At 55.4% G+C, this 139,341-nt stretch overlaps 3 protein-coding genes across 3 annotated transcripts in view; all 3 read left to right on the plus strand.

Moving 5' to 3' along the window:
* Window positions 1-16,693: 16,693 nt before the first annotated feature.
* On the plus strand, window positions 16,694-55,776 carry PADI1 (peptidyl arginine deiminase 1). Its single transcript, XM_043573883.1, has 16 exons — window positions 16,694-16,892; window positions 33,677-33,857; window positions 34,956-35,028; window positions 35,652-35,713; window positions 37,039-37,156; window positions 37,302-37,427; window positions 39,113-39,285; window positions 39,435-39,538; window positions 40,538-40,661; window positions 41,048-41,155; window positions 42,701-42,852; window positions 47,828-47,972; window positions 48,768-48,861; window positions 49,878-49,957; window positions 50,713-50,838; window positions 53,711-55,776. The coding sequence occupies exons 1-16, from the start codon at window positions 16,801-16,803 to the stop codon at window positions 53,942-53,944; spliced, it is 1,992 nt and encodes a 663-aa protein (XP_043429818.1). The 5' UTR covers window positions 16,694-16,800; the 3' UTR covers window positions 53,945-55,776.
* A 2,150-nt stretch (window positions 55,777-57,926) lies between these two features.
* Window positions 57,927-89,351, plus strand: PADI3 (peptidyl arginine deiminase 3). Its single transcript, XM_043573882.1, has 16 exons — window positions 57,927-58,060; window positions 65,542-65,722; window positions 68,171-68,243; window positions 71,958-72,019; window positions 72,986-73,103; window positions 73,733-73,858; window positions 75,926-76,104; window positions 76,323-76,426; window positions 76,546-76,657; window positions 78,430-78,537; window positions 79,455-79,606; window positions 81,179-81,323; window positions 81,423-81,525; window positions 83,942-84,021; window positions 86,056-86,181; window positions 87,939-89,351. Exons 1-16 carry the CDS (start codon window positions 57,969-57,971, stop codon window positions 88,170-88,172), a joined length of 1,995 nt encoding a protein of 664 aa, XP_043429817.1. The 5' UTR covers window positions 57,927-57,968; the 3' UTR covers window positions 88,173-89,351.
* Window positions 89,352-108,972: 19,621 nt separating this feature from the next.
* Window positions 108,973-139,341, plus strand: part of PADI4 (peptidyl arginine deiminase 4) — a 34,348-nt gene continuing 3,979 nt past the window's right edge. Inside the window, exons 1-12 of the mRNA XM_043573884.1 lie at window positions 108,973-109,097; window positions 120,697-120,877; window positions 123,261-123,327; window positions 124,895-124,962; window positions 126,435-126,552; window positions 128,566-128,691; window positions 130,145-130,323; window positions 130,491-130,594; window positions 131,541-131,652; window positions 133,012-133,119; window positions 138,195-138,349; window positions 139,090-139,228. Of these exons, the coding sequence (XP_043429819.1) occupies window positions 109,006-109,097; window positions 120,697-120,877; window positions 123,261-123,327; window positions 124,895-124,962; window positions 126,435-126,552; window positions 128,566-128,691; window positions 130,145-130,323; window positions 130,491-130,594; window positions 131,541-131,652; window positions 133,012-133,119; window positions 138,195-138,349; window positions 139,090-139,228 (1,449 nt within the window). The 5' untranslated portion in view covers window positions 108,973-109,005. The remainder of the gene's footprint in view (window positions 109,098-120,696; window positions 120,878-123,260; window positions 123,328-124,894; window positions 124,963-126,434; window positions 126,553-128,565; window positions 128,692-130,144; window positions 130,324-130,490; window positions 130,595-131,540; window positions 131,653-133,011; window positions 133,120-138,194; window positions 138,350-139,089; window positions 139,229-139,341) is intronic.

The raw sequence follows: 139,341 nt of genomic DNA on the forward strand, positions 1-139,341 counted from the left end.
GCTCAGGTCATGATCTCATGGTCCGTGAGTTCGAGCCCCGCGTCGGGCTCTGTGCTGACAGCTCGGAGCCTGGAGCCCGCTTCAGATTCCGTGTCTCCCTCTCTCTGACCCTCCCCCGTTCATGCTCTGTCTCTCTCTGTCTCAAAAATAAATAAACGTTAAAAAAAAATTAAAAAAAATAGAGATCCTGCAAATATTAAAGGGATAATAAGGGAAATATACAAATAGCTCTACACACAAGTTTGAGAACTTAGGTGAAATGGACCACTTTCTCAGAAAACACAAACAGCTAAAATCCGCCTGGTGTGAAATACGTAAGTTAGTTCTATACCTATTAAAGACATTGAATTCATAATTTAGAGACACCCCAAAAAGAAATCTGTCCCAGATGGTTTCGCTGGAGAATCCTACCGGGCGTTGAAAGAATTAACGCCAAGTCTACACAATCTCTTCCAGAAAATGGAAGAGGAGTGGTCATTTCTCAGTCCATTTCAGGAAGCCCTAATCACACATAAAAATCTAAAACAGTTAAAATATCACACATAGAGAAAAAAAAATTTTTAATGTCTATTTATTTTTGAGAGACAGAGCATGAGCGGGGAGGGGCAGAGAGAGAGGGAGCCACAGAATCCGAAGTAGGCTCCAGGCTCTGAGCTGTCAGCACAGAGCCGGATGCGGGGCTCAAACTCATGAACCACGAGATCGTGACTTGAGCCGAAGTCAGATGCTTAACCGACTGAGCTACCCAAGTGCCCCAAAATATCACACATATAAAAACACAAAAGTCACAAAAATATATGAAGGCAAAATGGAGGGAACTCTGAGAACTGGACAGATCTATGAATGGGGGGGGGATTTTAACATATCTCACTAATTGATGAGGTGGATGAGGAATCAGTAGCCAATAGAAAGTTTGACAAGCGCAGGGGGCCCCTGGGTGGCTCAGTCGGTTGAGCGTCTGACTTCGGCTCAGGTCATGATCTCTTGGTTCATGAGTTTGAGCCCCGTGTTGGGCTCTGTGCTGACAGCTCAGAGCCTGGAAACTGCTTCGGATTTGTGTCTCCCTCTCTCTCTGCCTCTCTCTTTCTCTCAAAAATAAATTAAAAAAAAGAAAGTTTGATAAACACAAATAAGTCTCCATCCGCTCAACAGATCTGAGGCTCTGAACCTTAATCACGGACAAACGCATATTCTTCTCAAGCCCAGGAATGTAAGTGAAAACTGGCCATGTGAACACTGCCCATAAGGCAAGTCTCAACAGAATCGGGATAAATCGTATCATCCAGACCGCATCTGACTCTACTGCAATTAACTTAGAGCTCAGGAAGGAGAGTGAGAAAAACCCGTTCGTTCGGAAATTTTCAAACACGGCCCTTTCAATAACTTGTCGGTCAAAGGAAACTAGGAACCAAACAATAGTTGGAAGACAACATCTGGAAACCAGTGGGCTCCGCTACAATGGGTCTTTGCTTCTGGGAGCTTCTCGGTCCCACTTGCAAACACGCAAGCAACTCAGGCCTCCAGGGAGGTGCCTCTGCTTCCTCTCTGATGGAAGCCCCCAGGGCGGGAGCCCGTTCCTGGGGTGATCGCAGAACCGTCAAATCACCCTATGGCTGCCCAGCTGACTTCCAAAGTGGCTACACCATTTTACATCCCCACCAGCTGTCTAAAGGCTCCGGTGTCTCCCCATCTTTGCCAACACTTGTCATTATCTGTTTTTTTTTTTAATATATATTTTTAATGTTTATTTAGTTTTGAGAGACAGAGACAGAGCACGAGCAGGGGAGGGGCAGAGAGAGAGGGAGACACAGCATCCGAAGCGGGCTCCAGGCTCCGAGCTGTCAGCACAGAGCCCGACGCGGGGCTCGAACCCACGAACCGCGAGATCGTGACCTGAGCCGAAGTCGGACGCTCAGCCCACGGGGCCACCCAGGCGCCGCATCCGTGTTTTTGATAGTAGCCATTCTGGTGGGTGTGAGGTGCTCTCTCACCCTACTGACTCGTGATGCTTGAGCGTCTTTTCATGTGTCTGTTGGCCACCTGGATGTCTCCTTTGGAAAGATGTCATTTAAATCCTTCGTCCATTGTGTAGGGGCGCCTGGGTGGCTCAGTCGGTTGAGCGTCCGACTCTCGATTTCGGCTCAGGTCATGATCTCGCGGTTTGTGGGATCGAGCCCCATGTTGGGCTCCATGCTGACAACGCGGAGCTTGCTTGGGATTCTCTCTCTCTGCCTCTCCCCTGTTCGCGCCCGCTGTCTCTCCTTCTCAAAATAAACACATACACTTAAAGACAAAAACCCTGTGTCCGTTTTGTAATCGGGTTGTCTTTTCACCGTTGAGCTGTAAGAATTCTTGATATGTTCCGAATGTTAGGCCCTTGTTAGATGGCAGTTTGGAAATATTTCCCCCCACTCTCTCGATTGCCTTTCGCTTTCTGGATATCGTCCTTTGAAGCACAAACGGTTTAAATTTTGACGAAGCCCAATTCATCTTTCTTTCGTGGCGAGAATTAAATTTACATGAAAGGAAAAACGTCTGCCGACAAACGTGAAGGCTTGGACGTAACGGACACACCTCGAGAAAAATATAGCTTCTCCATACAACTGTGGCGTGCTGGTGAATGCTTTACACGATTGGCTTTCCAGACCAACAAAACACACCCTCACCCAAGCCAAACCCCCTGCTGGTCGCACTTAACCAGTTTCCACGGTATAACTGTTCCCCCAGGGCCGGTTTCAAGCTCCCCGTGAGACATCGCGGAGGACAGAGGTCGAAGAGAGGTGCCCCGTCGACTCTGCGGAGCCGGCCTCCAGCACCCCGCTGAGCTGTGACACAAGGCATAAACACCCGCCGTGTCTTCCTGCACGTGACTTCCCACCAAGCCACCCTCCACCCTCGTAGAGTTGCTCATGCCGCAGCTCGTGAGGGATGACAGAGTCCTACCAGAGAGGGACAGTCTGGGAACTCACCCCTCCTGCTGGCCCGGTCCCTTCCTAAGCACCCTTGCTCAGCAGTGGTCCTGCCTGAACCTTTGAGCCTCATCAGGCATGTGCGGACTCATGCATCAGCAGACGGTCAGCGAACAGCATCTGGAAACTGAGGCTCAGAGGAGGCCAGCAAAATGCCCAAGGTCACACAGCAGGACCAACTGGGACCTGAGCCTCTGAACTCCTATCCCAGGCTTGGAGCTGTATGAACTTGAGTGTGGCCACGAGCCCTCTTCAGCGGGGCCCCTCGTGCTGCCTGGGGATCCCCATGGGGTCAAACATACCCCAAGGTCAGCTGTGGCTAGGCCTGCCCCATTGTTCCCTGCAGGGAGTTTAGGTTTGCTCAGGAAGCTCCAGGCCAAGGCTGCAGCATGCGGCGGGAGGCGGCAAGGTCAGCTGTGGGCCACGGCTAGAACCCTGCCTCCACGGGACCTCTATCCTGTGAGGTAGACAGCTCAGAGGAGGCGGGCAGCCCCTGGGACCCTTCCCGAGGCTGCGGGTACAACGGAGAACTAGAGCGTGGGCTTCAGAGGCAGACAGCCGGGCTGGCATTCCAGCTCCCCACACAGGTGCTGCATGACCTTGGGTGAAGTGTCTCAACATCTGTGAACCTCCAGTTCCTCTCGTAAACGGGCCCAGCCTGACAACGGTTGTGATGAGCTCATGTTCCAGGGCTCTCTCGGGGCTGGTGCACCGGAGCCGCTCCGTAAATAGTATGTTCCTCTGCTTCCTTCCCCTAGCTTTCTCTTCTCCTCCCTAGGGGATCCTGGTGGCTGATGGTGGGGGGCTGGAGGGAGGGACGACGTGATCCTACGCCCCACCCCCACCAGGCAAATCCCTACCACGGCCAGAACCTGGGTCGGCCTCCTCAGGGGATGCTCTGGGGGAGTACAGAGCCAGGGGTGGGGAAGGGGGTTCAGCCCCAAGCCAGTCCCCAAATATCCCCAATGCAGAAGATTTTTCTGCCACCTGGGCTGTTCCCACAAGGACAGGTTGAGGTGCAGACCTGTTCTACCTGGCCCCAGGCTGGGAGAGCACCCGACAAGGGTTAGGGGGCCGAGCCGTGCTGCTGAGGCACTCTGTGACCTTGGGCAAGTCCTTGCCCTTCCTCTGGTCCTCACTGTTCCCTTCTCTAAAAGGCAGGAGTGGGGCTAACTCAGCCCTGGGGACCCTCTGGCTCTGACCATTGGCGATTTCCAGCCCCTGCCCAGCCGTGGCTCACATAGAAGCCGTGCCCCAGGCTCCCTGGGCCAGACCAATAAACCAGGCTCATAAATGCCTGGCGGGACGGCAGGCCTCTCGCGAATAAAAAATGTTTCCCAAATAGGATTGAGAAAAACCAGCTCTGGGCGCCCCTGAGTCAGCCGTCACAGGGGCACTGGTTACGGGGCGTTTAGCTGCCGGGGCCTTCTGGGCCAAAGGTGTGGGAACATCAGCTCCCTTAGGCGCCCATCCCTCTTTCTTGCCTCCTTCCTCCCCTCCTTCCCTCTGGAGATAAACTTGGGCTCTAATCCTGTCTTCCTGTGTGACCTTGGCCCTGCCGCTTCTCCTTCTGGGCCACAGTTTCTTCATCTGTCAAACAGGGAGGCCAGTCCCTGGCTGGCCTTGCTTCCGCGTGGTGATAACACATCAAGCACGTCAAGGAAGCACGTCAAGGAAGACGGTATATATGTGAAAGCTTTTTGCCACAAGTTGAGTAAGTGTGGGGTTTAAGAATGACGTTCGTGGTAGAACGGGTGCCTTTCACAGCCAGGAAGACTTTCCTTAGGGCTCCTCCATCGAACTAGAGATTCCTCTGGGACAGAACTGTGCCTCCCCCTTTAGATCAGAAGGCTTGATAAAGAGAGAGGAGCTTTGCTTAACTCTTATGTCTTACAAGGTAGGAGCTGTGTTTCCCCCATCAGACTAGCTGATCCCTACGGTCAGAGGCTGTGCCTCCCCATCCGATCGGAAGCTTCCCAAGGGTAGGGGCTGTGTCTCCCCCATCGGAGAGGACACTCCTGTCGGACAGGCAGTTTGGCTCTACACTCGGTCTGGGGACCCCACAGAGTGCGGGCTGTGCCTACCCCTTCAGACCGGGGGCTCCTTCACAGCCAGCACGCAGGAGGACTGTGCTGTGGGCGGCTGCTGTGGGCGTGGCTGGCCCTTGGGGACCAGCGCTGGTCGCTGGTCGTCAGGGAGAAAGAGCCCACGCGGGGACTCGGGGGAAATAGGAAGCACAGGGAGCAGGAAGAGCACGCTAAAGCTGAGCGGTGGCTCAGAACGAACGAGGTGCCCGCCCTGCCAGGCCACGTGGTCACCAGGCACTCCCAGGCCAGGGGGCCGGGGTCAGGCTGGGTCCTTCAGGCCCGCGTTGGGGCCGGTTGGCTCTCAGACTCGGCCAAGCCCTGACCGGCCTCACTGTGGCTTCCCTGGGGGCGTTGCTGGGGCTGGGGGCCCTGGGATGCTGTTGGGGAGCTGGTGGGGGAGGGGTAGCAGGAGGCGCGTGCCTCACCAGCTCTCAGGGTCAGTGCCGGGAGCGCTCCGAGGATCAGCTACCCCTTCCTCTCCCGGTACAGCCGTAAGGACCGAGGTCACGGAGACGGTGCCCGAAGCCACCTGCCAGTCTGCACGCGGCGTGTTGGCCCCGGATCCCTGGGCTCCTGACGCCTGCCCCGGTGCCTCTTCCAGCCTGCCTGCCTGCTTCATGCAGTTGCACTCTTGGGGAGCCTCCCCGCCCATCTGGGGGCGAACAGAACCCTCCCCACACACCCCATGTTAGCACTGAGCTGGGTGACTGGTGGGGGAGGGGGGCCATCTGGGGAGACTTCCTGCTCCCCTTACCTTTGCTCCAGGGGTCTCCCATCCTCCTCCCTTTTCACCCTTTATTCTCTGGTTCTGTAACCGGGCCCCTCTTTCCATGAGACTTTGCAAAATAGACCCCTGAGTAAAGGCACCCGTGGAAGCAGGCCCCCGAGGGGCCCAGGGGTCCCAGCCGGGGAAGCCAGCTGTGAGCACGGACTCTCCCCGAAGGTTCCCGCTTGGCATCTGTGGCCTGTGAATGTTGAGTGTTCTACTCGGCTTACTACGCAGGGCTGGTGGTTTCTGTTTTTCGTGTGGATTATAGGCCATTTTTAATGTATCCCGGATGTGGGCCTTTTGTCAGACAGATAATGAGTATCTTCTCCTGCACACGAAAATTTAATTCCCTCAGCCATGGGTCGTTCCAGGAGCGTCGGTGACGACCGGCCAGGCCCCATTGGTGCCGAGGCCTGTGCTGTGCCCCCGCCCTCCTGAGAGCTCCCCTCCGGGGGAGACAGACGTTCAGAAGGAGAAAGAAAGAGCTGTTAAGACGCCAACGCCTCTCACCAAGCTGATAGGATTTTCTTTACAAACATTTTATTAAGGAGAATTTCTTCAGAACCCAGGTGGGGTGAAAAAAACAAACAAACGAGGTTCCCCTGTGTTTGTTTTCTGGGCTGGGTCTTTATATCCTTTGCAGTGAGTACTGCTTCTAGAAGTTTCCCTGACGCTGCAAGTCCCAGTGGGTGAACATGTGCTCACCTGCTGACCTCGCTCCCCTGGGTTCTGCCCTGGTTTTGCGTGTTATGGCTGGACCCATCGGGACCTGGTGGGGAGCCTGAGGACACGCTTCGCTGATGTCAGCAAAAGTTAGGAACAGCCCCCCTGTCTCTTGCCAGTTCTGTGTGGCAGTCTGAGTCAGAAGGGGGTGGGGGTGGTGGTGGTGGAGATGCCCCGATCCTGGTTCCTGGCAGAGATGACAAGTCTGGGGGCTTCCTGAGCTGCACTTCCCAGGAACGATAGCAGGAGAGACCAAGAAGGATGTGGCAGGGGTGTGTTGACAGCCTCTAGGGTGTTGGCGGCGGGCCATCTAATAAGACCTGGGTCCCGCTGGCTTCATGAAGACTTAGTGAGATTTATTGTGTCTTCTTTGCAAGCAGGCAAAGCTCCAGAGGGCCCGGCTTTTACCTTTGGCTCTGTGGCCGGCTGCTGTGTGACCCAGAGCCAATCACTTCCCTTCTCTGGGCCTCGGTCTCTCTGCCCCTTGCACTTCCTCCTGTATCCTGGCAGTGGTGGGTCCAGTTTGATTGCCTGAGTAACCTGATGGCTCCCAGCCTCAGTTTCTTCATCTGCGAAGTGGGGATAAACACGGCCACTACCTGGGAGGTCGCAGTGGTGGTGGAGGGGGGGTGGGGTGGGATCGTGTGGCCACAGGACCCAGGGCAGGTGCTAAGTAGGTGATGGGTACATGTCTGAGTGCGGGAGTAGGAGGCTTGGGGGAAGGGAGCCCCTGGGGGAAGCAGGGAGTTGAGAGGGGGACCCTCTGTGCTCTGGGTCTCACGGAGCTCCTGGGCTCTCGTCTGCCTGGCCCCAGCTCTTTCTGCTTTTCCATCCGTGTCTGCCTTTTATTCTCCCTGGTTTCTGTCCCTCCCTCTGTCTTGCAGTTTGTCTGTCTTTGTCCCTGCCGTTCTCCGTGTCTTTCTTCTGTCCGTTTGTTCTCTGTGGGGCTTCCTTTGTCTCTGTCTCTCCCGGTTTCTTCCTGTCTCTGTGCACCTCTCTGTCCCCTCTCCCTCCACCTCTCCTCTCCGGAGGACTGCCTGGCTTCACTGAGGCTCAGGGCCAGGCTGGCGCGGGGAGAAAGCTGGAGCTCAGCCCCTTAGACGCTGCTGGGCTCCCCGAGGCCACAGGGTCGAGAGATAGAGCACAAGGGCTTGTCAAGGGGTGGCCGGACCCCCTGCCTGGAGAACTTGGCGGCTGCCCAACTGGCTGCGGGTGGGTGGCCGAGATCTCCTTTACCGTCTTGGTCGACTGATTTCATTCGAGCCGGCTTCCTGATCCCCCAGAGCTGAAGGCCTGGCCACTCCCTGTCCCTGCCCTCGGAAATATGTAGTCTTGCTAGAGTGATGAGAGAAATGGGGTTAAAACAGGTGGTTTCCAGGAGCAGAGCCTGGGGCTGCTCCTTAGACAACAGAACATTCCCTGGGGGCCAGAGGCATGCGGGGATGGCTTCCTGGAGGAAGTGGACTTCGAGGGGCCAGCGGGGGAATTGATATGTAGAGTGCCTGCCAGGGGCCCAGCCCATGCTGAGTGCTCTGTAAACATGACCTCAGTTTCTTCATCTGCACAGTGGGGATAAGCACAGCCACCACCTGGGAGGTGTCAAACGGACCGTGTTGGAATCAAGGGGACCGTGTTGGAAAGCCCAGCTCTTGGACCAAATGCACACGTAACAAGCCCCATTTTGCAGATGAGGCCAAAGCAGTCCTAGAAGGGTCAAGGTTGGTCACCCAGCCAGTGAATGATGGTCCAGGGCTGGACCTGCCCTCTGGACCCACGCTCTGTCCACTGTTGTACAGCCTGTCCGACTGCTGACCTCCCTACACCCTCCTTCTTCCTTCCCTGTGTGGGAGAAACAGGACGAGCTGTGTGACCTTGGACAAATTGCTGGCCCTCTCTGGGCTTATTATTGGTGACAGTCAGGCCGTTGGCTTTCTGAGAGGATCTGTGGAGCCCTAGGCTCCTTATCAAGGGCTGGGGGGGGGGCAAGGGTGAGCAGGTGGGCTTTGGGCCCCCACCTCACTTGGTCCTGAGTGTCTCTTTGTCTCTTTTGTCTGTTTTAAATGTAACCCCCTGAAACTTCCAGCTTATCTCTAAAGCCTCTTCTTTCCCTGACTTTTTAGGAGTCTCTGTGCCCCCACACCCCCACCCCAGCCATCAGGGCCCTCTCTGAGGTGGGCGTCTGCCCCCAGGCTGTCCCCCAGCCCCAGGGCTCAAGTCAGACCAGGGCCAGCGGGGGCCAGATGGCCAGGGCCCATGTCACGGAAGGTTCCAGGGTGTGAAGGTGCCAGAGAGAGTTGGGTGGCTGGGGCTCACTTGGCCTTGATGGTGTGAGGCATCTTGGACTGGGTGTCTCTTGAGTCCTGCCGTCTGGTCTCTGTGTCAGACACAGGACAGTCTTGCCTCCCCAGGGCAGAAGTTGGGGGTGCGTGTGATGTGACAGGAGGGGTGAGGCCAGCGGCCCCTGCAGCCTGGAAGCACCGACGACAGAAGAGTGTGGCAATTAACACACACGCTCTGAGTGCCCGGGTGGGGCTGCGGCTCCGTTTCCACCCTCCTGAGCAAGGGACGTGTCCTGAAACTCCCTCGGACTAGATTGCCCCCTCTCCCAGCAGTTCGCTGCCTAGGTCGGATACAAGAATGAAAGATAGTGCTCAAAAAATGCAGGCTGCGATCATTACTATCTTTCTCTCCTTGCATGTGTCCCCAGGCCTCAGCACATTTCCCTGTCGTGGCTCTTGGAAAACTTCCTTGTGACAAAGCGTTCATACGCCTGCATGCCCCATTAACCGTGCTCTCCTATAAGGCGGGATGCGGTCGGGTTTCGGTCCTCTACTCGTGGCCTGGCCCATGGTAGGTGCCCAAGGGGGACAGAGGATCCGAAGCAGGTTCCGGGCTGATAGCACAGAGCCCGACGCGGGGCTCGAACCCAAGAACCGAGAGACCATGACCTGAGCCGAAGCCGAACGCTTAATCGACTGAGCCGCCCGGGGGGACCCAGGAAAGAAGAGATTTTTTTTTTTAATTTTTATTAAAAAAAAATTTTTTTTTCAACGTTTTTTATTTATTTTTGGGACAGAGAGAGACAGAGCATGAACGGGGGAGGGGCAGAGAGAGAGGGAGACACAGAATCGGAAACAGGCTCCAGGCTCTGAGCCATCAGCCCAGAGCCCGACGCGGGGCTCGAACTCCCAGACCGCGAGATCGTGACCTGGCTGAAGTCGGACGCTTAACCGACTGCGCCACCCAGGCGCCCCTAGAAGAGATTTTTAAGTAAGCCTATCCGGCAGCCTGAGAATCCAAGTTTCTAACTCTGGGGTTGATTCCCTGTCTTCTACTTCACGTTGCTTCTATGAGGCTGTGTATCTTGAGGCAAGTTGCTCTCCCTCTCTGGGCCTCTTTGCCTTCAGCTAGATCTACCAAGCACAGTAGGTGTCCATTCCTGTGTTTTTACTTTCTTCCCCTACTCTCTGACTTAATTTTCTCATTTAAAAATTAATCTTATTCAGGGTGTATTTTGTAAGCAGGCTCAAATTCTTTCTATTAGGACATGGGATAAAAATCCAAGAAAGACATCCGGGTGCCCTGGGTGGCCCAGTCGGTTAAGCCTCCAACTTTGGCTCAGGTCATGATCTCGCGGTTCATGAGCTTGAGCCCCGCGTCGGGCTCTGTGCTGACAGCACGGAGCCTGGAGCCTGCTTTGGATTCCGTGTCTCCCCCTCTCTCTCTGTTCCTGTCCCATTTGTGCTTTGTTTCTCTCTCTCTCTCCCCAAAATAAATAAAGGTTAAGAAAAAAATTTTTAAAGTCCAGGAAAGACTAGAAGTGTTGAGTTTGGGGGGCAGTTGTAGGGGAAGGCAGGAGGGCTGGGGATGGGCAGAGGTTTATGGAGACCCCCCAGGGCAGGGAGCAAAGCCCCAGGGCAGGCAGTTGGTGGGGGCGAGAACAGGAGTCCGGCACTGAGTGAAGAAGGGGTTGTCAGGGACCTGTTCTGGGGGGGGCCTTGAACACCAGGCTCAGTTTCTATTTCTTGATGATCAACTATATCCCAGGCACTTTACATACATCATTTAAAATTTCTACATTATTCTAGGCTTTCCACATTAGGGCACTACGCCTCCAAAGAGTTTAATCATTTGCCCAGGGCTCTGAAATCTAAGAAATGGCTGAGCCCAGATGGGAGCCCAGACTGGAACCACAGAAGGGTCCGTCTCCCATCCAGCCACCCTCCTTTACCTGGGAGCCTCGGGACGCTGGAGCAGCCTTGTCAGGGGGAAGGCCAGATCAGATGCCTGTTTCAGACAGGTCACTGCTACCTGTGGTGTGGGGTGTAGTGATCCTGGGAACTGGGAGAGAGGGGGGATGCTCAGGTCTTGGCCCAGACTTGGTGGCCGGGACCAGGATGGGGGTGGGGGTGAGAGTCAAGGTGCAGGGGGCCACAGGGGTTTGGGAGTTAGAGCTGATGAGTCAGGTGGGATGACTGGATATTGGGGACGAGGGAGGGGAAGACCAGAGAGGTTGCCTGGGCTGGAGGCCACACCATTTGCTGAGATGGGACAAAGCCAGCTGGGGGCAGAGAAGGAGGTGATGTGCCTGGGGGGCTGCTGAGTCGGCCACTTGTGGGGGTGGGGCTGACTCCACCTGACCACAAGCCCCCCGGGCCTGTACGTGCCCAGCCCAGCCCTGCACGTGATGTCATTAAAGCCTCTGACGCTGCCCCACGGAGCCTGGGATGTCCCAGAGCCGAGGAGGGAGTCAGTGATTCCTGAAGGTCCGTGGTGCCCGGCAGAGACCTGGGCCTGTGTTTCCGGCTCTGAGGGGATGTGTGGATTGAGTTGGGTGACTCATGGCCCTTGCCGCTTCCTGCTATTAGAGCCACTGGCCCCAGGCTCTCTGGCTGTGCAGTATCGGTGGGTCCCCTGCTTTCTTGCCCGAGTTGAGACAGAGCCCCCGAGGCCCACAGGGGGTCCAGGATCCTGTCCTGGGTGCCCGGGGTGGGAGAGGCGGTTGGGGTACCCTGGAAGATCCCAGAGGGGTGAGTCAATATAAGGAGTTAATGGTGACCACTCTGATGCCCAGAACAGCAATGTAGACAGAAGAGCCCAGGAGATGTTTTCTTCAATGAATGAATGAAAACCTTGGATCCAGACTTGGCCTCCTGTGACTCCACAGTTGTTGTTTCGTGTCTGTCATCACCCTTCTCTGAGCCTTGGTTTCCCCAGCTGGAAAATTAAGGGGCTCTCAGAAGCCCTTCCAGCTTGAAATGGGAGAATCCTGGAAGGCAGGCGGAACTGACCCTGTGGCACTCAGGGATGCCGGGAGCGGAGAAAGGCCGCAGGCAGGGGGTCCAGAGAACTGGGCTCTGTTAGCCCCGTCACCCCCTGCCGCCTCCCCTGATGGCTATCCTAGGTAAGCTCAGGCACAGGTGGTGTGTGGGGGCTGGGAGAGGGGTCTCCCGAGGAGAAGAGCCCACACTTGGTATCAGTAAGCATATGGGAGCAGTCCAGAACCCATTCTGACTTCTCACCAGGCTTGAGGCAGACGGATTCCTTGCCCCAATGACGCCAAGGCTTACCTGGGGCCAGGTAGCTTTACCCTCCTGGGCATCAAATGACTTCCCCAGCCTGACTTTTTCCTTCCACCACCCTCCTTATTCACCAGTTTTTATTTATTATTTTTTTAAGTTTATTTATTTACTTAGAGAGAGAGAGAGAGAGAGAGCAAGCAAGCAGGGTAGGGGCAGAGAGAAAAAGGGAGAGAGAGAATCCCAAGCAGGCTCTGAGCCATCAGCACAGAGCCTGATGCAGGGCTCGATCTCACAAACCACGAGATCATGACCTGAGCCAAAACCAAGAGTCGGACGCATAACCAACCGAGCCACCCAGGTGCCCCTTCACCAGTTTTTAAAATAAGTCCATGTTGGGGTCTCAAACAATAGCCCAAGGGGACAGGTCTGACTTACAAATGGGTTTTGCTTGACCTATAGTGTTCTGTTTTTAAGAAATACTGAATTTTAATGCACTGGGCAAAGCAGGTTTTATTCCCTTCACCAGTTGCCACTTGCCCTGTTGCGATGCTCCTGGCTCTTCCCTCACTTACGTTACCCGCCAGACCCCTGAAGGCATCTGAGTCTGGAAGCCCTGCTCTAGCTCAACAACCCCGTTTTGTGAAAGGGGGATGGGAGGTGGGGGCTCCTGGGTTAATGGAATCCTAGGTTGCCCGAGGTTGGAAGAGCCCTGAAGGTCCCTGAGGGTCTCCTCTTCAGGTCTCTGCTCCAATGTCCTTTCTCCAGTGAGCTCTTCCCTGATCAGCCTACTCAAACAGCACCCCTCCTCCTCTGCCCCTCTACCCTGCTTCACTGTGTCTCATTTCCTGACCCAATGAGGTCATTCAGCTCCCCCACCCCTGCTCCTCCCAAATTTGACCAATCAAGCCTGAATCCCAAGTTCAAATAGACCACAGCATAGGTGAACAGGATGTGCCTTTTGCGGGTTGTGGGCAGGGCAGGAGCCCGGGCAGGTCATGGTGTCTTAAAGGAAATGTTCTAAAAGCCCGGGAAAGGAGGGAAGGAGGCAATGGGCAAAGAGCCGAAGGTGGGCAGGGAAGCCAAGAGCAGGAAACTCCTCTTATATTTTCTTAAAGAGAGACTTCATTTTTTTTTTTAAGTAGGCTCCACGCCCAATGTGGGGCCAGAACTCATGATCTTAAGATCAAGTGTCAGATGACCTACTAACTGAGCCATCCAGGCCCCCAAGAGAGACTTCATTTTTTTCCAATAGTAAAAATATTTGCTTACCAAAACTTTCAAATAATACACAGAAGCATAAGGAAGAAGGTAAAAAAAAACACACCCCAAATCTGAGATATTCTATCTCTCAGGGACCCAGTCAACAGTTAAAAGCCAACCCAGGGTCAGATGGCGAGGGCTCGAATCTTGGCTCTGCCGCTTTCTAGGTTCAGACCTTGAGAAGGTCCCTTAACTTCTCTGTGCCTCGGTTTCTTCATCTGTAAAATGGGAATGCACTGATGTTCCTCTCAGTCTCTCTGCTACCTCTCTTCTATTCCCTCCCTCTTTCCTCTGGCTGTGAGAACATTTCCTTTAAGACACCCTGACCTACCCGGGCTCCTGCCCTGCCCACAACCTGCAAAAGGCACATCCGGTACACCCATGCTGTGGTCCATTTGAACTTGGGATTCTCAGCTTAGTTGGTGCCTGCCACCTAATATTATTGTGAGCATTAGGTGAGTGAATACATGGAAGGGGCTGAGAACAGTGCCTGGTACATGGTGAGTGCCAAGCAGGTGTTTGCTAGCATCTCCTTATCACTGTCACCATGATCATTGTCATTTTTGCAAATAGCTCCTTATGCAACAACCTGCCTTCTTCCCTTCCTCTCTCTTTCCCATCCATCTGTCCATCCATCCATCCACCCATCCATCCATCCATCTATCCATCCACCAACCCATCTACCCATCCATCCACTCATCCACTCATCCATCCATCCATCCATCTATCCATCCACTCATCTACTCATCTACTCATCCATCCATTCATCCATCCATCCATGCATCCATCCATCCACCCATCCATCCATCCACCCATTCATCCATCCATCCACTCACCCATCCATCCATCCATCCATCCATCCATCCATCCATCTGTCCGTCCATCCACTCATCCATCCATTCATCCATCTGTCCATCCATCCGTCCATCCACGCATCCATCCATTCATCCATCCATCCATGCATCCATTCATCCACCCATTCATCCATCCATCCATCCATCCGTCCGTCCATCCGTCCATCCACTCATCCATCCATCCATCCATCCATCCATCCATCCATCCACTCATCTACTCATCTAGTCATCCATCCATCCATGCATCCATCCATCCACCCATCCACCCATCCACCCATTCATCCATCCATCCACTCATCCATCCATCCATCCATCCATCCACCCATCCGTCCATCCGTCCATCCACTCATCCATCCATCCATCCACTCATCCATCCATCCGTCCATCCACTCATCCATCCATCCATCCATCCTTCTCTAATGGGTATATACCCATGTGCTTTTTGGGAACCTGTTTTTTACACCCCACATTACATTACATATGAACAAAGTGACTCATGTTCTGATGAGTGGGGCTGGGGGTGGGGTGGAAACCATTGTGCCCCCCTGGAGACCCCTGTGCTGTGTTGCTAGGTCCTGTGTCCACAGAGTAAACCTAGACTCTGTGTTGGTGCCATTGGGTATAAAGAACTTTGCAGATTAAGAACATTTGTAATCAGATATGTTGGCAATAAAGAAAGATGTTTCAGGGGCGCCTGGGTGGCTCAGTCGGTTAAGTGTCTGACTTTGGCTCAGGTCATGATCTTGAGGCCCATGAGTTCGAGCCTTGCACTGGGCTCTGTGCTGACAGCTCAGAGCCTGGAACCTGCTTCGGATTTGTGTCTCCCTCTCTCTCTGCCCCTCCCCTGCTTGTGCTCTGTCTCTCTTGCTCTCAAAAATAAATAAACATAAAAAATGATAAAAAAAGAAAGACATTTCAGGAAGATCTTCAAAATCAAACTGAACAAATAAATGTTTGAGGGGCACCTGGGTGGCTCAGTCGGTTGAACGTCTGACTCTTGGTTTCAGCTCAGGTCACGATCTCATGGTTTTGTGAGTTTGAGCCCCACGTTGGGCTCTGTGCTGGCAGCACTGAGTCTGCTTGGGATTCTCTCTCTTTCCCTCTCTCTCCATCCCTCCCTTGCTCGTGCGCTGTCTCTGTCTCTCTCAAAAATAAATACATAAACTTAAGAAAAATGTTTGTGCCATTTTAATGCTTCCTGTCTTCCTAGTCAGGCCGGGGGTTCCTGGAGCAGGGGTTGTGTCCCCCTCCTGCCCCATCTGACTGGCATCCCCCAGGCAAGCGTGTTCCTCCTTTCTCCCTCTCTCTTTCTGCTATCCTTTCACCCAGGCCTGTGGACGGTGGGGGTTCTGGTTGTGCGTCCTTATTCTGCCTTGTGCGATGGCTGCCGGGAACGAGGGGACGCTGTGGCCAAGGGGGTGTCCCGTGCTTCTCAAGGAAATTCTCTTCCTCTTCCTCTTCCTCCTCCTCCTCGATGCCCAGTATGGAGGGAGCACGTTACTCGTAAAGCATTGCTTCCCCCGGAGGCCTAATAGACACTTCCTGTCTAACTGGTCCAACATGGGCTGGCCGAGCCCCCTGCCTGCCCTGCCCACCCCCAGCCCTCCCCAAGTCTCTATGACAGCTCTATCCTTCCAGCGGCTGCAGCCCGAAGCACTCCTGTCATCCCAGACTCCCCTCTTTCTCTCTCGCCCGGGTCCAGTCCGCCAGCCACCCTCCCCCGCCCCTAGGACCAAGCCACCGGCGTCTCAACTCTTAATCGTGTCTTCCAGAATACAAACGCTGTCAGGGCAGGTCTGCGGTCTGTTTCACTCTTAGCTGCATCCCCATCGCCTAAAGGGGGGCCCCACACGGAGTAGGTGCTCAGTGAATGCTTGTCCACCGAGATTCCACAAACCCCCTGACAACAGGCGGGACGGGCACCTGCTGGAGCTGCAAAGAAGGGATTTTGAGAAACGAATCAGCCGTCCCCAGCCCACTGCCCTGAGCTCTCTCTGAGGGGCCCTCGCCATGGGCTGGCCAGGGGTGCTCGCCGGCGGGGGGTGGGGGGAAGGGGAGGCTTCTGCCATCTCTGGAGAATCCGCACCAGTCGAAGGGAACGGGAAACAAAGTCTTGAGAGGTGGGGTAACTGCCCGAGAGCATAGGTTGTAAGGGGCTCTAGGTTGTAAGGGGACTCGAGCCCCGGAGGTCTGACTGCACTGTGCTTTGTATATGCTACCTGATCTCTTAGCCCGTGAGATAAGATCTCCACCCGGTACTTGGTCGGCTCTCAGAGCCAGGAGTCTCAGAACAGAGGCAAAGCTGGGCTGATGGGGAGCTCCCGCTGACCGCTGAGCCCTCCTCCCTCGGGGTCCCTCCATTTCCCCCCATCTCTCCGAGGGACCTCGGTGCCTCCTCTCCCGGCCTCCTGGATTGGTAGCCTGAGTGAGGAGGGCTGGGCACGGAGCCAGGAGGTGGGGACTCGGCTTAGGCAGCTAATCAGGTCACAGGGAGAAATTAAAAGGGAGGAGGAAATCACCGACCCATCAGAATGTGCGCTCCTTCCTGGTGACTTGGTGCCCAGGAGAGGAGCTGGGGAGACCGGGCGTGCCGAGGCCGGGAGCCAGGGGCGCAGGATGGCCCCGCAGAGAGCGGTGCAGCTGTCCCTGAAGAAGCCCACCTATGCCGTGTGTGTGGTGGGAGTCGAGACGTACGTGGACGTTCACAGGTGAGAACATAGAGGCAGCCACCTGGCTGCATTGGGCCGGGCCACCCCGGAGGACCCCAAGGCAAGGGGGCGTGGGTGCCCGGTGGACAGATCGAACACGCTGGAGGGTGCTCGTAGGAGGTTGCTCTGACAGCAGAGTAGGGGGAGTGGGATGGAGAGTCTGGGAGGGAGGAGCTAGGGTATCAGGCCCATCCTGGGGCTCTGTCTCCTGGGCACCTGGGTCAGGTCTCTGGCCTCAAGCCCGTGGTTAAGAGTTCCAGCTCTGGGCGGTGCGTTGTGATATCCCAGCAGAACTCGTGTGCAATGGCGGAATGACCTGGGGCTCAAGACCGGGTCGTCCCGAATTCCGCCCTCTGTTTCTTGCCCACGACCCGTATGTCTGAAAGGAGGTGTGGGGTGTGTGGCATCTCGATCCTTGGAGGCCAGCCCGGGTGATTGGGATCAGGAGGGGAGTGTCAGAGAGATGATTCAAGGAGTTAATAGAGGACAAGAACCTGGTCACTGAGGGAGCTGGACTTGGGGACCTCGGGGGTGGGGCTTTTCCAGCTCTGACACTGTCCATGGTCTCCATCCCTGCTGGAGGAGATGGAAGGTCACTTCAGAAACTTGGGCCGCACGTAGTGCTGCTGACTAAGGCCAGAGGCATTTTACTGGGAGCCAGGAGACACGGGTTCTGGTCCTGGCTCTGATGCTCACGTGCTGTCTGGCAGGGGGCCAAGTCACTGGCCCTTGCTGGGCCTCATGTCCTCATCCGAGCCCCGACAAGGTGAGCCGAGCCCCTCTTGAGTTCAGCATGGAGGTCGAGTGCGCAGATTGCGGGGCTGGACGGACTTGGGTTCCCCCTGCCATCACGTCTCAGAGGGCGGGAAGAACAGAGGACAGATCAGGGCATGTGTGGTGGGAGCGGAGGGCAGTGCTGTCTGGGGACCCCTTCGGGATCACCAAGCATCTTGGCACCCTCAGATTTGGGCGCTGGCCCAGCCGTGGGGCAGGAGGAAGCTGCCCAGCCTGGCCCGCGCTGCTGTGCCTCTGGTTGACTCTGGGAGGGGGTGCTACTTTGGGGTCCTGAGTGAGCGTTTTGAGAGCCCCCCCCCCCCCCCACCAAAGAGCCTTTCAGGAGCCTTCACCGGGGCACAGGTGGCGACCAGGGACATAGCCACTGAGAGTCTCGAAACTAGAAAACAAAAGTTTATTCTGCAGCAAGCTGGCTGAAAATTAGACTGAAGGCAGGGCTTCCTGCCCATGGGGTCTGTGATAGACGGAGAAGGGCCATGGGACTGCCAGCCTGGGAAGGTTTGAAGAAGAAGCCTGAAGGTCCCCCAGGGCCTGGGCTGACCAGGAGGAGGGGACTCCACCCCATGATGAACTTGGGGCTCCTCTGCCCCATTGCCAGTTGTCTGGGTCCGGCTGAGGCCAAAAGCAAGGGGTTTCTACTTAGCCTTACTGGTCGAAGGGGGAAAGCCCTCCCGAAGAGGGGGTGTTTCAGTCGCCAGTGCAGCCCAGGAGCTAAGCCCTCTGGCAGAGCCGGTGGCGATGGGCATGTGGGGTGACATCACGGGAAGTGATTAATTCCCCCCGGTGCTGCGTGGACTGGTTATTTGGAGAAATATTTGTGTTCGAGGTAATTGTGCGCCCCGGCCCAAGGAAGCTTTAGAAATCCCGTGACTCAGGGGCGCCTGGGTGGTTCGGCGGACCGAATGTCCGGCTTCGTCTCAGGTCGTGATCTCGCAGCTGGTTCGTGAGCTCGAGCCCTACGTCGGGCTTGGTGCTCTCAGAGCAGTGCCCACTTTGTTCGGATTTGCTGTCTCAAAAAGAAATCAAACGTTAAAGAAAAGAACACCCTGCCTTAGCATGTGCTACAGATTCTGTCCCCTTCCCTTCCCTCCAATGGACTAGCTCACTGCCCTGACCCAACCCCCCCCCCCCCCCCCCCCAGCGGGCTAGCTCACCACCCTGACCCTCCAGGTCTGGTCAGACTGCCCTGGTGGTCCTTGTCCTTGCTCAGAGGTGGCTCCTGGAGGACTCAGACCAAACAAGAGGGGGTGGGCAGTGTGGGGAATCCATGCCTGGTGCGGTCTGGTCTCTTTGTCTGCCCAGAGGCCATAATGAATGTTTATTTTCTGGAATGGAGGAGAAGGCTGGCTGGCGGGGGGACAGAGACATTCTCCTGGATCTCTCCCAAGCCTCCCCGAGCCTCCCCGAGCCCTGCACAAAAGCATCAAAGCAAAACAGACGCTTCCTATCGGACGGGTAGGATTGGAGGTGTGCAGGGAGGGGGCACTCTGCAGGGCCTCTCTGATGAGCCAGCGTGAGGCCCCAGGCCGCTGGCTGCTTTTTCCTGCGGTTCTGTGTATTTCAAAGAAGGAAAGCGCCAGAACAGAGTTCTGAAACTTGTGGTGGAATATATATATATATACACACATATATATGTGTATATATATATATATATATTCTTAGTGTTTACATGGAGTAAATTGATGCTTTTAACTTGCACAGAAGTACAATGAAGCATAATTGTGCTGCTCATGAGATAATTACAGGATTGATGCAGACACTAATTCGTCATGACTGACAGGCTCCGAGAGCCAGGCTGGGACCTGGCTTTAAAAGCCGGGTGAGGACCTTCTCTCCTCCTGGCTGCATCCTGTGTCACACGGCATTCCTTTATTAGAAGTAATCTTACAGTTTAAGTGTGAGGTGTCTGGAGAATGTGAGGCCAGGGTCCTCCCTGTGTTCCACGGAGGGGTGACGGGCCGGCGTGTCGTGCTGTCTGGACAAGGGTGGGGGGTGATTTCTTGGAACAGAAAATGCTGGCATCTGGGTGGACCTCTGAGGTCAGCCACTCCCTAACCCTACAGGTGCCCCTGCCTCCCTGGTTCCCCTGGCCACCTGCCGTTTGAGACTTCGGGACCCTCCCTATCAGCCACTCTGCCCTCCCCTCCCCGCCCCTCCCATCATTTTTGGCCCTGGAATTCCATTCTCATTCTTTACCTTTTCTTGCCCTTCCAGCTCCCATCACCTCCGACCCCCGCTGTCCCTTCTTCCAGTCCCTGCCCTTCCTTTCTTGGTGGGCGGACCAGCCGGGGACCCCGAGAGGACACTTGAGACACAAGGAATGGGGGTGTTGCTCACGTGTGAGGTCGATTCCTCTTGACCCCCCCCCCCAAATGGTCTCCTTGCGACATGTCCTCAGCTTTGCTCCGTCCAGAGAAGCATCCACTCCCTTCTCTTGGGGCTGCTAAGCAGCTGTTCAGCTCTGTCAGGTGGCCCTGATGCTCGAAGGTGTGGTGGGTAGGATGTGGGGCTCGAAGGAACTGGCAAATCGCCACCCAGCCTAGGACGGCGGCCCCCCGGGGAGCGCCGCGCCTGTTTCGCCCATGCTCGGTGGGGGTAACGTTTTTTGTTGCTGTGACCTGCGAATTTGGGCCCCGTTTTACAGATGAGGAATTCCACAGTCCACAACACGCATAAGGACAGCCACACTTGCTTTTCCTTCCGCACACGGGGGGCCTGCGGGGGACAGGGAAGCAGTAACTCACGGCTGACTCCCCATTCAAGGCTCTCTCGCGGGGAGGTTTGCCCCTGGTTTGCCTCTGCTGGGAGGCCTGTGGGTGACAGCTGTCCACCCCTCCCCGCCTCTAGCCCCCACTCCCAGGAAGGCAGGGGCCCGCTTGAAAGAAGGCCTACCCAGCCTGGGGCCTCCTTCCAGGCCCTGGGTGCGTCCTCCCTGAACAACGACAGAGCAGAATTTACCCATAATCATTATCTCTGGGAAGGAAGGAAAGAGGGAGAGGATACGGCCGCACCCTAGATTTAGGAGAAAATGCCTGCCCGTGACGTGGGGTCTGTAAGGTGCCAGTCATTGCCCTCCCCGACCTCTGCCAGCCACTGCCAGCACCCCGGGAGGTCCAAGGAGAAAGCCACACCAGGGTGGGGAAGTTGAAGGACCCTCTGTGGCCTTTTACCCAAGGGCGCACAGCGGTCATTTAACAGATGTTACGGAACAGCTCCACGCCGACCTTGACTCTGGAGGCGATCCAGCCCGTACCCGCCGGTGAGGGGCTCCCAAACTAACCTTGACTCTGGAGGCGATCCAGGCTGTACCCGCCGGTGAGGGGCTCCCCAAACTAGTCTGAGGGCAAAAAGGACTTCAGGACGTGGATGTTAACAATCCACAGTTTCGGTCAAGTGGGCGAGTGAAGGGAGGTACCAGGATCCTCTTAGCCACCAGCCCTCTCTCCAGGATCCGCCCGTTCCCCACGCTCTTTGTGACGGTAATGGCCGTGGGCAGGACTATAGTCAGTGAAATGTCACAGCAAGCCTGTGAGACGCGGGCAACTACGAACCCCACTTTGCAGACAAAGAAACCGTGGTACAGAGAGGTCGGGAGACTTGCCCAAAGTCACCCGGCCCTCCCGTGCTGGAGCTGGGATTTGAGTCCAGGTGTGCCCGGCCCTAGATTCTCTGAGTTCGACCCCCAAAGGCTTCGTCAGCTGGGAATCTTCTGTGTTGCTGGGTCAGTTCGAGGGGCGGAGGGGCGGTCGACACGGAGGCTGAGCTTTGGAGTCAGGCCCCGAGTGGGGTCCAATCTCAGCTCATGCGCTGGGTCCCTTTGAATTTCAAGACGTCTTCTGTCAAATGAAGAGAGGAGCTCAGCAGGCGGGGGGCCGTGGGGATGGGATTAGAACGGGGTCAAAGTGTGGTGCAGACTGTGGATCACCTGTGCCGTGTGGACCCCCCCTAGGGCAGGGCCGGGGTGACCCGTCTCCGCCCTCCCCGTGCCCAGCAGGTGCTCAGGGAATGCGTGTTGAGGCCGAGCAGCCCACAGCACTCGCAGGAAGCTGCGTGTGCCCCTGGCGAGCTGCCGATCTTTAGGACTGGAGCCCGTGGGGGCCGGCCAGCTCTGTGGGACTCTTGGCTCCGAGCAGAAGCACTCACAGAGCTGGCCGCATCAGAAGGGACTTGCTGGGTCCTGCTGGCTGGCCCTGTGGCATCTCTTGTGGCTTCAGTCTAGAAAACTTCAAGTCTAGGGTGTCCGGAAGGTGGCACCTTGGGGGCATCCAGTGGGCAGGTGGCTGGCCGGGCGTGAGGCTTGCCTGGCCTGGTCTGCTCGAGAGCTGCCCGCTGCCTTGCTTTTCAGCCTTTTCCTCCAATTCTGCATTATTCTCCCCTCCTGCCCTCGCCTCTCCCCAGCACCGGGCCCTGGGCCACCCTCCAGGGCGCACTGGTCCTTTGCCACGATGCTCCCATCCCCGGAGACTGGGTCAGCACCACTCTGCCCTCCTGCCCGGGCCCTAGGCTGGGAAGAGGGGCCCCAGACCTCCGAACTCTATCCCCGGGGGCTGGCGAAGTCCAAGTGGCAGGTATGACGGAGGGCACGGGAGAGACTCGTCCAGGATTGCCGTGTTTCTCCTGTCCTTAGAGGTCAGGCAGTCAGTTTCTGAGTAGCTGAGAGAAGGTGTGGCCTGCTGAACCCCAGTGGGAGGAAGCTTCTGGGAGGCAGGGTGCAGCTAAGCAAAAGGAAAAGCTTTCTAATTACCTGAGCTGTCAAAACACAAAGGGGTGTGAGAGAGTGAGTTGTCTGTCATAAGAAGTGTTCAAGCATAGAGCCCTACCACGGGCAGGAGGCGGGCCAAGATGATCTCCCAGATCCCTTTCTGACCCGAGCCTTATGCAGATACTTCACAGGCTCATTGTTTTAGGGCAGGCAGGAGCCAGGAGTTCCCGGGTGCTGCCCTCTTGGCCTTCCCTGACCTCACCCCTGTAAAGTTCAGGTGCGTGTGTGGGAGGAGGGGACATGACTTCCCTGACTCAGTGCCCCACATGCTGCCCTAGGCCTCGCCTGTCCACTGCCGAGGAACCATACCGAGGAGCTCATGTTGCAAAGTTTCAACATTTTCCTTTTCCCTTCCTGTCTCTTCCCCACCGATCTCATCCTTCCGGTCCCCGCTGGGGACGTGCTCAGGGCACCCGCGTTCCTTTTAACGTCAGCCAGGACAGCACAAGAGAGAAGACAAACCTGCTGCTCCCTCCTCCCTTTGCCAGCTGTGTGACCCTGGGAAAGTTACTTAACCTCTCTGAGGTTTCTTCGTCTGCTAAATGAGGACAGCAGCACATACAAGGGAGGGTTGTTGCGAGGACGGATGAGATCATGAGCACCAAACACTGAGCACGTGCCTGGCCCATGGTAGGTGCTTGAAAATGCCACCCCCGATCCACCCCACCTCAGTATTACCTGTGGCACATGCCACCCTTACGCCCTACCAGGGGGGTGGGCACACGCCTTGCCAGAGCAGGTGGGCCTGGCGGGGAATTGCCCGTCGACTTGAAATTCCTCGTCCCACCCTCTGCGCCTCCTTCTGCGAGATTCTCTAGGAATCTACTCTGTTCTCCTTGCAGCCTCTTTATTAACCTGGTCCCCCGGGCCCGGGCTGGGGCGTGGGGAGCGGGGACGTGCAGGGTGAGTCAGGCAGGACGCTGCTCTGGGCGACACCGACGAACCGTGAACGGACCCCAGGGCAGGTGGGAACCAGGTTTGAGGGCGCCCACCACGCTCCGCACAGAGCCCACGATTCCCTCCACCGAAGGGGTGGCATTTGAAACGGGTCTTCGAGCACGCAGAAGGTTTCTCCCTCCCCCCCCCCCCTTCCCCGTCCTCATCCCCCGCCCCTGCAGAGACAGGAGGAGGGCGCTGGGGAAGCAGAGGGCAAGGGCAGGGCCCTGGAAATGATGATAAAGACAACAGTGGTTACAGGTATGGTAATGACTCAGACCCTCTGATCTAAGGGGTGCTTTCAAACCCATTACCTCACCTGACTGTGAGTTTGGGCTGGATCTGGGGGCTGCGGGGTGAGACTCCCCTGGAGGCAAGCAGGCGGGCAGGTGTGACCTGAGAGGCTCCTGCCGCCGCCGTGGGTGGGCCCGGAGCTCGCCACAACCTCCCACGCCCGCTGGCGACACCCCCAAGAGCCGCCCTGCATCCACGGCCCCGCCCGCAGATCCGGGAGCCTGAGCGATGAGGAAAGGGCGCTGCGGACCCTCTCATCGAGGCCCGGGGCTCGGGTTCGTGGGTGGCGGATGGCATCGAATGAGAATCTGAGGCGGCAAGTGCCTGCCTGGCGTCACCTGCCCAGTGTGGGCACCAGGGAGAAACAGCAGCCCCTCCGGGGGTTCCCTTCCTCTCCCTCTCCCTCCCAGTCTGCGAAGCTCCTGGTGGGATAGCCTTGGCTCTTTTACACCTTTTCCATCCCGAGAGGCAGCCCAGGCACGGGAGGTTGCCTGGATGTGAGTGACAGAACCTGGAAGGCGGGTGGGTGGGCACAGGGCAGGGGAGACCTGCAGAGGCGGCCGTTGAGGGACTCATCTGCCACCTGCAGGGAGGAGAGAAACCGAGCCCGATCTCCCAGCACCCCGGAGATTGCGCGCTGAGACGCAGTGACTGAGCAAGGTGGGGGGCGAGGAGCAGGCTGGGCTCGGAAGGTCCGCTCTTCGCCCCTCTTCTTTTGTCCCCGTTGTTGTCCTCACTGTTTCTATTATTCTTACTCCAAATAAGGGAGCTTTGCGCCAGGGCCGTGACTTGGAAATGTCAACTTTTGCCCAAAGCCGGGGACTGGCCCCCCGGAACCCCGCTCCCCTTGAGAGGCTCCCACGAGCCGGGAACCTTTCTGCCGCGAGCTGGGGGCCTGGGGCTCACGCCTACTCGCTCTCGGGATGAGCGGGCCCAGGCTCTGGGGCCAGGAGGTTTGGATTCAAATCCAGGGCAGTCTTGGGTTCCGGGGTTTATCCCGAACACAAGGGCTCATTGTGCTCCCGCTCCAGGCCAGGCGCTGAGCTGGGTGCTCAGGTGACAGCAGCATTAGAGAGAGTCAAGTTGGGGGTGGGGGGTGGGAAACGGTTGCATTCTAGAGGGAGAAACGGGAGGGGCAGGCAAGAAGCAAATATGTCAAAATGGGCAGATGTCGGGTGCAATGACGTTGGGTCACGGGGCTAGGGAGCATGGGGTTCGTGGTGTCCTCTCTATCGCACTGTCCTAAATTGGGCAGAGACGACGTCTCGGAGAAGGAGCTGGCCCCAGTGGATATCTGCGAGCCGAACATTGTGATTAACGAGAACTGCACGTGCAAAGGGCCTGGGGTGGGAGTGTGCCGAGCGTGCCGGAGGGGAGCAAGGAGGTGGGTTTGTGGGGGGGGGGAGAGGAGTCACATGGCCAGGAAGCCAGTTGGGGGCAGACCACAGAGGCTCTGTGGAAGGCTTACGAGCAGGAGGGACACCGTGGCTTAAAAAAAAAAAAAAAAAAAAAGAAAAGCGTGTCGAGAACAGACCGAGGGCGGCAGGAGCTCAGCCATTTTACAAAATCCGCGTGAAAGCAATTGGTGGTCCGCACCAGGGCGTTAGCTGTGGAGGAGGTGAGAGTGTCAGCTCTGGAGATGATGTGGACGTGGAGGCGTTAGGGTCTGCTGGGGTGCTGGGTGTGAGTGGGAGGGAAGGGGGGAGGCGGGGCACCCCAGGATGCACTTGAGGACGGAGAGGCAGTGCAAGGTGTTGGGCACGTTTGGACGGGGCGGGGGTGGGGAAGTAGGAGTGCGGTTTCGGACGCTTTACATTTATTTACTTATTTATTTCTATTAGTATCGTTTTCTAGAGTAGGAGGTCTTTTTTTCCCCTTCTTTTAACTATTCCAGTATAGTTAACATGCAGTGTTGGCTAGTTCCAGGTGCACGATACAGCGACCCAACAATTCTGTACGCCCGTCAGTGCTCCGGGCGATAAGTATGTTCTCCGTCCCATCCGCTATTTCCCCCATCCCCCCACGGGTAACCTCCCCTCTGGTAACCGTCAGGTTTTTTGTTCAGAGTCTGTTTTTTCGCTTTCTTTCTCTTTTTTTTCTTTGTTCCTCTGTTTTGTTTCTTAAATTCCACCCATGACTGAAATCGTTTGGTATCCGCCCTGATGTCACGTGGCGTTGTACTCTCTAGATCCAGCCACGTTCGCGTACGGCAAGACTCGTCCTTTCTTATGGCTCACTAATATTCCACTGTGCGCATGCGTATACGACACGTGTCGCTAGCACGTCTTCTTTACTGTTCGTCTCGTGATAGACACTTGGGCTCCTTCCATAATTTGGCGATTGGTAAATAATGCTGAGACAGCGCGTGTATCTTTTCAAATTCGTGTTTTCGTGTTGCTTGGGCAAACACTCAATAGGGGGATGATGGGATCCTATGGTAATTCTATTTTTAGTTTTTTTGACTCACCTCCGTACCGTTTTCCAGAGTGGCTGCCCCAGTTTGCGTTCCCACCAAAACGCAAAAAGTTCGCATTCACATCCTTGCCAGAGCTTGTTATTTCTTGTGTTTTTGATGTTAGCCATTCTGATAGGTGTGAGGTGATATCTTACTCTTTCTTTCTTTCTTTCTTTCTTTCTTTCTTTCTTTCTTTCTTTCTTTTAGAGAGAGAGCAAGAAGCGAGGGGAAGAGAGAGAGGGAGAGAGAGAATCTTAAGCAGGCTCCATGCTCAGCTCAGGGCCCAATGCAGGGCTTGATCCCACAACCCTGAGATCATGCCCTGAGCCACAATCAAGAGTTGGACATCCACTGACTGAGCCACCCAGGAGCTTCTCTCACTGTAGTTTTGATTTGCATTTCCCCGATGATGAGTGATGTGGAGCATCTTTTCACCTGTCTGTTGGCCATCTGGATGTCTTTCTTGGAGAAATGCCTGTTCATGTCTCCCGCCCATTTTTGATTGGATTATTTGTTTTTTTGGGGGGGTTGAGTTGTATAAGTTCTTTACATATTTTGGATACTAACCCTTTATCAGATATGTCATTTGCAACCATCTTCCCCCATTCAGTAGGTTGTCTCTTAGTTTTGTTGATTGCTTCCTTTGCTGCGCAGAAGTATTTTATGTTGCTGTAGTCAAAGAGCCGATTTTTGCTTTTGTTTCCCTTGCCTCGTGAGACATATCTAGAAAAATGCAGCTATGGCCGATGTCAGAGAAATGACTGCCTATGTTCTCTTCTAGGAATTTTATTGTTTCAGGTCTCACATTTAGGTCCTTAGCCCATTTTGATTTTATTTTTGTGGATGGTGTAAGAAAGTGGTCCAGTTTCATTCTTTTGCATGTTGCTGTCCAGTTTTCCCAATCCCATTTGTTGAAGAGACTCTTTTCCCCCAGTGCATATTTTTGCCTCCTTTGTTGAAGTTTAATTGACTATGTAATTGTGGGCTTTTTTTTCTGGATTCTCTATTCTTTTTTTATTTTTTTTTAACGTTTATTTTATTTCTGAGAGACAAAGAGAGACAGAGAACGAGCAGGGGAGGAACAGAGAAAGAGGGAGACACAGAATCCAAAGCAGGCTCCACGCTCTGAGCTGTCAGCACAGAGCCCGATGCGGGGCTCGAACCCACAAACCGCAAGATCATGACCTGAGCCAAAGTTGGACGCCCAACCAACTGAGCCACCCAGGCGCCCCTCTGGATTCTCTATTCTGTTGCATTGATCAACGTGTCTCTTTTTGTGCCAGTTCCACACCGTTTTGATTACTATAGCTTGGTAGTATATCTCGATATCTGGAATTTTGATACTTCTAATTCTGTTCTTCTTTTTCAGGATCGTTTTGGCTATTCAGGGTCTTCTGTGGTTCCATACAGATTTTAGGAATATTTGTTCTATTGTGTGAAAAATGCTGTTGGTATTTTGGATTGTATTAAATCCGTAGGTTGCTTTGGAAAGTATGGACATTTAAACAAGATTTGTTCTTCCAATTCAGCTGCACGGAATATCTTTTCATTTGGTTGTGTCATCTTTAATTTCTTTCATCAGTGTTTTATAGTTAACAGACTACAGGTCTTTCACCTCCCTGGTTAAGTTTATTCCTAGGTATTTTACTATTTTTGGTGCAATTGTCAATGGAATTGTTTTCTTAATTTCTCTTTCTGCTGCTTCATTATTAGCGTCTAAAAATGCAACCGATTTCTGTATATTGATTTCGTAGCCTGCAACCTTACTGAATGCATTTATCAGCTCTGGTAGTTTTTTGGTGGAGCCTTTAGGGTTTTAAATACATGGTATCATGTCGTCTGAGGATCGTGACAATTTTACTTCTTCTTTACCAATATGGATGCTTTTTTCTTTTTGTTGCTTGGTTGCTGTGGTTAGGACTTCCAGTGCTATGTTGAATAAAAGTGGGGAGAGTGATGTCTTTGTCTCGTTTCTGACCTTAGGGAAAAGGCTCTCAGTTTTTCCCCATAGGGTATGATCATAGCTGTGGGTTTCTATTTAAGGCCTTTATTATGTTGGCATATGTTAACTCTAAACCTACATGTTGAGGGGTTTTGTCACAAATGGATGTTGAACTTTGTCAGATGCCTTTTCTGCTTCTCTTGAAACGATAATATGGTCTTTTCCCTTTCTCTTGTGTAGAACAGGTATTGGCTTTTCTTTGAATGTTTGGTAGAATTCACTTGTGAAGCCATCTGATCCTGGACTTTTGTTTGTTGGGAGCTTTATTTTATTTTATTATTACTGATTCAATTTCATTGCTGGCTATTGTGCTGTTCGATTTTTCTGTCTCTTCCTGTTTCATTTTTGGTAGGTTGTATATCTCTAGGAATTCATCCGTTTCTTCTAGGTTGTCCAGTTTGTTGGCACATAATTTTTCATAACATTCTCTTATAATCCTTTGTATTTCTGTTGTGTCCCTTGTCATTTCTCCTCTTTGTTTCTGATTTTGTTTATTTGAGTTTTCTCTCTCTCTCTTTTAGGTCTGGCTAAAGGTTTATCAATTTTGTTGATCTTTTCAAAGAGCCAGCTCCTGGTTTCACTGATGTGTTCTATTGTCATTTTAGTTTCTACTTCGTTTGTTTTGGCTCTGATCTTTATCATTACCTTCCTTCTACTGGTTTTGAGTTTTGTTTGTTTTTTAGTTTCTAGGTCCTTTAGGTGTAAGGTTACATTGTTTAGTTGAGATTTTTCTTGCTTCTTGAGTGAGGCTTGTACTGCCATAAACTTCCCTCTTACAACCACTCTTGCTGCATTCTGAAGATTTTGGACAGTTGTGTTTTCATTTTCATTTGTCTCTAGGTATTTCTTTTTAATTTCCTCTTTGATTTCTTGTTTCATTCATTGAAACATTCTTTGTTTAGAAGCGTGTTATGTAACCTCCAAGTGTTTGTGTTCTTTCCAGATTTTTTCTTGTGGTTGATTTTTAGTTTCATAGTGTTGTGATCAGAAAAGATGTATGGTATGACTACAGTCTTTCTGAATTTGTTGAGGCTTGTTTTGTGGCCTAATATGTGATTTATTCTGGGGAACGTTCCATGTGTACTTGAGAAGAATGTGCATTCTGCTCTTTTAAGATGGAATGTTCCAAATATATCTGTTAGATCCATCTGGTCCAATGGGTCATCCAAAGCCACTGTTGCCTTGTTGATTTTCTATTTGGATGATGTGTCCATTGGTGTAAGAGGGGTGTGAAAGTCCCCTACTATTATTGTGTTACTATCAATTACCTTCTTTATGTTGGTTATTAGCTGCTGCATGTATTTGGGTGCTCTCATGTTGGGGGCATAAATATTTAAAATTGTATCTTCTTGCTGGATTGTTCCCTTTATGCTTATATACAGACACATTAAATTTAAAATGTCTGTTACTCACCTAAGGGAGATGTTCAAAAAACAGTTCACTATAAGGGTCTGGAGATGGAAAGTGGGGTTTCTAAGCATCTCAGTGTGGCAGGTGGAGATCATCAAGGGGATGAGTGTCACCAGAGAGGACTGAGCACCAAGCCCTGGGGCCACGCGGGCTGGAGCCCCCTGGGACACACTCATAGGAATGTCTGTAAGGTGGCCCTGCCTGTCGTTGGGTGTCTACTCCAGTTATGTGTTCCGGATCTGGGGGATAACCCCCAGCCAATAGAATGGGTTTGGGGATAACCCCCACCCCCCAATAGAATGGGTTTGGAGACCCACTAGACCCATTGGGAGCTGGACCTGAGCTAATCCCATTGATCCCCTGACTGCTAAAAGTCTCTGCTCTGACTGGCAGGTGGCCGTGACATGTGGGTCTCTTGGAATTGGCCTCAGTTCAGAGCCAGTGTCTACTAAAACCAGAAAAGTCTGATTATTTCCTTTCCCCCAGGGCACGTCACCTGGTAAGGGCTGTGAGTTCCTTTGGAGAAGGCTAGGAGAGAGGTGAACAGGGCCTATTTTTAGCAGTATGGCAGGGTCCTTCCCTAAGAGCACCTCATTGCCCATTTTTAGGAAGTTTACCAGCCTGCTGCTAAACACAGCCATGACAGTATTTAAAATGAAACTCTACATGTTTGCAATCAAGTAAACTATATTTAAAACAACGGTAACAACTCAAAACGCACCGCTTCCTTACGATGTTACTGGACTCTACTGCGATCTGTGCTCCGACATCATTCACCTCCGTCTGTCCGTCCGTCCAGTAGAACTAGTTACACATCAGGTGTGATTGTGTGTTTCTTTGCAACTCTGAATTCATTGTTGTTACATTGGCAACTTGAATGTGGCTCTCGATGGAAGCCTCTGTACCACAGAAATTGGCAAAGGCTACAAACCAGGACTCACATTTATTGCTTTATTGATGAAGGAAAGATTAATGCAGATTAACTTTAAAGGTGTGTTAGGTTGAGATTAGCACAAAAGGGGGGGAGGGAAGCTGTTAGTCCAGCATTAGCTGACTCAGCAAAGAGGTTGCCCGAGGCACCGACGGAGTGACAGTCTTCACTGCTTCCCTTCCATTTTCTTCTTCTTCTTCTTTTAATGTTTATTTGTTTTTGAGACAGAGAGAGACAGAGCATGAGCGGGGGAGGGGCAGAGAGAGAGGGAGATGCAGAATCCGAAGCAGGCTCCGGGCTCTGAGCCGTCAGCACAGAGCCCGATGCGGGGCTCGATCCCGTGAACCGTGAGATCGTGACCCGAGCCGAAGTCGGACGCTAAACCGACTGAGCCACCCAGGCGCCCCTCCTTCCATTTTCTTCTTGGACACAAATGAAAACATCAATCCACATTTATGTCCCTGATTAGTGGCAGGTCACAGGGACCACAGGGAGACAGAGTCGGACAGCAAGCACACTCAACTTCTGAGGCGTTTTCCTGTAAAGGAAGGGAGCTGAAGAGACGAAGGCCCCTCCACCTCAGGCAGATGGGTCGTAGGCAAGAAGCGGGGGGAGAAATTCGGGGCGGCCCAGTCCTGTCCCCATCTTGAGCACCAGGTCATTCTAGGGCCACACACAGGTTCCACTCGGACGTCAGAACGCAGAGCCCAGGCCCCAAAGCTTGGCCCCAGGGCTCAGAGCCGGAACTCTGGAGATGGAACCCCAAAATCGGCCTGACACCCTAGCCCCTCCCTCCCAGGCTGTCCAGCCCCCAGAAATGTTGTAAGGCTGCTGGGCAGTGACAAGGGTCCCTTGAGGACAGTGATGGCGAATCTGGGTGGGCTGCGGTCAACTGTGTGGGTGCAGGTGCATAGTGGGGAGGGAGGCAGTTTGACGGGGGCGGGGGCGGTGCTTAGGCAGTCGGATGGAGAGCAAGGCGCACAGAGAGTCAAGCGGTGCCGGGGAGTGACTGTGACACAGGCTAGGGACTCTGAGCCTGCGAACGGGAGGGAGAACAGGCAGCCCTGGGCTGCCCAGGGGGGATGGTGAGGGCTCCCCCTTCAGTGGCTGCGGAGCTGGGGGCTTCATGGGGTTGGTGTGTTAGGGGAGGGAGCTGGCAGGTGGGCAGGAGGAATCCCCGGGCTGCTGGTAGGGGAGTCTGTGGTGGGCGCAGTTCTCAGTGATGACAAAGTCTAGGGTCTGCCCTGGGAGAGGGTGGAGGACAGGGTCGCTGGGGAAGGAGGTCAGGCACTGGGATGCCTGGTGCCGGCCCATCACCCACCTGGCTTCTGAAATTGTAGGTAGTGGCAGACGTCGGCCCCCTCCAGGAATGAGGGCAGAGTGACAACGATCTGGAAGTGACAGGGAAGAAAGAGCACGCAGGACCCCCACCCACCTCTGGGCCCGGTCGGGGGGGAGTGAGGGGGAACTGGCCACCGTTGACAGGGCTGCAAGGGGACGCTGCCCACTGTGGGGAGCAGGTTTCTGAGGCTGCAGGAAGGTCAAGGAAACACTCTGAGATGAGATGAGCCCCCCCACCTCCCCCCCCCCCCCACACTTGGTGACACGTGGGATGGTCCGGGAGTGGGGGCGGATGGGAGGCGGGGTCAGATCAGAGGGGGTGAAGATCAGGGGGTACTTGGGTTCCCGTGCTGTTTAAACGAGGACGAAGGGCGTGCGAGATGGGGGTTCCCGAAGGTACCATGGCTCATGGGGACGAGTGGGGGTGGCGGGGGCGGGTCTGGCCAGCGGCCTGCAGGGCTCCAGTCTCTTCTCTGTCCCGGCTGCCTCTGAGAAATGAGGAGAGTGATAACTGCCTTGCAGGGCCGTGCTGAGCATCAGGGGGCCAGGCACTGAGTGGGACTTGGGGTTCTTATAACTACAACCCCCATCAACATTGTCGATGGAGGCAGTTTGATGGGCGCAGGTGACCGTGGTGGCGGTTTCGGAGGGGTGTCTGGTTTCTCCAGAGGGTTTAATATCTGGCTGGGTTCTCAGCAGCCCAGGAAAGGATAGAGGCAGGACCCCTCTGGCCCAGCATCTTGGCAGACAGGCAGACGTCTGCAAGTGGGCTTGACCTTGAGCCTTGAGGCTGATGGCTCTGTCCTGGGGAACGGCAGGGAAGAGCCCTGACATGTAGGGGGACGGAGAAACACTGACGCATAGTTCTGTTGTTCAACTTCCCCTCTAGGGTATGGGCTCCGCATGCCAAGAGCCTCATGGAACCCTGGGGCCTAGCTATCAGAGCGGAGTGAGAGGGATAGGGTGGAGGGGGAGAAGGTGGGGGCAAGGTGCAACATTAAATGGAGTGATGGGGGGCTCAGTGAGAAGGCGACCTTTAAGCAGAACCCTGAAGAGGGTAAGGGAATGAGCCCTGTGGATATCTGGGGGAAGAGCATCCTATGCAGAGGAAAGAGTCAGTGCAAAGGCCCTGAGGCATGACAGACTGGCAGCTGCATGGACCAGCAGGGAGGTCAATGAGGCTGGAGCAGAGAGGATGAGGGGGAGCAGAGTGGGGGAGGAGAAGGTCAGGGAGGTGGCAGGGGGCACATCACAGGGGGCCTGGTAAGCTACTGTGGGACAGGAGCCACGGCTTTTGAGCGAAGGAACAGCACAATCTGCTCAAGTGTGCTGTGTGTGGAACAGAGGGGGCACGGGTGGGGCCAGGGAGACCAGTGAGGAGGCTGCCCGGCCGTCAGGTGGTGAGAGGTGGATGGCCAAGTGGGTTCCCTGTTGGGTTGGAGAATTTGCAAGTATCAGAACGGGAAGCCTTGGGGTGGGGGGTGGGGTCTCCAGAGGTTGGCGGTCTCCGCTCTCTGGAGCCTCGGGGACCACTGTCAGCGTGCGGGGGTTAAAACCGTGGCTCAGCTCCATGCCCCGCGGCCTCTTGGATTCCACCTGGGCTCCGCTGAAGGGGCCCTGTCACTAGAGCCAATGCTCTGCTCCAACCCCTCAGGTTACAGACGGGGAGACTGAGGCCAGAGGGCAAGGTGCCCAGGGCGGGGTCCTGGGGAATCAGTGGGGAGCTGGGCAGGTCTCCTGGCCAGTGGCAGGTTAGGGGGTGCTGAGGCTTGTGTCGCTTGGCTGCCCCAGCCCCCACTACCCTGCTGCGGCCTCCGTCCTGAGTCCCCCGGAAACCGCCCTCTCTCCTTTCTATCAGTGATGTGCCCAAGGGTGCCGAGACCTTCGGGGTCTCCGGGAGCCCCGGAGTGGAGGTGTTCGTGATCTATGACCCAGCACGGGTGACAGTGCCCACAGGCAAGACCCGCTGGCCCCTGGACGCCAACGTGGATGTGACCGTATCCGTGGACGCGGCCAGTAAGGACTTACATGATCTCAAGGTAAGCGACCCGCCCCCCCTTCCCGCCCTCGTCTCCACAGTCAGAGGCTGCATCTCCCAACCCCCACGCAAGCTCAACGCCACCCACGTATCACCCTCTGACACCTCCGTCCACGTAACGCGTCCCGATCCAGCTCCACAGACACCCCGCACACGCAACGTCACACGTACACGCGCGGATGGATACGCCCATAAAAACAGCCCGCCTACGCGTCCCCTCAAGTTCACAGGCACCTCCCCACTAAGCCCCGTGCCCGGCCTACACACAGACCCGGAAACAGGCCCCCGTAGCGGGCGGGACCCCGCAGCAACACCGCGGGCCCACGCATGCGCGCGTGCACGCAGACGCAGGTGCCTTGGAAGGCTTCTCTCTTTCACGGGTCACGCCCTCGTCACTCACCCCCGGGCACCCACGGCACGCACGGCGATCCACTGGGTCACTGACTTGGCCCTTTCTCCCCCGACAGGCAAGAGGCAGAGGCTGTGCGGCTGTTCTCCCCCTCCAGAGCAGGGGCCCTGGAGCCTGCCAAGGGTTCAAATCCTACCTCCTCTGCTTCCTAGCTGCATGTCCGCAGGGGGGGGAGGGGGCCGGAGTGGCCCCACTGTGGATGGGCCTGGACTCCTGGGGCCATGTTGGAGCCCTTGGCGTGCGTTCCGGGCCGTGGGAGAAGCCGTGACCATGGGCTTTTATTGGGGGGATGTCCCATTTTCCAGATGAAGACACAGAAGGCTAGACAGGCCGAGTAACTTGCCTCCGTCAATGGCGTCGGCGGCCCCTTCCCTCCTTTGTCCCCTTTGACGTCTCCACGGATTCCCGAGGGTCTCGTTGCTCCCTCTGGGATGCGCCCCGCACGGCCGGGCCCTGCTTGCTTCTTCAGCCCGGCCCTGGACCGGGGAGCCAGGCACAGCCTCTCTAGCGGGGAAGGCAGCCCTGAGTCCAAGCCGGGAGACTGTGAATCTTGGGCCTTCTGCGGCGGGGAGCGTCTTGGGGTGCCCAGGGGTCCCCACCTCTCAGCAGGACCGTCCCTCCTACTCCCTCTGCCACTGCCACCTCTGAAGGGGTGGCCGTGCTGGCTCAGGGCTGACGGTGTCCCCACAGGTGAAGGTCTCCTACTTCGGGCGGCAGGAGGCTGGCGCCCTGGGCCACAGTGTGCTTTACCTTACCGCTGTCGGTAAGTACTGCCCCGCCCCCCGGCTCCCCTATATCCCCTCCCCCCTCCTTGTTGCCCCCCTGAGGGTCTTAGGGGAACCCCTCAGTGCAAGGCCCATGGCCATCTTCCTCCACCAGCAAGGAGCTTCTTCAGAGGCCTTCCATTCGTTCTAGAACCTCAGGGACGGAGACCCAGCAAGACTTAGGGCCACCAGAATCTAGAAACTGCACTGCCCACAGGTCACCAGCTAGACCCACCATAGGCCTCCTTTCTCTGGAGGCCTTTCTCCCACATGTCACGCTGTCGGAACCCCAAGATCCCCTGAGCCACGAGCCGCCCTCGGCCAGAGCCCGGGCAGCAGGCTCCGAGGACCGCAGGGCCAGCACCTAGAAGCCGGGCCTCGTCCCAACTGCCAGAGTCAGGGCTGCCTGGAGTGTGCACTTCAAGAGCCCGAGACTGGGTCCCTCCAATATCCAGAACCAGGGGGCGCGGCCCCCCGGCCCCCCGGCCTCCCAGGCGTTGGGTATGGTCCCCAGAACAGGGCTTCCTGGGTCTCATGAGCAAAGCTTGCCTCGGCCGGGATGTCCTGGGTCTGATGACGGGAGCGGGTGAGCCCCTGGCAGCCCCACTCCATCCCTTTTCAGACGTGTCCCTGGACGTCGACACGGGTCGCACGGGCAAGGTGAAGAGGAACCATGACGACAAGGTGACAGTCTCCTGGCTCCCCCAGATGGCGCGGTCGACAGGCAAACCCGGGGGTGGTGGGTCCTAGGGTCTGTGGTAGCCGAGAGTGTAGGGAACCCATGTGGGGACCTGCCAAACGGGCGCGGGTGGGCGTCACTTCCACCGTGCGATCGACATGCTGCGTGACTCCCGTGAGACCCTCTCTGAGCCTCTCTTGTGCCACTTTGGAGTTGGGATTGGGCCTTTTGCTTGATGCGCCTTCTATTTCCTTGGCTGTATTTGGACCCCCAAACGTGGTAGGTGCTTCATAAAAGGTCGCTGAGTGACTGACTGAAGGCTTCTGACAGAGGAGGCTGGGGCGACAGCCTCAGTTAGACCCCAGAGAGTGAGGAGGAGGGTGGCGTGAGTTCGAGACATTACCGCAGGGCAAGTATCTAGAAGCCATCCTGGAAGGGTAGAAGGTATACTTTATAGGGAAAGACCCTAGAGAGAAAGCCTGGGCCACAGGGACAGGCTTTGAGGACAAGATGGGGAAGGGTAGCCATGGATGGCTGCGCAGGTTGTTCACTGCACAAGGTTGCTTGGCTAAGCGGGTGAGTGGGGCTATGATACAAGTCATGTCTAGTGCCCAAGCACAGGGCAACATTTACCCAGAAAGGTGGACAAGAGTGCCATATGGGTTAGCAATGGCCCTCTGAAGTCGCCCATAGGAGTTTGAATCTGACCTATGGGACTTAAGGCTCATTTCCCAGAGCGTTTCTTTCCTTCTCTGTGAAATGGGGCAAGTGAGCCGTGCCTTGTGGGGTCTGGTGGGCATTAAGTGGAGGTGTGTCAGGGAGAGCTGCGACCAGAGGCGGGGCTCCAGCTATCTTTCCCACCTCAGCTTAGACCTCTTTGCAGGGCCTGCAGGACTGAGGGTAGGTGCCAGAGATGTCTATGCGACAGGCCCAGGACAGTGCTGAGATGGAGAAAGTTTCCCTGGGATTGTCCAGCCCCATCAAGGTCGGGGTGAGGTAGCCTCTGTCCCCCAGGCAGGGCCAAAGCCCAGCAGGTTGGTGGAGGTTGTTTCTGGATATGGCGACACCACCCTTCCTCCTCCAGTGTGATGGCCGGGTGAGGCCCCTGGGTATGGTTGCCCAGGTTGTTCACTATACAAGAGTGGGGTGGATCTGGGTCTAGACACCTGAAACTCCAGTCCCCACATCTACGATGCCTCTTTAAATCTTTAAGCAAACCCAGAATACAGCAGTCTCCATTTTAAAGAAGCAGCCAGCTCTAGCCAGCTCCAGAGCCCCTTCCCAGGCCATCCGGGTCCCACTGACCCCCCAGTCTCTTGTTTTGCCACAGAAAACCTGGCGCTGGGGCCCTGAGGGCTATGGGGCTGTCCTGCTGGTGAACTGTGACCGGGACAGTGTCGTGTCCGCGGGGCCCGACCTCACCAACAGCCAGCTGGCAACACTGGATGGTGTGTGACTGGGGTGTGTGTGTGCGTGGGTGGGGGGGGGGGGTGTCCAGGGTAGTGGCGTGGGGTGGTGGAGGCTTGCGGGGTGGAGGGGGGAGCCTGTGGGTGGGGTGCAGGGAGAGTGGTCTCCAGGTGCCACTCTCTCCAGACCTGCAGGACATGTCCCCGATGGTGCTGAGCTGCGACGGCCCAGACAGCCTCTTCGACACCCACAAGCTGGTCTTGGATGTGCCGCTTTCTGATTCCGGAAGAGTGGGGGTCTTCTGCGCTAGGGGTGAGTGGCCTGGTGGGGCTGCTTTCCCCCCTGCTCCACTCGTTCTCTGCTTCCCAAGCTCTTTTCTTCTCTGACCCCTCTCCCCGCTCCCTTCCGGCATCTTCCATAACCGGCATCTTCCGGCATCTTCCGGCATCTTCCAGCGGTTCGCCGCATGTTACCTAAGGAGGAGGGTCCGAAACGAGTCCCGTTTTACAGAGGGGGCCAACTGAGGCTCAGGCGCGCGCATCCACCGTGTCCAGGTCACCCAGCCGACTGGGGAGGAGCAGGCTTCAAACCCAGGTCTCCAGAGCCCCTCCTCCGGTCGGTCAGCACGGGGTGAGCTCCGTCCAGGCTGGGTGAACTTAACCCTGAGCTGCCTTTACTCCTTTTTATAAATGGCAAGAGGTCGCTCCTCTTCCCTTCCCTCTTCCTCCTTACCGTCCTCTGTTCAAACTGACCCAGAACTTGTTGTTGTGGCTGAATGAGCCTGGCGGGAGCCCGAACGTTCCTCCTCGTGTCCCCCTGGTGGAAGTTCAGGCAGATGCCCCGCTCGGAAACACCGTGATACGGGAACATGAGCAAAGTCTCAGTCAGTCAACCGATAGCCTTTCCTGCTGTGAGTGAGAGCATGCCAGGGTGACATTTCCCAGACACCTTCGGGGGGGACAGAGGGGCGCAGGACAGAAGTACTATGGGCCAGGCACTTTGAAAAATAAATGAAGGCAGGGGCTGGGTGGGGGGGCGGGAGGCGCCTGGCTGGCCCAGTCGGTTGAGCGTCCGACTTCGGCTCAGGTCACAATCTCGAGGTCTGTGAGTTTGAGCCCCGCGTCGGGCTCAGTGCTGACGGCTCAGAGCCTGGAGCCTGCTTCGGATTCTGTGTCCTCCTCTCTCTCTCTCTCTCTGTCCTTCCCCTGCTCGTGCTCTGTCTCCCTCTCTCTCTCTCACACACACAAATGAATAAACATTAAAAAAAAGTAAAAATACATAAATAAATGAAGGTGAAATTCACATCGTACAAAATTAACCATTTGAAAGTGGATAATTCAGCGGCCCTTGACACGTCCTCACGGCTGTGCGAACACCACCCCCGTCCAGTTCCAAGACAGGGTCATCACCCCCCAGGGAAAACCTCATACTTCTCAGCTGTCACTCCCCCTCCCCTGCCCCCAGTCCTAGGCAGCCATTGATCTAGCCACTTTCTGTCCCTACGGATCTACCGATGTTGGACATTTCCTGTCGACGGAGTCATCCAGTATGTGGCCTTTTGCGTCTGGCTTTTCACTCAGCATAATATTTTCAAGGTTCGCCCGCATCGTAGCAGGTGTCAGCGCCTCATTCCTTTTTATGGGTGAAAAACATACCATTGTGTGGACATACTATATTTTGTTCACCCATTCCTCCGTTGATGGGCATTTGGGTATTTTGCACCTGTTGTGGCGCCTGCTTTTATCCCCGTATCTGACTTAAAGCTTATGCTGATCCCAAGAGATGCTGCCAGCCGTTTTATAGGCGAGGAACGGAGGCTCAGAGAGGTTGAGTCACTGAGCCAAGGTCACACAGCTTGCGCGTGGCCGAGCTAGAGAGGAGCGGCCAAGTAGATCTAACACGAAGGCGTAGTCGGCGCGGCCCTGGATTCCGGGCCTCTGGTGTCCTTCCTCCCATCCTTTGTCCCAGCACTGGCCCCTGACTCTGGCTCCCCCTAGGTGGGACTTCCCTTGAGGACTACAAGCAGGTACTGGGACCTCAGCGTCTGTCCTACGAAGTGGAGCGGCAGCCGGGGGAGCGGAAGATCAGCTTCTTTGTGGAGGGACTCGCCTTCCCCGACGTTGATTTCTTGGGGCTGGTCTCCCTCAGTGTCAGCCTGGTGGACACGGGGGTAGGAACTGCGCCGGTGGCTGGGATGGGGGCTGAGGGTTCGGGGGACCAGTCTGGAGTCTCCGGGGCCGGGCTGGCTGGGGGCTGGGGGGTCTTGAGGCCTGATGGGGCTCCCCGCAGGGCCCACTTAGTCCTCGTTTCGCCCCCCAGACTCTGCCTGAGGTGCCCCTCTTCACAGACACCGTGGCCTTCCGCGTGGCCCCCTGGATCATGACCCCCAACACCCAGCTCCCCCTGGAGCTGTATGCGTGCAGGTGAGGCCTCACCCTCCTGCGCAATCCCACCATCTCTGGACCGGTAGAGACAGGAACAGAATGCCGCGTCCAGGGCTGGGCCCTCACTCACTGCATGGATTCACCGAGGGCACCCACGGGCACAGGCTGGGTACGGGATAGCAGCAGGCTGGCTTGGGCCGGTCGGTTAAGGCCCCCAGCTGAGGTCACCGGCTCCAGCTTCAGCACCCCTGCCTCTACCCTGTCCTTCCTGTAGCAGCCCTGGAACAGCTCAGACTTAGTCCGGGCGGTGAGACCAGGCCCTGTTCGGGCAGCCGGGGGTTGCGGGAGTCCTCGCCTCGCTCTGGCGTGGGGTGCTGCGGGGCTGAGGAGAACACGGGACCCAGCTGCTGGTGTCTGCCGTGAGCCCCGGCCCAGCCTGGGATCCTAGTCCTGTGTGGCCCAGAATCCTCATCAGTCCCCTCATGGACAGGTGGGCCTTGATGGGCGAGGCCACTCGAGGCCCCTGTGTCAGAGGTCAGACCAGTGGGAAGGGCCGCAGCTGACTTGGAACATAAGTCACAAGGCCGGGATGGTGTAGAGAAACAGGTTTGCTCTGTGGGTGTTTGGAGGGGAATTCTTTCTTTCCGTTTGCTCACGAACCCCACCCTGGTTCCTTTGCGTAGGCCAAAGGGGCAGGAGTAGAAGGGGCTCCCTGCCCCCTGGCTGCCACCTTAACCCAGTCCCCGGGGCCACCTCCTCCGTGGCTGTCACCTGGTTTTGGTGGCCCGCCTTTGGGCTCCACCCACCTGGGTGCCTTTGGGCTCCACCCATCTGGGCGCCTTTGCACTCCACCCACCTGGGCTTGCCCCGCCCCTTGCGCCTACCACCGGATATGATCTGGGGACATCACCTGACTTCTCTAGAGCGGGGGCTGTGTTCGAACCCCGAAACCCAGGGGCCACATGGGGCCCAGCGCCGACTGGACCCAGGCCACTGCCAGAGGTCACCATTATGTTCCCCTCTCCCTGGGTTTTGCAGTGTGGTAGACTCCCATGGCTCAAATAAGAAATTTCTGGAAGACATGTCTGACCTAGCGTTGAAAGCCAACTGCAAGCTGATCATCTGCCCTCAGATTGAAAATCGAAATGACCGCTGGATCCAGGTGGGTGGCCTGGGAGGCCTGAGCCCCTGTCCTTCACCCCGACTTTGGGAAATGGAGCCTGCACAGCTTTGGTCTCCCTAGAGAAGCCAGGACTCGGTCAGGGCAGGGGGGTGGGGGGCGGGGCGAGGCGCAGGCAGCTTCCGGAAACGCTTCCCCACTGCCTGTGTCACTCCAGTCTCTCCTGTTCCCTCGAATGCTCAGGTCCCAGACAGAGTCCTCTTCCAGTTGGGGTCCCAAGAGGCCTCACCTCCATCCCTGGCCCCCGTGCCCCCAGGTCTTGGGGGAAATCTGTGGCACCGCCCTGAGCGAGGTCTAGGGGTGGAGCTCACCGTGTCAGGAAAACCACGCCGGGGATACCACTGTGATCTCTTCCTCTCCCCTCCTAGGACGAGATGGAGTTTGGCTACACCGAGGCCCCTCACAAGGCCTTCCCAGTGGTCTTTGACTCTCCCCGAAACAGAGGCCTGAAGCATTTCCCCTACAAGCGGGTCCTGGTATGTGGCAAAGGGCAGAGGGGAGGTCCCTTGGGTGGCTCTGTAATAGGACCCTGTAATCAGTCTTCCCTGGTCCTGGTCCTTTAGCGGGGGCCAAAAGGACACAAGTGGTGGGGAAACGGGGAGTCAGTGGGGGGATTGGGACAGAACATGCAAATAGCATGCAAACAACATGCAAATCCTCCTCCCCCTTCTGGGTGGGGCAGGCCAGCAAAGTCGTCCTGGGGAACCCTTCTCCCCCACTGGGGAGTCGACAGAGGGGTCAGTCCTGGGGAGACCACCTCATGGGGGAAATGCACCAGTAGTGAGCCCTCGTGACTCTTGCTTTTACGAGGTGGGGCCTCTTTTGGGGTAACACATTTTTTCTGAACACCTACTGCGTGCCAGGCCCCATGCGGCCTCTTCTGCTCAGGCTGGGGACAAGAGCAGCCCCAGCAACCGTGCGGCCCTTACTTTACACGGTCACTCATCCAATCCACAGTCCTGTGGCTAGCTGCTGTCTTTATCCCCTCTTTCCTGAGGCTCAGAGAGGTTAGGTAACGGACCCCACGCCACCCAGCTATGGGACCAAGGTGCAAACCAGAGGGGCTGTCTCCATACCCCTACTTCCAGGCTGAACTGCCTTTCGAGGTGGGCCCGAGGCCTGCAGCCTGTTTACCAACTCCCATACCCCCACCGCCAGGACAATGCCCGTGTTAGGGTGGGGGCTGGGAGGGAGATGCCCGGGAACTTGTGGGCACACAGAGCAGGGGCATTTACCTCAGCCTAGAGGGGCCAAGAGACCAGTCCCAGCGCAGGTGACAATGAGCCCTGTGGGGTGACTCTGAATCGACCAAGGGCTTGACCCCAACCCCAGACTTCACCTGGCCAGGGCTTCCTCCACTGATTCCTGCCCTCATCGGTTTTTTTTATACAATTAAAAAAAAATGTTTATTTAGTTTTGAGAGAGAGATAGAGAAAGCCAGGGAGGGGCAGAGAGAGAGGGAGACACAGAACCTGAAACAGGCTCTGGGCTCTGAGCTGTCAGCACAGAGCACGACGCGGGGCTCGAACGCACAAACCTTGAGATCACGACCTGAGCTGAAGTCAGACGCTTAACCCACTGAGCCACCCAGGCACCCTGCCCTCGTCTTTACCCTGTCCCCCCTTCCACTTTCTCTGGGTCTCATTTGCTGTTCTTTTCCCAGCTGCAAACGGAAGAGAAGATTTTTCCGACCTCTCCTCTTCCGTACCTATGCGTACGGACCTACGGGTGGCTCCCCAGCAGGTGCACCTTCACGAGCATCCTGCAAGTTCTAGTGTGCTGTATCGTTTATCATCTTTCGCTTCAAAGTCTTGCCTCGTTTCCACCTGGCTTCCTTCTTTGGCCCGTGCGTTCTTTCGAAGCGTGGTGCCTGGTCTCTCAGCGTTTGGGGATTTTCTAGTTATCCTGTTGTGGACTTGGACGTTAATCGGCCCCCCGCCCCAACCCCTGCCAAGAGCTGTCGCTTCCTGTCCTAACTGACCCCTCCCTCTGGGGTGGGGGGCTTGTTGGTCCTCCCCTAGGGTCCCGACTTTGGATATGTAACCCGGGAGATCCTATTCGCTGGTGCCTCTAGCCTTGACTCTTTCGGCAACCTGGACGTCAGCCCGCCCGTCACGGTGGGCGGCAAGGAGTACCCGCTGGGCCGGATCCTCATCGGCAGCAGCTTCCCCAAGTGAGAGGCCCTGGCGGGGGGTGGGAGGGCGCGGGGACCGCCGTGGCGCCCACCTGTAGCTCCCTCACCACCAGTACGGGTCTCCAGGCTCAGAGCTGGTCTTAACTCCCACGCTCAGTCCTGGAGTCAAAGACCCAGAGTCCTGGAATGTTAGATTTAAAAGGTCATAGAATCTTGGGGGAAAACTCAGAAACGACTGACCCACGGTCTCTTGGCCTGCGTAGTATTTCGTGAGCGTAATTAGTCGCCGACTCCGTATGTGCGGGGAGGCCTTCCATAAAATCCCAGATTTTCAGCTTCTTTAGAAACACTGGGGTTCTGGGGAGGTGATGTGCCAGCTGGAGCAGAGGCGGGAGAGGGACGGGTTAACCTCTCCCAGCAGGAGGTCAAAATAGCTGCTGTTCTAGCAATAGCTTAAAAAGCCCCGGGGTCACCCTGTGGCTACCGGTGAATGAGTGGCTGGTCAGGAGACCCGGGTGACAGAGGTGACTTGGTGGGTGCCCGCCCCCTCCCGCCCCACCCCCCGACAGCTGTCATCAGGCAGGAAACAAGGTGCCCAGGATTTAGTGCTCAGACAGGTGACAGTATCCTGCTGAATGGGTCCCCACCTTGCTGGGGGCCACCACAGAATGGGGTGAGCTGTGCGGGGATCCTGGTGGGGTCCCCTGTTTCCCGCCTGGAGATGAAGCCCGCTACAGGCACCGGAGCCCCTTCTCGACTGTGTGGGGTTGGCATGGAAACCAGGTGAGCCCAGCTTGCCCCTCCCCCCAAGTCCCCAAGCCCTGACTGACTATTTAGAGCAGCCAGGCAGTCATAGCAAGGTCACCCAGCCCCCAGTGCTGACCCTGGTGGCCCCAGGGCTCTGGGTCAGGTGAGGCGAGGTTTCCTGGCATCAACCGCAGGCACGTAGCCGGGGGCCCGGGGCTAAGGTCGGCTAGAGCAAGAGGAGTGCTCGCCTTGGCGGTGACTCAGGCTCAGACACCACTCTGCGATCTGATCCTGCCCACAGCCCTGGAGGCGGGAGGATGCCGGGGCCTCTGGGTAGAATCCTGGACTTCGGGGATGGACCCAGGAGGAAGGAGCACAGTTGGACTTGGGTTCGAGTCCTGACCCTGCTGTATATACTAGCCATGTGGTTTTGGGTATATCCGGCACACAATAGGTGCTCAGTTAATTCATTCGAAGCAATTTATTTCATGCCTACTATGTGCCAGGCACTGTTGAAGATACTAGGGATATACATCAGTGTACAGCAGATACTTTATCAAATGAACACATTAGTTTATAGTCCATGCCTCAGTTTCCTTGTCTGTGAAATGGGTCCATTAAGAATCTCTGGGCTGGCTATAGAATCAGCACTAGTGGGGATAAAGAATCCCCCACTAGTTTAGGTATTGTTTAGCCGGGCCCCTAGCAGTGGGTCTGCTTTGAAGCAGGTTGGAACTTATCGGACAGAAGTTATCGATCACCTACTATGATTTAATTCTTAGAGCCGTCCTATGGGGCTGGGACGATTGTTATTCCCATTTGACAGATGAGGAAGCCGAGGCTCAGAAAAGCAAAGTGAGTGCACTCATTCACGCATTCGTTTGCCAATTCAGTAAATATTTACTGAGACTTCCCACAGGCCTAGATAAAAGAAACAATCTAGAAGCTCTAGATAAAAGACACAATCTAGAAGCTCCCACGGTCAGAGCAAGGACTAGGGATGGGACAGTGGGGGCCTCGAGTGCAGCTGTGAGCCAGTCCATTGACCATTGTATTGAAAACCAGGAACAAGGTCCTTGGTAAACAGAAGGGGTCCTGAGGCTCAGAGAGGGACAGCGACCGGCTAGGACCGCACAGCGAGTTAGTGGAAGAGTCAGGATCCAGGTCTCCGCCCTGGACTCCAAACAAATGTAACCCTCTGTCCTGTGTTCCTGTCTTGGCTTCTTTCTGACCTTGGCAGTGAACAGATAGCCTGCATTCATTCTAACAGGGAGAAACGGACAGTAAGCAAACTCAACAAGTAAGTAGATAGTATAGTGTGTTAGATCAAGGAAGCCCTGGTGAGAAACTGCCATTTAAATAAAGTCCTGAAGGAAATGAGGGAGTCAAAGATGGGGGTATTTGGGGGGGAAAGCGTGCCAAGGACTGGCAATGGCCAGTGCAAAGGCCCTGAGGCAGGAGTGTGGCGGAGACATTAGAGGAGCAGCAAGGAGGCCTGGGGTTTGGAACAGAGTGAGCATGAGCAAGGAGGGGCTTGATGGGAGATGAGTTCAGAGAGCTTAGCAGGGCAGAGTCCAGATCGTGACCTGGGCCTGTTATTTGTACGGACATCCGAGAGGAATCATGGAGATTAAGCAAGATACTTAGTGGGAGGAGCCTCAGGCAGGCACACACTAGGTGCTCAGTAAGTGTCACAATCATTCGCTGAGCACCTAGGTCTGTTCTCTGCCTGCTTGGGTTCTCCACAGTCCTCTCCCCATGGTTAGAATCATCTTTGAGCAATTCTGCCCCCTAGTGGTGGCTTTGATGTGACTTGAAGAGCCGGTCTGTCCCATCACCCCCGCCCCCACCAGCCTCCAAGCAGAGGGCAGCACAACGCGGGGCTCTGTCCCTTCCCCAACCGTATGTGTTTCTGATGCCTGCCACTCTGCGCCCATCATCTCACCGTGTTTAAGAACTTTTTAAATTGCCGGCCCTCTACCAACATAACAGAAATACAAGAAAAATAATTGTCACGCTCTTATCCCCCAAGTCAAATCAGTGTTGTCATTTGTCACTGTTTGTCAGGTCTCCCTTCTAATCTTTGTCTATGACATAGTTGAGTGGTAGAGACCAGGGATTATTACACAGCTGTTCAAAAAAAAAAAAACAACAACTTTTTTTAAAAAAGCATTTTGAAAAAAGCTGTTCAGAAGCACATCATTCACAATCATTCGCTGAGCCTCTATGATGTAAGAGGTGCCGGGAATACAGCAGGGAACGTAGACAACATCCCAGCCCACCCGGAGCTTACATTCTGGTGGGATGCCAGACAATAAATGAGATATCAAATATGCCAAGAAGAAAAATAAATCTGGGAGGGGGGTTGAGGGACGGTTGTAATTTTCAGAGGGCTCGTAGAGAAAGAAGGTGACATTTGAGTTAAACCTGAGGAAAGGTGGAAGTGAGCCATGACAGACGGGGAGTGGGCGACAATTCCTGGTACAGAGAACGGCATGTGCAAAGGCCCTGAGGCAGGAACGTACCTGGTATGTGCAAGGGGCAGCGGGAGGCCAGCATGGCCAGCACGAAGCAGATGAAGAGGAGGGTGGACCGAGGGAGGTGGTAGGGATGGGTAGGGGCTGTGCGGGTTGTCGTGAGGACTTGGCTTTTATGGTGAGGGAGAAGGGGAGTGGTGGGAGGGTTTTGTCCGGAGGAGGGAGACGATCTGACATATTTCAAAACGCTCCATCCGTTTAGACTGCGGGGGAGCAAAAGGGTGAAGGCAGAGAGACCAGAGAAAGGGGCAAGCCGCTAAGATTATTTAGAGGAGGGGGTGTCTGGGCCAGACGGTGGCAGAAGGGGAGGAGGGAGGGGCTGGACGGTGTTCTGTTTACGGTAGAAGGCACCAGATTCGATGCAGCCTGGGGAGCTTGTCCATGACAAGCAGGCAAGGTCAAGGAATGTGATGCCTTTCTTGGTAAAACATACTGAAAGAAGAAATCTCTATACATACGTATGCGTGTTTCCTCATGGCTACCTGTGCCAGGGGCAGGTGGCAAGCGCCCAGAGTATATAACGCATTGTTCTGACTTGGGAAAAGTCACCCCCTTGAACTTCCGGGGCCTCCGCTGCCTCATCTGCGAAATGGGGACATGGCCTTGCCTGAGGCGGGGTCGAGCTCCACACAGGCGCAGGCAGCTTTGGGTAACGACTCCTCCCACAGCTCTGGGACCCCGGCTCCCGAGACCTGCTCCCTGTCCTAGGCCACCCCAGCCCCTCCTTCTGCTAGTAAAGGGTGGTTTGCCAATGCCCAGAGCTCATTTCGGGAACTGCTGGGGACGAGACAGACCGTGTTGAACACAAAATGATGGTGACAGGGCTTCTCTTGCGCATGAGTCATTATTATTTTTTTAAGTTTATTTATGTAGGGGCGCCTGGGTGGCTCAGTCGGTCAAGCGTCCGACTTCGGCTCAGGGCGTGATCTCACAGTTGGTGCGTTCGAGCCCCACGGCGGGCCCTGTGCAGACAGCCCAGAGCCGGGATCCCGCTTCCGATCCTGTCTCCCTTTCTCTGCCCCTCGCCTGCTCACACTCTGTCAATTCTCTCCACCAAAAATATATACACATTAAAAAAATTAAAAAAGTAAAGTTTATTTATTTAGAGAGAGAGAGAGAGAGAGAGAGAGCCAGAGAGAGAATCCCAAGCAGGCTCTGCACCATCCGTGAGGAAGACGATGTGGGGCTCGAACTCATGGAATGGTGAGATTATGACCTGAGCCAAAACCGAGTTGACGCTTAACTGACTGAGCCCCTCAGACGCTACAAGACCCCTCCTTGTAAACAAGCACCGCCCCCCCCCCAGAGCCTGCCCCCCGAGTGGTCCAGGCCCCACACTTTGGGAAACTCTGGGCTAAGGGAGGGGTTCACCAGGTGCTGGTTGTGTTTTGACCCAGAGACTGGGCATCCTGGGTAAAGAGTCAATGTCTCTGAGTCCCGGGATGGGAGGTGAGGGTCTTTGACAAGCGGAGCTCTCTCGTTTGACTCATTTTAGTGGGCAGGAGTGGGCAGGGCCTTCCCAGCCTTAGTGTAAGGAGGGAATGAACTCTCTGGAATGATGGTCCGGAGGGACAGTGAGTTCCTGGGAGCACCTGGGGGCCGGGGCCCAAAGATGACCCGTTCAGAGGGTTGTCGTGAGGCTTGCACAGAGGTGGGATGCTCAGGAGGGGCCTGCAGGGAGCCAGCAGTCAGCAGGCACTGGTGACCCTGCTGTCTCCCTCCTGGGCCAGGTCCGGTGGGAGGCGAATGGCCAAGGTGGTGCGGGACTTCCTCCAGGCCCAGCAGGTGCAGGCGCCCGTGGAGCTCTATTCCGATTGGCTCTCCGTGGGCCACGTGGACGAATTCCTGAGCTTTGTGCCCACCTCTGACCAAAAGGTGCGTCCCTTCTCTCTGAGCCCCCTCTGCTCCTCCCCGACCTGATGGGATGGGATAGGGCAAAGCCACTTGAAATCAGCTCCCCGCCCGTGTCCGTGGTCAGCTCAGAGTCCAGGCACCCGGAGAGCCAGGCGGTGTTAATCAGAGGGGGCTTCCTGGAGGAGGTCAGAGCTCAGCTCTGGAGGGTACTTGTCGGCCCCCTTGCTCATACACCCATCCTCACACTTGCTGGGCGTTTGCCCTGATCCAAACCTCTCAGCCTAGACCCAGGAATGACACGGATAGTAATTGGTAACATTCGGCACCTATGATGTGCATGTGTTTTAACTCATTTGATCTCCTGACACTTCCGTGAGGCGGGTACGCTTCTCGCTGACCCCATTTTATAGATGGGAAAACTGAGGCTCGGAAGGGCAGCTACTGGTAGGGTAAGACCCAGACCCAGACAGAGGGCTTGGGACCGCTCAGCTGCCACCACTTTACAGAGAGGGGCCCAGCCCTCAGAGAGCACGCAGCCCGGGAGGGGCGGCCTCCCAGTGACCAGTGACCGAGTTCCCCGGAAGGCAAGTGAGGAAGGGCATCCAGGCAAAGAGATTATCTCAGACAAAGGCCCCAGGAGTGTGAACCAGCTTGGGGGATTAGGGGATGCTGCCCCGGGGGTGCTTTGTGGCTGGCGGGTGGGACTGAGCGGGAGAGGGGAGCCGCCTGCGTGCTCTGGCCTCCTCCCGAGTTTGGGGTCTCCTGCATCTCGGGGAGAACCCGTCCACCGAGCCATTCTCCCTTCCTCTGTGCCAGGGCTTCCGGCTGCTTCTGGCGAGCCCCATCGCTTGCCTCAAACTGTTCCAACAGAAGAAAGAGGAGGGGTACGGGGAGGCGGCCCAGTTTGACGGTGAGTGCCTATGACCCAGTCACCCCGTGCGTGGGGCCTCTGCCCTCTGATCGCCAGCCCTGAGCAACTCTCATGCCTTTCGTGGCTGCGCTCTGTTTACGGGCCCTTCGCCTCGCTTGGATCCCTCCGCTCAGGACCGGCCATCACTAATTCTCCCAACACCCTCACCTGGGAGCTAAGGTTGAGCGCTGTCCCTTTACTGGGCCAAGGCCGGGAGGCCAAGAGGCCGGTGGATGGCCCCAGGCGCCCACAGAAGGTGACATTCTCAGGAAGAGCGGGCGGCTCCTGGCCACACCCCAGGAGAGGAAGACAACTGGAAACAGTGCACACCCCGCGGGATCTCGCCCCCGCCCCCTAACCCCTTTCCCCAGAGGCTCAGAGAGGGGTGGCGTGCCCAGGGCTGTCACCAGGATGCGGCAGGGCTGGGGGCTCGAGAGTGGCAGGGGTGAGAAGCCAGGTGGGTGGTCGGGGCCCCTCTGCGGACCTGCCTCTGGGGCTTGCCAGACCTTCCCAGGACCTGGCTGGCGCCCCTGAGCACCTCCGCCTTCCCCACCACGGACCTCAGTGTTCTCATCTGAGAACTGGAGCGCTGGAAGGGACGTGGCAGAGCTTCAAGACCTGCATTCAAATCTTGATCTCGCTACTCATGGCTGGGAGATCAAGGTCGCGTTCTAAACCTCTCAGTGCCTCAGTTTCCTCTTCTCTGAATGGGGGGGGGGGTGATAATTACCCCACCTGGCGTTGTTTTAAAGATGAACGATAATTTAGGAGGGTGCCCAGAGCATGGCGGGTGCTCAGTAATGGCAGCTGTACCGTGATCATTAGGCCCCGAGTCGGGAGTCCCTTCCCGAAGAGTCTGGGCTCCATCACCAGGAATTCCTGGCCGTACCGGCAGCCAGACCCTGGGCCCAGCCGGGTCTTGGGTCTCTGGCTTTCTCTATCCTTCAGCCCCCTGGCCCTGAGGCGGCCCTGGGCGGTCCTTCCTGAGCCCTCATACTGTCTTCCTTCTCTCGCAGGGTTAAGACACCGAGTGAACAGAAGCATTAATGAGATGCTGGCCGACAGTCGCCTCAGGAGGGACAGCCTCTACACACAGGTGAGGATATATGGCCATGCTGCTTGCTCTTGGGGGGGGGGTCCCCATCCTCCCAGGGGAAGCAGCCCCAGGACTCGCTGGGGTGGAGTGGGAGTACGGGGCTCAGCTCCAGGCCTCGGCCGTGAACGCACAGTCTGACGGAGGAGGCACAAAGGAGCCCCCAGGGAGCTCCCGGTCTGATGAGGGGAGATCCAGCTCTGGTCTGGGGGAAATGATGAATTTCCGGAGAAGCTGAGTGAGATGAGAAATTGGGGCCCCGTGGGGGTGAGGGGTGGGGTGGGTGGGAGTCAAGGGGATCCGGCAAGGAGGAGACCGGGTGGGAGGAGGTCTCCGGAAGGGGCAGGGCTGACGCCCGCCACGGGCGGGGTGCAGGGCCCGGCGCAGTGGCCCCTCACGTCTCCTGCGTGGAGCCTGGCACCTTCTCCGAGACGGCTGAGATGGACAGACATGTGAGCCGCGCTGTGGCTGGGGTGTGGGGAGGGGGGGGCGGCCACAAACACTTTTGGAACCGGAAGCTGCCTGGGTCCAAATCCCGGCTGTGCAGCTTCCTAGCTCTGTGCCCTCGGGCAGGTCACCGGAGCCTCAGTTTCCCCATCTGCGGGGGGGCGGTGGCACCCAGCTGTTGGAGGACCTGAGGAGCACGAGGGCGAGAGGGCTCTGCACGGGGCCCGGCACGCGGCCGGCGTGCAGCGAGCGTTCAGAGAGCCTCCCTGGCTCACTGGGCGCGTCCGCTGCCTCTCCTCGTGCCCCCCCAGAAATGCATCGACTGGAACCGGGAGGTGCTGAAGCGGGAGCTGGGCCTGACCGAGCGGGACATCGTGGACATCCCCCAGCTCTTCTTCCTGAAGGGCTCCCATGCGGAAGCCTTCTTCCCTGACATGGTGAGAGCGCAGAAGCAGGACGGGGCACTTGCTGTCCCCGGGGCCCCCTGGCAGGGTCCGCAGGGGTGTCACTTGGGGTTCCAGAGGAGAGGCGCTTCCTGTCCGAGGGCAGAGACAAGCACAGAGACCGGGGCGGGCCTGCCGGATCTCTAGGTGTGTGTTTCCTTTTTTTTTTTTAAGTTTATTTAGTTTGAGAGGGAGATCGGGAGAGCAAGCACAAGCAGGGGACGGGCAGAGAGAGAGAGAGAGAGAGAGAGAGAATTCCAAGCAGGCTTCTTGCTGACACGGCACAGGGCACGACGCGGGGCTCAAACTCACGAACCGTGAGATCACGACCTGGGTCGAAATCGAGAGTTGGACGCTTAACTGACTGAGCCACCCAGGCGCCCCGGTGTGTGTTTGCTTTTTGTGCAGGTACAGGACATCTCCGCCGGGGGGGTTCTCCACTGGGGCGATTTTGCCTTGCAGGTTTTCTTGCTTGTTTTGTTTTTCTTGCCACAAGGAGGGAGGTGGCTACTGGCATCAGCGGCTGGAGGCCGGGGATGCCGTTGAACATGGGTCAGTGCCCAGGGCGGCCCCCACCACTGAGGGCTTTTTGTTTCCCTCCCAAGTCGAGACGGGAAGCCTGTTTCGGTTTCAGTGTTTTCAGCTCTCACTGCGGGGGGGCGGCCCAGCCTCCTGCTCTGCTCCGCACCCCCCCGGCTGCTCCCCGGTGCGGCTCCTGAGGCGGGCAGGCGGGCCCACGGTGGCTGCCTCCCTGGCTGTCATTAAGTCAGGCAGCTGACAGCCGATGCACAGCTATGATGTCACCCATGTGGCCTCTGGGAGGGGCCTGGTGATGCTATCGGCTGCACGACCATTAACGCCTTTGGGAAGGGATGTCAGGCTGTTGGCCCCTCGTGGCTTGGTTGCCCAGGATGGGAGACCCTCCCTCTTCAGCCTGGGGCCTGTAACTGGAGTCCCCCCTGCCCCCTCCCAGCACCAGCACCGGCCAAGCGAAGGGTTGGGAGCGGGTCCCGAGGTCCTGATTGGAGGCACGGTGACAGGGCAGGGTTTCCCTGCTGGGACCCCGCACTCCTGACTCCTCACTGCGGGGTCTTGGTAGAGGCCCCTAAGGCAGGACCTCGGCTCTACTGATGTCTGGGCCTGACTCCTTTGTCGTGGGGGCCCCGTCCTGTGCATCGCAGGATGGCGGTGGCCCACTACCCGCTGAGTGTCAGCCGCTCTCCTCTCACTGTGACAACCGAAATGCCCTGGGGCCCGAATCGCCCTGGTTGAGAACCGACCCTCCAAGGCGGTGCTGCCTGTGAGAACTTTCTCGGACGATGGAAACGTTCTCCGTCTGCACGATGGGACAGGGGAGCCACCAAGCCACATGTGGCGATGGGGGGCTTCACATGTGGCTAGTGTGGCCGAAGGATGAACTTTATACATCTGTTTAATTCAAATTTCGACAACCACGTGTGGCCAGTGGCTGCCCCATTGGACAGGGAGGCACTGAGGGGGCGGCCTGGCTCTTGTTCTGGCCAGAGCCCATGACCTTGGCCAGCCCTCTCTGGGCGGTGGCCTTGCCCACACCGGCTGGAAGCCCCCCTCTGTGGGAATCTCTCAGCTCCCACCCAGACCCTGCTGAAGGAGCCCGGTATGTCCTCACTGGAAGAGCCCACAGGGAACTCAGTTAACCCGTTTGTCAGATGAAGAAACGGGCCCTCAGAGGAGAGTGGTTGACTCCCCTGAGGTCATCCAGCAAGTGAGTGGCCTCCAGGCTCCTGAGTCCTCATGTGGGAAGAAACGGACCTGGCTCCCCTCCCTCTGCCCTTTGTCCCACTACTACCCAGCACGTTCTGGCCCCTTAGGGGCAACTGGGTAGCTCAGGGCAGAGGCCATGGGACTGACCCCAGAGGACCCTCCAGGGTCATGTTGATCCCAGCAGTGGATGGCCCTGCAGGGCAGTCTGGAGGGCGAGGGGCCAGAGCATGGAGAGCGTGAGGGCACAGAGCCCAGGGCAGGCCACCCCATGCTGAGATGACCCAGCCCTCCCCTCCAGACAGCAGGTTCAGCGTATCCCCTTTGAACACCAAGGACAGCTCCTCTGGCCACCCATCTGGGGCCGAGGTTTTCTCTAAGACACTTCCATACCCTGCCCCGGGGAGACGTCCCTTCCCCAGTGTTAGGGCCCCCCAGCCGGGGAACAGACGTGCCACTGGGGACACAGGTGCCCCCAAGGGCTCCCAGCCCCTTGTCCCAACTCCTCAGCTCCCCAGGCAGCCACCGTGCCACGCTCTGGCAGCATATGAAGAGCATGGGTTTGGACGTGAGTTGGCCCCACGTCAAAGTTCAGTCTCCCCATTCTCTGATTGTGTGGCCTGGATTATGTCACTTAACCTTTCCCTGCCACCGACTCGCAGGGAGGCTGTGAGGTATAGTGATGACGTATCTGGCGCGCAGGAGATGTTCGGTAAACCGTAACGACGATCAGGGCTTCCGGGGAGAGTGAAGCAGGCTGTGCACTGTACAAGTGCACCAAACCTAGAAAGACATTCACACCATCGACCTTGTAGATAGCTGCTGTACAAGGTTTCTGGCAGAGGAAGGTAAAATCTTGCCCTGAATTGTCCCGACAACTTTCTGATGGGTGGAAGACGGCGTGGGAGGAAGGGGTGACTTTCATTCGTACAGAGTCGCCATGCATGTTACTGGCAGCCCTACCTGGTGTGAATCCTCTCTTCCAACCGTCAATCCATTTCTTCTCTTCATGGACCCTAGTTTTTGACGCAGCGCCGGTCCTGGTGGCCCGGGCATGCTGGGGAGGGTGGGTCGGACCTGGGGATGGGTCCCCTCTTGTCTCCCTCTTGCCTTCTCTCGTCTACAGGTCAACATGGTGGTCTTAGGCAAGCACCTGGGCATCCCCAAGCCCTTCGGGCCCATCGTCGACGGCCGCTGCTGCCTGGAGGAGAAGGTGCGGTCCCTGCTGGAGCCACTGGGCCTCCGCTGCACCTTCATCGACGACTATTTGTCCTACCACGAGCTGCTGGGGGAGATCCACTGCGGCACCAACGTGCGCCGGCAGCCCTTCTCCTTTAAGTGGTGGAACATGGTGCCCTGAGACCCCCTCCACCCGCCGTCCTCTGCCCACCTGCCAGGGAGCCCCACCAGGGAAGGGGGCGAGGAACTTCCACCCGGCCCCCGTCCTTGTGGGGGAGCCTCGGGCGCTTCTCCTCGAGTGCCTGCGAACGTGCTGGCCACCGCAGGCCCCGGGACGCAGCGACGGACGCCCACACCCTCACCTCTGGAGTGGCCTGCACAGCCCGAGAGGGACCGTCCTCATTCCTCCCTCCCTCTTCCCGATCCGCCACTCCCAGAGGTTCTGGAAAAGAGCGACGGCCTCAGCACGTTCAAGGGCAGCCGCGTGTGGCCGCGGCTGTGCCCCACTTGGAGTCGCTCTCCCTCTGTTCTGATATTCCTCTCGCGGGTCTGCACCGGGAACGGCATCCATGGGGCCTGGGCTCAGAGGCAGGGGCCCGGTCTGTGGTTCTTGTAAGAGCAGGCGCAGGGAGGCGAGGCAGCCTCTTTTCCCGACCAGCTGTCCTCTCCTGCAGGGGACCCTCAAGATGTGACCTCCCAGCACCCCTCAGCCATATTTATAGAGGCAAATAAGGACGGGAAAACCTGGCATCTGGGGGCCTGCTTTCAAAAGAAAAGGCAACAAAAACCCTTTAATACCTGACTCCGTCCTCAGAAGGGTGCTTGTTACCTGTTTAGAAGGCCTTTAATTACGACTGCTGGCTGCTTCCGCCCCGAAACGCTGAGAGGCCAGAGAGAGGCCTCAGGAGGGCACACGCGAGGAAGGCTGGCAGGCGGGAGGCCAGGATTGTGGAGGGGGCCGAGGCATGAGGACAAACGGCGGGGCCTGGCCCCTGTGTCTTAGGTCTCCCCGCTTCCGATTCTGGACTCTGGATGTGAAGGGGGCTGGCCGTTCCAGATGTCACAGGGGATAGGAGCCCAGATGTTAGAAGAGGGTGGGGGGGGGAGCCATTAGGTTATCTCGGAGGGTGGGGTTTAATTTCCTTTAATAGTCTTTAATTATTCCCCTTCGCCCTGCAGGCCGTGGGAGGGAAGGCTCGCCCAAGTCGCTCTCAGCAACCTGGAGACCCTGCCCGTAGCCTGGGTTTCGCCTGTGAGGAAACCCCCACGGCAGGCCTGTGTCCCCTCCCATACAGGGCACAGAGCTGCCATGGGGGTGAGGGGACGTTAATAGCCTGGCCCCAGGTGGGGTCACGGGGACGTGCCCGGGCTTGGCCAGTGCCGGGTGAGAGGTGACCCCTGTCCCAGGCACGCAGGGGCGCGAGGTGGCCAGCCTGCCCTCTCCCCGCCATTGCCCCTGCGGCCATCGCGGTGGCTATCAGCCCTTGGCCTCCGCCTCCTAGATTTTCAGTGGCCCCTGGGGAGACCGAGACTGAGCCAGCCCACCACGGTCAAACTCTGTTAGCCACGGAACACTTGGCCAGGCTGCCGTGGACACCCAACGCGTGAGATGGATAAGACAGAGCTGCTCTGGTTTCAGGTGGCTGGCGGGGGGCGGGGGGTATACCCGGGTTCCTCCCCTTCCAGAAGACTCTGTGGGACCCCACATGCCAACTCCTGGTCTAACCTTTGCACTTTCTGCTCGTAACCATGACCCAAGACAGCAAGGAGGCCCTTCGGGGCCCACGGGCATGCGGCCAGGGTTGAGGTTCCCCAGGGAAAGGCTGTGGGTGGAGGGAGGTTGCAGAGAGATGGGGAGGGTGGGGAGCAAGCCTTCTGGACCTGCGCTGAGCGTGGGAAGCCCTGGAATTGCTTCTGGAGCTGTTGGAGAGCCCGATGTCCCCTCTGAGAATGTTCCGGGTGATGGATCGCCTCCTACCTGATTAATAAAAATGTCAACGTGCGTTTCTTCAAGTGGCTGCCTCCTCAGCTTCTGTTTGTCGGGCTGTGGGGAGGAGTGGGGAGGGGAGGGGAGCCCTATCCTAGCTCTACCTACCCCCCCCCCCCCCCCAGCCGCCAGCTCCTTGGCTTAGCTTCTGCTGGCTGGGACAACCCCCGGGGCCAGTGCCGGCCAGGCGGGCTGATTCAGCAGGATGGCTGGCACAGGCCCGTGGCTCTGAGGCCAACTGCCCCGCTGAGATGGGCATCAGGCGAGGGGCGGGTCCTACCTCGTCACCTCTTCTCCCTTCCTTGGGCTATCTCTTCCAGCCCTCAGAGGACAGGTGTGCTGGGCCCTACTGGCAGAGGTGGGAGATTCTCCAGCGGGACCCGTGTCCAGGGCCAAAGGCCACTCTGATTGCCTTTCATTCCTGCCTCCAAAGTTACCAAGCTACCCGGCGGTCTGATCACAGGGGCCTGAAAGTATTATCCCTCGCATCCTACACGCTGGCTCCTGCCTCGATTGAACCCTTTGCCGGTCGCTCACTCACTCACTCACTCAGTCACTTTCTTTTACCTTTTGTTGTGGACTCAGGCAAAAAGATGCTGCCTATCAGCCCCTGACACTTTAGTCTGAATAAATGCCAGATGTGTTTCTAAACGCTGGTATGAACTGGGGGGAGGTGAAGGCACGGGTCTATTTCCAAAGGGAGAGACAGGGCCCCGAGCCAGAGGCTGGTCCGGCCCCCAGCACAGTGGTCCAGTGGCCAGGGGGAAGCCTCCACTTTCTGGATCTATTTCCCAACTAGGTTCATAAGCAGGTAGGGAGACTGGGGCTTCCTCCTGAGCCCTGACTCTTACCCAGAGGTGAGTTGGCCAGCAAGCCATTTTGTAGCCGAAAAAGTAAAGCGGTGACTGAAGCCAGCAGCCCAACAGCTTTTCTTGAGAACGTCCTTCCCAGACTCTTGGGTAAAAGAGCACCAGGCTTAGAGTCCCGCTGAGATCCGTGAACTGCTAGGACTGCACCCACTGGGGACCCTGGGGAGCAGGTCCTGGTCCCCGCCCTGTCTCAGACCGGCAGCATGTCCAGAGAGAAGGGAGGAAGTTTCTATTCAGCACCTTTGGAGCCTGGCCGGGCAGGGTGTGTCCCCGCCATTATCTCTAGCAGGCTAGTGATCAGCCTCATTCTCTACAGATGAGCAAACCAAGGCTTAAGAGGGAACGTAACCCTCCCCCCACCCCCCAGGCCACAGAGCCGGTGCATGGTGGAGTCTGGATCCGAACCCAAGGCTCCTCTCCCCAGAGCCCTTGCTCCGGCTGTTTCAGGTGGCCGAATGCCCCCTTCTGGCCTCCGTTTCCCCACCTGACAAATGAGCCTTCCTACGCCCACATTCTAAGCTCTTCCTGGCCGGGGAGGGATTTAACCCTCACCACCCACCCCTTCCACAAGTGTTTGGCATGTGAAAATAATGACAACGCCGGTAAAAGAATCATGCCAAGCTCCACACCAGAGCTCTACCCACGTCGTCCATTTAAGCCTCGCAAGAGCCATTTTCAGAAGCAACAAGTGAGGCACAGAGCAATGAAGTGACCTGTCCGCAGCCGCACAGCAAGGATGTGTGGTTGACCTAGGGCTGAAATCCAGTCCTGCTAATACACTCCATGCTCGTAAGAAAAAAGCCGGTGTTTCTCAGTTTCTCAAAATGCTTTGGGGTGTTTATACAAAAAATCCAGTTGTCAGGCCGCACCCCTAACCTGCGGCGTCAGACCTGGAGGCGGGGCCTGGGAATCTGCGTTTGCACCGGCTCCTCCAGCAGGGTAGAGAAGCTCCCCTCTAAACCGTATCATCTCGGAAAAGGCAGGAAAGGGGGTGAGGAGGAAGAGCGTGGAAAGTCGAGAAAGAGGCCCAGGTCATCTCCACCTCTCTGCCTTCCCCACCCCCCCAGTGCCCCGGTGCCCCGGCCAGGTGCCTGTTGGGACACGCTCCCTTAGAGAAACTAACTGCCTCCGTGCTGGGGGCGAAGCAACAGGTTCATATGCAAACGATGGCTTCTTCCTGGCCAATCCTGTGCTCCTAGCTCTGGGAAGGGGCTGGGCTTCCAGGACTGGAGCCAATGAGCTAGCACCCCGGGCTGGAGTGGCGGGGCCAAGGTCTTTTAAACCCGCACGCCAAGGGCCCTGGGAGGCAGTGTTGGCTTTGGTGGCTCAAGTCCGGGTCCAAGGCCAGCATGTCAATGAAGAGGATTGTGCGTGTTTCCCTGGAGCATCCCACCAGCGCCGTGTGTGTGGCTGGCGTGGAGACCCTCGTGGACATTTATGGGTAAGAGCCAGAGGCCTGGGGGTCTGCAGGCCCTTGGTGCTGAGCCCCTTGGGCTCGTCTGGTGCGCTGTGCAGGGTTTCCTCAGGGCTCAGGCCTGGCTCGGCTTCCCTCCCCCAAGCCAGGGGAGTTGAGTGTGGGAGACTGCATGGGGGACAGAGAGGTTTGCAGTGTTTGAGCTCTGGTCCAAGGGCCTTTGAGGGTGCTGGGCACGTTGGAGGACCCTGCAGGCTGGATACATACAAATAGGAAGAGGTGTATTCCCCTTGTCCTGGTCCCCAGCCTAGGAGCTCTGCAAACAGCGAGTGTCATTTTTTTAAGAAATCATTTATGCTTACGTAGCATTTCCTATGTGCCGAGCACTGTTTTAAGCTTGGCAATCTTCTCGAACTTTAACGCTTGAATCTAGCCTTCACGACACCCCATGAGCTACGTTCGTTACTAGCTTCTCATTTGACAGATGGGGAAACTACGGCACAGCGAGGGCGAGCCATTTGCTCAAGTCAAACAGTTACTAAGCGTCAACGCCAGGATTTAACACCCCCTCCCCCCCACTCCCATGGTCAAGTGTCTTATGCTTTTAGCTGTCTGCCACTTGGAGAGGAAGGATCTGGTTTCCTCCAGCCATTCAGAGCCCACACGTTAGGCTCCTACTGTGTGCCATGGCCGTGTCCTTAGAGCCAGTGGCTGGAGGTGAGGCCCCACCTTCTCTCTCTCTCTCTCTCTCTCTCTCTCTCTCTCAGGCAGAAAAGGAGAGTTTGGGCAGGGTTTCAGGAGCTGGGTTCTGGGAACCCCCAGGGAGCTGGCTACTTAGCTTTTTGGGGAGTCTCCAGGGGTCCCAGCTCCAAGGCTGAGCTGGGGACACAGGTAGTCAGGGGGCTGGGAGGGGAGGAGGCAGAAGCGTGTCACTGTTCCCTTGTCTCAGGTCTCCCACCCTGCCCTGTGAGCCGTCGAGCAGTGCCCTTGGCTTCTACTCACTAGATGCCAGAAGCACACCTTGACCTTCGATGGCCAAAAATGTCTCCAGGCGTTGCCAAAAGTGCCCGGTGTGTGTGTGTGGGGGGGGAACCGATCCCAGTTGAGGACCAGTATCCCAGAACAAGACTGTACGAATTGGAGCGGACTTAGTTGAAAGCAGAGACGGGGGCGGTCCCAGGACATTAGATGTAAAGGGGTGAGGGGCTGGTCAGGGGAGGGAACCAAGTCCGGAGCAGGCCCAGCACAGCTAGGTACCAGGAGCTGAAGCCTGGTTGGGTGTGGGTGGAGGGTGAGAATTAGGAAGAGGATTTGGAGGAGGGACAGCCACAGGGGCCGTGTCAGGAGTGACATGGGAGGATGGGCATCCACGCTGCCTGGCGCCACCCCCTCCTCCAGCGCCGTGTGCCCATGGGGGTGACTCACCTGTGTTGGCAGCCTCATGCCCATCGGGCAGATGTGCCCCCGGTTTGACCTGCTCTGGGAAGGCCAGGGCTGGCTCCTCCCCTGCAGGGCCTCCTTCGAGGAGGGGGGACGAATCAGGGCCAGGAGGCAAAGGCAGCAGTGTCTTGGGGTTCTGTGAATGGACGGGCCGTGTTGGGGTTCGGAGAGGAGGCTGTGGGGGGGACGGCCCCAGGGTGCGTGCCTCAGGCACCCTCAAAGGAAGGATTCTTGGTCCTCTATGCCTGGGCCACCTTGGGGGACAGGCGGAGAGCTGTCAGTTCACTCGCTCACACATTCATCAAGTACTTCTTTGGCATCTGGTGTGGGCCGGGCACGGGGACACAATACTGAGCAAGGAGGCACGGTCCCCGCTGTCTGAGAATCTGTCCCTTCAGAGTTCTTGCAGAGGCTGGACCGCTCCCGGATGGATTCCTGTCTTGCAGGGGGAGCAGGACCAGCTTAGCTCTATGTCCCTTCTGGCTTGGAGATGTCGTGACTCAGCCCTCCTGGGTGCCCGCACCGTGGGCCAACCAGGGAAGGGGCGGTGGGTGTGCTGGCTCAGCCCTGGCTCTGGGACCTAGCAGCTGTCTGACTTGGGGAGCATCACTTAACCTCTCTGTATCCTCCTCCGGAGGACAGAGACAATGTTATCAGTGAAGATCCTTACAGACTGCTCCATAGCAGCCACTGCCCCAAGCGCTTTATATATAGTAACATCTCACGATTCTGCCAGGTGGATGCTCTATCATCATCCCCATTTCAGAGATGAGGAAACGGAGGCACAGAGAGGTTAGGTAACTTGCCCCGTGTCACACAGCCTGTGAGGAGCGGCCGAGCCAGGATGCAACCCAAACACTTAGGCCTTCACTTCAAGGGAGTGGGGAGATGGGATGAGATCGTGTGTGTAGAGCATGTTGGGGATGCCTGGCATGTGGGGGACACTCATTCATGGTAACTGCCACCGCTATCACCATCATCATTTTGAGGCTCTGTCCTGGCCCTTTGGACAGCCTCAAGTGTCCCCAGACGTGCCATAGACAAGGGAGCCACCTCTGAACCAAACTGGGAGATGAGACAAGAGGAATGCACATAAACTGAGTGGTCAGGGCAGGCTTCCCGGAGGAAGGGTCCCAACCAGAGCCTTGAAGGATGAACACAGGCAAGACTCATTGGGGCACTCTGTCTGTGGCAATGGACAAAACTCTGTCTTCTTGCCTTCCATTGAGTTGGAGGTGGCCCAGACTCCATAAGGGGGGCTTTGCTTTCCCGAGCAGGGTTTCACGGCACGGGGGCGGGGGGAGGGCGGTGGGGAAAGGGAAGGAAGACTGACACATGGGTGTGGTGAGTCGTGCCCCGGGGATAAATGTGCAGCCAGGGTGGCAAACCGCTGCCCTAGTTGGACCAGCCAACAACTCGTGTCACCTCTGGCTCAGCAGAGGCAGTTCAATGGAGTGAAAAGGCAAAGGGCACCCGGGGGCCAGGTACCCCGAGTTTTCGTCCCAGCTCTGCCGCCCTTTGCGAAGTCACCTTGAGCAACTTTCTGCTCCTTCCTGGGCCTCAGTTTCCCCACATGTGCCCTGAAGAGGCTGGCACAGATCAGTGGGTTTCGAGCTCTACTCGTGGAGGCGTCTGAGCGCCCCAGGCTCTCCTCCTTCGACTGGCTCGTGTTAGGTGAGCACGCCGACCTGCCCGGGCAGAGCCGGGCCCCGGGAGGCTGGGCTTCCGGAAGAGGGTTCATGTGGCCGCCATTCCCCAGGGGCGGCACGGACTTGGGACTAAGGAGGGGAGGTGGTCTTCTTGACCCTGGTGGTGGCGAGGCCGACGGAGGTGGGATCTGGGGACCCCGCCGAGCAGGGCGAGGCAGCTGGTGCCGCCACCAGCGTCTGAGCCGTCCGAGCCTTGGTCTCCTCTGCCCCCATGGGCCGTGGCGGTGGGGACCGTGGCGGTCATCTTGTCCACCTGTTTCCAGCCCCAAAGTCCTCTCCCATCCGTTTCTCGGCTCTGCAGTGTCTGGTTTTGTTTTCGCAGAGCCCAAGGCTCCTGGGCCCATGAAAGGAGAGGATGGGCTTGGGTTTGCAGGGGAGCGGTGGGGGCGAGGGGGTGGTGGCAGAGTCGGATGTGAGTCCTGGCTCTGTCACCTGCCAGCTGTGTGACGTTGGGCAGATCACCTGTCATCTCTGAGCCTGTTTCCTCATCTGTAAAGTGGGGATAATAGTACCGATGTTGTGTGCCTGTGGGGACTGCCTCTGTCACCATCCGTGTCCTCAGCATTGAAGGGGTGACACAGAGCCTCAAGGGAGACCTGACTTGACTCCCAGGAGGGGGTGGGCTCGCGCTGTGATTCCCACGACGCGTGGGGACACAGCCCACCCTTAGCCGTGGTTCTCAGACGTCACTGGGCATCGGCATGGCTTAAAGCGCAGGTTCCAGGGCCCTGCCTACAGCATATCTGGTTCTGGAATCTGCATTTCCAACGGGGTGGGTCTGAGGTTGGCCACCGTGACGCTGACCAGCTGTCCCGGTTTGCCCCAAACCTTCTAGATTTTAGCACTGGAAGTCCCGCGCCCCAGGAAGCACCTGGTCCCGGGTCACCCTACAACGTTTTACCCACCATTCGCCACCTCCCAGGCTGGCAGTGCGGGCGGAGTCGTTGGGCCCTAGGGCTGGCCGGGACCGCCGTGTGCGAGGAAAGGCCTTGGAATGTTCTGGGAATGGACGGCCTCGGCGGGGGCGAGCCCGAAGCCCCCAGGGCTGGGCTGGGGCACTGTCTAGAGCAGCGTGCTGGCAGCGCAGGGGGCCCGACCGGAGGAAGAACTCCGTCCGGGTGAGCCTCGGGCTTCTCCTCCTGTCCTCCGCGCGATGGGAAATCCAGACCCTCCCATGTCTGATGCAGGCTCTTCTCCCAGCAGCCACCCCTTGATCGTCCTAACAGCTTCCCTGATGGGGCCTGAGCACTGGACCAGGAGTCTGGAGCCCTACCTTCTAGTCCCTTCTCTCTTGGGCCTCAGTTTCTCTGGAGTGAAGTGAGTGAAGTGAGGCATTGGTCAGGCGCCCCCAACTTTCGCTGATCTTGGATGCACACTGACTCCTTTCATCTTCTCCGCTTTATAGATGGAGACGCTGAGGCAGGGGGAGGCCGAGCCTCTCCCTCACGGTCACACACCTGGCGAGTAGTGGGGCTGGGGTTTGAACGTTCAGCAACTGCAGGCTTAGTCCCTCCTGACCAAGAACCTTCGCTGGATCCTCGTTACAAAGGAATGAAATGAAAGGAGCTCCTCACAGCCCGCACTTACCCTTGACCTCCTAAGGCTCCACCGGGAAAATGCCTTCCCCTCAGACACGTCTCCTCCTTGTCTTTGGTTCCCCTGCCTCCCTCCAGGAAGCTGTCCCCAGAACCACCCCCCACCCCCAGCCCACCCTCTCAAACTGCCTCCATTTGCCCATTTCCTGCTTCCTAATTTACTTTAAGAACCCCTTCCCCCGTCCTGGGTGGGCGGTTTTCCAAGCCCTTCCCATCATCGTGTCTGAGCTTTGCAATTGCCCATAAGGTCGACCAAGTCGGTGTCATTATCCCACTTTATAGGGAGGCGAGGTGATTTGTTCAGAGTCACTTGGCTTACACGCGACCCAGCCCGGTCTAGGACCTGACTCTTGACTCTGGTCCTGGCACCGCTGAGCTCCCAGCTTCTTCCCCCCCCCGGGCCAGAAGGGATCTTCATCAGGGATCCCCTGGTGCCCCACCCAGGGAGGTGCAAGGGGGCTGGGCTGAGACACCCCAAGCCCAGGGCCTGGGGCCAGGGAGCTGGGTGGGGTTCCACACCAGAAGGACCATCAAAGGTGCTCAGCTCCAGCTCGTGGGCCCCTGGGGTCCAAACAGCAGCTGACGGGCAGGAGAATTTCCCTAAAGAGTTTACGGGCCTCCCGGGGAGCTGGAGGCGAGGCGCCGTGGGCTGTGGGGCTCAGGGTACATCCTGGGGTGGCCGAGTCCCTTCACACCCGGTCTGTCTCCATGTGTCTCCTGGTGGCTCTCCGTTTTTCTGGGTTTTTCCATATCTCTTTGTCTCTCTCTGTCTCTGTGTCCCTATGCCTCTCTGTCCAGCTTCTCTATGTCCCACGATGGGCTGGCCCACACACCCGGGGGCATCACGGGGCAGAGGGCATCACCAGCCCCAGAAATTACAGGCTTTGGAACTATGGTTGTCAGATACAACCCAGGATGCCTAGTTAAGTTTGAAACCCAGATAAGCAGTTAATATATATTTTTTGGCATGTCCCAAATATCGCACGGGCCATCCTCATACTAAAACAATTATTTGTTGCTCATCTGAAATTCCAGTCCACCTGGGTGTTCTCTATTTTTATTTGCTCAACGTAGCTGCCCTGCCTGGGAGGAGAGGCAGGTGTGTCGGCTGGTGAGGACGCCTGGCAGGGTCATGCACTGGACCCGCCTGATGAAGAAGAGCTTGGGCTCGCCTTGTTTCTCTCTTTCTCAAAAAGCCGCCTTGGGAAGTAGCCGGCTCCTGCCGGTAGAGGAGCAAAGAGGGTGTCTTGGGGCAGGCCTGCTCTCCTCCAAGCGGAGTGGGGCAAGGAAAGGGCCTGGAGTTGAACGGCCAGCTGTGCAACCTTGGGGAAGTCTCTGGCCCATCCTGAGCCTCTGTTCCCTCACGTGCACGTGAGAGTAATCATCCCCTCCTCCCAGGGCCACGGTGGCGATTCAAATCCTGTTTGGAAAAGCCTAGCCGAGACCTGCCTTGGCCACCGTGCAGCCTCCGGGGCTACGATTATTGACGTTACTCCTGGGGAGGTGGTAGGTGAGGATATGCGCTCGGGAGCCGGAAGGCCTGGGCTGGGACCCCAGTCCGGCCATTTACTAGCTCCATGACCTGGGACAGGTTACTTAGCCTCAGTTTCCCCATCTGTCAAATGGGAGACAGTGATGGTACTCAATAAACTCTCCTGGGTTTATTGAGAGGATTGCGTGATGTCACGCACGTAAGAACCTTCCGCAGGGCCGGCTGTATAGCAAGAGCTCAACAAGGGTCAGCTACTGCTATCCCCCAGTGCCCCCACGTGCTGCTTCCTCCAGGAAGCACTCTGTTCCCTCTGGCTCACAGTGGCCTCTCCCTACCTGGGATCCCACTGACCAATGACTTCATGAGCCTGAGCCCCCTCTGGCTGCCCTGGGCAGTGCTGTCCTTAACTCCTTGGCGGGATCGAAGGTTCCGGGACGGTGGGGAGGGTAGTGAATGTACCCGCCACAGCCTGGCAACGCTTCGGAGCACAGTGGGCGCCCCCAGACCCCCCCATAGACAGTAAGAAGGTGAACGGATGATTTCGAACAGGACCACCAGACTAGCTGGAGTGGGGGAAACACGTCCCAGGGCCAGATGACATAGGCTTTTTGACCCTCCTGCTTGACTGGATCTGGCCAAGTTTTCCCGGTGACCCTGCCGAGCCGTGGAAGCACTCGGGCTCTGTGTCGGAGCCCTGAGTGCAAAGCTGCCCATGACTTTTGCTGGTGTGCGACCTTGGGCTTGATCTCTCTGAGCCTCGCTTTCTCACCTTTCCAGTAGAGATGATACCACCCGCTCACTTGGCCGACTTGGAAGAATACAAGGAGCTAGGAAACAAGGTGCTGCATGCAGCGGGCACTGCACAAAATTGGATGCCCTTCCCTGGAGAAGAGCCCAGGGGCATCTTCCTGCCTGCTAAAGAGGGCTGCAATGGGACTGAGGGGAGGGAGCCACGGTCTCAGAATTGCAGGGGGTCCGTTTGCAGGCTGGTGTCCGCTGAGCTCCCTAACTGGTCCTAACTTGCAAAGAGCTTGCAGTTTTGTTGGGAGGCAAAGAAGCTCCCGAGAGAAGTGTTAATGAACACAGAATGTGGGAATGTGTATGCACTTGTGTGGGGTCCAGGCTTCACTCCCAGGAACTTGCTGTGGGGATGTGAGGCCTGGGGTGGTCAGGGAAGGCTTCCCGGAGGAAGCAAGAGTTTGCGCCAAAGCTCAAGCATCTGAGCGAGTATTGCCCCCTCTGGCCCTTCCCATGGCTTCTTGTCTTTCCCAGGTCGGTACCTGAGGGCACAGAGATGTTCGAGGTCTACGGGACCCCCGGTGTGGACGTCTACATCTCTCCTAGTGTGGAGAGGGGCCGGGAGCGTGCAGACGCCAGACGGTGGCACTTTGATACGGGGTTGGAGATCATCGTGGTCATGAACTCGCCCAGCAATGACCTCAATGACAGTCATGTGAGCAGGTCCCCTGGGCTGGGGTGGGGGTGGGGCGCTGAGCTAGCTCCACAAGGGCCAGCACCCTCTGCTTACCCAGATGCCGGGGTAGCATGATGGGTAAGCCCCGGCCCTGGAACCAGGCAGCTCTGCAACTTACAGCATAAGCTATGTGTCTCCTGGCAAGTCACATCAGCCCTCTGGGCCTCGGTTTCCCCATCTGTAAAATGGGAATGATCACCGCACCTTCCTCCTGGTGTTGGTTTGGGGCAGAACACGAGCCAACGTTGGTTTCCTTTCTTGTTTCCCGAGACCCCTGTGAAGGGAGATGTCCCAGCTTTTCTGGGTCGGGCCTCAGTTTCCCTACCTGCAGGCTGAGGGCTGAGTAGGTGATCTCTGTCACTCTGGATGAAGGAGAGAGAGCAGAGATGGGAGGAGGATGCTGGCGCCTGGGGAGACCCCCTTCTCCGGGGTGCCTCATCTTTCCTAATCCGTTCTTTTCCTGACTCCATTCCCTTTCTCAGAGACACGTAACCTCCCTTTGTCTCCTCTCGGCTCATTTAGCCACCAACGGCGAGTTCAACAAGCCCTGACTGTAGGCAGTGCTCTGGCTGGGGCAGGGGGCATTTACAAGATGGGAGAGGGACGCCTGGGAGGCTCAGTTGGTTAAGCGTCTGACTCTTGATTTCGGCTCAGGTCACCATCTCCCGTTCGGGCTCCCGACTAGCAGTGGGGAGCCTGCTTAGGATTCTCTCTCTCTCTGTCCCTCCTCCCCTTGCTCTCACTCTCTCTCTAAAATAAATAAACTTAAAAAAATGAATAAGAGATGGGAGAAATGGGGTGGCCCTTGAGCTTGGCACAGCTGATGCCCCCATAAAGGGGTGATGGGAGACAGGTCTTGTGGCATGGGGGTGGCAGGTTCCCACCCCATGTCAGGAGCAGTGTTTCAGGGAAGGATCCTTTTAAGACCATTGACCATACGCCACATACTGGGCACCATGACCTCATCCAGCCCTCACGACAGCTCGGAGAGGCGGGGTCTGATCCCCGTTTCACAGGTGGGGCCACCAAGGCTCAGAGTAACTCTGTCCGGGCCACATAGCCCATCAGTAAGAGAGCGAGTATTCGACACAGACCTGCCAGAAATTTCCCTTCATCACCCCCACGTCTTTTCCCATTTGTGTAAGAAACTGAGAACGAGGCGCGGCTTACCTGAAGGCGCCTGATCTAGTGGGGAGCAGAGTTGGTGAGGGTCAGGACAGAGGCCCTGGGGCAGGGCCAGAGGACCAGCCCGCCTGAGAGGGCGCCTAAGAGGGGCTGAGCTGGGGGGCTGTGTAGATGCAAAGGACAAGAGGGATCGCGGAGGGTCGGAGCGTCCTGTCCTTCCCCTTCCCGCACCTTTGGCCTGGAGCCAGATAATTGTATGGCTGAGGCCAGCATCGTTGCTCTGGCTTGACACGTGGGGTCAGCAATTGCAGGATTTAGGGGCTCCCAGCACTGAGGAGTGAATGGCTTCTATAAGATGCTGAACCTTCTGGCTGAGCTGAGGGACCCACATCAGGAGGGAACGTGCAAGTGGAGGGCTGTGGGCGGAAGGGGCTTTGATCCATGGGCCTTGAATTGTGTTATCCTCAGCCATTGTCAGCCTGGCCTTTTAGCTACTGGGCCCTTGCTGCAGGCAAGGCTGCTGCTGAGCACATCACACGCCTTCCTTCCTTGATGGTCACACCCTGCAATCAACCCTCTGGGGCGGGAACTATCATTATCCCCACTTGACAGCAGGGGACATTGAGGCCCGAGGACAAGTGACTCTTCCGGGGATACTCACAAGTGGTGCTTCAGAATCTGAGCCCAGAGCCCCGCACCATCTCACACAATGCCGCCTGGCCGCTATTAACAATAGCTGGCATTTCTTGGGCACTACCTACGGGGCGAGTCTTGTACGTGTATTGTTTCTAAGCGGCACTACGATCGTCTGTGGTAGGGACCCGTATGGCCGCTGTTCTGCAGATGAAGAAACGAGACAGCTCAGAAAGGTGAAAGGCCTTGGCCAAGGTCACAGAACCCAGAGGGGCTGGGCTCAAGTCCAAGGCTGTCTGAATCCCACAGATAAGAGAGGATCCATAAACCCTGCCCAGTCAGAACTCCTCATTTTGCACATGGCAGGACATAGATCCAAAGGGGAGGAGGGGCCTTCCGAAAATCACACGGTAGTCACCGGTAGCACCGGGACCCAGGTCTCCAGGGACTCCCTCACAGACGGTTCCCATTTTACAGATGGGCCAACCAAGGCATGGAAGAATAAATGGCACAGAGAAGGCTAAAGGAAGAGCTGGGTTGGTGAACGCAACTTCAGGGCACAGAGGTTTCCGAGACTCCCTCTCTTCTTTGCTAGGTTCCCCAAGACCTGTCCTTTGGGGTGGGGCTGTTGGCTTCAGCTGGCTTGACTCCGGGCCCATTTCTCTACAGGTTCAGATTTCCTACCACTCCAGCCACGAACCCCTTCCCCTGGCCTATGCGGTGCTCTACCTCACCTGTGTTGGTAAGTTGGGGGCCATGCTGGGGCCTTGGCCGAGAGTGAGAATGGTTGGGAATGACATTGAGCGAGAGTCTTTTTATAAAAATCAACTCATTTTCTTTTAAAAATTAAGGGGCGCCTGGGTGGCTCAGTCGGTTGAGCGGCCGACTTCAGCTCAGGTCATGATCTTGCGGTCCGTGAGTTCGAGCCCCGCGTCGGGCTCTGTGCTGACGGCTCAGAGCCTGGAGGCTGTTTCAGATTCTATGTCTCCCTCTCTCTGACCCTTCCCTGTTCATGCTCTGTCTCTCTCTGTCTCAAAAAAGAAATAAAAACGTTAAAAAATAAATAAAAAATAAATAAAAATTAAAACACGACAGTTACATTTAGAAAACTCAAATGGTACAAAAGAGTATATATTGAAAAGTAAACCTCCTTCCCTCCAACCTAAGGCTTCTAATTCCCAAGCCTAGCATCCTTCCAGAGATCTGCTGTGCTCATACAAGTGGACGCACACATATCTGTACATTCCCCCTTTTGTAAGCAAAGGGAGGCATACTGTGGATATGGAACTGGACTTTGCTTTTTCCACCTTAAATTTTTTTGTGCTGATTATCCACAGATGGATATATAAATTCCATACAAGAGAACTCATTTTGATGAATGCATTAAAGGCTCTAGAGGCAAAGATGAGTAACATGAATGAATAGATGGGGAATTTCAACAGAGAGAGAAAAAATATAAAAAGGAGTCAAATGGAAATGCTAGAACTAAAAATCATGGTAACAGAGATTAAAAAATTGTTTTTGGTGAGTTTGTTGGTAGACCTGACACAGCCGAAGAGAGAATCAGTGAACTTGAAGACAGGGCAACAAAAATTACTTAAACTGAAACAAAAAGAGAGGGGAAAGAAGAGTGTAACAAACAAAACATTAGAACAGATGTAAGAGCCCTGGAACAGTATCAAACAATCTAAACTCAATTAGGTGCCCATTAAAATTCCAACATGACTTTTTTTTTAATGTTTATTTCTGAGAGAGAGAGAGAAAGAGAGAGAGAGAATGAGCAGGGAAAGGGCAGAGAGAGGGGGAGACACAGAATCGGAAGCAGGCTCCAGGCTCTGAGCTGTCAGCACAGAGCCCGACGCGGGGCTCAAACCCACGAACCCCGAGATCATGACCTGAGCCAAAGTTGGACGCTTAACCAACTGAGCCAACCAGGTGGCCCCAAATTCCAACATGACTTTTTTATAGATCTTCATAGAGCTGATCCTAAAAGGCATAGGAACGAGCAAAGGGCAAGAGTGGCCAAGACGTTTTTGAGAAAGAACAAGGTGGAGGTATTCATGGTACCAGATATCAGGACTTTGTTCAAGCCATAGTACTTGAGGTGGTATGAAATTTATGCAGGGTTAAATGCAAACCAGTGGGACAGAGGAGCACTTGGACACAGAGCCGTGTTCAGATGGTGATCACATGTGAATAAAATGGACATGAAGCCCTACTTCACACCATACTCAAAAATAAATTTCAGATGGAATGAAAATCCTAAAATGAAAATCAAAATTGTAAAGCTTTTAGAAGAGAGTATCTTTCCCACCTCAGGGTAGGCAAGGTGTTTTTTAACAAGACAAAACAAAGGCACAGACCATAAGGGAGAAGATTGATACATTAGACTCTATTAAAATTGAAAACTTGTATATAACAGAGGACAAGTAAAAAGTCAAAATATGGTGGCGCCTGGCTGGCTCAGTCCGTAGAGAATGAGACTCTTGGTCTTGGGGTCATGAGTTCAAGCCCCACATTGGGCTTAAACTTACTTAAAAAAAAAAAAAAAGAAAAAAAGAAAAAGAAATCAAACTCTGGACCAAGAGAAGAAGTTTGCAAAGCATATGGCTGATTCGGTGCATATAGATTACGGAGAACTCCAATCCCTAAGAAAAAGAAAGACAACCTAATGGAAACAGGCAAAAAAATATGAACAAGCAATTCGCAGAAGAGAAAGCCTCAGTGATCAGAACCCAGATGGAAAGATGCTTAACTCAGTGTTGCCAAGGATATGGAACCAGGGAGCTCCTTGACGGTGGGTGGGAGTTGGCGTGGGTCCAAGTCCCTGCAGAGCACTTTGCAAGAAAGTTGAAAATGCTCTGTCTGCAGGAGGTGCTGTTAGAAGCAGAATGTGCCTTGTAAATTTGGGGGGTTTACGCTGGGACTAGGGCTTGTGAATTTTGGTAGAGGCCGCCAAGCTGCTCTCCAAACAGACCATCTCACCTCACACAGCTGCCAACAGCATGTGAGATTGCCTTCGCCAACACTGCATTGTCAGCCTTTTCCATTTTGCCCGGGCTGAGAAGTTAGTTACCCTGTTTGGCTTTAGTTTGCCTTCCTTTAGTTAGGACTGAGGTTGGGTATCTCCCTGCCTATCCCTCCCCAAACCCACACCCTTATCCCCTGGAAAATATACACACACAAAAGTGCATAAACCTCTGTGTGTGTGTGTGGGGGGGGGTGGATGCATGTGCACGCGTGTAGCTGGTGAATAATTACAGAGGAAACACTTGAACAACCATCACCCTGGTCAAGAACTAGAACATGACCGGCACCCCAAAGTCCCCAAATCTGATTGTAACTCCCTCCTTCCCCTGAAGCTAACCACTATCTTGTGATAAGTATTTCCATGTTTTTCTTTATGGTTTTCTCACTTGGATATGCATATATAAGGAATATAGTCTATTTTTGCGTCTTTGAGTTTTCCGTGGATGGAACCATATTGGACATATTCTTTGGGGTTGGGCTTCTTTCGCCTCCACTATGTTTATGAGATTCACCCACCTGTTGCATGGTGAGTGGGTATCTTTTTGCATATTTAAAAATCGTTTCGAGTTTTCCTTCTCTCTCTTTCTCTCCTTCGAATGCTCCATTTGTGCTGTAAGATCTCCCTGCTTTCTAGGGAGAAACATTGAGAATGTGGGATGGGGGCTGGGACTGGGGAGTAGAGGATAAAGCTGAGGTTCAGAGAGGCCACAGAGCCAGTAGGTGCCAGAGCCCGGATTCACATCTTCATCGTCTAACACCAACGACCAGGCTCACTGCCCCATCCCCAGCTTCATAGAGACCAAGAATGTCCAGGAGAACCTGGGCTCAGTATAGGGTGGGCCCCAGACAGTGAGGGCTGTATGGATGCAGAAGAGGGAGGAGTCGGGGAAGGCTTCCCGGAGGGGGGCACCCTTTGACCTGGCCCTTTCCTCTTACTCTCCTTCTTCCCCAAGGCCTCGTTGCCCAGCTCAAGGAAAGGGGCTTCATTCAGATGCTTCTACCTCTGGACAGTGTCTTCTTAGAAATGACTTTCTTTGGGGCGCCTGGGTGGCGCAGTCGGTTAAGCGTCCGACTTCAGCCAGGTCACGATCTCGCGGTCCGGGAGTTCACGATCTCGCGAGATCTCGAGTGATCTCGCGTGAGTTCGAGCCCCGCGTCGGGCTCTGGGCTGATGGCTCGGAGCCTGGAGCCTGTTTCCCATTCTGTGTCTCCCTCTCTCTCTGCCCCTCCCCCGTTCATGCTCTGTCTCTCTCTGTCCCAAAAAATAAATAAACGTTGAAAAAAAAATAAAAAAAAAAAAAAGAAATGACTTTCTTTGCCCAGTTCCAGATGGGTCCTGAGATTGAGGCTGAGAAACAGAGGCCACAGACCTGTGCTGGACTCCTGGGCACCCCCTAGTAACTTAATCTCCGCCCTCCCCTTGCAGACATCGCTCTGGATTGTGACCTGAACTGTGAGGGCAGACAGAACAGGAGCTTCGTGGACAAGGTAGGGCATCTCGATCTGGGCCCAGAAAGGGGCCTGGAGTTTGGAGTTGACCTAGGTTGGGTTAAGAGGGGCGAGGTCATGACAGGTATCCCCCTTGCCTCCCTGCTGCTGCCGAGGTCACGGGAGCCAAATGGGAGCCAGGCATGACTGGGGATTTTCTTTTACCAGGAGAACAAAAACGTTACCGAGAATTATCAAGTTATATAGATGCCCAGGCCTGGGCTGGGCCTCGCTTTGTGGCAAAAAGTCCTTTGGGAATTTCAATCCAGGTCAGGGGTCAGCAAACTTTTTCTGCAACATGAGATACTAAATATTTTAGGCATTGCAAAGGGTCTCTGTTGCAACTATTCGATTCTGTCATTGTAGTGTCAAAGAGCTATAGTTAACATCGAACAAACGGATGTGACTGTTCCAATAAAGCTTTATTTACAAAAACAGGCAGTGGGCCAGCTGGGACCCACGGGCCATGGCGTGCCAGCCTTCTGATCTAGGTGAGAAGGGAACTCTGACAAGAATGAAACTGTTCAAGGACTTGGGGCTGGACTGTGGTGGCACTCAATGCCTTGGGAGGTCAAAGCAGGAGGTCCAGGTGGGCCGTATCAGCAAGGAAGCCCATGTGAGCTAGGCTCTAAAGCAATGCAAGAGGGAGGGCATTCCGGGTGGAGGGAATAGAAGGAGCCAAGGCCTGGAGCCAGGAATGGATCTGTCATCAGGAGGTTGCCTGTTGAGGAAGGGGACGTTGGCTGGGGACACATCACAGTTGGCCATGAAAGACCACTGCGTGGTTTGGACTTGGGGGTGTGGGCAATAGGGAGGCATTGCCACATCAGGTGCAGGAAGCGCTTCAGTGAGAGTGGACCTACCCTCACAGGGAGGGTGAAGAGGAAGAGGTGGGGTTAGGAGTTGCGGGGCGGGGGCTCAGGTCTGGTCTGAGCCCCATCACCAGCTATGCTTTGCTATGGACAGCGGCAGTGGGTCTGGGGGCCCAGTGGCTATGGAGCCATCTTGCTGGTGAACTGTGACAAGGACGATGCGAACTGTTACGACCAGGACAACTGTGACCAGCACGTGCACTGCCTGCAAGGTGAGGGGGAGCCCAGGGTCACCGCTCCGCCTCCCCACCGGGATTCCCGCCTGTGGCAAGTCCGAAGCTTCCCGACCCCAAGGCCGGCCTCCCCACCGGGCGTCTATCCCTGGCCTGCATTTTAGGACATCCCGAGTTCCAAGTCTGTCCCACTCCGCGTGCCACAGCCCCGTGAGGAAGGCCTCGGCGATTGTCTGGGGTGCGGGCCAGGCGCCTTACACATGGGTGCACACAGCCTCTCTGAAAGTGGACGCATCTGTCCCTCCTTTCAGAGAGGGGAGCTCTGAGACTCAGGGAGGGAGGGGCCTGTCTGTGCCAGCAGGGAGTGACGGGCTGGGGCACTGAGACCAGAACCCTCCCCTGCACCCGGCCAGGTGGCCTGCCCACCCCACACCTTCTCACCTGTCACGTGCCAGGCACTGGGCTGGCCCCTCTGCATTTTCTAGAGTTCTGGGCAGGTGAGGAAATGGAGGCGTCTTCATGGTTTCCAGTGTTTTCGCAGGGTGGGCGGAGCTGGGGCTCGGACACCCGGGTCCTGGCACCCTCTGCCCTTAGGGGGCGCGGTGGGCAGGAGGAGAAGACAGAGTGTCACAGGCCCCCTGAGCTGCCGCCCCTGTCTGGCTCCACAGACCTGGAAGACATGTCAGTCATGGTCCTGCGGACCCAAGGCCCCGCCGCCCTCTTCAACGACCACAGACTTATCCTCCACACCTCCAGCTATGATGCCAAGTGGGCCCGGGTCTTCCACACCTGCGGTGAGTTCATGCCCATCCCCCACACCCCCACTGCTGGGGACGGGGGCCTCAGTTTCCCCACCTTGGGCCGGAGGGCAGCCCCTGCTCTGGCTTCCAGCCTGCCTTGGGGGTCAGAGGAAGCAGTCAGGTGTGGGAACTTCAAAGCAGGTCCGCTGGGGTCCCCGGGCAGCTGTGGCCCAAGGCCATTTGATTGGATGGATCAATTTAAAAAATGTATTTCAAGCATGTTCAGAAATTTTTATTACCCAAACTTTCAAACATACACAAAAGTAGAGAGAATAGTAATGGACCTTCACAGGCCAACCACTCAGATTCGACAATTACCGCTGTCTTGCCTCTCTCACTCCGTTGATCCTGTTTGCTCAAGTGTTTTTATTTTATTATTTTTCATGTTTATTCATTTTTTGAGAGATAGAGGGAGACAGAACGTGAATGGGGAGGGGCAGAGAGAGAGGGAGACACAGAATCAGAAGCAGGCTCCAGGCTCCGAGTTGTTAGCACAGAGGCCGGTGCAGGGCTCGAACCCACGAACTGTGAGATCATGACCTGAGCTGAAGTCGGATGCTTAACCGACTGAGCCACCCAGGTGCCCCAATGTTTGTTTTATTTTTGAGAGAGAGAGAGAGAGAGAGAGAGAGAACGAGGGAGCAGGGGAGGGGCGGAGAGAGAGGGAGACGCAGAATCCAAAGCAGGCTTCAGGCTCTGACCTGTCAGCATGGAGCCTGAGGCGGGGCTCGAACCCATGAACCGTGAGATCGTGACCTGAGCCGAAGTTAACGGACTGAGCTGCCCAAGCATCCTTATTTGTTTATTTGAGAGAGAGAGAGAGACAGAGACAGAGACAGAGACAGAGACAGAATCTGAAACGGGCTTCAGGCTCTGAGCCATCAGCCCAGAGCCTGACGCAGGGCTCGAACTCATGGACCGCGAGATCGTGACCTGGCTGAAGTCAGACGCTTAACCGACTGCGCCACCCAGGCGCCCCTAAAATATCTTTTAAAGATACACACGCATGCAAGTAATAAAATGCTCATTGTTAACAAGATCAAACACTATAGAAGTATATGTGGCTAAAAAAATGAGAGTTCCCTGGGGCGCCTGGTGACTCAGTAGGTTGAGCTCCCGTCCGACTTCGGCTCAGGTTATGATCTCACGGTTTCTGAGTTCAAGCCCCGAGGCGGGCTCTGTGTGGACAGCTCGGAGCCTGGATCCTGCTTCGGATTCTGTGTCTCCCTCTCTCTCTGCCCCTCCCCCGCCCGCTCGCACGCTCTCTCTCTCTCTCTCTCTCTCTCTCAAAAATAAATGTTAACGTTTTTTAAAATAAAAATGAGAGTTCCCTATCCTCACCCCTAAACCTGACTCTTAACACGTGTTCATCGTTAACAATTTGCTCTGTGTTCTTCGTCACTTGTCTCTGTGCGCGGCGTGCGCGTCTTCTGCTTTCCCAGCGGTTTCTCCCACGGAATCATATACCCGACACCCCTTTCTGTATTTATCCGGCTCCTCCTCGTTCTTGCCCACAGCTGCGTGGTATTCCAAAGCGTGGATGTGCCATAACACATCCAGTGCCCTGCACATCCCGTTGTTGGCAGTGTTCTGATTTTGCAACAGTACAGGCGCCTCGAGGGCACGGGCCTTGCTCCCGGTTTGCTCCTGAGTCTAGAACCGTGCCCTGTCGGTGCCGAGGAGGTGCCCTGTAAATATTTGTTCAATGACCGGATAAAGAACCAGCGGACCCCCTTGTACGTGTATTTGTACGTACAGATTTCCATCAACTCCTGGCCACGGGGTTGCTCGCTTAGGAGTAGACGGGACTGTGTGAGATGTTGCCAGATCGTCCTGCGGAAGGTCTGAACAGCCATCTCAGAGAGGAACGGCCTCTCCCCGGGCCGTGCCCACACTGGGTATCGAGCCCCTGTTGCTCCTTTGCCGGTGGGAGGACAGAGGTGGGGGCTGCGGTCTGGCTTGAGGCTCTTTGGGGAGGTTGGCGCGGCGGCTTCTTCTTGCGCCCCTGGTACTCTGCGGGCCCACCTGGGAGTCACGGCCATCCCTTCCGTCCCCGCCCAGGTCCCGAGGACTCGTGCGAGGCCTACAGGCACGTGCTGGGCCAGAACAAGGTGTCGTACGAGGTGCCCCACTTCCACGGTGACGAGGAGCGCTTCTTCGTGGAGGGGCTCTCCTTCCCTGACGCCAGCTTCACGGGGCTCGTGTCCTTCCACGTCACCCTGCTGGACGACTCCAACGAGGTAGGGGTGGCCGATGGGGGGGGGGGGACCAGGGCTCCGTCCTGGGGGGGAGGGGCTCCGCTGGCATGAAGGGTCCCAGACCTCTCCACCACCCCGCGGTGCCTCTCTAGACTAAGAGGTGCCAGCGGCTTGCCCAGGGTCCACGTGGTCCTTGACTCAGCCGGGCCTCTGGATTCCAAGGCCGGCGCTCTTCCCCTTCTGCTCCTCCCCCTCTGCAGGATTTCTCCGAGTCCCCGATCTTCACTGACACCGTGGTGTTCCGTGTGGCGCCCTGGATTATGACGCCCAGCACCCTGCCGCCCCTGGAGGTTTACGTGTGCCGGTGAGTGTGTGTGTGGGGTGGGGGGTGGGGGGGCAGCAGGTGTCCTTCTGACCCCGGAGGCCCCTCTGGTCTCCAGACGTGGCTGTGTCCTGAGCCCCTCTCCCTGGGCTTGTCTGCAGCGTGAGGAACAACACGTGTTTTGTGGACGCCGTGGCGGAGCTGGCCAGGAAGGCTGGCTGCAAGCTGACCATCTGCCCGCAGAATGAGAACCGCAATGACCGCTGGATCCAGGTACCATGGACAGCGTCTTGGAGGGCGAGGCTGGCGCATCCCAAGCGCGGGTGGGAGGAGGTCACTTACGAATTCTTAGAAGGACCTGGGGGCTCTGAGTGTCCTCCCCAGGGCGCTCCTTTTTCTCCTGCTAGACCTAGAGCTCTCTCCTTCTCTCCAGAACTTTCCGGAGACCCAGGCACACCCTGACACTAGATTGAACTCCCATTCGCCCACAGGATGTGGGCTAGGCACGGGGCTGGCGCTGAAGGGGATGGCGGGGGGTGTGGGACACACTCCCTGCCCTCAGCAGCCTGGGCCTGTGGTTCCCCACGGGAGGCAGCTCTGTCCCCCTAGGGACATTTGGCAGCATCTGGGCAACTGTGGGGCTGTCACACCCAGGGTGGAGGTGCTACTGGCTTCTAGTGGGTGGAGCTCAGAGATGCTGCTAAGCATCCTGCAGGGAATACACAAGAAAGAATGATCCGGCCTCGAGTGTCAATTGTGCCGCGGCTGAGAAGCCCTGATGTGGTGAATTATTGCAACAAAGCCCCCGCTCCTGTAGCTGAAGGTGCAGCGGAGACGGGGGTGGGGTGGGGTGGAGGGCAGGGCAGGGTCGGCAAAGTGCCCGAGGGTTTGGGGGATGGTGGCATCACCTCTGTCTGGGGGATGGGTAAAGACCTCCCGGAGGAGGGACACCTGGACAGGACCGGACGGGCAATGAGTGCTGCCGTTTATCAAGCGCTTATGGGGGGGTCATGCGTGGTATCCTTTTCACCTTCTCGACACCTCCCTGCTGTCACCCACCTGAGGAGCCCTCGGGGGGCAAATGCCCAGAGCCACAGAGCTGGTAAGGGCCGTGTCAGGGTTCCGCGATGCTGGTCCTCTGCGAGGACCAGCATGTGCAAAGGCCCAGAGAGGGGAGGCACGAGAAAGAATGTCTTGCACTCTTGTTGGCCAGGGCCAAGGTCCTATGAAGGGAGGCGCTGAAGCTGGAGACCCTGAATGCCAAGCTCAGAAGCTTTCGTGGCTGGAGGGTCCTCCAGTGAGGTGGAAGCTCAGGGCAGGAGTCTGGAGCAAGATGGGCTGGGTTTGGAGCCTGGCTGTGCCACTGACTAGCTGTGTGCCCTTGGACAAAAATTAGACCTCTCTGGTCCTCGCTTTCCTCATCTGTCACATGGGTAACAATAGTGCCTCTGTGCAGGTGTATGATGAGGATTCCTGGAATTAATATTTATAAGGAGCTTAGAGCAGGGCCAGGCACGTACCAGTGAGCTTCTCATCAGATATAGAGTTCATCGGTGCTGAGCCACCTCTGCCTCCAGGACCAGAGGGCTTAGGATTGAACTGGGTTGAATGTTGAGCGATCGAGAAGGAGGCAGATCTCTACCTCCTTGGGTCCCCTCAGCCCTGTCCAGCTGCCAGCCCTTCCTTCACGACCACTTGTGGAGGCCAGAGGTGCTGGCTGATGTCCAGTGACTTATTTGTGCAAGTCGGGCCACCCTGAGCCCCTCTCTGTGTCCACTCTGCCCCGATCTGGCACAGGGACACCCCCAGGGTCACATCCACCTTCTCATTCATTCCCTCCTGTCTTGCTGTGTGACCGGAGCAAAAGCGTGCCCTCTCTGAGCCTCCAGCCCCTCCTCCAGCCAGCAGGCATCATACACCCCTACCCTCCTCACCCCGAAGGGCAAGGCCGGCCTGAGACGAAGGACCCGCACGAACAGTCTTCTCCAAGGTTCTCAGTGCCAAACGAGCGTGGACTGTCCACACGGCGTCTCTCTTGTTCGCAGGACGAGATGGAACTGGGCTATGTTCAGGCGCCACACAAGGCCTTCCCGGTGGTCTTTGACTCCCCCAGGAACGGAGAACTACAGGACTTCCCTTACAAAAGGATCCTGGTGAGTGTCCAGGCCGCAGGCTGCTGCCCGGCTCTGAGGGCCGAGGGACATTACCCGAGAGCCACACTGGGGTGTAGGGCGTAGGGTCTAGCGGGCTGCACTGGGAACCACGTTCTTTAGGGACAGGAGTGTCCAGAAAAAAATACGAGAGATGCCCAGTTACATTTGAATTTCAGATAAGCAACGAGTAACCTTTTGGTATAGGCACGCACCAAGCATCGCACGGGACCTAGTTATACTAAAAGTGTATTTGTTTATCGGAAATTCAAATGTAACTGGGCATCCCGTATTTTTATTTCCTAAATCCGGCGGCCCTAGGTAAGGGGGCGGGGGGCGGTCAGTGCCGCTGTTAAGAACACAGGCTCTGCACTCAGAACAACCCGGCTCGGTTACTCATATGCATGTGACTTTTCATGAGTCACCTCCCCGCGCCGAGCCTCAGTTTCTTCATCAGCAAAAATGATCTTATAGCCCTGGCCTCACAGGTTTCCCAACATAGGACCCTGCGTACATGTGAAATATTGAACAGGTCAGGGGGCGCCTGGGTGGCTCCGTCGGTTGAGCGTCCGACTTCGGCCCAGGTCATGATCTCGCAGTTCGTGAGTTCGAGCCCCATGTCGGGCTCCGTGCTGACAGCTCAGAGCCTGGAGCCTGCTTCCGATTCTGTGTCTCCCTCTCCCTCTGTCCCTCCCCAGCTCATGCTCTGTCTCTCTAGCTCTCAAAAATAAATAAAAACATTAAAAAAATATATTGAATAGGTCAGACTGAGTCTTAGACTCAGTATTTCCATCTGAAGAATGGGCAGCCACTTCCTGCCCCATCCTCAAGGAGCTCAGAGCCCAGCAAGGTGGTTCAAGCTCTTTCTGGTGACCCCCCCCCCCCCCCCCCCGCTAGCCTGACTCCGTTCCCCTCGCCAGGGTCCAGATTTCGGCTATGTGACGCGGGAACCACAAGACAGCTCTGTGAGTGGCCTGGACTCCTTCGGGAACCTGGAGGTCAGCCCCCCAGTGGTGGCCAATGGGAAAGAGTACCCCCTGGGGCGGATCCTCATCGGGGGCAACCTGCCTGGGTGAGAGAGGAGCAGGGAGAGGTGTTCCTGGGGTGGGGGGTAGAGGGCGGCGACGGTGGCTGGGGTGGTGAGGGACCATTTTGTTCCTGGGAGAGAACCGGAATGGAAAGATAAAATTCTAGTTCTAGATGTGGGGATGGTGGTACAGCGGGCTGTTCACCAGACACTGTACTTCCCCCAGGGGAGTTTGAAAAGGCCAAACTGGCATAGACCGAAGAGACCATTCAGTCCAGCTTTTTCATTTCATAAGTGAGCCCAGAGAGGGTGAATGACCTGGTACAGGCCACACAGAATGCACAGTTAGGATGTAACTTAGGTCTTCTGATTCCGAAAATAAACGATACTGCTAATACAATCTATTAATTAATAGTTATGGAAGAAGAAGCCTCAAGTCTCAACAGTCCTGGGGAAATTCTGTTTCAAGAGCTTGTTCATACTATGATGTAAATGACTACTATCAGGTATTTTCCTGAGAACAGGAGAAGGAAGGAATAGGACATGGAAAATGAGATGTCCAAAAAAAAAAAAAAAGCAAGAAAAGAAAAGAAAAGGAGATGTCATACCACACACACACACACACACACACACACACACACACAGAATAACAGATTATTTGTTGTTCCACATGTGACAGAGATACGGATGCGAAAGAAGAGGAATGATGTGGTAATGGTTATTGGCTGCGGCATTGACCAAGACATCGGGCCAACCAAATTCAACAAGGCAGTTAGGACAGACTTGAGGTCAAATAACAGGCGAAGCAAGAGGCTTTGGAGGGGACTAACTGTCCTCAGCACGGGATCCCACGGAAAGAGGAAGTTTGGGCCATGCCAGTAGCTACCTCTGCAGAAGGGCAAACGAAGAACGGGGCTTACGTTTGCGAGCATAAGAGGCCGGGGCTGCGGGGCCTCTTGGGGTGACCTTGTCCACCTCTCTTCCCACTGATGTGCAGGAAGGTGAGGCCCCAGCAAGAGAGACCCAGGTTAAACTCAAAGAAGAGCCGCCTGGCCACGGGGCGCGGGGTAGGGTTGAGTATCAGGCCCTTGGAGAACGTGAGCGTGGGTCTGAGGGCGGCTCGGAGCATGTGCCTGGATGGCAAGACCTGGTGGGTCACCCGCCGGGTGACTGGGACCGAGCTGTCCCGCCCCTGCACAAGAGCTCACCCCGAGCAGAATTGAAAGAGTACGTGCTTGTTGTCTCTCCCGCTTACAAAACGGCACGTGTCTTTTTGTTTCAAACAACAATCAGACCTTGCGGGCCACCTGGGTGGCTCAGTTGGCTAAACGTCCGGCTCTTGGCTCCGGCTCAGGTCATGATCATACGGTTCATCAGTTCGAGCCCCCGCGTCGGGCTCTGTGTCGGCAGCGTGGTCTGCTTGGGACTCTCTCTCTCTCTCCGCCCCTCCCCTGCACACACACACACACTCTCTCTCTCTCTCTCTCTCTCTCTCTCTCTCTCAAAATAAATACAATTTTAAAAGCTCAGATATTGCAGAAACCTTGAACTCTTTCATTCCATTTCTGCATAGACTTTTTAAAGTGAAACAACTCTTTTTAACCCCTCGGGCCGCAGGTCCAGTGGCCGCCGGGTCACGCAGGTGGTGCGGGACTTCCTCCACGCGCAGAGGGTGCAGCCCCCAGTGGAGCTCTTTGTGGACTGGTTGGCCGTGGGCCACGTGGATGAGTTTCTGAGCTTTGTCCCTGCCCCCGACGGGAAGGTAAGGAGCGGGGTTGCCGGCCTGTCCCCGGGGGTCTGAGTCAAAGGATGAGCTCCAGGAGGCCAGGGGAGCTCAGGCGGGTCTGCCCTCTCCACGCAGGGCTTCCGGATGCTCCTGGCCAGTCCTGGCGCCTGCTTCAAGCTCTTCCAGGAAAAACAGAAGTGGGGCCACGGCAGGGCCCTCCTGTTCAAAGGGGTTGTCGGTAAGCACCAGGGCCGTGTCCCTCAGCCCAGCCTTCCTGCCCCCTCACCTAAAGCAGGACACGTCATCGGGCTTGAGATAGGGATGGAAAATTCTAGAGCAGGGCCGTCCCCTAAAACTCAAGAGCCTTACTGCCACCGCGCGCCTTGCCCCCCCAGCCCCCACTGCCTGGGGCTGGGGCGGAGATGTGGCCAGCTTCGTGGGTGCGTCACCAGTGTCACCGGACAGGGCCCTCCCCGCAGAAGGTTTAATGCTCTGCTCTCACTCTCTTGAAATTCTTAATAATCTGTGCCTTGTGTGTGAATCCTCCTGCTGCCTCCCAGGGATGAGATCCCTCTGTACCCCCCTCGCTCCCCGGAGCCCCAGCCTACCGGGCCTCCCCCTCCCTGCCCCTGCCCACTGATGGCTGCAGCAGGAGGCCGGGAGTGGGCAGGCCTGGATGCACACGCCCCTTGGCATCTGGGAGGGGGGTGCTGGCATTAACTGTCCCTGTCCTGGACTAGCAGTGCCACAGGGGAAGTGGTGGGCAGCTTGGAAGGGTGAGCCTCCTGTCCACCGGGCAGAGGCTGCCCTGGCCCTTGGAGAGCACCTGTTGGCCATGGCTCGGGATGGTGGGCCTGTGGGAAGGGAAGCTGTCTGGCCCTGTCTGTGGCTCACGGGCTGGGATGTGTGGCAGCACGTGTGAAGTTCCAGGTGGGGGTCCCAGTGCTGCCGCGAGGGTCCGTGCCCACCACGCAGGCATCCCATAGCTGAGGGAGCGCCACATCCGATAGCAAGTAAAAAACCAACACGCGGGGCGCCTGGGTGGCTCCGTCGGTGGAGCGTCCGACTTCGGCTCGGGTCACGATCTCGCGGTTCGTGAGTTCGAGCCCCGCGTCGGGCTCTGTGCTGACAGCTCGGAGCCTGGAGCCCGCTTCGGATTCTGTGTCTCCCTCTCTGCTCCTCCCCTGCTCATATTCTGTCTCTCTCTCAAAAGTAAATAAAGATAAAAAATTAAAAAAAAAAAAAACACACCACCTGCTAGGGCAGGAGGGAGACCGCGGAGGAAAGCCAAAGTTATATTTTTAGTACTTTTGGTGATGCTTTTTTTCCTCTGCTCTTTGAGCAAAGGGCCCTGCATTTTCATTTTGCTTAGAAGGAGCTCTGGGAGAGCTTGCTGGCGTGGGCCACAGTGGATGGGCAAGCTTGTTGGCTCAAATTCCTTTCCCCACCAAGACCGCGTGGCTCCTAGAGGGACCTTCCTCTCTGACAGGGTCCCTGGGGGTCTCGGGGCAAAAACCTTTGGCTGGGGGGCAGGGGTGGATCATAGATTTTCTTGGCCTCGTAGGTGGTAAATGATATCCTGGGCCAAACCTACCTCCAAGAGAAAAGCTTCTGCAGAACTCAGAAGCACTCAGGTAGAACTTTCCAGTCCCTTTGTTTGCACTTTAAGATCCTCATCCCCTTCCCGCCACCACCCTGGAGCCCCAGCTGTAAGACGAAAGGAATAGTCTTCCCCGCCCCGTTGTTCCCATAGGGACCATGGTTAATGCCTCTGAGCCCAAACCTTAAAAAGCCTCAAATCCAGGTGTTATGTACCAGGTGGAGGCAAGATCATGTTTATCTTTCCTGGAAGGACCACACTGACCGTGAACGAGACCCAGGAACAGGCCGAGCGGTTACTCCAGCCGCCCAGCTAGGAAGGAGACGGTGGCCGTTCACAGTCGTCAGGCCACCCGCAGCCACCGTGCTGCCCCATCCTGTGGAGCAGTGGCCGTGGAGGCCCAGCACAGCTCGTCAGTCACCCCCCGCCGTGTGCCACGCCCCAGGCCACGCTCCATGCCCTTTCCCGTGCTGACCTCACAGATTACTGTCCCCTCCCGCTCCATACCCAAGAACATGGGGAAGCCGGGGAAGTCACTGGCCCAGGGGGCTCAGCAAGAACGCAACGGAGCTGGGACCGGACCCCAGCGGGCTGACCCCAAGCTGGGCCTCCGGGAAGCCCCTTTGCCAGGCGGTTGCCTTGTGGAGGGCAGGGACAGGGTCCAGTGGTGTCCATCGGGGCTGGCACTGATGGGCAGGTGGGTGACCAGCCCCACTACCACCCCTCGGCGAAAGGAGTCGCCACCCAGTGCCCTGGAACAGGTGGGCATTTCCAGTAAAAGTCATCACCACTTCCCATGCACTCAAAGAAAGGTCTAAAGTGCACGGTGCTGTGGTCACCTGTCCCTCCCACCCCTCCCACGCCCAGGCTTGCACAGTGGCCAGGCTGAGCTCTGCTGGGTGGTGCCTACCCAGTGTCCAGAAAGACCAGAGAGCTGGTCTCACAAGACCAGTAGCTGTGAACTTGGCCTCTGCCCGGCTGCCTCCCAGAGCAGGTGACCCTCACCGCTGGCACTGTTCCTGCCCCTCGTCAAGTGTCGGTCTCTCCCTCACAGGTGACAAGCAGATCAGCACCGTCTCCATCAACCAGGTCCTCTCCAATGCAAACCTCATCAGCTACAACAAGTTTGTGCAGGTACAGGGCCAAGGGCTGTGAGCGGAAGGTGGGCGTGGCTGGGGACAGCAACAGGGACGGAGTCTGAGGCTCGGGGTCTGTGAAAGCCCAGGCTGGAACTGGCCCAGACAGAGGGGCTCCAATCCCTCCTCTGCCCCTGGAGAAATGAAGGGTAAGCTGTGTGCATGTGGGAAGGATGTGCATTCAGGCAGAGGGAACAGCCCACACGATGGCCTTGAGGTAGAATGCAGGGGCATGGACTGTCTGGGGACAAGCCGGGGGGTTGTGGAGTGAGGGGAGGCTGGGTCATCAAGTGATGGAGGGGACCACAAGGACTTTGGCTATGGCTCAGAGATATGAGGCCGCCAGGGGATTTGGGCAGAGGAGGGACCCGATCTGATTTATGCTTTGAAAGGATCTCTCTGCTGCTGTGTTGACAATATAGCAATATTTCATAGCAGGGGTGGGTGGGGTGACATCAGATCCCGGCAGGAAATGCTTCAAGCTGGATAACGGTGGAACAGCTTTACCAAGGGAATATTTACAAAGGCACAGGCAGGATTGGAGGAAGTCATTAGGGGACTGTACAGTGTCCCCAGGCTAAGGGGGGGGGGCTGTGGTGACAACTAGACCTGAAGGAATTAGTTGGGGGGGGGGGGTATCATGTTACTGGAACTGTGATGGGTCACCATGAAAAGAGGGCTGTGAGACAGGAGCTGTGACCGTCCTGGCCAGCCTGCAGTGACCTGGCAGTGAGGTCGGTGCAGGAGCAAATATCCCAACTGCACTCTATCACCCCCACCTCCTGTCAGTGCCCCATTGGCTGAATCCGACCAGAAGCCAGAGGGCATGGGAGCCCTTGATTGCCAAGGACCAGCCTCCCAAGGCACAGAGCAGGGGAGAAGGGTACGTAGGGGTTCCGGAAGGACAAACAGAATACCAACACACTCTCTTCTAAGAAGCAAATGCCAAGACGGGGTTCAACATGCAGAGATCCTATTAGGGACAGTGCCTGTCCCCGAGAAAGAGGAAGGGAGCTGGAGGGACCTGGGAAAGCAGACCCTGAGTAGGGGGGGGGGTGCGGAGGGGAGGAAGGCTGAGGGGGGCATCCCTGCCATGCAGTCTCAGACAAGTTTAGCAAAGCCGTGGAGGTTTCCCCAAGCCGCTGTTGGCCAGCAGAGGAGTCCCCTGTCTCCCAGAAATAGGTTTGCCTTAGTGTCCTTGTTGTACTTGCCATTGGCTGTTAGCAACTGAGGGAGGTGTGGCCTCGGGCGGGAACAAAGGAAGGGTTTCAGAGGGGCAGCAAGGCCCTTGGTCAAGTCTACTAATGCAGCTGGAGGTCATTATGATAGTTGCCACGCGGCCCCAAAGCAGATGCAGCAAGGAGACCAATTAGGAAGCCACTGTTGTCAACCAGGCAGCGGTTGGGGTGGCTGTCACCAGGTGGATGCGGTGGAGGGGATGTGAAGAGGTCACACTGGGGACAGATTCTAGAGGTGGAGCCCGCGGCACCTGTTGAAGATGGGTGTGACCGGAGGGGAAAGGAGTCACTGGCACGACAGCAAGGAAGGACCCCCCCGGGGGGGGGCGGTGCCTGGAGAGGGGAGTGGAAATGAAGAGTTTGTCTTTGGATGCGTTCTATCTGATGTGCCAATTAGACATCCAGGCAAAGATGCCAAGTGGTGGTTGTATGTGTAAATCTGAGTTCCGGAAAGAGAACTCTAGAGAGCTCTAGAGAGTGGCTGGGACACAGACATTTGGGAGTTGTCTGTGTCTAGGTGGTATTTTCAAGCATGAGGTTGAAGGAGAGCCCCTAAAGCGTGAAAAATCTAGAGAAGGGAAGAGGGCCAAAGATGGAACGCTCTGGAAAACTCTGGAGCTGACCCAGTGAGTCGGCCGGGCCTGTGAGGGGTGGGACCCAAGGACAGGTACGTTTTGTGTGGAGAGCTGGTCTACGGGCAACTGGGAAGCCTGTCTCCTTAACCAGACATGACCTCTTGGGTTCCCCCCGACGCACGCTGGCAAGGTCTCTCCAACTCTACCCACCCCCCTTAGAGCTGCATCGACTGGAACCGGGAGGTACTCAAGCGGGAGCTGGGCCTGACCGAGCAGGACATCATCGACATCCCTCAGCTCTTCAAGATTGAGAGGAGAAAGGCAGTGGCCTTCTTCCCTGACTTGGTGAGGCCCCTGTTCATGACTTAAATCTGCTTCATCAGATTAGGCTCCACGCTTCTGCTCCCCAGAGGGGCAAGACATTTGGTTGCTGCCGTGTTTGGGATTACGGTGACTGATGGGGGTGGCAGAGAGAATCAGGGGTCCCACGATGGGCCCCAGAAGGGCTCTAGTTGGCTGACTGTCCTGGCCACTATGGGATGTTCATTGGCGAAGCCCTTTGTTCAGGGGCCATCAGGGAAGGGCCCTTCACTTCCCCCAGGGACCTACATGATATTTGTGGAGTGAACCAATGATCGCATGAGGTCGTGTGTGCCCCACAGTGCAGGTCAGCTGAAAGCTCAGATGTCCCTTGTGTTCTCTCTCTGAGCCCGCAGCTGTACCCCCGTCCCCCATATATTTAGGGTACACTGTTAGAGACACAGAAATGATTAAGGCTGCTTGCTGCTTTCAAGGAGGGAGTCTGATCTAGTGAGAGAGAAACTCTCTCCACCTCTCTTAGGGCATATCCCAATGATGTCTTTTGTATAATAAAACCAAGTGGCAGTTGAGAGGTGGGACAAAGCACTTCCAGCCTGAGAGGTAGGACTGGCAATCCAAGAAGGCTTCGTGGGAGCAGTGGTCTTCCGTTGAGTCCTGAGGGCTTTGCCTCTGGACTAGGTAGACTGCTGGGGCCCCACCCCATGTGTTCTGATTGAGCAGGTCCGAGGCAGGGCCTGAGACACTGCTGCTCCTCTAACCAGCACCCAGGTGGCGCTCAGGCTGCTCTCCGGGGACCACACTTTGAGTAGCGTGGCTGTAGATGACCCAGCTCCCCTCCCCTCCCCTCCCCTCCCCTCCCCTCCCCTCCCCTCCTGTCACTCCCCTCCTCCAGCCCCCATCCACCTCCATCCCCCCACAGAGGAACTCAGCTCTCCCATCATCAGGGCCTCACAGGGGGCCTGTCCACACCACCCTTGCTACATCTCCCCCATCTCCCTTCCCCTTTCTGGCTGACCTTTCTCCCTCCTCGATTTCCCCATTTGCAAAACTCAGTTTCCCCTCCTCTCATGTTTAAGGCAGGCTTGCAATTATGCAAGTGCCTCTGGTGCTTGCAAGACACGGGGCCACGGGAGCCGGCTTCGGCCAGAGCAGGAGGTCTAATGCAAGGATGCCATGAAAGCTGAGGGCAGGGATGGCTGCAGTGGCGGCTTCAGGAGGGCCTGGGACCATCTCTCATCTCTGCTTCTCCATCATCCGCTCCCTCCCCCTTCCCTTGCCCCAGCTTGGCTTCCTTTGCTTCTCTGTTCCTGGGGAGGAATATAAACATGCACACGGATACAGAGGTAGGCAGAGATCTACCAGGCCGGCCACTCGGGTCATCTTCAAACACCAGAAAGAGAGAGAGAGAGAGAGAGAGAGAGAGAGAGAGAGAATCTGATTGGTCCAGCGTGGGTCAGATGTCTGCCCTGGTCCAATCAGCTCCAACGTAGGAAGCTGGGCTTCTGCGGCACAAACATGGCCGCGGCCACGATCCACCAGTGAGGAGGGCGGTCGCTGGGGAAATAAGCTGTCCCTGGGAGCTCAGCGGTTGCTCCCTTGGCAATGCACAGCTGGCCAGAGTTCTCCCCCGCCGCGGTGCCTCTCCCCTGCGTGCAAGAGTGAGGAGCTGTTTTCAGGGTTGCCTGGAAGACAGACGCAGGTCCGGCCAGGTATGGTGCAGGTGTTGACGTGGAGCTGATGAGGAAGTGTCGCCCCTGACCCGGGACCCCTATTCTTTGCAGGTGAACATGTTGGTGCTGGGGAAGCACCTGGGCATCCCCAAGCCCTTCGGGCCCATCATCGACGGCCAATGCTGCCTGGAGGAGAAGGTGCGGTCCCTGCTGGAGCCGTTGGGCCTCCACTGCACCTTCATCGACGACTTCACCCCGTACCACATGCTGCACGGGGAGGTGCACTGCGGCACCAACGTGCGCCGGCAGCCCTTCTCCTTCAAGTGGTGGAACATGGTGCCCTGAGCCCATCCCCCGCCCCACTGTCGTCTCCCCCTGGGGTGGGACATCGGGGGGCCCTGAACAATAAGCGTCAAGAGACCCCAAGGTTCCAGATAGCACGCCGAGCGTGACTGTCTCTCTCGGAAGCCTTTTCCCTAGTAGTGTTGCAACCCATTTGGTTTTCAGGCTTGATTCTTGTTGGCCTCTCAAGAAGAAAGTTCTCATCTCTTGAAAGCCTCTCATGTGGACAAGACCCATGGGGACTCCTCCAAACTTACCCCTTCTCACCCCCAAATCCTCTGTTTGAGATCTCATGCACTTTGGGGTCTAGAAACATCCATGCATCTCATCTGCCATCTTGGCCTGCGTGTCCTAATGGAGGAAGGACCCACACTTCTGCTTTGGTGTGATTGCCTCTCATCCTGCAGGGGAGCAGCCCTAACGTTAGATCCCTCCACGCAGGAGAGAGTCTACCCATAGCTTCCCCCAGAGGGAAGGAGGTGGGGCCCATTTGGATCAAGGTGGGATCATCCGTCTACCTGCCAAGCTTCTGACCAGATGTTGAACTCTACACCCCACGCAGTGCCCGGCATGAGCTTTCACATAGTTGGTCCTTTCCAGATGTGTCTCGAAGGGATGAATGTTGGCCCTTAGCCTTATCATTGCCCCATCATCTGAATCCAGAAATCTGGCTTTGTCCAAAGACCTCCTGGAATTTCTTGGAGTTGGGGGCACTTGGCTGGCTCAGTCGGTGGAGTATGCCGGGGTTGTGGGTTTGAGCCCCACATAGGGTGTAAAGATTACTTAGAAATAAATTTTAAAAGAGAAAGTATGTTGGGAATTCCCAGAGATTGGGAAGCCTGCACGCGCAAGGGTGAGATGTCCTCCACGGTGCATAGGCTGCTTCCTTGGCCTTGCACCTTGTTCTGCAGGAGGGGAGACCCCTGGTAGAATAGGTCCTAGGCTTTCTGTTGCCCTCTGGTCAACGTTTCCATGTCCTGCTGTGCCTCAGGAGAGGGAGCCCAAAGGGGCAGATCCACCAACATAGCTCACAGCGGGACACTCTGGGAATGAACGGCTCTGAGCGCGAGGGGAGGGGCGAGGGGTGGGAGGTTTTCTCCAGATGTGTGCCAGTTACACGTGTGTCCCATATGGGCCCAGCTGGGTTTCTACCACTGGCTAATAAATCTGCAGCAACACGAATGGTTTGAGTCCAATTTGGGTCCTTCTTCGGGATTAGAGCCTGTCGGTAAGAACAGAGAAGTTGCTTGCAGCCGAAGCATTTGCTTGCCTGGCCCCTGCAGAATTTGGGGCTGCCAGGCCCAAAGTTTGGTAAGGCGGTGAGTTTGCTCCGTCTTGGCCACAGGATGAGTTAGGGCTGCCACGGGCAGTGATCCAGCCACATACATGCAAGCCCAGGGGTCAAGTGCTAGGCTGCCGGGGCCAAGCGAGTGCAGCAGGGCAAGGGTCTGGGCTGTGGCCGGAAGGTTGCGTTGTGAGTGTGGCAATGGGGGAAGCTGAGGTGTGTGCCCTTACCAGCGTCCTTCCTGCCCCACAAAAGGCCAGGTGGCCTTGTTCTGGAGCCCCAGGAAATCACTCCCTCTGCTCAGCACCCTTCCAACCGCCCCCCACCCCCGCAAGGTGCAGAACAGAAACACACCCAGGCTGGCCCCAGGGCTGGGTTGCTTCTGGGTGGTTAGAGAAGGTGCTCAGCCTCCCCCTCCAAGCCCCCTCCTCGCCACGATTTACTTAGAATCTCTTGAACAGACTTCCAGTGCCCCTGTGTGGCCAGATTTTTATCAGAATAAGCCCACCTCCAAGGGAAGCTGGCACAGATTCTGCTGAGAAAATCCCGTTTTGTGAAAGGTGGGGAATGCGGCTTTTCTAGAAGGCAAGTGCTTAGAATTGGGAGAACTGGGGTGAGTTTGCAAGCAGGCTTTTCTCACCATTCCGCCCCCCCCCCCCCATTGCCGGATGCCCTCAGGTTGGACACAAGACAAAGTCCTGGATGTGGACATCTTTGGGGGGTGGAGGCATGATTCTAATGCCTACCACGGCCAGCTAGCCACCACCCCCCTCCCCAACTGGGCTTTCTGGACTCCGTGAGCTGGGCCACACATGTCCCCTCTGAAATCTAGCTCGGCTGCTCCATGAGAGTCACGGGGTCAGCAGGAGAAAGATGTTACCTGTGGACCCTCCCTTCAGGGCTGGTGCTCAGTCCTGGACCATTGGGGGCACTAGGCTGAGACCCGGGATCCCCTGAGTTCAGGCTGGTGGTTCCTAAGAGCACCAGGGGTTGCTTCATCCAGCCTGAGGACCAGCCCCCGCCTCCCGCCCCAGACAGCTGCCTGTGCTGCACTGCGTGTTCCCTTCCAGGGCCTGGAAACCCCCAGGAGGATGGGGCCCCCGGGCCATTTCCCCCAGAACGCGCTATGTTTTCTCCGACACAGAGGTTAGCCTTGACCCTGGGAAGGTGAGGTTGGGTGCTCTAAGGCAGGCTGAAGGCTGCTAGGTTGGGCCAGTTATTTATGCCCCAGCAAAAGTCTTCCCAGCACCCTTCTGTATCCCTCATCCCTTCACTCAAAATCTATTCAGGGAGGATCTACTGTTTGCCAGGCAAAATCTCCAACCTCGGGAGTTCACATCTAGGGAGGCAGCAAGTAAAGAGACAGAGATCACTAGAAATGATGGCGAGTGCCATGCAGCGGAGCATGAGGAGCAGAGAAGCGAGGCGGGGGCTGCTTTTGCAAGGTGACAGACTCCTCCCAGCAGAGGAGCTATTTTGGGCTGAGGCTGAAGAATGTCACGGATCGGCCAGCGAGGGAACAAGCTTCCGGGCGTGGGGACAGGACGAAGACCGGAGGCAGGGAAGGGAGGGGAGCGTCCGTGGCATAGCAGGACCAAAAGAAGACCAGGACGGGGTAAGGGTATGGAGTGGGGTGAGTGGGGACGAGGCCCGTTTTCCCAGAGCCCTACGGCGCCCATATCAAAGCACACTGCCCCTCCCCCCACCCCAGGGTCTAGACCCGGGTGTAGACAGGATGGGGAAAGAGTGTGTCCAGACGCTCTGCCCACGCACCCCAGGCCTCGGGCGAAGCAGCGTGGGGCAGCGGAAAGGCCAAGTGCCTCGGAGTCGGACGATCCGACGCTGAACTTGGCGCTTCTCGGCTCTGAACCTCTCGGAGTCTGTTTTCTTCTCTGTGAAATGGGCGTAATGATTGTGCCCGCCTCAGAGAGTTCACACGTGGTTTCAGTAAGACGCTCGGCAGCACACCTCCTGGAACATAGTAAGTGCTCAATAAATAATGCCTGCTGTGGTACAACAGACCCTCCTCAGGCCACCGCTGGGTATAGAGCTCCTAACTCCTGCCTTCGTCTTGGGGACGGAGACCCTTTGAGGCCCCGAGGTCAGATTTGGGAGGAAGGGACGGGAGGGCTGGCCCAGCAACTTTTACATGACAGCCCGCTGGTCCCAGCTGCGTGGGATTGACCAGGCTCCGGCCCAGACGGGAAGCGAGGGCCTGTCTTTCCTGTGGGAACTGGCAACGCTCCGTGGCACTGGACCCGCCTGACTCGTGCTTTCTTCAGAATTACGAATCGGTAACTGCAGGGCCTTGGCAGGAGGTTGCCCAACTCTGTGGTCTCCTACGCCTCGGCCGGCAGCCCCAGAGGACGGAGCATCAGGCTGGGGCAGCTGGGGCTCCGGGATGGCCCGGAAGGAATTCTGGTCGACTGGGTGCAGTCAGTAGAAGCCACCGTTTCCTAAACCATCGGCGTCATGGCGCATCTCCCATGGCCTAAGGTCGGCGAGTGTGACCCGTGTGCCAGCGGGTGCCGTGCACCTGCCACATAACCGTCTCGTTTGCTCTGCACAGCAGGCTGGCAGGTGGTTACTATTATCACCCTCACTTTATAGGCAAGGAAACTGAGGCACAGAGACATGCAGGAACTTGCCCGGGTCACAGAGCCCTTAGGTGGAGAGGACAGGTTTGAGTCCAGACGGGGGACCTCCGTAGCCTGGGTTCTTAACGCAGCCACGGTACAGATCCTCACCCCATCCGCACGTTAAGTCACCCAGGGAGGCTGGAAACTAGCCGGGCAAAGTCTCCGCCCTTGGAAGGTCGGTCTGGACCTTGGGATGTTGCACGAAGCTGCCTGGTGATTCTGACGGGCAGCCAGAGCAGAGCATCAGTGGCCCAGGCCATACCGCCTTCCCAAGCCTGCCCGCCCCTGCCCCTGCCTGGTCGCCATCTCCGCCACCTAGAATCGGCAAGTTCGGGGGGCTGTGGGACCCCACATCACCCAGGCTGTGGTGGCACCTCCAACAACCAGACAGCTCCTGCCACTTGCAAATTGTCTTGCAGGGCCAGTGGCTCTTAGCGTGCACACAGGATTTCCCGGAAGAGTCATTAAAAATACAGATTTCTGGCCACGCTCACCCATCAGGCCAGGCCCCCTGAGCCAAATCCCTGGGCCTGGCTATCGGGATGTTGTAAACTTCCCAGATGGTTCTGATGGTTCTGGGTTAAAAATTCCAACGATTTCCTGTTCATCATGACAGAACATCTGGACATAGTGTGGACGTTTATCAAGAAGGGTCTTTGGATGTTATTATTTTTTTAATTTTGAGAAAGAGAGACAGAGACAGAGTGAGTGGGGGAGAGGGGCAGAGGGAGAGAGAGAGAGAATCTTAAGCATGCTCCGCACTCAGCATGGAGCCCGATGCGGGGCTCGATTCCATGACCCTGGGATCATGACCTGAGCCCCAATCCAGAGTCAGGTGCTCAACCGACTGAGCCACCCAGGCGCCAAGAAGGTGTCTTTGAATTCTGTGGTCGTCCATACCTGGGACTGTTATATGTCATTTAATAAGAATGAATGGGAATGATCCCGACTGACGTGGAGGGGTTTCCACAAGGCAGCGAGTGAGAAACCCGAAGCTCAAAATGGCGTGCACACGCTGTGGTCAGCAGGGGCACGGTGCCCTCAAAAGTGCCCCCGCTGTGCGTGCGTGTGTGTGCATTGCTCTATGATTGTACAACCATGGAGAAAGCACAGACTGACTACCATGGTGGCAGGGAGGAGGAAGGAGGCAAGCAGATACATAAGGGATAAAAAAGACACCACGCGGGGACACCTGGGTGGCTCCGTCGGCCGAGCGGCCAACTCTCGGTCTCAGCTCAGGTCATGATCTTACGGTGTGTGGGTTCAAGCCCCACATCAGGCTCTGCGTCTTCTGTCAGCATGGAGGCTGCTTGGGATTTCTCTCTCCCTGTGTCTCTCTGTAGAAATAAATAAACCAACAAACCCTTAAAAAAAATGTGCCCATTAAAAAAAAATACGCTACGAGGTGGGTATGATTCGACTACCTGCGTGATTTATGTATTAGAATTGCACATGGTGTGTGTATATTCAAACTCTTTTCCCTTTTTTTTTTTTTTTTTTTTTTTTTTAGTGAAAATGAGCTGTGCTTTGGGCCAAAGACTGTGGCCACGCTGGGGAGTCAAAGTACAAGTTGAAGTTTCTGGAGAGTGGACGGGGGAGAATGGCGCCCCCCACCACCGAGACCACAATGGAGGTTCCTCCTCCACGGAGCTCATAGTCTGATGTCCCAAGCAGACAAGGCGGTAACCCAGCCCCAAATAACGCTCGGGGCACGAAGGAAACAAACGGGGGCGTGCGGCTGGAAGCCCCAGGGGACCTACCTCAGACAAGTGGTCAGGGAGGCCTTCCAGGAGGTGGTATCTCAGACTGGATAGAAAGAGTGGGAAGGGGCCACAGTGGAGAGCGCAGCGGGGGCCAGAGCCCCGAATGGGGGGCTGACTCTGTGTGTTCTAGAACCTGGCCAAAGGCCTCCCGGTGTCGGAATGGAGGGAGCTGGCGCAAGGGAATGTCCTGGGAGAGAAGGCGGGTCCCCATCGCTCTCACAGGGACGAGCTTCGCTGTGGCTCTGAAGCAGGGGGAGCCCTCTGAGCAGGGTGCGATGTGCTTTGGTCTAGATTTTTTAAGAGAACGTTCTAGACGGGGAACCGGCTTGGCGGTAAGAACTGAGGCGGGCGCGAAGACGGGGTCAAAGGGCCGCCGCCGTCAGCCGGAGAGCAGGACCGCGTTCAACTCCCCGTTTGTGTGAGAACCGAGGCAACAAGGCGGGTCAGGGGCAACTGCCAGCTTTCCAGGCTTGTTAACTCACCGATTTCCTACGCAGCCGATCGCAGCTACAAAAAAGTCTTTATAATGTTCCTGGAGGATTTAAGGGATTCATTACGACAGGACCCGGGTCTACGCGGCCCTGTTTTCTTTGCAAAAGAGAACATTGCAGACCCCTCCGCGGTCCTGCGGGTGACCCTTCCCGCCCGCCTCCCACACCCGGGGCCTCTCACTACCCTGAGTGTTGTGTTTGTCATCACTCCGCCCCTCGTTACGATTTCACCACTCGCGGCGGCATCTCGGAAGCACCTGCTGTTCAGCGCTGCCCGTTTTTAGAGCTTAGATGCTTCCAACCACATTCGTTCCCGTTACTCCGTGTCTTGCCCTTTTCATGCAACACCGTGTTGGTGAGATTCCTTCCCGCTGCCTATTGCCACCGTTCCTTTGCACGGCTCCGTCGTATTCCGTGTCGTGAATGGGATTTGGCTATGTCTTTCTGTCAAGGGGTCTTGGGTCCTTTCCATTTTTTAAAAAAATTTTTTGCTGTGACGAACGACGGGGTTATTGTCAGGATGATCCCGGGTGTGCACATTCACGAGTGTCTCTAGATGAAGCCTCTAGACGGTCTCTAGCCTCCTTGACTGGGGAAATGGTGATGCGGTGGAGGAGAAAGGGAAATGGGTCCTTTGGGGGACGTGGGGAAGCGTTCGTTTCGGGGAGGCTCGCGTTTCCAGCGAATAGACGGTAACACGGGTCGCGGCTCAGACGCAGCGCGTGTTTGTTTCCTGCTCGTGCCCACAGTCTGAGGTGGGCGTTGTGTGCCCCACGTGTGATGCGCCGGGTGGACTAGAGAGTTCTGCTCCACCCAGTCGCTCGGGGGCCCAGGCTGGCGGAGGCCCTGCCGTCGTGATGTCCAAGGTCCCCCTGGGCGATGGCCTCGAGCCGGCAGAAAAGAGGAGAGAGAGAGGAGAAACGACATCAGGCCGGAGGGGACACACATCACCGTGGGAACTCAGGGCCGCGTGTGGGTGCAAGGGACTCTGGGAACGTGGTCCTTGCCAGGGCAGGTGGCCTGCCGAGTCACATCCACGTTACAGATGAGGGAAGAGGCTGCTCGCTAGGCTTCCCGAGCCCAGAGGAGAAAGAGAGTGGTCTGGGAGAAAGATCCCTCAGGGAAGGGACATCCCAGGTCCCAGCGGTGAGCTTTCAACCTGTTCCTTCCTACACCTCCCTCCCTCCCCCCGCCTTGGGACACCGGGCCCTCCTGATAGCTTCCTGATAGCTTCCTGGACAGAGATGAAGGGGTCAAGGGTGCCTTCAGTGCAAGCAGGCCAAAGTCCCGCGTTGAGGACCCGGTGACCGATGGAGGCGTGCAGTGCCTCTGTGTTTCCTGCCTCCCTGTTTGCGGTGCTCGAGCGACTGGTGTGCCAACACGGGAGCGGACTGAGGCTCATCCGCCCGCCTGTACCTGCCCGTTGCTCCTGGGCGAGAGCTCCGCCGACGGAGAGAGAGAGACACTTCCGTCTCGCCTGTTAGATGTTTCCTGAGCACATGCTATGTGCCCAGGCAATATGCGGCAATGGCCGTAGCCCGGCGAGGAGCCCATCGGGAGCCAGGCCACCAGGGTGCGCTTCCTGGCTTGGCTCTTCCAGCTCTGTGACCTTGGGCAGGTCGCTTAACCTCTCTGCGCCTGACTTTCCTCATTGGTAAGGCGGGGATGGTAATAGTCCCCATCTCGGGCTGGTGCTGTGAGCAGAGTAAGAGATGGTCTAAGGTGCTTGGCATGGTGCCTGGTGCTCGGTAAACGGGAGCCGTAACTTGAGGTCATCGGAAAGACAGGTGTGGTTTGGCTCAGAAGCCCCGATTTGTCTGCACTGCCACCTAAGGAGTCCCTTACCCGCTTTCTCCTGATAATAAGCTTTTTTTTTTTTTTTTTTATGCTTAAGAAGTCTGGCTACAGCCAACGCTGTGATGGGCAGAGTAGATGCAAACACCCTCCGCCCACCGGGGGACGGGCTGTGGAGGGTCCCCTGTGCCCACGACGATGTGCCCGCGGCCACTCCCCTCTGACTTGAAGCTGAAGTCAGTAAGTAGTGGGCAAGTTGTCACAAGGCCAGGGTCCCGAGGGGCTGGCTCCCCGTTCCTCCGTCGGGGCACCAAGGCTGGGGCCTCCTGGTTCCAAGCGTTTTCTCGTTACGTCGGTGGCGAGGATTTGAGACGGCTTTTGGTGGGATGCCGGGGCGGGGGGAGGGGGGCCGGGAGTCCCCCTCGGAGTTCCTAGAAAGCACCGCGCGCTCGAAAACACAGGGTGCGCGGTGCTGGTGTGAGCGCCCCGCAGACGTGTGGGTGTCCTCACCCAGCAGATGAAAAGAAGCGGCCGTTAAGCCGACTCCTGAAGCAATGCTGTCTTTGAAGAGTTCGAGGCCAGCATTAAAGTTCATTCCGCACTTGCTTCTTTGAACTCTCTCTGGGTCTTTAAGTGCCTCGGCATCCTGCCAAGCTGCATCTCAGCGGTAATTATCTTAATCGGAAACATCTCAATCACAGAAATGACGGCCGCCCCGGGTAATTCCCAGGGCTCCGGCAAGCAGGGGCCTGAGCAGGGCTGGGCAGGGCATGACTCAGAGATGAGTTTTTATGTGAGTAACACTACCCAGGAAGGTACAGGGCCACTCAGCCCTTATAGTTACATATTTTCTTTTCTTTTTTTTAATTCCCTTGATGGGAATGATTTTTCAAGGGATTTGAGACCATTTATCGTAAGGAAACAGTCAGCAAATTGATGATTAAAAAATAGAGGAAGGGAAAGACACCAAAGCAGGAAAATTTTAAGAAATAGAGGCCACAGGAAGAAAGGACAAACAAAGATATCAAAGTGTGGTTAAGCTCAGATTTGGGATCTGAGCTTCCCGGCAGACCGTGCAAAAACAGGAAGCAGAATCAGCCATCTTGTTCTCATTATTGGAAGGAAGGCAACGTGCCAGGTGATCCCCGCCACACGTGGGCCCTTATAAAAGGACATGGAGAGGTCGCTGCCTTCAACCCTCTGTGGCGGCAAATGTGACGAGAGATCTCCTACATCTGAGCCTCCGTTTCTCATCTGTAAAGTGTGGACGATGCTTGTCTTCCCGGATCGTTCGAGGAGGACTAGACCCAGGCCCGGCAGACTGGGAGCAGCTGGCAAACGTTCGTTTCTTGACTTTCCGTTCTCCAACCCTGCAGGACCAGTGCCTCATTCATCCTCTCCGTAGCAGCCGCTTAATCCTCACCCCTGTTTTATACGGGCGCAATCATCCGTGCGGCGTGTCCAGCCTCGTGGTAGATTCCGGGCAAGCGAATGCGCAGATGTGGACCCCGCCTTTACGAAGCTCACAGGTGAGGAGCGAAGCAAGGCCACTGGGCAACGGCGGCATGGCAGGATATATACAACGATCAGGGCGTAATGGGAACGTCCGTTTGTTAGCACTGAATCTGAGCTAGGTCCCGGCTTCGATGAGAGCAGCATGGAAAAGGAAGCCTGTAGGCACAGCAGTGAATGCATAAATACAAAAATTGTAAGCAAAACTTCAGCAAACTAAATGCAAAGAGGATACAATATCGGATCAAATTAGGCCGATCCCAGATCGCCTTAGAAAATCAGTCCGATGGCCTCATAAATCAAAGACAATTTACACAGTGATCTCAATAAATCAGACAAAGACAGTTGACAAAACTTCCATTAAAATGGAAAGTTTTATTTTAATATTTATTTTAGCTTAAAATAAAACTTAAGCTAAGCATAGGAAGGAGCTGCTTTTTTAAAAAAAATGTTTATTTTTTGAGAGAGAGGGAGGGAGAGACAGACAGAGCATGAGTGGGGGAGGGGCAGAGAGAGAGGGAGACACAGAATCCGAAGCAGGCTCCAGGCTCCCAGCCGTCAGCCCAGAGCCCGACGTGGGGCTCGAACTCACGAACCGTGAGATCATGACCCGAGCCGAAGTCGGACGCTTATCTGACTGAGCCACCCAGGGTCCCCAGGAAGGAGCTGCTTTAACCTGATGAAGAATATCGACAGCAGATGGTCTCACGGTGTGGTCCCCAGACCAGCAGCAGCAGCACTGAGAGGGAACTCCTCCCAAACGAAGCCCTCGGGCCTCCCCCGGACCTACTGAGTCAGAAACTCTGGGGTCACGGTGTGGACAGGGGCAGTGGGCTGTGTCTGCATGGGCCCTTCGGGTAACTCTAGTGTGGCTGGACTTCAAGAACCACCGGTCTACAAGAAACCCACGTCAACAATTACACTTAATGAGGGAATGTTGAAACCACCCTCCTAGGATCAGAGGATCAGGGCGAGACAAGAGCACTATGGTCATCACGTCTATTCAGCATTGAGCAGAAAGTTCATGCAGTACAGGTGCAGGTTTTTAAGGACCAGAAAGGAATGATTACAGATATAGAAAAATCCAAAAGAATCTGCACGCTATAAGAATAAGAAGGTTTAGGGGCACCTGGGTGGCTCAGTCGGTTGAGCGTCCGACTTCAGCTCAGGTCACGATCTCACAGTTCGTGGGTTCAAGCCCCACGTCCGGCTCTGTGCTGACAGCTCAGAGCCTGGAGCCTGCTTCCGATCCTGTGTCTCCTTCTCCCTCTGCCCCTCCCTGACTCATGCTCTGTCTCTCTCTCTCTCTCAAAAATAAACATTAAAAAAAATTAAAATGTATCTAGAACTGCAAAGAGCCGAGAATAGCTAAGTGACTGTTAAGATGACAGGATGGGAGAATGGGCCCTACCAGGTATTAAGACTTAGTATAAAGCTGTAATGATGAAGGCAACGTAGAATTCGTGCAGAGGTAGACAAACAGTCCGATTACCCAGATCGGAGGGTCAGACGTTTCATTATTACCTGGTAGGAGTTGCTGATCAACTCTACCTGTCACCCTTGGCATGTATCACAGACAGATTTTCTCCGGGTTTGTGGTTTATTTTTTATTCACTTAATCTTTTAATAAGTGGAAGTTCCTCCTTTTATTTTTAAAAAGTTTTAATGTTTATTTATTTTTGAGAGAGAGACAGAGTGTGAGGGGGGAGGGGCAGAGAGAGAGGGAGACACAGAATCCGAAGCAGGCTCTGGGCTCTGAGCTGCCAGCACAGAGCCCGATGTGGGGCTCGATCCCACGAACTGCGGGATCATGACTTGAACCGAAGTCAGATGCTCAACTGACTGAGCCACCCAGGCTTCCGGAAGTTCCCCATTTTAATACAGTTAATCATTCCTTTATCATTGTGTTCTTTGTGGACCACTATCCAGAATAGATAAATAAGTCCTACCGCTCAATAAAAATAAGAAAAAGAGAAACAATCCCATGGGGGGGGGGGGAGGATAAAACTATAAATAAGCCCGTCACAAAACAGAAAACACAGATTTCCAATAAAGAGATGGAAAGATACTCAGCCTCGTTCGTAACGAGGGAAACTCGGAGGCAAACCACAATGATACGTTATTTCCAGGCTTGGCGGAGAGGCGAAAATAAATGCATAAGGGAGAACTCTTAGCCAGGATGTGGAACAAAGGGAAGGCTCAGAAATCGCTGATGGGGATGAGACTGGTGCAACCACTATGAAAAATAGTTTGCTACGACCCAGTGAATTAAAAATGCCCCACCCTGTGCCAGGAATTCGACTCCTAGGTATATACCTGCGGGAACACTTGCACACGGTGCCCCGAGAGACGTGACTATTCACGACAGTGGTACTTCTATCATCCCCGGACTGGAAACGATGCCCATCGCCCGCGGGATGGATCACTAAATTGTTGGACGTCCATGTGACGGGATATTGGGAGGCAACGGAGATGCACCGTATACGACTCCCCCGGCAACCGGGGCGCGTTTCAAAAATACAACCTTGAGCGAAGGAGGCAAGTCACAAAGGACTGAAGTGTGCTTCCATTTACGTCGAGTCCAAAACCGGACAAAACTAACCAATACGGTGAAAGCTGTAAAGAAAAGCAAGGGAATGATGACGGAAAAATTTGCCGAATTGTTGGTTCAGGGCTGGGACGGGGATGTAGTGAGAGAGGTGTCCCTAAATTGCTTCAAAGATACTGAAGACTTTCTAATTTTTTTTAAATTTTATTTTAGAGAGAGAGAGAGAGAGAGAGAGCCTGAGTGAGGGAGAGGGGGAAAGGGAGAGAGAGAAAATATCTTAAGCAGTCTCCATGCTCAGCACGACCTAGGACTTGATCCCACGACCCTGGGTTCGGGACCCGAGCTGAAATCAAGAGTTGCACGCTCACCCGACGGAGCCACCCAGGCGCCCCCTTTCTGTTTTTTAGCCTAAGTGGTGTTTGCACGCTGAGTCCACTTTATTACTGTTCCTTAAAACGAGCGTGAGTTCTCGCGCTGCTCCGTATACATGAGGTGTTACACATGATTTGGGCTCACGCGTGCAGACAGAAAGGCGGCCGCGGAACATGCGCGTGAGCAGATCTCGTTCATCAACGCGGCTCACGCTGGCTGGAAAGAGATCCCCGCCTCCAGCAGGCAGACAGCAGGGGACCTGCCAGCCCCGGAGGACGGCCCCTGGCCGTGGCTGCCAGTGCCCCGCCTGCCGTCCCCTCTGTCTTCAGGTCACCGACACCTGGCCTCCAAGTACCAGCACAAGCGCTCTTTGTCTATGAGAGCCTGCTCGCCAGATGCCAGGGACGCGAGGCCCTCAGGAGCAGCCCTCGACCTACTGCGGCTGAGGGGGATGGGCTGTAAATGGCCCGGCTCCCCTGCCGCTGGGGTGGGCTGGCCGTGGGGTAGGGGCTCCACACTTTCCGGCGCCCCCGGGGGGTGGCCCTGAAGCCCTCAAGTAGTCACCACGGTGACCAGCTGACTCACACACCTTCACCGGCCCTGTTCCCTGTCTCACTTTCCCACCTCGTCCTGGCCTCCTTCACCTGCCAGATAAACCGCTTGCACTCAAGTTCCTGTCCCAGAACGTACAGAGAGAGTGAGACCGAGACAGAGACAGACAGAGACAGACAGAGACAGAGAGACATCTTCTTAGTCCTGTTTCTTGGACTTTTTTTTTTTAATGCTTATTTATTTTTATTTTTTTTATTTAAGAAAAATTTTTTAACGTTTATTTATTTTTGAGACAGAGAGAGACAGAGCATGAACAGGGGAGGGGCCGAGAGAGAGGGAGACACGGAATCGGAAGCAGGCTCCAGGCTCTGAGCCATCAGCCCAGAGCCCGACACGGGGCTCGAACTCACGGACCGTGAGATCGTGACCTGAGCTGAAGTCAAGATGCTTAACCGACTGAGCCACCCAGACGCCCCAGTGCTTTTTTTGAGAGAGAGACAGAGTGTGAGCAGGGGAGGGGCAGAGAGAGAGGGAGACACAGAATCGGAAGCAGGCTCCCGGCCCTGAGCTGTCAGCACAGAGCCTGACATGGGGCTCGAACTCATGAACTGTAAGATCATGACCTGAGCTGAAGTCGGATGCTTGACCAACTGAACCACCCAGGCGCCCCTGTTTCTTGGACTTTTGTTTCGTGTTCCTTGAGGGCAGGACCCTTTGAGCTTCTGTGTCACTAATACCTGGCACACGGCCCTAGCGCAGAGTGGGGCTCAGCAGATGTCTGTTGAATAAACATAAATCAGAGGGCGCCTGGGTGGCTCGGTTTAAGCGTCCGACTTCGGCTCGGGTCATGATCTCGCGGTTCGTGGGTTCGAGCCCCGCGTCGGGCTCCGTGCGGACAGCTCAGAGCCTGGAGCCTGCTTTCAATTCTGTGTGTCTCTCTCTCTGTTCCTCCCCCGCTCTCACTCTGTCTCTCTCTCTCTCTCTCTCTCAAAAATAAATAAAGATTAAAAGAAACATTTTTTTAAGAAAAATAAACAGAAATCAGAAGACCCAAAAGTCTGGGGGCTTTTATTCTCCCCCCAAGTGGCCAGTAAAGCCTTGTGCTTACGGCTTTGCCATCCGCTCAACCTGGATTCAAATCCTAACTTCTTTTACCACCAGGTGCTCTCGTGCGGGTCGGTCAAGTTCTTTGAGCCTCAACTTCCTTGCCTGCAAAATGCCTTCCCGGTGGAGTCATCCTGGGCTCCATTACGGCTCCGTTTATAGGACCGAGAGGCACGTTCAGGCTAAACCCACAAGGCCCCCGAGTGGCAGCTGAAGATGCCTGGACAGTCCTTAGTGAGGAGGGACGCATAAGGGGTCTAGAGCACCAGGAGGAAGAGGTCTTGGCTGGCCTGGCCAAGACCTCTGTGACAGAGTCACCCGGCCCCGCCTTTTGGCTTCCCCGTTGGGTGTGAGTCCACTGAGCAAACAAATTCCGCAGAAGATCATCACCCAAGCCTGGCTGAGAAGAATGTGAGGTGTCAGTGTTATTTTAAACCAGCGCTTGGGTTCAAGTTTTTACGGCCGTGTTATTTTAACGTAGCTCCAGGTGCAACCTCCAAGTCGCTGCTGGAGAGAAGCAATCGTGGTCGAACCAGAAAGCGCAAGGTGAGGGGTTTGTGAGGACACAAGGCGCCTGCGGGGCTCCAGCCCCTGGCTCCTAAGGTCTCTCCTGAACGGTATCGCTCATCGACAACGTCGGCACCTGGATGGCAGACATCTGGCACGTGTAGCCACCTCATTAGGCACGAAAGAAACACGAAATGCCACCGTCAAAATGGCAGAAGCGCTCCCCCACCCCGCCGCCTGGCCCGAAAGTGTGGGGCAGGCGAGCGAGGTCAGCCGCCTTGGGCAGAAGCGTTTGGACTTGTATTCGCGGAGACTGGCGTTGCGATGATCTTGCTGTCCTCCGTCTAGTGGGTGTCCTCCCCCGGCGTTGGTTATCGGTGCCTGGTGTTCTGGACAAAACCCAACGGAATCCGCCATGTAACAGGCTAGAGAAGAAAACTCATACCGTCGTATTCAATGGGTTCCAAAAGAGCATTTGAAAAAAATCCAATAGACATTCATGATTCAAACTCTCCACAAATTAGAGAGAGGCACAGGGGCGCCCGGGGGGCTCAGTCGGTTGAGCCTCCGACTTCGGCTCAGGTCGTGATCTCACGGCTCGTGGGTTCGAGCCCCGCGTCGAGATCTGGGCTCACAGCTCGGAGCCCGGAGCCTGCTTCGGATTCTGGGTCTCCCTCTCTCTCTGCTCCGCCCCCGCTCATACTCTGTCTCTCTCTCCCTCTCTCTCAAAAATAAATAAACATTAAAAAAAAAAAAAGGAAGTAGAGAGGCACTTCCTCAACTAGAAAGAGCATGTACAAAAAGAACACAAAACCACATCTACAGTTATCAACATACTTCATGGTGAAAGACTGAATGCTTCCCCCCACAAGATTGAGAGAAAGATAAGGATGACCAGTCTCACCACTGTTATCCAACCTAGCACTGAAAGTTCTAGCCAGTGGGTGACAAAGCAAGAAAAGAAAGATGTACAAACGAGGAAGGAAGAAATAAAACTACCTCCTACCTCTGTTCGCAAATGCCATAATTATCTATGTAGAAAATGCCAAGGAATCTACCAAAAAAAAAAAAAAAAAGCCCTCCTAGAACTAATAAGTGAGTTCAATGAGGTCACAGAATACGAGACCAACACATAAAAATCACTTGTGTTTTCATATACTAGCAATGAACACGTGGATACTGGAATTAAAAGTACAAGACCATCTATCTACGACCGCCCCACCAAAATGAAATCCCTAGATAGAAGTCTAACAAACGTGCGCAAGACTTGTATTCTAGAAGCTCCAAAAGGCTGGCGAAAGAAGCTCTAAATAAGTGGAGAGATGCTGTGTTCGTGGGTCGGAAAGCTTGGCATAGTGAAGTGTTAGTCCTCAGCAAACTGATGCCCGGGTTTTAATGTAGTTGCAGTCAGAATCCCAGCAAGATTGTCTGTAGAGATAAGCAAGGTTCTTCTAAAATTATATGGAAAGACGAAGAAACTGGAATAGCTAAAACATTTTTGGAAAAGAATCAAGTGGGAGCCTTTAGTCTACCCAATTTCAAGACACGGCTGTAGTAATCAAGACTGTGCTTGGGGGTTGGGGGATAGACGCGTCGATTGACAGAACAGAACAGAGAACCCAGAAACAGCCCACACAAGGATGGCCAACTGATTTTTGGGCAACGATGCAAAGGTGATTCGACGGAGGAAGGATCATCATTTCAACAAACGGTTGATGGAGCAAGGATGTATCTTAAACAGTTTTCAGTTCAACAAAATACAGAATTTCTTGTGCACCTGCTCGGTACCAGTACTAAGGATACAGCAATGATCACAAAGGCAAGCCCCTGCTTTGGGGGCGTTGACATTCTCGTGGTCATGGTCCCCAAGAGAAATTCTGGGTGTTGGAGAAGGGATGTGGGCACCTGGGGTCGAAGACAGGGTAGAAGGCGGCTCCAGAAAAGACTTGCACCTGGCTGGATCCCCCTCTTTCCTCAAAGATGGAATAGTGGAAGGTCACAGGCTTTCGATGCAGGCGGACCTGTGTCCCATCTCCCAGCTCTGCCCAGACGTAATGCTCACCCATTGATGACTAGTAGGGGTCTTCCCTTCGTCAGGCCAATCTGGAAGATCTGGACACCCGGGCTTCAGAGCTCATCGGCTGAGGGACCTGACCGGGAGGCAGCTGTGTGCTGGGCAGAGTGGGACAAGGGGCGAAGGTAAGCCCAAGTGTCCCCACTTGCTGTCTGCATAACCTTGGGCGAGTTACCTAAACCTTCCAAGACTCAGTTTCCTCATCTGGAAAGTGGGGAGAGCATAACTCAGACATTAAGGTTGATGTGGGGATCTGAGATGAGGTCATGTCAGTGGCCTGGCCCGGGCAGGGGCCGCACCAGAGAGCAGAGCATGTTGGGCAAAGCGGGGTTTGAAACCCATGTAGGGGCCCGGTGACCTTGAGCACGGGGCTTCACTCCTCTGTAGAAACGAGATCCTAAGTCCTGCCTGCTGGGTTAGGGTGAAAATTGGAAATAATATACCCAAGGACCTGGAGGCAAGTGTGGAACATAGTGCACGTGTAATAGACTGCGGTCTCTGTTATCACCCTGGGTCCTTGTAAATCTATTTTCAACAAAGCTTAACAGCCTCTAAGAGAGTGCTGGGCACTTAGGAAGCATCTGATAAGTATTTATTGAGTCAAGAGCCGAGTAAGTGAATCTGAACTCTATCTGTGAACGAACGACCCTGGAGAAATGGCTCGGCCATCCACCCCGAACATAACGTTGCCCTACACCCGTCCCTGCGTCTTGGAGAGTCCCTGATGCCAGGGCCTCTTCCCCAAACAACATCATCACAACCACCGGGAGAAAGGGCATATATCCAGGCCAGTTGCTGGGGCATCAGCTCAGGTGCCAGGGGGCGTCAGGCAACTCTGAATGTCGCCTTACTTCCTGTAAGCTGTGAGCAGCCCCGCTGGTGATTCTGCCTTTCAGTGGGGAGAGGGGCCCCTTCCTGTAGTGGTTCTGGTCTGGGCTTTGAGTCAGCTGCTCTCTTGTGCCAGACCGTTTACTTCCCAAACTTCCCAAGGTCGATGCCATTTTGGAGATAACAGGCTGGGTTCTGAAGGATCCTCATAGGAAGCTGTCCTCAGCGGCCCCACCCCAGGGTCCGGTGCCGGGCTGGGTGCTGGAGAACACTGCAGTCTTCAGCCACAGGGCTTAGTGGGCACCTACGATGAATTGGAAGCTATTCTAGGTGCTGGTGGTGCAGCCAACACCTATAGAGGCCCTGGTCTCATGGCTGATTGGGGGATAGACATTTGAACACACACACCTAATAATAAGCTGTAACAAATTTCAGGAAAAACCAAAATGCCCTGTAGGAGAATGAAGAGAAGGAAAGATCAATCCACAAAATCCCTGCAAGGAGCCACAGACCTGGATGCAATTGTGTATCATAACATGATTTTTACGCCAGAAATCCGCAAACAGCCTTCACGTCCCGCATGGCTCCCCCCAAATCCGTAAGTTGAAGGCCTCACCCCCAGTGTGGTATTTGCACAGGCGGCTTTTGGTAGGTAATCGGGGTTAGATGAATCATGAGGGTAGAGACATCAGAGAACTAATGGTCTGGGTCTCTCTCTGTCTCTCCCTCCTTCTCTCTCTCTGAGCCACATGCACAGCAAGAAGACGGCTGTGTGCGAGTCAGGAGGAGGGTCCGCACCTGAACTGATGCCATGATCCAGGACTTACAGTCTCCAGAACTGTGAGAAAATAAATCTCTGTTGTTTAAGGCCCTCGGCCCAGGGTATTTTTGTTACGGCAACCAAGCTAAGACAGGGAGCGGCCGGGCAATGGCGCAGCTGGGGCGGGTGGTGCCCCAACGACCCCCAGGTCTGTCTGTCCTCAGGCCACCTGCCCACTGCAGAGCCTTTCATCCCTACTCTGCCACACGAGGGCACGGGAGTCTGCAAAAGGGCATCGCGCCCAAGTACGGCTGCTTTCCCCGTGTGAGCGTGTGGAAACGCGTGTGTGTGTGTCACAAGGCTGGTTGCTCACCGCAACCCTGTGAAATAGCAAAACACACTCTCTTTTGTTTCCCGTCCTGCTGGTAACCCCTCTCAGTCTCTGGTGCAGGGTCCTGAGGCTTCTCCCTTCTCCGTCCACACTCATTCCCTGGGGACGCTCTAGACGCTGGCAGACTTGTCATTTCTAAGCCCGATCCTCTCAAACTCTGGGATCATGTGTCCCAAGGCCCACGGGACGTCCTCACACAGACTCGGACAGACAGCTCCCACTCGGCATGGCCAGGACCAAACTCCCGACGACGGCCACGCCGCCTGCAGCTGCCCCTTCCCAGCCCTCCCCCCGCAGTGGGTGCCAGGTCTATCCCTCCAGGGGCTCATCCCCACCCCCCCACCCCCTGGACCTTGGATTTCTAGACTCCTCACTTTTCTTGCTGCCCCCCTTCTGGCCCATCTGCAAATCCTATTGGCTGTACTCTCAGGCTATGTCCAGAATCTGACTGCTTCTCACCTCCTCCACTGCCAGCACCGATCATCCACCACCTCCCGGACAGCAGCAGCCTCCTCGCTGCTCTCCCTGTGATTGACTCCCCCCAGCAGCCAGAGAGATGAGACCATGGGCCTGCCCTGCTCAAAATGTCCCCCTGTCTCCCCAAGTCACTTGGGGTAGAAGCCAAAGTCCTCACAACGCCCGCAAGGCTCTCTGTGCTCCACACCGGCCTCTTATCACTGCCCTCCAGCCCTCCTCCCATTTTGCTGCCTTCCAGCCGCACGGGTCTCCTTGCCCTTTCTTGAACCCTCCAGGCACGTCCCTGCCTCAGGGCCTTTGCACTAGCTGCACTGGCCGGTCCCTCAACCTGGAATGTTCTCCCCCCAGGTATTCTCATTGTCACCTCCCTCCAGTCGGCTGAGATGTCACCTCCTCCGATCACCCTTTTGGAAACTGCAATCTACCCCTTGCCCTGCCCTATTGTTTCATTTCTCCATAACACTCACATGTTATATAATTCACTTATTATATTTATTGCCTACTGGCTCTCTCTTTCTATTAGAAGAAAGTTCCATGAAAGCAAGACTTTTGTCTGTTTTGTTCTCTTTGTATCCTCAGTGCCCAGAGCAGGGCCTGACAAACAGGAAGCAATCAATAAATGTTTGTTGAATTAACACAAGTGCTCTGGGCTTGTTCTCTCTGTAGCTTATTCATAGCAAATGTAAACCCTAAAATCCTGAAGCAAAAAGGGGGAGAAGGATAAAGAAGAAAACTACGCCAGGAGACCTAAGGCTCGGGGGTAGAGCCCAACCCTGCCACCGACTTGCTGTGTGAGAGTGGGCATGTCATAGCCCTCTCCGTGCCTAGTCTCCCGTCCACAGGATGACCGGGTCTGGTGACGAGGGCCTTCTCGAGTCTGACAGTTGACAGCCCCCTCCCTCGGCTTCCCTCCAAAACTCAAACTAGTCCTAACCCTATGACCAGCCAGGGAAATTGGGTTTATTAAGACCTGCTGTGTGCAAGTAGCAGTGTGGACGGGTCAGAGCATCAGGTCCGGCCGCATCGGCTTTTGGCTCAGGAAATGGGCTTTGAGCCCCAAGAAGTCTCCTCCTTATGGCGGGCGGAGCCCCGGGAGTATTATTTAGCTTCCCTGTGCCTCAGTTTCTTCTGTAAAATCATAACGACACTGACCTCCGAGAGGTGCCGTGAGAACAAAGCGAGGGAATCACGATTGTGTTTCCCCCCACGGGCCTGCCTCAGCGGGTCATTCCATGCGAGGGGCAGAGACGGCTGCCAGACGCACGCACGGAACATAGCAAGTGGGCCATCACGTGGGTGACCAGCCCGGGGCGACCCGTCCCGAGCCAGCCGTGACCTCCTGGCGATGATCTCCCGAGCCCCCTGCGTTTCTCGCCTCTTCCTGATACAGGTGTTGGGCACGGGGAGGCAAGGTGGGAGGGCCCCAGGTGCGCACGGGGCTGTTATGTGAAGATTCAGACCTACGCTCCCCACCCCCAGGCTTCCTGAGCCCCTGGCCCTTCCCAGGAGACCGCAGGCATCAGTGCCCTGATTCTGGCATCGTCACTCATACAGGCCCGAGGGGCAGCTCCTGGGCTGGGGAGGGTGGAGAGGACACGCCCCGGGGCCTGCGTGGGGAGGGCTAAGCCACCGGCCCGCAAACCACAGGTGCTGACTCATGGCTCAGCCCGGCCAGGCCTTATAAAGGAACCAGCCGAGGGGCTCCCTGCAGCTGGAGGGACGGGCTGGCGGGAGGGACTATGGCCCAGGGCACGGTGATCCATGTGGCCCCGGAGGAGCCCACCTATGCCGTGTGTGTCCTGGGCACCGAAAGTCAGCTGGATGTCTACAGGTGAGCGGGGACATTCGGGGCCGGGGGCGGGGACGGGCCCAGTGATGCTGGATGAGCAGGTTCTGCCGACACAGGATGTGTGGTTGGCTGGGGCTTCCGGCCCAAGGGAGAAGCCAGAGGGGAAGAGCTGCGTGGCCCCGGGATGTGCCTGGACTCGAGGCGAGGGTTCCCTAGGGCCTCACCGCAAATGAATGGCCACAGGGCCAACAGGACCCTCTCCTTTCGCCGTTGAGGCAACGGAGCTCAGAGAGGGTCTGTGACTTGCCTCACGGCACACAGCAGGCCCACGGCCCTGGAAGGAAGGCTAGGCCCTGGACTTCACAACCCACACCTGGTTCAAGGGGCCGTTTGCCAGCCCCCCACCTCTCAGCTGAGCCTCCCTCCAGGTGTGCGTAAGAACGCATCTGCGATGGGACAGGCTGTGGCGTGGGAGAGGCTGAGGCCAAGGCCAACTGAGCCTCAGGTTCCTCATCTGTGAAATGGGGATGATATCCACTTCACATGGCGGGTAGAGGGATTAAAGATGAAAGTGTGTAAGAACTCAGCATAGAGCTGGACATACTGTTAGTGGTTTTCATCCATCCATCCATCCAACAAATACCAACGGAACACCTACTATGTGCCAAGCCGGCCCCAGGCTCTGGTTAAACAAGATACGGTCTAGGGATGCTCAGTGCTCGTGGTCGGTGTCGTTGTCGTCAGTAGAGGTAGCGGCCTCCCCCGGCTTCCTCCCTCCCAGGCCGGACATCTGTGGTCCTCGATGGTGCCCACGGGACTGTCTGGGACATTTCCTTCAAAGTGGCACCGCTGCCTCAACCTGGACCGCGGTAGAGCAGCACCAAAGGGGGAGCCTCCCGGAGACGTGGAGGGGAAGCCGGAGACCGAGAGGCCGAGGGAGAAAGGGAAAAGAGAGGCTGGTGTCACCTGAGGCCACCTGCCCCCTCTGAGAGTGAGCTCCTTCTGAGACACAGAGCCCTGTCATTTACCAACCGCCCCCCCCCCCCCGGACGTCTCACCCAGTGATGCCCCAGATTTCCCTCCCGCTGTCCACACACAACTCACTCAACGGCCTTAGGAAGGCAGGCGGTGCTGCTATTCCCATTTCACAGAAGAGGAAGCTGAGGCTCTGAGGGGTTAAGTAACCCCCCTGAAGCCACACAGCCCAGAGGTGAGGGAGTTGGGATTCAGACCCAGGCAGCCTGGCTTGGGGACTCCTCCCTCTCCCTTCTTACCTGCCCTTGACCACAGCCCCCCCCCAACCCCCGCCCAGCCCTGCCTCACGAGGACCTTCTTCCCATCTCCTGGGCAGCCGCCGCACCGACTGCAGTCTGAATTCTCTTCATATGTGTATAAATAGAGATATAATTTATTGTCAAATTGGTTTCCATACAACACCCAAGGCTCATTCCAACAGGTGCGCCCTCCTCGATGCCCACCCCCCGCCTCCCCCTGAGAACAAACTGGGGGTGGATGGGGGTTGGGGGGGAGGGGAAAGAGGAGGTGAATTCTCTTCTTGAGACACGCCCTCCTCCCCAGCCCAGCCCCCTGGTCCTCCCCCTGCCGCGTGCATGCCTCCACCCCTTAGCTCAAGCCCAGCCCTCTGCCACTGGGCTCAGAGCTCCCGGGGTGAGAAAAACAGGGCCGGGGGTGGGGGGGCGCCTGGGTGGCTCAGCGGGCTAAGCATCTGACTCTTGGTTTCGGCTCAGGTCACGATCTCACGGCTCATGAGTTCGAGCCCCACGGTGGGCTCTGTGCCGACAGTGGGGAGCCTGCTTGGGGTTCTCTCCATCTCTCTCTCTCTCTCTACCCCTCCCTGGCTTGTTCTGTCTATCTCTCTCAAAATAAATACTTACAAAAATTAAAAAAAAAAGACAGGGTTGTAGAGGCAGGAGCAGACCCGGGGCCGTAGGCCCCATATTCCAGAGCTGCTCTTAACAAACGCTGTTTGCAATTTCCGTTCTGCATTTGGAAAAGCTGTTTTCCTGTAATGGGAAATACACTGATGGTATTCCAACAAAATTCCACTGTCCCCCCAGCGTTTCCTTCTCAACAGGTGACCACTCAGTGTGACAGCGGGGAACACGGGCGAGTCTCTGTCTGAGCCTCGGTGTACCCGTCTGCCAAATGGGAACGTTAACATCCACCCTGCCGGCGCGTGGCGAGGATTACAAATGACACAAGTAATTTGGTCCCCCTTCCCGCAAAGACTGCGTGATCTCCCAAATTCAAGACTTGCAGACACTGAGTGCTGTGTGGCCCGGGGGTCGTTGGGAAGCAAATGCCGGATGCGGGAGCTGGATCCAGAGGTCGCTTGTCTGGGGCTCCAGCTCTCAGCGCTGTCTCCGCAGAGGCTGGTAGAAATCGCACGGAGATCAGCTCTGGGTTGTCTTAAAGCAACACACACGGCGGCTCCCCCCCTCCCCCACTCACAGTGAAAACCCCTCTGTGTTTATGGAAGCCCCTCGGTCAGGGACCCGAGAGGGTCTGAAACACAGCCGAAGGAAAGGACGTACATCCCAGGTCCAATCCCAGTGGTGCCACTTCCCAGCTGGGCCTCACTGCCCTGAGCCTCCATTTCCCCATCTGGCACAGAGGGTGACTGTGAGGCCACAGACCTCCCTGTCTGCGCCCGTCTTCCTGCCCCTGGCGAGGAAGCCACGTGGGGCAGAGCGAGCCGAGGGGAACCCGCCGCAGGCCGGGGGCTGCGTGCGCCCCCCGCTTGGCCCCCCGGCTCGGCCTGCCCGTTGTCGTTTGAGTCCCTTGTTCGTGTTCCTGCTGTTCCGAACGCCCAGTGTGCCCCTCTCCTGTCCTGCGGCTGAGATGACCAGCTCGCCGTCCTTGGAGGCTAAGAACTTGAGGTTGACTTTGCGGGGGTGGCATAAGGGCCCGCGCAGGGTGAACAGCCCACAGAAGGAAACTGGGGAACAGAGACCAGGGGAGCGTTGGGGGAAAGATGAGTTTCTTTTTCATCTGCTGCTTCTCGGTCCTGCGAAACTTACTTCAAAAATCGACCTCCTCCTGGGGCGCCTGGGTGGCTCAGTCGGTTAGGGGTCCGACTCTTGGTTTCGGCTCAGGTCGTGATCTCACTGTTTGTGGGATCCAGCCCTGTGTTGGGCTCTGTGCTGACAGAGTGGAGCCTGCTTGGGATTCTCCCTCCCTCCCTGTCTCGCAGCCCCTCCCCTGCTTGCGTGCACGTGCACTGTCTCTCAAAATACATGCACACATAAACATGAAAAAAAATAATCTCCTGAAAGAAAATATCAAAATGTCAATGATTGTCTCTAAGTTGGTAAGATTCCATTCTCTTCTAGGCAACTCCTCCCTCCCTCCCTCCCTTCCTCCCTCCCTTCCTCCCTCCCTTCCTTCCTCCTTTCCTCCCTTCCTTCCTCCCTTCCTTCCTTCCTTCCTTCCTCCCTTCATCCCTCCCTCCTTCCCTCCCTCCCCACCTCCTCCCTTCCTCCCTCCCTTCCTCCCTTCCTCCCTTCCTTCCTCCCTTCCTTCCTTCCTTCTTTCCTTCTTTCCTTTCTTCCTCCCTCCCTTCCTTCCTTCCTTTCTTCCTTCCTTCCTCCCTTCCTTCCTCCCTTCCTCCCTTCCTTCCTCTGTCTGTCTCTCCCCTACTTTCTTCCTTGTTAGCCTCATATTAATGATTTATCACTGTGGGACAAATTGCCCCAAACCCAGTGGCTTGAAACACTATCGTCTATTCTCTCGCCTTGTCTGTGGGGCAGGACTCCTGTGTGGCTTCCTGGGTCCTCCGCTTTGGGGCACCAGTGGGGGACACAGAGACACTGTCCAGGTGTCAGTGGAGCCATAGTCATGTTAGCAAGCCTGTTCACATAGATGTTGGCAGGACTCGGTTCCCCGTGGGCTGGACGCCTCCCTCGGTTGTTTGCCATCTGGGCCTCTCCATAGCTCACAACATGGCAGCTGACTTCTCAAGGTGAGGAAGCCAAGGAGAGAGGGGTGAGGGAGAGAGGCAGAGAGAAAGTCTTTTGTAACCTCAACCACAGAAGTGACAACCCATTGCTTTTGCCATTTTCCGTTGGTTAGAAGGCCGTCACTAGGCCCTTCCCACCCTCAGGAGGAGGGATTTACAGGAGACCGTGAGCACCAGAGGTGGAATTATTGGGGGCCATGTTCAAAGACTGCCTATCACGTACTTTTCCTAATTCTCTATAAGGAATACATGCAGCTTTTGATACAGAGAAGGAGAATTTTACGACAAAAATAAAAATGGAAAATGCAATCATAACACTCATATCCTTGTGACCTTGTGGAGTCAGCTTTCCCTCCCCAGGCTCCCCAGGGAGCCTTCCATAGTTTGAATCTGCTGCCATTACTAGTCCTTCCACGGTCTGTGGGTCACTCACTGGTACAGAAAGTACCCTCTCAGAACACTCTCAGACATATCTCCTGGGGTCCATGCTCCAGGGATGCCGTGGGGTGTCTGTCTAGCGGTGGAATCGTTGGGTTTGAGGGGCCAATGTCTGACTTCATAGGAGAACACCCAGTTGTTTGACAGAGTGGTTAACTTCACACCCCCATAAGCAGTGTGTTAGAGTGGACTTTGAACCATATTGTCTATGGCATTATTTTTCGCCAGTCAGGTTGGTGTATACTCCTGTGTTACTACGGCCTGGATATTTTTGTTTCCTTACTTATTAGTGAGATGGAGTGAGTCTTCACATGTTTATCATCCTTTTCTGTTTCAACCTCTGTGAATGCCTGTTTATGTCTTTGGCCATTTTTTTTCTATTGCGTTATCTGTCTTTTTCATATTGATTAGCCCGAGTTCTTTACATATTGTGGGTGCTAAGCCTTTTTGGTTTTATGTCATGAATATCTTCTCCTTAGATTATGCTAGTCTTTTCACTTCATGGTGTCTTTTGGTAAACAGAAGACAGTTATTCTCATTTAGTTGAACTTACAATCTTTAATATGTATTAGTTTTGTGTTTTGTTTGAGAAATGGTATAAAAATGCTGCAACATCTCTTTTTAAAAGATCAAACACCTGTTTATGACAAGACTCTCAGTAAACTTAGAGGGGAATTTCCTCAGCTTGATAAAGACTATTTACAAAAAAAACCTACAGCTAACATCACACCTATTGGTGAGAAATTTGCAGCTTTCCCACCAAAATCAGGAGCAAGGCGAAGATGTCCCCTCTTACCACCGCTTTTCAACATCATACTAAAATTCCTAACAAGTGCAATGAGACTAGAAAGGGAAAGAAGAGAGATACAAATTGGAAAGAAAGAAATAAGCCTCTCTTCATTTGCAGGTCACATGATCGTCTTTGTAGAAAATCCAAACACATTAACAATAACAACAAAAAACAAACCTTCTAAAACTATGACAAGGCTGTAGGATACAGTGTTAATGAGGAAAAGTCCATCATGTTCCTACATACTGCCAACAAACAAGTGAAATTTGAAATTTAAAAACATGATACCATCTGTATTTTCACTCCCCCCCCAAATTTAATACTTAGCTATAAATCTAATAAAACCTATATGAGGAAACTACAAAACTCTGATGAAAGAAATCAAAGAAGTAAATAAATGGAGAGATAGTCCATGTTCATGGATAGGAAGATTCAATATTGGCAAGATGTGAGTCCTTCCCAACTTGATCTATAGATTCAATGCAATCCCATTTTGTGGATATCAACAAACTGATTCTAAAGTTGATATGAAGAGGTAAAAAAAATCAGAATAGCCAAAAGAGTATTAAAGGAGAAGAATAAAGTTGGAGGACTGACACTATATTATAAAGACTTCTTATAAAGCTACAGTGATCAAGTCAGTGTGGTATTGGCAAAGGAACAGAGAAATAAATAAATGGAACAGAATAGAGAGCCCAGAAATGGACCCACATAAATACATCAACTGACCTTTGGCAAAAAAGCAAAGGCAACACAACAGGGGGAAAAAAGGTAGTTTTTTCAACAAATGGTACAACGACTGGACATCCACCTCCAAAAAAGGAATCGAGACACAGACCTTATATCATTCACAAAAATAAACTCAGAACAGGCCATAGACCTAAATGTAAAACAGAGAATTATAAAATTCTCAGAAGGTAACATAAGAGAAAATCTAGATGAATTTGGGTTTGGCAATGGCTTTTTAGATACAACCCCAAGGGCGTAATCCAGGAAAGAAAGAATTGACACGTTGGACTTCATTAAAATTGAAAAGTTCTGCTCTAAAAAAGACTGTCAAGTGGATTGAAAGACAAACCACAGGCTGGGAGAAAATATTTACAAAAGATATATCTGGTAAAGGATTGTTATCCAAAACATACAAAGAACTCTTTTTTTTTTTTAACGTTTTTATTTATTTTTGGGACAGAGAGAGACAGAGCATGAACGGGGTAGGGGCACAGAGAGAGGGAGACACAGAACCGGAAACAGGCTCCAGGCTCCGAGCCATCAGCCCAGAGCCTGACGCGGGGCTCGAACTCACGGACCACGAGATCATGACCTGGCTGAAGTCGTACGCTCAACTGACTGCGCCACCCAGGCGCCCCGCAAAACATACAAAGAACTCTTAATAACAAACAACCTGGTTGAAAATGGGCTAAAGCTCTTAACAGACACCTGGCCAAAAAAAAGATACAAAGATGGCAGGTAAGTGTGTGAAAAGATGCTCCACGTGATATGTCATCGGGGAAATGAAAAATAAAGCAATCATGAGATGCCACTCCACTAATGCCACTCCATTAGAATGGCCAAAATCCAGAACACGGAGAACACCAAATGCTGGAGAGGATGTGGAAGGACAGGAACTCTCATTTCATTGCTGGTGATCATGCAAAATGGTACAGCCACTTTGGAAGACAGTTTGGTGTTTTCCTACAACACTAAACATACGCTTAACCATACAGACCAGTAACTGCGCTCCTTGGTATTTACCCAAAGGGGTTGAAAACTTACGTCCACACAAAATTTGCACACAGACGTTTATAGGAGATTTATTCATAATTGCCCAAACTCGGAAGCAACCAAGAAGTCTTTCAGTAGGTGAATGGATAAACCAATGGTACATCCAGACAATGGAATATTATCCAGTGCTAAAAAGAGGTGAGCTCTCAAATCATGAAAAGACATGGAGGAAACCTAAATTCATGTTACTAAGAAAGAAGCCAATCTAAAAGAAGCCTACCATACGATCCCGACTATGTAACATTCTGGAAAAGAGAAAACTACGGCAGCAGTAAAAACTCAGTGGTTGCCAGGGGTTGGGAGGAAGGAGGAATGGTCAGAGCACAGAGGATTTTTAGGGCAACGACACTACTCTGTATGATACCATCATGGTGGATACATGTCATTGTGCATATGTTTGTTTAAGACCATGGAATGTACAACACCAAGAGTGAAATGTAATGTAAACTGTAGACTTTGGGTGATTATGATATATCAACGGAGGTCTATCAATTTCAATGAATGTACCACTCCAGTGGATGATGTTGATAACGGGGGAGACTGTATGTAGGGGTAGGGAGTAGGAGCTATATGGGAAATCTCTGTTCCTTCCTCTCAATTTTGCTGTGAACCTAAAACTTCTCTAAAAAACAATATCTATTTTTAAAAAAATTCAAATTTTTGCCTTTCATATGTAAGTCTTAAATCCCCCTGCAGCTTGTTTTTGTATATGGTGTGAGGATGGGATCGACTGAATTATTCATCTCATTTAACTATTTTCCATATGGGCATTCAATTGTCCCAGCACCATTTACACAACCTTACATAATCTTACAAAATCTTACCTTGCCCACTTGTCTGCAAGACCACTGTGTCACAGGTCAAGTAGAATCTCTCTCAAGTTGCAACTGTCATCTGTCCCTGCCTGAGCTGTTATAGTGCCATCCTTGGCTTTCTGGTAAATTCATATCTGGTAGAGAAAGTTCCTCACATTTTGCTTCTTGTCTGTGAGGAATACTTTGATTACCTTAACCCCTTGGTTTTCTGCATAAATCTTGGAATCAACTTGTCAAGTTCTATGAAAAGCCCTGCAATTCCATTGAATATATAAATTCATTTGGAGCAAATTCAAATCATAATGATATTAGGCCTTCCTACCCATGTTTGTGGTACTTCTTTCTATTAATTTGGGTCTTCTCTAAAGCTTTCAATAGGCTTGTTTTTCTCCATAAAATTATTTAAAATTATTTTTTAAAATTATTTTTTTCTAACTATTTATTGCTGGTGTCCAGAAATGCAACTGAATTTTGCCTCTTTGCCTCACTATCTTATTACATTCTTTGTATTTCTTTTGAATTTAAATTTTAAAACGTTTGGGGGAGGCTTCAGATAATCATGCCGTGAAGTTTTTGTTACCTTTTATTAACTATCTACAAAATAATCTGTTTTTCCTGTCGTGATGTTTCTTTCTTAGTTTTCAAAATTTTTTTTTCTCCTTAATCAATCTTGCCAGAGGTTTATCGGTTGTTTTAGTCTATTTTGGCTTTGTTGATTTACTTGTTTTATATTTCAGATTTCCACCATCTTTATTTTCTTTATTTTGGGAAATTACATTCTACTTTATTTGTCTATTTTTTTTCTAAATACTTACTTATTAGCTTTTCTCTTCTTTTTGGAGATATAGGCCTGTAAGGCACAAAGCAACACTTTCCATTCCCCCAAAAGTTTTGAAATATGGCATGTTAACTGTTGCTGTAAGTATTATTATTGAATTTCTGTTAATTGTCCTTTGACTTGTAAGTTATCTAGAAGTCTGGTTTTTAAATTTCCATATGTATGGGACTTTTTTTGTAAGTTTTTAAATATTTTATTTATTTTTGAGAGCGAGAGAGACAGAGTATGAGCAGGGGCGGGGCAGAGAGAGAGGGAGACACAGAATCTGAAGCAGGCTCCAGGCTCTGAGCTGCCAGTACAGAGCCCAATGTGGGGCTCGATCCCACAAACTGTGAGATCATGACCTGAGTCGAAGTAGGAAGCTCAACTGACTGAGCCACCCAGGTACCCCTCAAATGTATGGGACTTTTAACAATGGACTTTATGTTAGTGACTCCTAACCTAGTTACATTCTGATCAAAGAATATGCTACCTACCCCGTATGTGACCTATCCTTTAACATTTGTTGCCCTTATTTTGGTGGCCAATGATGTGATTAATGTTTTTTTTTGGTGTTCCATGTGTGCTTTGTTTGGGAAAATGTATATTCACTATTTGTGGAGCAAAGAATTCTAGGTATGTCTACCAAATCAAGCTTGTTAATCATGTTACTAATTTTTTGTCTGCTTAATCCATTGTTAACTGAGAAAGACTTGAAGTTTTTAACTATGATGATGGGTTTGTCAGCTTCTCCCTGTATTTCTATCAAATTTTGCCTTATATGTATATTGGGGCTATGTTGTTAGGTGCATATAACTTTAGAATATCTTCTAAGTGAGTTGAACCTTAAATTAATAGGCTGTGATCCTCTCTATTGCTAATAGTGTGCTTTTCATCTAGGGGTGCCTGGGTGGCTCACTGGGTTGAGCATTTGACTCTTGATTTCAGCTCAGGTATGATCCCAAGATTGTGGGATCAAACCCTGCCTCAGGCTCTGTACTGAGCCTGGAGCCTGCTTGAGATTCTCCCCCCCCCCCCCCCCGCCCCTCTCCCCTGCTCATGCTCTCTCTCTCTCGCTCTCTCTCTCTCTCTCTCTCTCAAATAAACAAATAGGGATGCTTGGGTGGCTCAGTCAGTTAACTTCGGCTCAGGTCATGATCTCAAGGTTCATGGGTTTGAGCCCCATATCAGGCTCTGTGCTGACAGCTCAGAGCCTGGAGCCTGCTTCGGATTCTGTGTCTCCCTCTCTCTCTGCCCCTTCTCCGCTCACACTCTGTCTCTCTCTCTCAAAAATAAATAAACATTAAAAAAGCAAGTAAATATATAAATAAAAATAAAAACAATAAAATAAACAAATAAATAAATAAAAATTAATTTAGCCCGATACTAATATACTCACCCCAAGTTCTCTTTGGGTCAGTATTGGCTTAATGTATGTTTTTTCCTTTTCTTTAAATTTCATCTTTTCTGGCTCCTTATATTTTAGGTGTATCTCTTACAAATGTAACATAACTGAGTTTTGTTTCTTTAACTCAACTCTCTTTTTTTTTTTTAATTTTTTTTTTTAACGTTTTTATTTATTTTTGGGACAGAGAGAGACAGAGCATGAACGGGGGAGGGGCAGAGACAGAGGGAGACACAGAATCGGAAACAGGCTCCAGGCTCTGAGCCGTCAGCCCAGAGCCTGACGCGGGGCTCGAACTCACGGACCGCGAGATCGTGACCTGGCTGAAGTTGGACGCTTAACCGACTGCGCCACCCAGGCGCCCCGATGAAAGTATTTTTAAATAATTGTTTTCTTCATCTGAAAATGTCTTTATTAAAATATAATTTTGGGGCGCCTGGGTGGCTCAGTCAGTTAAGCATCTGACTTTGGCTCAGGTCACGATCTCATGGTTCACGCGTTTGAACCCCGTGTCAGGCTCTGTGCTGACAGCTCAGAGCCTGGAGCCTGCTTCGGATTCTGTGTCTCCCTCTCTCTCTGCCCCTCCCTAGCTTGCACCCTGTTTCTCTCTCTCTCAGAAATAAATAAACATTAAAGAAATGTAAAAAAATAATAAATCAAATATAGTTTTGTGGGGCACACAATTCTACGTTAACGGTTATTTCTTCAAAGTACTTTGAAGCTGTTATTCAACTGTCCTCCGGACTTTATTGTTGCGACCGGGAAGCCGGCTTTCAATCTAATAATTATTCCTTTGTAGATGATCTGACTTTTCTTTCTGGATACCTTTCACATCTTCTCCTTGGTTTGGGTGTTCCTCAATTTAAGCACGTGGTGTGTATGTGTGTGCACGTGCACACAGAGAAGGGAGTCCTTGGAGATCTCCCTTATGTCTCAGCGATGCTCTGCGAAGCATATCTTTTTTTTTAACTTTTTTTTAACATTTATTTGAGACAGAGAGAGACAGAGCATGAACGGGGGAGGGTCAGAGAGAGAGGGAGACACAGAATCCGAAACAGGCTCCAGGCTCTGAGCGGTCAGCACAGAGCCCGATGCGGGGCTCGAACTCACGGACCGCGAGATCATGACCTGAGCCGAAGACGGGCGCTTAACCGACTGAGCCACCCAGGCGCCCCTCTACAAAGCATATCTCAATCGTGATCCGGTTGTTTCGTGAGAGGAAGGTCCTTCAGAGTACCGGTCGGCCGTATTCCAGAAGCAGGAGTCCGCGTGATCGTTTATCTACGCACAAGCCCACGTGTGCGCGCTTGCGTGGTGTAAACCCCTGTGCGCACACATCCGTGTGTGTGCCTTTGGTGGGCACATCCCTCTGCGATTCTCCTAGTTCAAGTGTAAGCCCTTCGGCTCAGGGGCTTTTCTGTTTCTCACCACCTCCCGGCAAGCTCACGGTGCCCACCCCACGCCCCCCGCCACCGCCCTGCCCCGTGGTCAGGGCCGACTGGCTGCCACCTGGCGTTTACGCCTGTTGGGGGAAAGGGAGAATGCTGGGGCATCATTGGTGACCCAGGCCCGCCTCACTGTACCCCCCTGTCCTCCCCAACGGTCTCTTCCACAGCTCTGCCCCCACGGGCTGCACGTCCTTCAGCATCAGTGCCTCCCCAGGAGTGATCGTGGACATTGCCCACGGCCCTCCAGCCAAGAAGAAACCCAAGGGCTCCTCCAAGTGGTCCCTGGACCCGAGGCTGGAGGTGAGCCTGAGGGTGAGAGATGCCAGCAGCAGCACAGGCGACCAAAAGGTGAGTGTGGCAGGGGCGGGGGTGGGACGTGTGGGAGGAGGCCAGCCAGTGGCATCAGGTCTGCTACTCACAGGCTGTCCCGCATTGACCCCCAGCCCCCGCCCCGGCAGGCGTCTCCATCCTCCTCCTCCCCGGGTGTCTATGACGACCGCCCCGGCCACGGCAGCCTCACAACGTACGGGTGCCAGGGGGTTGTGGAGGCCAGGGTTTTTATTCGATCCGTCTGTTCAGCAAATGTTTACTGTTCACCTACTACATGCCAGGCACTGCCGGGCACTGGAGACACAGAAAGGATTAAGATAGGCGAGGCTGCAGACCGCACGGGGCTTACAAGCTAGATCAAACACAGGTAAGCAATTGGGAACGGTAGCGTGTGCTGGGAGGCCACGGCCAGGCAGCCCTAGGAAGCTCTGATCCGTGCCCACTCGTTTCCTGTGGCTGCTGAACCAATGACCGCGCACTATATCAGCTCAAGTCAACGGAAATCTATTCCCTCTGGAGGACAGAAGTCCAAAATCAAGGTGTCTGTACAGCTGCCCTCCGGCCGGAGGCTCTAGGGGAGACCCCGTTCTTTGCTTCCTCCGGCTTCCTAGACCTGTGGCCCTGTCACTCCAGTCCCTGCCTCCGTGGTCTCGTCCCCCCCTCCTCAGGCTGTCAAATCTCCCTCTGCCTCACTCTTAAGAAGGACGCTTGTCACTGGATTTAAGAGCTCCCCGGATAATCCACGTGGATCTCCTCTCAAGACCCTTCACTTAATTGCCTCTGCAAAGACCTTTTCTCCACATAAGGTCACGTTCGCAAGTTCTAAGACGTATCTTTGTGGGGACGGCCGTTCAACCCACTGCACGCCCCTTTAACCGTAGATGAGCTCAGGAGGAGCCTCCGGGGTTCCCCAAGAGATCTGGGCCAATGAGCACTTGTTTCCAGAAGGACAGGCCAAGCGGTCGTCCCCTTGGGATGGAGCGTTGTTGCCTGCCGTCGGAGCAGAGAGTTTGGGCCCTAAAGTAGGTCGGTGAGGGTGCAATCAGGGAAAACTTCCTGGAAGAAGTGGCAAGCTGACGGATGGTAGAAATGACCTGCCTAAGAGAGGGAAAGCGGAGTGGGAACACTACACGGGATACGCGGCCTGTGTGCACCCTCTAGATGAGGAGATGGTCAGGCGTGTGTTGGGGAAACTGAGGAAGATACACATGGCAAGAAAAGAGGGTGAGGAGGAAAGCGGGGGAGAGAGGGAGCCAGCGTCAGAGGGCTTGGCATCAGGCACCTCATTTTCTGAGGGCAACAGGAAGCCAGTGACAACCTGTCATCCAGGCAGTAACAAGTCTGCATTTGTCTTAGAAAGTCCCCACTGGCTGCCGCGTCCAGAGTAGATTGGATCCAGGCAGTAGACTGGAGGCTGATGCCCCGGTCTAGACGCGAGGTGATGGCGGCTGTGACCCCTCCCTGGATCCCCACTATCTACAGGACAGACCCAAACACCTCAGTCCATCCCCTCAGAGCACTGCTTCTTGGGGTCACAGCTCTGCGGGTTTGCTTTGGGGAGCAAACCCTCTGCCATTTTGCTCAAAAGTGTCAATCTTGACGCTCCGCCCCCCCATGGCCAGGGTGAGTCAATCAGATCCACTCTTCCTGGATTTTTGAATCCTGGGCACGTTGTGGGGAGGGGGGGCGGGGTGGATGGAAGAGACCGGCTCCCATCTAAAACTCCCCCCTCTCAGATCCTCCGAGGGTCGAGGGTCGGGCTCCAGCCTTTCCAAGGTCTGGCTCTTCGCATCCCTGAGTGGCTTACAGCCAGCGCTCTCTCTCCGATGCCGTCTCCACCACGTCTCCAGCTGCGGAGCCCCTACTCCTCTTCCAGGGTCCACCTTACAGGGTACCCCCCCCCCCATATGGCCTCCGCAGGCTCAGCCCTTCCATTTCTGGGATCCCATAGGGCCCCCTTCTTTTAAAAACAATTTTTTTTAAGGTTTATCCATTTTTCAGAGAGGAGAGCGAGGGCGAGAGCAGGGGAGGGGCAGAGAGAGAGGGAGACACCGAATCTGAAGCAGGCTCCGGCTCTGAGCCATTAGCACAGAGCCCGACGCCGGGCTGGAAGCCACCAACTGCAAAATCATGACCTGCGCTGAAGTCGGTCGCTTGACCGACTGAGCCCCCCAGGCGCCACCCCCCCCCCCATAGGGCCCACTTCTAAGCATTGTGGTCATCTGAGTACTTTGCTGCCCCCTCTACTCCCATCAGTTGGGGTGCTCCTTCCAGGCTGGGATCCCTTCTTGTTCATCCTGGTCTCTGCAACATCCCACCCTGAGCTGGCACAGAGCAGGGGTCTAGTTAGTGTTTGTTGAATGACTAAGAGAAGACATTCATGGTTTGCTCTGCCTTTTAGGTCCAGATTTCATACTATGGATCGAAGACCAGCCCGATCCAAGCCCTGCTCTATGTTACTGGTGTCGGTAAGTGAACACCAGGATCCTGGGGTCCCACTGCCCCCCTCCACACACACACACACACACACACACACACACCACCCTTGCAAGGCATCTCTCCGGGAGAAACTACACACTGGATCTTACTTTAGACTGAGCAGAAAAAAAGGGACACTCTCTGGCTAGTTGTGCATCTGGTGGTTCATAAATATCCCCTCCCCCATCAGTGAACCATAAAGAAATTCACCGAGGGGTAGGGGAGGGAAGGCATTTACAGAGTGTGCAATGACACGTTAATATTTTCTCAACTTAGGAAGTGCTACATATATTTTCCATATATGAGCCTCTATACCTTTTGATACTTCAAATATTTATAAGAAAAGCAGATGATGACAGTCTTATACAATAATAGATAGACCAATGTCCCCCAAATGCCACGACTTACGTCCCGTCTTTGCCATTCTGCCGTACCGATGATCTGCCTAGACTCATATTTATTTAATAGTCTCCTTTAAATAAAGTATATTTTCTAACTTGACCTCATCATAAACGATAATTTTGTAAGATTGTTGTTGCCATTTAAACGCGCATTAAATGTATGAACGGCATGTGAAACGTCACGTTTCATTTCATTAATGGGTTTCATTCATTAACAAATCAATTTCATGCATTGATATACACTTATTTCATGAGTATGCATTTTAATAATATGAACGATATAGCACTAATTCTATACCGGGCGCTGTGCTGAGACTTTACATTTAAACCATATAACAATCCATGAAATTGGTACTGTTATAGCCCATTTGACAGATGAGGAAACTGAGGCACAAGAGGCGGACAGAGCTGCCTAAGTTCCTGCAGCCGGTTAGTGAAGGAGCCGGGAAATGCAGAGCATTCAACTCTATGCTGCTCTGACCCGACTACCACATGGCCGTGGATGTGTTTAAGAGGTCATCCGGTCAACTTCACACTGTGAGCTCACAAGGTCACTACATACACTCTATGTAACACCTTGCAGATGTGACCACACGTGCTGATGAGAGGGTGGGAGGGATTTAGAAACAGGTGTATGCTTTCTCGGACTTGGCATTTGCATAGAGAGGGGTATGTCTGGGGCCACGATTTGTCCCCAGCACAGTCATAATGCACATAAAGAAGAGCCTGGTGAGGCTGGGTCCCCCACCCCAAGGTCACTGGGGACTGGAGTTGAGGCCAGAGGTCTCTGGGAGCCCGGCGAGGTGTCTTTGCACCAAGCATCCCATTGGGGGTGGCTGGGAATTCTTTCTGAACCCCTGAAGGTGGCTGGATGTGTAGGGTCTGGGTAGCATCGCAGCTGTGACAAGTTCCCCTGCAAAGGAAAGTGCGTGCGGTCAGAAGCTCCAGCTTTGCTGTCTGAATTGCAGTCAGACGTCTTCCTGGGGGACATGGGGGCGTCTTTGAACTTGTGTCTCCCCTGAAGCCGTGCAATGCAGACAATCTCCCGGGGAAAGGATTATTGCCCCGCCCCCCCCCCCCCCCCCCCCCCGCCGGGCCAGGCTGAGTGCCTTGACCTTGTCCCTTCACCAACCCTCTCCTCTTGGTGGGATTTCAGAAATCTCCTTGAGCGCGGACATCACCCGCACTGGCAAAGTGAAGCCTGCCGGAGCCCAGAAAGGCCAGGTAGGCTCAAGCCTCTGGACGCTCCAGCTGCGCCCTGACTCCGTTGGGTTCTCCTCTGGCGCCCCCTGCTGGTGATGGCACGAATGGCCGCCTGTCCCTCTAGCAAGAACCAGGGAGAGAAGAAAAGGACAATCCCCATGTCCATTTTGATGCATATGTTCCCCGTCTCTTTTGCAAAGCTAGATGTTCACCCGTTGTGCGTTCAGAGCATGTGTTGTCCTACAAATTGGAAACGACAGAGTCATCCAGTGAATGCGGGCAGTTCTTAACTCTGGCAAAAACAAAAAACAAAAAAACAAACAAACAAACAAAACCCTCCCACTGGGGGCTCTCTGGGCTGGTGGGAGAGATTCCCATGGTGCTGCTGGTGGGGAGTGATGAATAGAGAAAGGAAGGACTGGCAGGGGGGAGGAGAGGGAAGGAGCCAAGTGGGGGTGGGGAAAGTGTGATGCTGAAAGCCCGAGCGAGGCACGCAGGCTGTCCTAAGTGGGGTCTGCAGAGGATAAAGCTCAGGGAGCAACTGAAATCCCAAAGCTGCCTGCCCGATTTAATGCTGGTGAGCCCTTTAGAAGGATAGGACCTGTCCAAAGATGAAGATCCCTCTGTGGGGTCAGCCAAAGGCAGAGGGAAAAATTACCATCTGAGCAGTGGACTTGTGCTTCTGTCCCATCCCAACCCAGTCACTCCCTGGGGGTGGGACCTGCAAACAGAAGACGTCATCGCCAGTAGGTCCCTCCCGGGAGGGGCTGCTTAATTGGCTTTCATCTTTGGACAGGCAGCAACGAGCTGCTAAGAATTGTACCCACACTTTGGTGAAGGAGTAAAGAGTTCACGATGGGCATCGAGGAGGGCACCTGTTGGGGTGAGCACTGGGTGTTGTATGGAAAGCAATTGGACAATACATTTCATATTTTTTAAAAAAAGTTCACATAAGAGTAACCATTTACATTCGAATCTTGGCACAAATATTTAGCTCAGTTTGGTTTGCCAGACAGTTTCTTAGAGCCATCGAAATCAATTTTACTGTCTTGGGCTCCTTTTTTAAAGTTTATTTATTTTGAGAGAGAGAGGGAGAGCAGGGAAGGGGCAGAGAGAGAGGGAGAGAGAGAATCCCAAGCAGGCTTCCACGCTGTCAGCGCAGAGCCCCATGCAGGGCTTGAACCCACGAACCGTGAGATCATGACCTGAGCCAAAGTCAAGAGTCAGACGCTTAACTGACTGAGCCACCCAGGCGCCCCTCTGGGGCTCCTTTCCATAGGTGGATGCATTGCATTTGGGGGGAATTTGTTTAGGATTTTTGGAGCAGGAAAAATCCCCTCTTGGGACTAAAGAGTTGACCTGATGTGGGAGCGAGATGTGGAAACTGCACAAGCCTATTGGGGTGCTGGGGAAAGGTGGCTCTGCTTCCCCCATGAGGTGGAGGGACACGCACAGGATTTCTAAATGTGCCCCGTCTCTGCTGGCGTCCACAGAGGGCCTGGACCTGGGGCCCCCGCGGGCAAGGTGCCATCCTGCTGGTGAACTGTGACAAGGACAACCCCAAATCTTCCACCATAGACTGCAGAGATGATAGGGTGCTTGACAGCCAAGGTAAGGACCCCCCCCCCCAGCCTCCCCCCTGCCCAGAGAGCTAATGGAAATAGAGCTTTGTGTGTCAAGCCCTTCTGTCTACGCAGCCTAAGCTTTGCAACGGCCCTCAGAAATGGGTTATTGGAAGCACGTTCTTGTTGGCTTGTCCATTGAATAAAAGGAGTGGACAGGGGTCCTGAGAGGGCAGGCCACGCACCCACGGTCACACAGCAGCCAGATAACCCCTGGGACCAGTGCTGCGTCTCCCCGTGCCTCCTCCGGGCCCCATGCTCGGGTCCGCTGCCCAACCCAAATTTCTGCTCTTGGGTCAAACCTGGGACCTGAAATCATTCAGAATGAAAGCCCACCGCCCCCAAACTCACGTCAGAGCAGCCCCGAGCCCCTGCCGCCCGCTGGACACCGCTGTGACCACTTCAGAACCATTAATTCGTTTCATCCTTCAGTTTGAGGCTTGGAGGTACATGCTGTCCTCACCCCATTCTACAGATGGGGAAGTTAAGCAGTTTGCTTAAGGTCACACAGCCAGTGAGTCACAGGTTCAGGATCTGAACCCAGACATCCCAACACCAGGGCACAAGCATGGAGGTGGGCACGGGGTCTCTGCTGGCACCCCTCTGAGGTGGCTGGGGTGGGAGGAGGGCGCTAAGGGGGTGGCCTTCCGAGGGAGCGGCTAGGAGAGCACAGAAACAGACGCATCTTCACGTTTCTTTATTATTGAGAGACAGAGAGACACAGAGCATGAGCAGGGGAGGGGCAGAGACAGGAGGAGACCCAGAATCCGAAGAAGGCTCCGGGCTCCGAGCTGTCAGCACAGAGCCCGACGCGGGGCTCGAACCCACGAACCGCGAGATCGTGACCTGAGCCGAAGTCGGGACGCTTAACCGACTGAGCCACGCAGGCGCCCCAGAAACAGATGCATTTTACAGTTGCGTGCACTTGTCTAAAGCACTTTGCACGTGTGACCTCACCCTTCCCTGCTCGTGGGCACGGCCCTCAGCTCTGTTTACCGATAAGGAAGCAGTGAGAGCTGAAATAACTCCCAGGCTCACACAGATCCGGGGCTCAAACCCACCGACTCCTATTCTCGTAACCAGCTGACTGTTGCCCAGTGGTGACTACCGTCTAGCTTCGCGCTCTCCCCATGCCTTTGTTCGCCCACTCTTCAGGTTGGTCCACTTTCCACTCGGGCCCAGGGGAGAAACCTAGCTGCTCCTTCATTCCACAAATAGTTATCGAGCAACCTGCCATGTACTCGTCATTGTTCTAGGTGCTTCTAGGTGCTCCTAGGCTTTAGGAGCTGGGGACAGAGCGGCGAACAAGATAGCTGTGTTGGGGCGCCTGGGTGGCTCAGTCGGTTAAGCGTCCAACTCTTGATTTCGGCTCAGGTCATGACCTCATGGTTGGTGAGTTCAAGCCCCATGTTGGGGTCTGAGCTGGCAGCAGGAGCCTGCTTGGGATTTTCTCTCTCTCCCTCTCTCTCTGCCCCTCCCCCACTTGTTCTCTCTCTCTCTCTCTCTCTCTCTTAAAATAAACATCAAAAAAGTATTTATTTATTTTTAACGTTTACTTATTTTTGAGAGAGAGACAGAGCATGAATGGGGGAGGGGCAGAGAAAGGGGTAGACACAGAATCTGAAACAGGCTCCAGGCTCTGAGCTGTCGGCACAGAGCCCGACACGGGGCTCGAACTCGTCAACCGTGAGATCATGACCTGAGCCGAAGTCGGATGCCCAACCGACTGAGCCACCCAGGTGCCCCAACATTAAAAAAAAAATTTTAAACAAGATAGCTGTGGCCCCTGCTTCATGGAGCTTATACGCTAAGCTTACTATTGCGGGAGAAGACCAAAAACTTAATTAGCTTTCATTCCAAAATGAAAATCATCTTTTAAATTCTGGAAAGAGCATAAGGAAAAGGAAACCAGGCGACCAGGTAGAGGGGGGCCTGAGGGGAGCAGCAGGGGAGAAGAGGGTCTCAGGGGCCTGCGTCTCAGGCCCCTCCCTTCTCGGTCCAGACCTACAGGACATGTCCCTGGTGACCCTGAACACGAACACCCCCAGGGACTTCTTCGCCAGGCACCAGCTGCTGCTCCATGTGGCCAAGTCGGAGATGGACAAAGTCAGGGTGTTCCAAGCCAGCCGTGAGTCACCCTTGGCTGTCACCTTGGTGTCCCCTCCCCGCCCCGGGACAGCCCCTTCGCACCCCCCTTTGACGACTGATTCCTGAGCCCCTATTAGGTAGCACGTTCTTAGGGCCAAGGATGCAGCAGTGAGCAAGGTGGACGTCCATGCCGCTACCTTCTAGAAAGGACACACAGATGATGTGCAGACAAACACTAACATGATGTCTGGTGCTGGCGAGCACTGAGGAAGTAACCCCCTCTCCGAGGCCTGCTGTGTTTGTGTCTGTCTCCTCCCCTCTGCCGCGTGCACACACGCGTGCACACACGCACGCACACAGAGGACTCTGGTTTACGGGGACCGTCAAGCCCAAGCTGACGGCATCAAACTTTGTCCTCCGGCATCCTCCTGACCAAAGACAGCATTAGCTTCGCAGCAGCTCGCACCTGCTCCTGAGCGCCGGGCTTGTTTGAGGCACGGGGCCCGGAGCAAAGCACATAAAAACGCCTCTGCCCCCAGGTCGCTTTCCTCTTGGTGGGTTGAGAGACAACGTATAAAATAAGTAAGTGAAGCAGCTGGTGTCTGAGGGCTGTGCAGAAGAACGCCACCAGGAAGGGGGTGTAGATGAGGGGTAGGGTCTGGGGGTGTGAGGAGTGGAGGTTAGGGAACGCTTCCTCCGTAAGGTGTCACTCGAGCAGCAGGGGCGGGAACAGCCACACAGACACTCAGGGGAAGGGCACTCCAGGCAGAGGGAACCGTAGGAGCAAAGGCCCCGGGTGAGGCCGGATGGTGCCCGTGGGCTTGAGGAAGGCAGGGAGGCCAGTGAGGCTGGAGTGCAGGACTCGGGGTTAACGTGGCAGAGGAGGGTGGAGAAGGAAGGGGAAGGGCCGGCTCAGGCAGGCGGGGAATGACTCTGCCTTCTAGTCTGAGGGAGGCGGCCGAGGCCATCTGAGGGCTCTCGGCAGAGGCACAGCCTGATCTGACTTGCTTCCATTCTAGACCAAGGTGATCAGACTGACGTTGACTTGGTGACAAACCAATTCTTTGCCTCTGCTGAGGCGTCACCTCCTCCAGGAAGCCTTCCCTGGCCCTCTGGGTTTCCCCCCCATCACAGCACTTACTACCATCTGTGATTTTGACCGTCTCTGCTCCTCGTCACTCACCCAGGAGACTGTGACCACCTCCCTGGTCTCCCTCAGTGTCGGCCGAGAGCTGGGGCTCAGGAATGAATGAATGAATGAATGAACGAACCATAATGTATAGTGGACCTGCATGTATATGTTCGGGAATGGCTCAGGGACCCCCGCCCCGGTCACTCCATCCCTGGAGCCCCAGCCAGGGGGCGATGTCCCAGCTGACACTTCAGGTTTCTTTCTCTGAGTGGCTGTGACATGTCTTCATGGCAGCGGTGGCCCCGAGAAGGCATCACAGCACCGGGGAGAGGCAGACCTGGGCCTCCCTTCTCTCTTCTAGGAGGCAATCAGATCTCCAGGTACAGGGAGGTCCTGGGGCCAAAGCAGCCCTGTCACCCCCTGGAACTCCCGGGGGGCCAGCACAGCACAGACTTCTATGTGGAGGGCCTCGCTTTCCCAGACGCCAACTTCCCGGGGCTCATTTCTCTCGCCGTCTCCCTACTGGACACATCCAACCCGGTAGGCCAAGAGAGCAGCCCAAGGGGGAAGCTGAGTCACCAGGCGGGGGGTGGGGGTGCAGAGCCAGCCGGGGAGGAGGCTCACACAGCCTCTGGGAGGAAGCAGGTGTCTGCGAGGAAGGAGGCACTGGCTGCTGCAATAGCCCTTCCCCCACCCACACCTCGCAGGAGCTCCCCAAGACCCTGGTTTTCCAAGACAGTGTGGTCTTCCGTGTGGCCCCCTGGATCATGACCCCCAACACTCAGCCCCCTGAGGAGGTGTACGTGTGCAGGTGAGGGCTCTGGGGTGCCAGCGGGCGGGGCACAGGTACGCCAGAAGGGGCCCTGGGTTCTGGCCGCAGGCCCCCCCCCCCCCCCCGCCCCGCATCTCCGCTGTGCCAATGGGGGGAAAAGACCCTTATCACAGCGTGCTGAGGGCTCCCGGCCGGTTGGGAATTACCGTGGCTACTGTTTTGTCCTCGCTGTCCTGCCCTAATGCACGCCGAGTGCGGCTTTCTCTCCTGAAGGACTGTAGAATTCGCTAGGCCCGGCAGATGAAAACCCTCAGTCGGCGAGCCAGGCTTCCCGGGCTGCTGAGAGTGCGGCCTGCGGACCTTCTGCCGAACCAGAAACCGTTTCAAATGCATGTTCCGGGCCAACCCCAGAACCGCGGGGTCCTGGGTCTGGGGATGGGGCCCATCTGCCTTTTAACAAGCTGCTCTGGGTGTCCCCCCCCCACCCCAGCATCCACCCTGCCATCTGAGCGCACCTGTTAAGCATCCTGGGGTCTCAGGGGACCCTCCCCTCTCCTCTTCCAGTCGTTTCCAGGCAGAAGGGGTGAGGGAGTAACCTCGTGGGCAGGACGCGGGCTGGAAGCCAGCGAGGCCTGGGTTCAGATTGGGTGCTCGCCCCCGGATGGCATGACCTTGGGCCTTGACCTCCTCATTCTGGCGTCTCCTCAAGGGAAGGGGGTACCTGTTGGCTCCTCTCAGGGATTGTTGCAAGAGTTCAGTGAGATGTTTGCTAGGAGCAGGGAGACCCGGCGAGCCGGGCATGTCCGTCCAGGCCCCAGGCATCTCCCCAGCAGCCACTGTGCCTGTTCCCAACTCCATCCGGGCCCGAGCTCCTGCTCCACCCCTGGGGACCCTCCGGGGGCCCAGCTTGCCCCCTCAGAGCCTGGCCAAGGCCACCGGCTACTGAATCCAGAGCCCTGAGGGGCTTCTTTTCTGCTCCTTCTAGGATGCTTGAAAATGAGGACTTCCTTAAGGCCGTGACGGCGCTGACCCAGGAAGCCAAGTGCCAGCTGACCGTGTGCACCAGGGAACAGAGTGTGGGGGACCGGTGGATGCAGGTGTGCAGCCCTGTGGGCCAGGGGAGCTGGGACACGCGGGGTGGGTGCTCCTGAGGGTCAAGCGACACTGGGGGACCCAGGCTCCTGGGGCTGGGCCCGGCGGCTCACTGGCTACCGTCCCTCAGAGGGGCAGGAAGTGAGGAGCCCCTGAGGGTCCCCGCATACGGGGGCCCAGGCCAGCGATTAAACTGCCGTGCTCACCAAGATGAAAACCACCTGCCTGCCCGAAAACTCGGCGTCTGGAAATGACGCGAAGCTCAGGGGGCTGGAGCTCAGCGGGTCCCTCCAGTGGCCCTCCCTCCAAGCCAGGTTTCTGGACGCAGTCGCCAGCCTGGCCTCCCAGCCTGGCCGCCCCTTACCTGGTGCCAGCCTGCCGGCCGCACCGTATCTCCATTCTGCTTCTGTGCCAGGCTCCCCGCTCATGCCGTGAGCTCCCCGAGCTCAGGGACTGAGTCTCACTCAGCTCAGCACCCAGCGCGTGGCACGGGGCAGTGGCTGTGGGCAGCCGGCGGGCTGGACCGAACCTCCTTGCCCCTCCCTTGCTTTCTCAGGCTCCTTGCCCTGCCATGCCGGTCGGTCGCCCTGCTCTGGCCTCAGTGCCTTTGCTCTTGCCGCGGCCCCTTGCCACTGTCCTCCCCGTCCCCATCCCCCGCGTCCGGGTCACACTCGCACCATCCCGGCTTGAAAGCTTCCCCTCACCCAATTTCCCCATCCCTCTCCCAACCCCACGCATAAACCCTCCCTTCCTCTTGTGTCGTTCTGTGTTGAGTCGGACCCAACGGCACGAAATTGCTGATGGCACATTTTTGACCTACAGGAGTGGTAATTCCGGGGGGTTCAGCCTAAAAGTAGTCTCATCCGTCCGCCAGAACGCGGGCAGGACTTGGGTTCATTGCCAAGCCCTTTCTGCTTCTGCCCCACGGGCGGGGCTGGGTCCGACCTGCCCCCTTTTGGGGGGCGGGATCTCGTGCTCCCACCTCAGGCCTCAGCTTAGCAGAGCATCAGGAGCCCCTCCTGGGTGTCCCCACAGACCCTCACCTCCCCGCCCAGCACCTCACACTGGGTGCGAGGTGCCCGGCTTCCTGAGGGCAGGGTCTGAGGCTCGCTCGCCAGGTCCCCGGCACCTGTAGCACTCGGTCCCAGCACTCACCAGGAGTGGGGGTGAACTTGTTGGGGCAAACACAGGATAATAAACTCCGCTTCCTCAGAGCCCCTTCTCTGGGGTGGAATTTGCCCTTGACCACGGCGTGGGAGGGGGACGGATGGTTCTGCGCCCACCCCCACCCCCCGATCCCTGCACCGGGTGTCACAAGCCAGAGAGCACGCGTTTCAGCCTTCCTTCCGCTCACTCACACACAGGACGAGATAGAGGTCGGCTACATCCAAGCCCCGCACAAGACACTGCCCGTGGTCTTTGACTCTCCAAGGAACAGAGGCTTGAAGGAGTTCCCCATCAAGTGCATGCTGGTACGTGCTGGGGGGGCCGGCAGTGCTGAGACCCCCTTGCCCCAGGTCTCCCTCCTCACTGCCCGTCCCCCCCTCCCCTCCCCCGCCAGCCCCCGTGGCTGAGCACACCCGCTCCGTAGACGCAGCTCCTGCTTGAGCCGCCATCACGCAGGTGGACCGTGTTATTTTTGTCATTGCCGAGACGGGATCTGGCCCTTCCTTTCCCAAAGCTCTTTCCAGCCATGAGCTCAGCCTGTCCTCAGAATAACCCTGCCAAGGACGTAGGTCAGGCTTGGGCATCCTTGGTCCTCTGAAGATGCTCTTGTGGCAAGGTGGGGGGGGTGGAGCCAGGACTGGAACCTTCCCCGGTGTCCGGCTGGAGGATCTGTCTTTTGGGTGGGGTCTGGCCTCGGGGGGTGTTCCATCTGGGGTGTGGGGTGGGTTTGGGGATCAGGGCGGTCGTTTCCTAGATGTGACCGTGTGTGTGTTTGGGGGTGGGGGTGGGGGTGACATATTGGTGAATCATGCCGGACTAGCCTGGCAGGTTTGTGTAAACTCAGCAGAGACTTATAATGATAACAATAGTTACATTTATCAAGCCCGTGGATGCTGTCACTAGGCCCATTATATAGATGGAGAAATTGAGGCTCAGAGAGGTGAAGCAGCTTTTCCAAGGTCACACAAGGAGAGAGGAGAGGCTGGTGGGTCCAGCTCCGGGAGCTCTGTGGCCACCAGGCCCGCATTCCAGGCTGATTCCAGGATTCCAGGGATGGAGGAAGGAGTGTGGGGTGTAAGGTTTGCTCTGATGAATGGCTTTCCGGGGAGCACCCTGAACCCCAGGGAAGGGGAAGTGGGTCTGCCCACACAGGAAGCTTTGAAAGGGAATCTGAGTTCAACTCAGCACCTCGTCTGAGTCCCTCTTGCTCTCCTGGGCTGAGTGGGGCTGATGCAGAGATCTTGTGGGTCCACGGTGTCTGTCTGTGTGGCATCAGGCTAATTCTGTTTCAGGACCCTGGGGACAGACGAGCCAGCTGCCACTGGGACCTTCGTCCCTCTGTCTGTTTTCAGCCCTGCTCCGCTCTGCTCAGGGGCCTCTCACTTTGGTAATCTGAGTGTGACAAAGGTCAGATTCTCTGATGCCACAAGCGAAATCTCCAGAGTCCTGTTGGGCAGACAGACGCCTCAGCACGGGTGACCTCATCCTTTCCCACACCCGGCCTTGGACGAGGGGCTGCGATGTTTTCTTAGGCAAGCACATCTGCGGTATTCCGACTCCCATCACTCAGGAAAAGAATTGGGATAAAAGTCAAACTTGTCACCAGGCAACAACCCCGTCTGCTTTTCCAGACTCATCACGAGCCACTCTCCCTGTCCCCCAGCCAGCTCCAACCTCACCGGCCTCCTTCCTGTTCTTCCAATGCACCCAACTTGTACTCACCTCGTTTGCATATGCTGTTCCCTCTGCCTATAATGCTCTTCCCGCTTCACACGTCTGGCTGGGTCTCGCTTCAGTGCCCTCCTCGGTGAGGCCATCCCTGACCCTGCAGGACTCCCCCACCCCCACCCCACCCAGCCCCTCGCATTCTTGTTGGTTTCACCTTGTTGGTTTCTTCCGGAGTGTTTTGTTACAAGTCACTGACTTGTTACTTCCGTTTTATTGTCTGTTACTTCCGCAGGCAGCCGCAGGAGGGCGGAGCCTGAGGCCGGGGTGCCCATCACTGTGCACAGGCCAGTTAGCACACAGCTCCACATGTGGTGGGTGTTCTTCCCAAAAGACAACGCCAGTAACTTTTGGACACCCATCCGTGGGAAACCAGCAGCGCTTACCGTAAATAGAAAGGCAACCGTGAAAGTAAATAGGATTAAAGCAAATAATGTTACTAAAGCCAGCTCGGTTCGAAGGAGTACAAGCGGGAAGCCCAGATGGGTTCTCTGGCTGTTAAAGGGGGAGATGGGCTGGTTTTGAGGATAGATTTGCACACTCTGGGTCTTTGATGAACCAGAAAGACTAGAGGAGAGTTAAGCGGGCGACATGTTTCTAAGTCTGTGCTAGAAGCCGGATCAGCTGGGGTCACACGTGTGAGCTTCCCCTGCCCATCCCACTCCCTGGGGGTGGGGGTGGGGGGGGTACTTCTGCAGACCTTGGGCACGCCTTCACTGGCCTTCAGAAATCCAAGCCTTGACCCACGGGGCACCGGGGCGGCTCAGTCTGTTAAGCGTCAGACTCTGATTTCAGCTCGGGTCATGATCTTGTGATTCATGAGTTCGAGTCCCACATCAATCAGGCCGTGTGCTGGCAGTGGGGAGCCTGCTTGGGATTCTCTCTCGCGCCCTCTCTCTCTGCCTCTCCCCTGCTTACCCTTGCTCTCTCTCTAAAATCAATAAAGAAGAAAGGAATCCAAACCTGCAGCCTGTGACACTGAGCCCCTCTCATGGCAACGGCCAAGGCAATGACTTGTATGAATTTATCATTCGCTCATCAGACATTCTTTGAGCCCATTCTCCGTGCCCAGCCTTGTTCTGGGCTCTTGGAGTATATCAGTGAGCACTGCAGAGGCCCCCACCCTCATGGAGGTGACATTCTAGCCCGGAAAGACAGACGATAAGCTAAGCACAACAATAAATAAATTATGTTGTATGTTGGGAGGTGGGACCTAGTGCTATAGGTGAAACAAAACAAAACAAAACAGAATCGAGAGGCTCCCAGGCGCCAGAGTAGTGGGAAGATTACACTGCAATTTTAAACAGGATGGTCAGGTAGGGCCTCTGAGAAGCAGACACACGCACAAAAACTCAAAAGAGGTAAGAGAGTCGGCTATGTGGGTGTCTGGGTGAAGAGTGTTCTAGGCAGAAGAAACAGCCAGTGCAAAGGTCCTGAGGCACGAGCATGCCTGGCATGTTCAGGGAAGCGTGAAGAGGCCAGAAGGGGTGAAGCAGAGTGGGCAAGAGGAAGGGTGGGAGCTCTTGGCCCCATCTGGCGGGAGAACGAAGGCCTTTCTCAGCAATGAGACCGTCAACGTTCCGGAAGATGTCGCCATCACTCTGAAGAGAGGCACTGTTATTTGCGAAGGGCCCCAGAGGAACCCTGCGGAGGGACTTCAACCACATCAGTGTAGAGCTCAGTCTCCCTGGAAGGAAAACGAAGAGCTCTGAGTTGACGCATGGTGGGAAACTGGAGAGCTGGCTACCGTTCGCACCATCTGTAGTCGTGTGCAGAACATGGTCAAGGGCGTCACGCGGGGCTTCCGTTACAAGACGAGGCCCGTGCCCGCTCGCTCCTCCACCGACGTCATCGTTCGGGAGAATAGCGCTCTCGTCGAGATCCAAAATCTCTCGGGTGAAAAAACACGCCCCCCGCAGGGTGCGGATGAGGCCAGGCGTTCGCTTGTTCGGTATCTCAGGCCCAGAAAGATGAGTTCATTCTTGAAGGAAATGACATTGAACTTGTATCGAAACTCAGCTGCTTTTGATTCAGCAGGCCACAAGCGTTAAAAATAAGGATGTCAGGAAATCTGGGGATGGTGGCGAGGTTTCTGAAAAAAGGAACGGTTCGGCAGGCTGATGAATAAGGACTAAGTTGTCCAGCTACAGAAACTACAAGATGCCAGATAATTTTTCAGACCTACTTGGCATATTTTAAAGATGCACTAAAAGGCGTATTGATTTGGGCGGGTGGGGGTGCGGGGCAGAAGTGAGCGAGGAAGGAGAGGCTGGCTGTCAGGGAGGTGATGGGGATGACGCGGGGGCTGTTGGTTTAAGCTCTGGGAAACTGGGGAGTTGTTGTGGGTTCCTTTTTTTGACGTTTGTTTATTTTTGGGAGAGAGGGGGAGAGAGAGGGAGAGGGTGCATGTGCGCAGGGGAGGCGCAGAAAGAGAGGGAAAGAGAGAATGTCAAGCAGGCTCCGTGCTGTCAGTGCAGAGCCTGACATGGGGCTCGAGCTCCCGAACCAGGAGATCGTGACCTGAGCTAGAAATTAAGATTCAGGCACTGAACCAACTGAGCCACCCAGACGCCCCAGGAATGACAGCTTTTAAACTGGGAGCGTCATAGACCTCCTTGAGAGGACTCCTCTTCCCAGAGAAATGCACGGAAGCTCACAATTTGGAACCTACCTGCAGGGAGTCGGTGGCCCCCGTGAATTTGCAAAAAGCTAGGGCTAGTGCAGTAGACAGAATGGCGGCCCTCGAACACGGCCCCGTGCGAATCCCCAGGACCTGATGCTATCTTGTGGCAAAAGGCACTTTGCAGATGTGATGAAGTTGGGGACTCTGGGATGGGGGAGGTGCCCCTGAGTTATCTGGCGGGCTCTGTGCCATCGTGGTGCTCCTTGGAAGAGGGAGGACGGAGTGGGAGAAGGCCCTTGATGATGGAAGCAGAGGATGTAGCAATGCGCCTCGAAGCTGGGGGAAGAGCCCACCAGCCACGGCGGCTACTGGAGGCCGAAAGGGGCAAGGAGACAGGTTCTCCCCTCAGAGCCTCTGGAAGGAACTGGCCCTGCCACACCTTGATATTAGCCTGGTGAGAGCGGTTTCAGACCTCTGACCCCCAGAGCCGACAGAGGATAAACGCGTGTTGTTTTAAGCCACTAGATGTGTTACAGCAGCCACAGCGAACTCGCACGGGGCAGGAGATTGTTCCCGCAGAGACCCACGCGGGGACGTCGCGGCCATTCGGCGAGGCCCGCTCCAGCCCGAGGTCAGGATGCAGTGTGGCGGGGTGCAAGAGGGCTTGCTGTAGAGACAGCTCGAATCTGCGTCCCTCCACCGACGGGCCGTGGCACCTGATGAAGCCACACGCTGCTCTGAGCTGCGTTTCTTCTCTGCAGGACGAGGGCAAAAATGATACTTTGCAGATCACGTTGTTACGGCCGAGTTAAGGTTTGCAAAAGCAGCGGGCGCGTATGAGGCACTCGACAAACGCCGGTCCCTTTTCTTAACCAGCTGGTTTGAACCCCTTCTGCATCTTCAAGCGACAGCGGTGCCTGGGCTGTACCGGCCGCTGACCGTTCCCGAATCCTTCCCGTGACTCGGCTCCCGCCCTCTCCTCACGCGGGGACCGTGTTCTCTAACGCTTCGTACATGCTTCTCCCATCCCAGGGTCCTGATTTTGGCTACGTGACTCGAGGGCCCCAAACAGGAGAGGTTTCTGACCTCGACTCCTTTGGAAATCTGGAAGTGAGCCCCCCGGTCAAGGTTGGGAGGAAGAAATACCCTCTGGGCAGGATCCTCATTGGGAGCAGCTGCTACCCCAGGTGAGGAGGGGAGGGGCGGCGAGGGGTGGCCCCAGGGCCACGGTGGAAGCCCTCCCTACTTGCTTCCGACCCCAGGGCCTCGACAGACTCCAGGGACTTGGGAACTGTGGGGGTCGTCGGGGAAGGCCTCGCTGAGAAGGCAGCTCTTGAGCGAAGGCCTGACGACAGTAAGGACATGGCTGCGTGGAGATCTGGGACAGAGGGCTCCTGGCAGCCGAAAGAGCATGTGCCAAGGCCCTGAGGCAGGACTGAACTGGGTGTGTTCAAGAAGGCCAGAGGGGCTAGAGCAGATTGAGAGAGAGCAAAGGACTAGATCAGGAAGGACCATGGAGGCCAGAGCGAGGAGGAAACTGAAGCCCAGAGAGGTGAAGGAATGTCCCCAAGGCCACACAGCTAATCAGAGATCATTCGCTCAGACGGGACCGGCTCTCCACGGAGCTGTGAGCCATGTTTACCCACAACGCCAGCATCTGGGCTGAGCCAGTGGGTTTTGCTTCCCGAGGCTAAGCTCTGGTCTTATTTGCCGTACTGACTCGGTGCCTCAGTTTCCCCCAACACAACCGGGATGGCAATTCGTAAAGTCCCCCAGTGTTTGAGGAGACAGTTAAAGGCGTCCAGGCTTCTGAATCCCTTCCCTAGCTGAAGAAGACCCCCGACCCCTTTGCCCAGCCTCCAGGCCCTCGGAGATCTCCCTGTTGCCCCCTGCCCCCCATAACGCCCCCTTCATCCTGTGTCGGCAGCAACGAGAGCCAGGAGATGCACCAGGCCTTGCAGGACTTCCTCAGTGCCCAGCAGGTGCAGGCGCCCGTGAAGCTCTACTCCGACTGGCTGTTTGTGGGCCACGTGGACGAGTTCCTGAGCTTCGTCCCGGTGCACAAGGTGCAATGTGGGGGGCTGCCTGGAGGAAGGCACACACCTCCGCCCTGGGCTCCCAGGTTTTGCTCCGTGCTTTGCCTGGGATGGGGGGGGGGGGCGCCTGGCCTCACGTGCCG

This window comes from Prionailurus bengalensis, chromosome C1, assembly GCF_016509475.1.
Source record: "Prionailurus bengalensis isolate Pbe53 chromosome C1, Fcat_Pben_1.1_paternal_pri, whole genome shotgun sequence".
Classification (NCBI taxonomy): Eukaryota; Metazoa; Chordata; class Mammalia; order Carnivora; family Felidae; genus Prionailurus; species Prionailurus bengalensis.

Coding starts and splice junctions, on each gene's coding strand:
- PADI3 (XM_043573882.1), top strand. CDS start 57,969: ATGTCAATGAAGAGGATTGTGCGTGTTTCCCTGGAGCATCCCACCAGC. Junction 81,526..83,941: donor CCTGTTCAAAGGGGTTGTCG/GTAAGCACCAGG, acceptor TCTCCCTCACAG/GTGACAAGCAGATCAGCACC. Junction 84,022..86,055: donor GCTACAACAAGTTTGTGCAG/GTACAGGGCCAA, acceptor CACCCCCCTTAG/AGCTGCATCGACTGGAACCG.
- PADI1 (XM_043573883.1), top strand. CDS start 16,801: ATGGCCCCGCAGAGAGCGGTGCAGCTGTCCCTGAAGAAGCCCACCTAT. Junction 37,428..39,112: donor GGGGGTCTTCTGCGCTAGGG/GTGAGTGGCCTG, acceptor GGCTCCCCCTAG/GTGGGACTTCCCTTGAGGAC. Junction 47,973..48,767: donor TGCCCACCTCTGACCAAAAG/GTGCGTCCCTTC, acceptor CCTCTGTGCCAG/GGCTTCCGGCTGCTTCTGGC.